This window comes from Calonectris borealis, chromosome 1 (genome assembly GCF_964195595.1).
Source record: "Calonectris borealis chromosome 1, bCalBor7.hap1.2, whole genome shotgun sequence".
NCBI classification, from domain to species: Eukaryota; Metazoa; Chordata; class Aves; order Procellariiformes; family Procellariidae; genus Calonectris; species Calonectris borealis.
The window spans coordinates 188048889-188179990 of NC_134312.1; the positions used below are offsets into that span (position 1 = coordinate 188048889).

The 131102-nt window shown below is 42.0% G+C and overlaps 3 protein-coding genes, 1 long non-coding RNA gene and 2 other non-coding genes across 8 annotated transcripts; 2 read left to right on the top strand and 4 right to left on the bottom strand.

Moving 5' to 3' along the window:
• Window positions 1-3061: 3061 nt before the first annotated feature.
• On the top strand, window positions 3062-100615 carry GTF2F2 (general transcription factor IIF subunit 2). Of its 3 annotated transcripts, none has more exons than XM_075139578.1 (9): window positions 3062-3333; window positions 10175-10248; window positions 10723-10741; window positions 12167-12311; window positions 21480-21518; window positions 47570-47651; window positions 82461-82560; window positions 91338-91481; window positions 99727-100615. In XM_075139578.1, the coding sequence occupies exons 1-9, from the start codon at window positions 3268-3270 to the stop codon at window positions 99844-99846; spliced, it is 789 nt and encodes a 262-aa protein (XP_074995679.1). In that variant the 5' UTR covers window positions 3062-3267; the 3' UTR covers window positions 99847-100615. The 3 variants fall into 3 exon arrangements, with proteins under 3 accessions (XP_074995679.1, XP_074995678.1, XP_074995677.1); XM_075139577.1 differs by lacking the exon at window positions 99727-100615 and adding an exon at window positions 84654-84777 and having other exon boundaries at window positions 3082-3333; window positions 91338-91427; XM_075139576.1 differs by lacking the exon at window positions 21480-21518 and having other exon boundaries at window positions 3082-3333.
• KCTD4 (potassium channel tetramerization domain containing 4) lies at window positions 32073-35651 on the bottom strand. The gene has a single exon (XM_075139570.1). The coding sequence runs from the start codon at window positions 35649-35651 to the stop codon at window positions 34878-34880; it is 774 nt and encodes a 257-aa protein (XP_074995671.1). The 3' UTR covers window positions 32073-34877.
• Window positions 100616-101127: 512 nt separating the features above from the next.
• On the top strand, window positions 101128-110547 carry LOC142077660 (uncharacterized). The gene is made up of 2 exons (XR_012671957.1): window positions 101128-101614; window positions 104918-110547. It is a non-coding gene; the product is annotated as an uncharacterized LOC142077660 (long non-coding RNA).
• Window positions 109563-109698, bottom strand: LOC142078114 (small nucleolar RNA SNORA31). Its single transcript, XR_012672124.1, has one exon. It is a non-coding gene; the product is annotated as a small nucleolar RNA SNORA31 (small nucleolar RNA).
• TPT1 (tumor protein, translationally-controlled 1) lies at window positions 110426-114791 on the bottom strand. The gene is made up of 6 exons (XM_075139579.1): window positions 114622-114791; window positions 114181-114254; window positions 113534-113724; window positions 112693-112798; window positions 112111-112227; window positions 110426-110657 (listed from the first exon to the last, which is right to left on the bottom strand). The coding sequence occupies exons 1-6, from the start codon at window positions 114647-114649 to the stop codon at window positions 110655-110657; spliced, it is 519 nt and encodes a 172-aa protein (XP_074995680.1). The 5' UTR covers window positions 114650-114791; the 3' UTR covers window positions 110426-110654.
• Window positions 110723-110852, bottom strand: LOC142078113 (small nucleolar RNA SNORA31). Its single transcript, XR_012672123.1, has one exon. It is a non-coding gene; the product is annotated as a small nucleolar RNA SNORA31 (small nucleolar RNA).
• Window positions 114792-131102: the final 16311 nt, after the last annotated feature.

Consider the following 131102-nt stretch of genomic DNA (forward strand, 5'->3'; position numbering starts at 1 on the left):
TGTGCTGGTTTTCAACCAGCGCCATCAGGCTGCAGCGATTAGCCCATTCCTAAAACTGATGAAGAGAAACTATGTGCGGCTTCCAATGACACTGCAGCCTCTTCATCTCACCTAGTTGGATGTGGGGCGGCGGGGGAAGAGAGAAAGGTTGTGCAAGTTCTGAATCTGGCCACCTATCTCCTCAGACACAACATCTGTTTCCATGCAAGCAAGAAAAAAATGGGTGACTAACACACAGCTCTGCTGCTCGGCAGCTGGCCCCCAGATCCTCCTCCGTGGTGCTAAATGTGTCCCTGGCAAACAGAAGGTTGAGATTTTAAATGAGGAATTAATGAAAATGCGCCTTTTTCCTGCTTGTTGTCCCTTTAAATATAGTTTCCATGGAAACGGGTCTGGAGAGGCTGCCTGGAGGGAGCCAGGAGAGATCTCTGCCTGGCTGCCTTCCCCTCCGGGTTGCCAGCTGAGCCACCCCAATTGCCAGGCTTTTACAGAGGTTTTTGCTATTGTCATTTATGCCTAGAATAGGAGCAATGGCTCCTCGTGGGTTCCTTCTCTTAAGGAGTCCTCAGGTGGTCAGCCATGCTGCTGTTACCTGCAGCCGGGCCACTTGCAAGCGGACCTCCTCTCCTTCCACCGCCCGTCTGGCAGAGTGCAGGATCGTCCGAACCCGCCATGATGCCGCCTCACTGAAAATGTCACTCCTGTTAGAAATATCCATTCCAACGCTTTTTTCTTTTTTAAAAGTGGTGGTGGGTGTGATCTGAGCACACAGACTGAGCTGGGAGTGGCAGCAGAGGGACAACTTTGTTTACCTCAATGTTTACCCTAGGGGAAAATTTGAGACCCCACCTGGAGTACCACGTCCAGCTCTGGAGGCCTCAGCACAGGACAGACATGGACCTGTTGGAGCGGGTCCAGAGGAGGGCCACGAAAATCATCAGGGGGCTGGAACGCCTCTCCTATGAAGAATGGCTGAGAGAGTTGGAGTTGTTCAGCCTGGAGAAGAGAAGGCTTCGGGGAGACCTTATTGCGGCCTTTCAATATATAAAGGGGGCTTATAAGAAAGACAGAAAGAGACTTTTTACCCAGGGCCTGTAGTGACAGGACAAGGGGCAATGGTTTTAAACTGAAAGAGGGTAGGTTTAGATTGGACATAAGGAAGAATTTTTTTACGATAGGGGTGGTGAGACATAGGTTGCCCAGAGAAGTTGTGGATGCCCCATCATTGGAAGTGTTCAAGGCCAGGTTGGAGGGGCTTTGAGCAACCTGATCTAGTGACAGATGCCCCTGCCCATGGCAGGGGGGTTGGACTAGATGATCTTTAAAGGTCCCTTCCAACCCAAACCATTCTGTGATTCTATGATTCTATGGTTCTAGGAAAATCATATCACTGAGCCTCTCATTTCTGCCAGACCCATCACCAAGTTGTTTTATAGCAGGGTGGGGAACAGCATGTACCCTGAAAAACGCCCTGAGAGCTTTTGGCTGTGGTTGAGGGTGCAGTGTTTTTTGGAGTTATGCTGGAGGACCGTGCTGGGTACAGAGCGCGAGGTGGGATACGGTTGCATCCATACCTTCTTGGACATCCAGCCATGCCTCTGGGTTTCTCTTAGAGGAAATTCACTGTCTTGTTCTCAAAGAGACCTCAGGAACAAACTGTCCTATGTGCAGCACAGAGAATCAGTGGAGTAGGACCCAAAAGCAAACTGTAAAGTGATGGTGTTTGTCTGTGTAGATCCACCTTTTTTCCAGGTGAACAAAACCTAAGGGTCTTAGACCCATAATATTTGAGGGTCGCACAGTCCCAGGAATGGTGGCTGGTTTGACCGCTGTTCAGATGCATCTGCGTCTATTTTTGTTAACATTTGAGGAGAAGCCTCTGGTGTGTTTGTGAAAGGTTGTCTTAATGAAATCTGAATTTTTAGTGGAAGCTGACTAATGGTATAAGCTTCATCCACCCTCCCAGCTGAGTTCTGCAGACAAGTACAGTTCCAATGTAAAAACAAAAGTGATTTTAAATATAATTAATCCTAATCAGAATAGTTCAATGTTACCTGTTGTTGCTTCAGATATGCATAAAAGCATTGCCCTCCTTGGTTACCTAGATGCTTGCCTAAAATTAGAAAGACAGACTATCATATCTGAGAAGTAATACTAAGATCGTTTTCTGCAAGCCAGATGAGCAATGTCTTGCATATTGTACCAGAAATACTCTCTGCTGGCTGCTGGTGCAGTCTTGGACGGCGTATGACCTTCACTGTTGTGCAACCAGATTTCAAGGAGGACGTAAACCCGTGCTGGGGAGAATTCAGAGAGCAACCGGCACAACCAGAGGTCCAGAAAATATGACCAATGAGACAAAATTGAATGAACTGAGGTTCTTTAGTGTAAGCGGAGACAAACCAAAGGGATATTCTCAGTGAAGGGATAAAGTAAAACTGCAGAGAGGAAGGTAATAAAATGCTTTCCATGTCCACAATGGATAGAAGAGAAATAATGAGCTTAAACTGCAACAAGGGAAACAGTCTAGACGTTAGGAAAACTTCCCTAGCGATAGGGACGGAGTTGTAAAACAGGGGCTTAGAGGGGTTATCTAAGCCCAATACCCCCATCTCAAAGCAGAACTGGCAGACGCCTGCCCTCTCTTTCCGTGTCCGAGACGCCATCCCACCTTTGGACCGCCTGTTCCAGTGCTTCACCATGAGTTCCCTTTGCGGAAAGCTAAGCCTAATTGTCCACTTTTTATCCATGGTAAGCGATTCACCTGCTCTTTTTTCCTCACTTTTGTGATGCTTTGATCCCTTTCCCCGGAGCTGCTCCCCAGCCCGCCATTTCCTGCCAACATGGGAGAGCACTGTCATGGCGGTGTCTCCTCTCTCCAGTCTGCTCTTCCAGTTTCTCTAGATCATTTTGCATGCTGCTGCCGTTCTCCACCACGCCGGGATAACCCTTCCCGTACAGGGCGAGAATAACTTTTTGCGGCCGCCATGTCGAGGGCCCCCGCTGCCCGCGGCCGCGCCGGGGCGGGGACTCGAACTCTCGCAACCGCAGCAGCGAGGGCCCGCCGTCCCGCCCCTCCCCTCCCCTCCCCCGCCGTGCTCCGCGAGAGGAGGAGGTTTGTCCGCCGCGGGCCACCGTCTGCCGGTGGTGCGCTGCCGTGCGGGTCCGGGCGGATACAGCGGCCGCGGGAGCAGGAAGAGCTGCCCCCGTGCACCGCCCGCTCGCCCCGTCCTCCGCCTCCGCCTCGGCCCGGCCACCTGCCCCGCCATGAGCGAGAAGGGCGAGCTGGACCTCACCGGGGCCAAGCAGAACACGGGCATGTGGCTGGTGAAGGTGAGAAGCCGCGGGCGTGCCCCCGGGCCCGGCGCGGCCTGTGGCGGCCGGGCCTCCCCTCCCGTCCCCGCCCCGCCGTGCCCGGGCTGGCGGCGGTGGCCGGCGGGTCCCGCGGAAGAGGCCGGGCGGCAGCGCAGAGCCGGGCCGTGCCTGGGGCGCGGGGGGAGCCGGCCTGCGGCGTGGGGCCGGGGTTGGCAGCGTCAGGCTTCCCTGGTGCCCCCTTTTCCCTTCCCGTGGGCGCGGGGGCTGGGCGGGCAGCGACGCGTGGCGTCTGCCCGGGTAGCTGCTGGGGTAAATGAAACCAGACAGGGAGAACGGGGTCACCTGGGAGCTGTCCCTGGCTCGTGCTTTATTAGCGGTAACAAACATGGCAGCGTAACTTGTCTTTTCCCAAAACTCTTGAGAGCCTGAGAAAGTTTGAGCGCTTCCAGATTCACGGCATTGTTAAAAAAAAACAATAAGGAAAATGAGCTCCCGTGTCTTGTCACTACAGCTCACCTTAGTGCTAGAACGGTGCAGCTATAACGCAGGCACTATGAAAAGGTGTAAAGATCATCAGATCAAACCCAAGCGCCTGTCCGGTGCGGGGCCACGCTCACGCCTGCTGCTGCTAACTAGGCCGCCGCTGCCTCGGCCTCAGCTCTCTTCTGTGGAGGGTCTTTCTACCAAGATGTCTGCTGGCAGCAACAAGCCGTGGCTCAGGAAAGAGGAGACTCGCAGCCAGTGGGGGACTATGTGTCCTGGTCCCCTTCTAGTCCTCTGTAGATGTGCCCCCATTTTTTCTAGACCTGTATTTGTTCTGTCTGGGGAGAGAGAGTAGCTCCTCCAAAGGAGCGGCCTCCTTTTCTTCCTTTGGGGACAGAGATTGGGCTCAGACCATCAACTGCAAACCTGTGGGGACAGGGGAGTACCCAAATACTGTCCTGGGTGGTGAGAGGGTGTGACACCATCAGATTACAAAGGATCTTATTGTGGCACTTGAAGATGGTGGATAATTTCAAAAATTCTGCACCGCAAAGCAAGTCTGGTGGTGGGTAGGTCGCTCCATTCGGCTTCCTGTTTCGTACTGACACCTGAATGTCTGGTTTCATGAAACCTTACTGAAAGCTGCGTAGTGCTCTGATTGTAATAGCTTATCCAGGGCAGTAAAAATGAAAGCTGACAGAAGAAAGCTGCAGAAGTGTATCATGATACTGAGTGACAGGATGATAAAACGGCAGATGAAATTCAGAGTTGAAAAATCTAATCTGATGTGCATAGAGAAAAACTATCCTAATACTTACACAGCAATTTGGTCTTTTCTGGTTGTTGTCATTAGAAAGGAGGTTTAGTTTCACAGTAGATGTGGATAACTGAGAATGTCAAAAGAGCAGATTCAGCATTGGGCATGATTACAAAAGATACAGAGAACAAAAGAGAAAATATTACTATGCCATCATATTTCCTGTATCCTGAATACTGTGTGTAGTTCTGGTCTCATCCTCCATCGTGCAAAGTATACAGTAGACCTTAACAGGTACAGGGAAGAGCACCATCAGTGATCTGGGGAACAAGGAACGGTGGCTGTGGAGGAAACTCCTAAATACATTGTTACCTTTCAGGCTGGCGAGGTGATTGATTTGGAAATCTTACAGAGATCTGTAAAGTAATAAGTAGCTTCTCGGGTGGATAGGGAAGAAATGAGTAGGGAAGAGTCAGTTCTAACACAAGAATTAAGGGTGTGTCAAATTAATTCATCTGGTGGGGCTCAGAGCAAACAAAGCAGGTACCATTTTGCACAATATGTAGTTAAGTTTTGGAACTTGTTGCAATAGGAAGTTGTGAATGTCAAAACTTCACAGAAGCTCAAAAGCCATTAGACAAACTCAGGCAAGAAAATCAGATTGAGATATTAAAAATGAATATGCTCCCATACCTCAAGGCTGCTGCGTCAAAGATCGCAGTAATTAGAATAGCATGCTGGGGAGATACCTTTTCTTTGTATGTTCTCCTGCTCTTCTGTAAGTACTGCTGTTGGCGACATTTGGAGACAGGACACTCAACTTACTTGTCCTTTAGTCTGATACAGTTTGATGGTTCTTGAAACAAGCCAGGAATTTTCAGGCACATCTATGCTTCTAGTTGATGCCACTCTGTGAGCACAGGATGCTGCCTGGTTTAATGAGAAAACTAGCATGAGAGGAACGCTTAAATATTGCTCTTCCACATAAGTGTTAATGTAATCCTTCATGCACGTGGTCTGAATTTATAATTTGGCTGTCTTCTTGTATAATAAAAATTTAAAAAATTACAAAGTTGCTAACGTTGGTAGACCATAGCAAGGGATGTGCAGGATTTTATCCTTTGAATTCCTTCGGACCTGAACTTGGAAACAACCATCCTTGTTACTAGCCCCTTCAACACACTCAGAGGCATGACAGTGTGTAGCACCTGCACTTTATCTTCACTAGCTAGGATAACGAGGCTGAATTTATCCTTCCTTTGAGGGAGAGAGCAATCAGTTCTGCTGGAATAAAAAAAACTGGTTTACTTAATTTCCTTTTAGCATGTATTATGCTAGCATAGGAAGTATTCCAGAGAGACTACTTAACAGGCAATAAAGAAATGTAGTGATGAGTATTTTAGAAGCATGAGCAGTAAGAGGAGGTACCAGAAATCGAGTGAGTCGCTTTAGTACAAACCCAGAAAGCAACTGGAATAATTTTTTCTGTGTTTTCAGTGAAAGCTAAGATAGGGAAATATTATAAGAACTGTTGGTTATGTACTTGTGGTGAAGTGAAGCCCATTTAGTGTTAGCCATTAGAATTGTTAATTTCTTGTTCCTTGTGTGATGGCTTGGTTTTTTTATTTAATCGGCTGCGTTGATCTATATTTAGAAAGATTATATCTTTATATAATTTCTTTTTTGTATGTTCAAAGGAAAACAAAAACATAGAACCTGACATCAGCCTTACTCAGTTTCTGATGTACGTACTGCATATGGATTGCTATATAGAGAAAGAGCTAATTTAATTTCATACAGAAAATCGGAAGTAGTTTATTACAGATAGGGGCTGTTTGTCTGTTTTGTTCTAAAGGCAGATAGGAAGCTGTGAATAAGCGGAAAGATGCATGGAGCAGGGGCCCTTGTGTCGTACACTACCTGCAGGGTGCCTCGTGTACTGGAGCCGGGTGTTTATGTGATCTGAGTAGCAAGAAGAAAACAGCAGTCTGAAGAGGTCTCGAAGTGATGCTTCTTAGTACGTCAGATTTCTTCTCGTGATTAAATTGTATGTTTTTTGGAGAGAAGAGTGTTCTTACCTCCAAATCCCATCGTAAAGGCCACATGTCTTGAAAACATTCAGTAGCCTTTCAGTATGGCAAGTACGCTGTCCACAAGTCATTCTTTCTGTGGGTGTATATTTTTCAAAATCCTGCTGTGGGATCTTTGAAACTTCTTCCTGCTCTGTAAAAGCAGGTCGCTCTTGTTTTCTGTACAGTCTTTCAAGGAGTGTTAAGAGTTTGAAAACTGACTGTTCTCCTTAAGTTGAACTTTCATCATGCTAAAGTTAAAAGAAAGTGGCAAATTAAGATGTCTACAGTGTGTAGAGTTTATTTAATCTTTCCTGTGATCATTTATGCCATTAGCGTGGAGCTACAGAGTTTTGAGAGTACCACCTGGTTTTAACTGAAGTAACTGTGTATAGCTAGAAGTAATCCTTTGATCACAGTCCTTCATAACCATTTTTCTTTCTCTGCATAGCCCTTGACTGCAGATGGGCCAGCAGAAAAATGATTAATTGCACTCTTTGAGACTGTTTCCCATGCAGCTGAAAGAAGCTGATTGATCTGCAACCTCTTAATCTGAATAAATTCCCTGTCTGATTATTTTATATAGCAAGTCAGTGATTTTAACAGCATGAAAGTCCTTCACTTCTTGTCCATTCATACTGAATGTGTGTCTACCTTATTACCTGGCAATATAAATTAGATAGAGATTAGGTGCGAGCACATAATAATATTTCTATTGAGTCAGCTGGGGCACACGTCATAGAATTTATCTTGGCTTTAGAAAGAAAATGGTATCTGATCTGGCATGAAATCTGCTGTAGAAAATTACCACTTTGAAAACCATGGAAAAAATATATATCAGTAGATTGTACCAGTTCATGGCTTTCTGTTGGGCATTTGTGGCATTTTTGACCCAGTGTTAGGACTTTATGGAAACATGGACTGACATTTAGTTTGGCTGAGCAGTTGGAAGACGTCTGGATTTTCTAGCGGTTCCACAGCTTCATGGGGTGCTGTGAGACTAAAGGAAAGTGCTAAGCACCAGTACCAAGGTGTTTTCTGGTGTTGTTTGTTTTTTTTTTTTGAAGAACAGGTAAATGCAAGGCTGGTGTTAAATTAATTTGAGCTTTAGGAAGTTAGCAGGTTGCTGTTTGTCAGCAAGTTCCTGAAATAGGCTCTTCGCCTCCTCAGCTGTGTAGTGAAACTTGGCTTAGTTTTATTCTATGCAAAACAAAAATCAGGCTACGAAGTGCCTCTTTGCGGCTTGAAACAGAAAATGCCACAGGCAGAGCTTAGTGTGTTTCTCTTTCTCACTGGCTTTGTCTCACACCATTTTTCTATGTGGGCACAGATGTTTTCAGTAGCTGTGGACTGTGTGAGCTAGATAAACTTTGCTGTACCAACAAAGAACATTGCTGTAAAATTAAAGAATGTAGATTTGTCCTGATGTGTCATGAGCGTATGAAGAAAAAAGATACAAAATTTCTGTATCAGAATACTTCTTTGGAAGTTGGAACAGTACATGATTTTTCCTTTAACAAGCCACTGTTTTGCTAGACACTGAGACTACAGTAGATCTTTAAGATGATGTTCTCCCAGCGACTGCTGCATCCTTATTAGAAGAAAAGGGGTTTATAGGAAGTAGTAGCTTCTATTAGACTGCTTTCAGCTATTTCCTTTTGAAAAAAATCTGTAATTTCCGTATCATTCGAACACCTTACAGTTAGTTTTAAATAGTCAGGTGTGAGATTGTCCTTATTGCCTCAGGTCTGTATTCCATCTCTTGATGTGCCACGGTACTTCTACATCTAATAGCTTGTGTGTAGGGGGCAAATTGCTCCAATCTCACATTTGTTGTACTAATGTGTCATGTTCAGTCTGTATAAAAAGCCATCGTAGAAAAGACAGTCATAATTGCTGAATGGTGGTGACAAAAACCGTGATCTGCAAATCTATGTGATCTGCAAAACATTGCACTCTGTGCTTATAACTGATTGAGCTGGCTTCTTGCAAGGAAAGGTGGACATGGCTAGAACTGATGCCACGCGGTGGAGCAGAGAAGGTAGAGAAGTTCCTCATTCCTCTGGGGCTAAACTAAGAAGCTTGAAGTGCCTCACTGGGGCTGAATGCAGGGGCTGAGCTGGGAGCTCCTCTCTGAGGCAGGGTGGTGGCAGCCACCAGCGCAGTCCACCTTTTGAAATCTTGGGAAACTGTGCCCTCACATGAGTGCTCAGATTTATAGGTGTTCATCAAGCAATAGCACCAGATATCAAAATAAACACTTAACCTTTTCATTTCACAGAATAAATGTTGTTCGTCGTCTTTAAGCTTGCCCGGTCTTTAGAGAGAACTGGGGTAACTCTGCCAAGAACTGGACACCTTCTCCTGAAAAAGGAGTGCTGTTGCTGCTGCACACAAGCGTGCATGCATCGTCACATCTGGGACACGACTGGGAGCCTGCAGAGCGTGGGTGTGCAGCACAGTGGCAGCAGCAAGGCGTTGAGGCTGGCCATGGAAGTGCCAGCTGTTGGGGTCTAGTTTACCTGGCAGTAGTCTTTTTGGCCAGAGAGTAGAGAGGCAGTGATTTCAGCTACATTGAAGGGAAAAGAGGAAAAACGGGTCTGCTTGGAAAGCCAGCTTCCAGCTTGTTGGTTGGTTACGTAGGTGCCTTTACTGTCCATCGTAAGCCCAGGTCACCTGAGATTGCAGATACCAAAACCTTTGTAACTGAAGGAATGTGTGTGGGTGAGTCAGCATCACTGGAGCAGCTTTTATTCCTTGGATGTATCAGCTTCAGCAGGGCTGCTTGTTCCTGTCCCTGCACAGACCTTTGCTTTGTGCAGTTATTCGGGGAAGCAGGTTGGGAGCCTGGTTTGGTTGGTCCATGTGCTAAATATAAAATCAGCACAGCTAAAATGTAGACGTTCCCCACACCTCCCAGCCAGATCAGTTTGCTCTTTCCATATACTGACCAGCTGCACAAAGACCTTCCTCAGTAGAGGGGAGGGGTGGGAATGAGTGATGGGAGGCAGACCTGCATAGGGTAGTTCTGCTGTTGAAGAAGTGGACATCCGGTGAGAGTAGGGGTATGGTTTGCTGCTGAATGTGTCTGAGGTTCCCAAACTCTAAGCCTTCCCTTCACAGCACCTTTTGGTCTCTGAGTTGTTATTGCCTAACTTCTCATTGTTGGATTTTTTTTTTAAGTCGTAGAGAGATGAGAATTTCTAATGAATATTTAAAAGCATAGTATTACTTGATAAAATTATTTGGACTCCTTAGTTAAGAATATGATGCTGATCTTTTTTTGCCTTTCATGATCGGATAATGGTATTTGAGATTAAAGGTATTATAAGATTTTTCCCTCATTTGGGAAATTTGGGACTCTCCACGGGCCTTATTTTTGTGCTACATTGTTCTCTCTGCTCTCCATAATAAAATATATTGTCTATTACATTTAGATCGTACTTTATTCTGAAGTAGTCAGAGTAAATGCATTTAAAGTATATACACGTATACAATTTATGTAGAATTTTAAAATCTGCTTTTCTTGAAATCTGTATTCTTTTTTTAGGTCCCCAAATACTTGTCACAACAGTGGAATAAAGCTTCAGGAAGGGGTGAAGTGGGAAAACTGAGGATTGCCAAGTAAGCCTTTACTGTACCTTATTGATTGCAATTCTTAGAAGTTACCTGCAGTAAAACAGATTATGTTGCACCTCTTATAATACATAATCCTGTTTCTTGCAAACACTGTGCATATTTCTCTGAAACTGAAAGGTACTTGCTTGTATAGTGATTATCAATACATAAATTATATGAAATTATACAGGGGAGTGGCTGTATCCCATTACATGATGTTTGATTTCTTAAACCCAAGAAATATGCACATTTAACTGGAGAATGTTCTTTAACTTACTTATGTGCTATTTTGCTGCTTCTGTTCTCACCTGCTGACTTTTCCCATTTATTCTTGGGCATCAGCATCAAAAAAAAAAATTGAGCAGCTCAGGAGTGAAGATGAGTAACAAAACTAGAATTTTAATTTGCTTTTTTATCAGGGAAGCTGAACTTGTGCAATTAGATTATGGAAACTAAAACATTAAATATTTTCTTTTGCAGAAATCAAGGAAGAACAGAAGTAAGTAATTACTAAATACAAAGGCTGTGAATGTGTTTATTTTAAATTCTAAAAATTGTGTAGAACATGCTGGTTTCTAATGTAATATATTTTTTGTTACACCTGTAATGAAGCATTTTACCACAGAATCAGGAGGAGAGTATTCTGTTCGTAGCTCTGCCCATAGGTTTACTGTGGGACTTTCATCAAGTCTCTTTGTTGCCTGAGTTTGTTTACACATCTGTAAGCAGCAACTGTAGTAGGGAGCTTTTCGCTAAACATTTTGAGATGTGTTAGTGCGAAAGTGAGAACTAAGGAGGAGGATGATAAAGCAAAAGAAGTTGGAGATGGGAGGGTTGCAATTTCAGAAAGTATTCTGTCTTAAGTTCGGAATTTGGTCCTATTAAATATAAAGCAACTTTAAGGTTTTTCTGTATGCAAAAGTTACCACATTTATTAGCAGCCTCAGTGAATGTTAGTAACTTCCTGTATCTTTTACAAGAGATAAGGAAAGTTGCATTATTTAGAATTACTTCAAATACCACATAGGTCTGTCACTGAATTAGAAGAAACTCTGGATGAAAAAATGGCAGGGAAGCAAGCCGCATTTGCCATTTGATAACCTGGCCAAACTCCTTTTAGAATAAGTGGAGAGAGTTCTACTGGAGGTTTCGATGTTTGATTGGACTCTTCTAGGCTGGAATACGAGCCAACCTCCCTAATTTTGTGAGCCCCACACCAAAATCTTGATATTGATGAGAGCCACAAAGCACATTTTGCAGTCTGTGTAGAGCCAAGTGGTGAGGAACCCCCTGAGAACAGGTGGCTTCCCGGGGACCCTGTTGCTGCATGGCAGAATGAGGCTAAGCAGGACGGACAGGAGAAGTATGCAGTGCGGGTTTGAACAGTCCCTTTTCAGGTTTCGTGCTGAGTCCTGTGGCTAGGGATTCTGGTTACCGAGTCCCCCCAGTACCTCCTCAGCTCCTGTATTGGGCATACAATGTAAACATAGCAAAGGAACTGTATTGGAACCTCTCCTGGGCTGCATGCAATTCAGGAGTCCCCAGGCTAATAACACTTGTCTGGTACATCAGCACTTTTTCTGGAACTCAGCTGGCTGTGTGAAACATTTTAAAGCACTCATACTGAACAACGTCTGAAAACCTATTATGCCTTACAATAAGTAAAATCAAATTGTTCTCTGACTTCAGGAGGAAGTAATTTACAATTTTTTAAAAGATGAGTAAATTTTATTAAGTACATGAAAGCTTTGAATTCTGTATTTCAACAGGAGATCAATATATTAAGGCTCTTATCCCACTCTTTATGTTTTTGAAATGGAAATGTGCTATACTACTTGTTTTTTCTCTGTTTTTATTTCCCCATAACTCTTAAAGCTGTGTAATTGAGTCTGTTTAGTAACACTGTGGTCATTGTGACTGTTAGGTGTCATTTACTTTGAATGAAGAGCTTGCAAGCATCAATGATATTGGAGGAAAACCTGCTTCAGTCAGTGCACCAAGGGAACATCCATTTCTTTTGCAAAGTGTGGGAGGACAGACCTTAACAGTGTTCACGGAAAGTTCATTAGGTAAGTTAGAATTCAAGTTCTTTGTTACAATTCCAGTATACGTGATTTCAATAAACTGGCTGCTGTAAAGGCCGGTAGACTCAGAAGTCAGATTTTGGCTCTGTTTTGTTGTTACCTGCATACATATCACTGTTGTTCTTTTTTTGTGTCTGTCTCTTTTTCTTCATATGATTGAGCAACTAATTTAAGTTGCCCCCATAGGGTTATCATGTACATTTCAGCTGTGGATCTGCTGAAGAGAACAGAGAGAGCATGGAATGCAGTACATTGTGCATTCCTTTTTAGGGTTTTCACTGGAAAAAATGTTTTTATGTTCCCACGGACTTTTGGGATCAACTAATACTTTTTTTCTTTCTCCTTGAATTGGTTTCTGCTGTGAATATAGTTTTATAAGAGTGCTGATTTTTCCTCTGCCCAGTTGAACAGATCTATTTTAGCAATAAACACATCTGTTCACCACGTATTCTTGAAGTATATATATGGTTTAAGTGTATTAAAGCTTAATAAGGTTATAATACCAAACAGTGCAGCAGTAAGGTTATCATTTTTCTCACTGGATTTCAGCTGTTTGGCCTGCCCTAAGTTCAGCTCAGTAGCTGTATAAGTGATTAGGATATTCAAGATCATATGTCCTAAACGGCATGTTAGACTTAAGGCACATGGTAGTGTTACACTGCACACAGTAAGTTCAGCAGACTGCCTTGCATGTAACTGCCATGTGCTGTAAGGTTCTCTACTGAGATTACATAGTCATTTTCTGGATGTTAGAGAGAAAAGGAAGGTGTCTGCAGAGCATATCTCATGGTCTGCAGAAGGTATCTCAGTTTCAGGCACTTAGGTTTTGGTGTCCCCAGAAGACAAATAATAGTAAAATTTTTTTGATACCTCTGCCTTCTGTGGGGCAGAAACCTACAGTGTGACCAGCTTCTGATGTTTTTATGTTCATAGGCTGGCAAGTAATTGATGTGATGGCAGTGTGATGCTTAATCGAATAAATGAGGGAGGGAGAATCGTAGCTCACAGGACAGAGTTAGAATACCTAGTAAGTTTGATCACCTCCTTTTTAAAATCTTTTTAAAGATTTAATGGCTGAGCATTGAGATATTAAGGCACAAGTAGCCTGACTGTCACGGTTGTGTTTAGGAATACAAGCTCTTATAGTACAACTCGGGCACTTTTCAGTTATTATCCCTTTCTCTGAAACTAATGTAGTCATGATATTGGTTTTTCACTTAAAAAAACCTGTTGTATTTTCATGTGTGTGACTTGCAACACTTTAAAAATACTGTTTTTTATAATTCATAGATTACAAATGTGGAAAGAGATAGGGAGCAAGTTTTCAATAACGTTGTAAGTATTTTAGTAGTACTGCATCCTTTTTCATTTCTCTGTGCCTCAACCTCAGAATGCTTGGCAGAAGAGAGAGATGTCAGATGTGAAGATATGTTTAGAATACACATTCAGTGATATTTGTATGTTTGCTGCAAATCCCATGGGATTTTGCTTCCCAGGACACCTTTTTATACAAAATATTGCTTCAAAAACCTCTAATGGTAGCATAAGCTGCAGTGAGTGCAGATGCTTAACTTGAATGTGGAGTATTTGTCATCAGTTAGAATGGAAGTCATTAGAATCTGATAGCTAGAAGATGCGCATTTATTTCTGTTTTACCATCTGTAATACCAGTGTCTTGAAACCTTTAGGTACTTAGAAGCTGTCCTATTTTTATTTAATCAATTAAAAATTTGGCATTTCTTAACAACTACAAAATGTTATTCGAGGACCATGGATCTATTGAGTAGAAGTTGTTATATTAATCGGGAGCAAAGGGTAGTTAGTGAAATGAGAAATGTTTGGAGTGAAACACTGAGTAAGCATAGACCCTGTCAAAACTGTTTTTGCTTGAGATTAGCAAGCATAATGTGCAGTCAGTGAGTTTTCATGAAACTCGCTTAAATACAAAATGGTTAAAACGTCTTGATGTGATGTTAAAGCTGGCGTTGGCAGTACAATCAAAAATAAACTTTAATGTGCTTTTCTTGCATGACTTTTTTTGGTTGTAAAGATGAATGTGACACAAATATTCCAAATTCCAGGCAGATTTCTTACAGACACCATGTTCCTGCAGCCATACTCTTGTGTTTGAATGTGTATCACCAATATGTTTTGAGCTCCAGGGCCAATTTCAACAAATTTTGTAGTGAATTATGGATAATGTGAAAATGGGTGTCTGAAGAGTGGAATGAAACTATATGGATACCCCAGCCGAAAGAAAGGCTGCTAGCCTATTTGATGCCAGAAAGTCCACATGGAAAAACCACTATAATTATATCAACCATGGAGAAAGACACGGCTTTGCACATCTGTTAGTCTGCAATAAGAGACAGTCATAGGAAATTGAAATTCATTCATTCTTATGGTCATGGACCAATATTTGACTTGAAATTATAATTAGCATATTTGTGTGAAAAGCATTGGTGATCTTGTTCCTTTTTCTTTTGCAAAGTGCGCTATATAACAGAATCAATATGCTGGTTTGCACAGTGGGCCAAAGATTAAGCTGCTATGGAACTGCAGGTGGCATTCCTAATGTTGCATCTGGAAGGATGTATTTGAGGAATTACATGAATGAAATATGAATAAAAAAGTGCTTCATGCACTATTGCTTTCAGTCAGTACCTTTCTTGAGGACTGAACTTATCTAAAGTGGAGCAAATTGCATAAAACAGTTGGATTTCTTTTATAAAGGGTGGGTTTTGTTGTGGGGTTTTGTGTGTTGGGTTTTTTTTTTAAATTTTATTTTTATATTTTTCTGGAGCACATTAAAAGCCCTAAGATCTATTCTGTGTGCTGTTCTCTAATCTTGGGATCCTTACGTTGTAGTGACCATCTTTTTGATGGCCTTTCAGAAGGTGAATGAGGAATGACAAAGCTGCCTCTGAAATATTTTGTAATCTTGGAAAATGCTGCAGGGAGTTTACATATTCTGGATAATTCAGCACTTCACATTGACTCGTCAGGTCAATTAGAGCAAGCAAAAGACATCAAACTTGAGAAGTAATTTAATATTTTCTGCATGTTGTAATTTCTAGTCTTCTGAATGGATTTTCTGTATTTTTTGTTTTGTCTTAACTAAACTTGCTTCTAATACCTGTTGTAGTTGGAAGAAATCCTTTAGTTCTGACATTGCAAACCTCTGCATCTCTGGTGGTCCCATATTAGTTAATGGACAGCAGTAGGCTTTTCTGAGGTGCCATTTGTTATGTCCGAAGTCTAATGAATTGCAGTTTCTTGATCTTCTGCAGTGTGTGTACTAGATCTGAGCTACTACAAAATTTGGGCTTGTCTGGTTTGGAGAAAGGAGGCTGAGGGGCGACCTCATTGCTCTCTACAGCTTCCTGAGGAGGGGAAGTGGAGAGGGAGGTGCTGGTCTCTTCTCCCTGGGGCACAGTGACAGGACGCGTGGGAATGGTTCAAAGCTGCGCCACGGGAGGGTTAGACTGGACATTGGGAAGCATTTCTTTACCGAGAGGGTGGTCAAACACTGGAACAGGCTTCCTGGAACGGCGGTCGATGCCCCAAGCCTGTCAGTGTTTAAGAGGCATTTGGGCAATGCCCTTAACAACATGCCTTAAGTTTTGGTCAGCCCTGAACTGGTCAGGCAGTTTGACTAGGTGATCGTTGTAGGTCCCTTCCAACTGAAACAGTCTATTCTATTCTGTTCTATTCTGTGTTGGATACAGCTAATAAATAAATTCAAACAGAAATTAAACTCTATTCTAAGATAAAGCTGGATAAAGTGGATCCCATCCCAGATACTATTAAAAATCTGGTCTATGCTGGCTTTCACACATGGTGTACTTTCTGTTTAGACTGACTCTGGGGTTTCTCCTGTTTCTTTTATTTTCCTATTTCTGTATTTTGAAATAGCTCTAATGAATAATACAGAGTAGTACAATGCACTCCGAAAGTACTAGTTGCAAAATACGTCCCTACTTCCTTTGCAAGGCTATTTGCACATGTGAGACATTGCATCGTCTTCATTGCTGGGCAAATCATGAAGACCTGCAGTGGTGTTCCTGAACATCAGTTTAGCAAAGCTGGTGGGAAGTGTGGCTTCTGTGATGATTGCAGAGGGATCCAAAGCACAGTTGTCTCTTGCTGTCTAGGTCTTGCTGTCTAGGCTGCTTTTAGTATTACTTCTGCATTAAATATGAACTACATTCTGTTCCATAAACATCACCATATGTACATCAACAGTTGCTATGCAACAATGCTATTTGTGCTTCTAGTCATTTTATCTTATCTTTGTCATCAGCTATCATAGCTGTAATTTTTTGGGCGGGAGGAAAGGAGAGCATTTTGCATATATTTCAATGTGTTTTATTGAACAGAATAAATTTTTCTTATGTGTGTATAGCTAAGAACTATCTAGGGGCAAGTCATGGCCTTGATATAGGATGTGTTTGGTTAAAATTGGTTTTTTCTGAGCTTCCTACTGGCAGACACCCCGGCATGAGGAAGTGCTATAATTTGACAGTTTCTTTCTTGGTTGAAAGAATGGGAACATGCTTTTGTTAAACATCTAACAGTAAACTTTTCTGATTGTGATTATAAATTAATTCCCTTACTGCTTTAATTGCCTGTTGCTTAATTTTTCTGCCAGCAGGTAGTTTAGGATTGCTGGCTCTAAATATAAGTAAAAAATGCATCTGTGTTATAGATAATGATAGAAGTTTCTTACTGAGCTAGTTCTTGGAAAAATGTGCTACTAATGTGACTTGGGAAGACACAGACCTTGGCAGGCAATTGCATCCCTGACTGTAAAGGACTGATGGGTGGAGAGGAAGATTTTACACTGTAGGCACAAATAAAGTATAAGATATTTCTGTGAAGTTGGGTGAGATGACTCATTTTATTGACTTTTTTAATATATCTTCACAACTCCCCCTTCATAAGTGGGATTGCCTTTAGTGCCTATTTTAGTGACTTTAAATTCCTTCATGCTCGTTCCATCTTACTGAAAGTAAAAAATGTTTAGAGAATTCCATTGACAGAATGACTGCCAGACCTTTGTTTCTGAGCAGCGTTCATGCATGGATTGTTGCACTGTTTCATGCCTCATGGAAGATTGCTGGCACTTAACATTGTGTTCTTCTCCAGTTTTCTGAGTCTTGTCTTCTTTCAGAATCTCAATTCCTGAAATTCAATCTTTTTTGTATTTCTGTTCAATAATACCCATAACTCTGCCTATATACCTTATAACAGCTCTTTATTCCTACACCCCTTGAATATTCTCTCCTTCTTTTGGGTTAGGTTTTTTTTCCTTTATACAGCTTCTCATATATGAAAGGACCTTTTCTGAGTTTGTACATGAATCACACCTACTATATAACTTACAATGCATGATTGTATTCCAGTGAAAATGAATATTCATAGGTTTTGTCATGGTTTAACCCTAGCCAGCAATTCAACACCACATAGCCGCTTGCTCTCTCTCCCCACCTCCGGTGGGATGGGGGAGAGAATCGGAAGAGTAAAAGTGAGAAAACTCGTGGGTTGAGATAAAGGCAGTTTAATAATTAAAGTAAAATAAGGTAAAATAGTACTACTACTAATAATAATAGAATATACAAAGCAAGTGATGCATGATGCAATTGCTCACCACCTGCTGACCGATGCCCAGCCCATCCCCAAGCAGCGATCACTGCCCCTGGCCAGCTCCTCCCAGTTTATATATTGAGCATGATGTCATATGGTATGGAATACCCCTTTGGCCAGTTTGGATCAGCTGGCCTGGCTGTGCTCCTTCCCAGCTTCTTGTGCACCTGGCAGAGCATGGGAAGCTGAAAAGTCCTTGACTATGTAAGCACTACTTAGCAACAACTAAAGCATCAGTGTGTTATCAACATTATTCTCATACTAAATCTAAAATACAGCACCATACCAGCAACTAGGAAGAAAATTAACTCTGTCCCAGCTGAAACCAGGACAGATTTGTATGCTGTATTTTGTATATTTGTATTTTGAAATATCAGATATATCCAGCCATTTAAAGAAATGAGAAGGGAAGAAACACTAGCAAAAATCCTGGAAAGATGTTTCTTTCATTAAAGCAGTTACTCCTATAATTACATTTAATTATTTTCAGTAAAATACATAGTGCTCAGAATCTTGATGCCTTGTGATAACTGCTTCTAATCTTATTAGATGAATGTTTGACTTCTCAAATTTTTCATCAAACTCTTATTTAAGAAATAAACGCCCTTCTTCATCATTCTGCTGTCTTAGCTCTGCCTGCTGAGGAGTTTTGACGTATACCTGTCTACTTTAACAGTACTTTCCAATTGTCTCTATTTGCTCAGGCTGTCACTTAACCACACATTCCAGTCTCCAAAATGCTTTGGGGTCTTACTTAATGCTTCTTTGTTCCTTTATGTACTTCAATCTTTTATGGACTGCTGTTAGCAGAAGAGGAAAAGCTATCAGCAGCCTCACGATCAAAAGAAGTAGAAGCAACAGCAGCCTTTCAGATCTCTGACATTTATGCAAATTTCCAAATATTTGTGAGGATCATAAAGAAGACGCAACCCATGATCAGAAAAGCAGAATATGTGACTCAAGCTAGTCTAATTACAGGCAGCATTTTGATGGGTCAAGATTTCGTATGTATTATTGTGACATTTAGAAAACAACTGCGACTGCTTACATCATCTCTCTTCTCCATCTCTAAAAAATGGAAATTGTATTTATTTACTTACTTCATATGAGTGTTGTGAGGATTAACAAATTACTGTAAAGTGGATTCAGCTGGCTGGCAGGGGTAAGCTCCTAATTTTCTTTTCATTTTTGTTATTAAAACTATAGACTGTTAATTCCTGTACAAATTTAAACAATTGAGGATATAATGCACAAAATTTATGGGATGTTAGAATGGGCTCAGTGTGATGGGAATAGAATTGGCTTTCTGCCTACTTCAGTGACTTTAAATTTCTTTCTTTGTTTTTTTCAGGCTCACTGATGTATGTGTTAAAAAAAAAAAAAACAACCCCAAAAAACCCAAAACCAAACAAAAAACCCCCAACCTCTCCCCCAAAAAACCCCAACCAACCAACCAATCAACCAATCCCAGCCTGTTGACATTTATCTGTGAATCTTGCATGTTGTGGAGGAGGCTCAGCAGCTGTAGTCTGCATTGATAAAATATATTGAGTAGACATAGTACAACTTCCTTTACCTTCTTCATGATATTAATACTGAGAAGATTTTTGAAGCAGAGACTTGTGACCTAATAATAACAAAACCAAATTGTCTAACGATGAGGAAGACAACCCCACTTTTTTGCGTGGCTTGAATTTTGTCTGGTTTTTTGTCTCTGCTGTTGAGATTCTGTTGCTACATTCAAGCAAACACACACACTCCCCCTGTAGACATGATACACATTTATTGTTAGTTGAATCAGAGATGCCATTACCAATTTTTAAGTGTGGTGTCTTATGCAGTAGTTTTGGCTAGGTAGCTAGTCTTTTCATTGAAACAGAATTAAAAAGAAACATCTTTGAATCCAGCAGCTTGTTACATCTCAGTCCAGGCAGGAGTTGCTATCTTAGTATGTTTGCACGTTCTGCATTATGTCCTCTTTACTTCTTGTGTGTGTACTGAATGTTTCCTTAATTAAGTTACAATTGAGTTAGGGTGGTGGTTGGGTAATAACATTATGCTGTAAATGTGCTAAATACACACAAGAAAAGTCAGTGAGAAAATATATGTTTTTCTGCAAGCAGGCTATCTTGCATGTATATCTGAAAGTTGGCAGGGATCTTAACTTGCTTTGTGAATGCTCATGGGTGGGAAGAGGCCATACAACGATGTTTTCTCAGTGAGAAAGCACATGCCTTCAGCTGCTAAGACTGAGGACAGCCACCAGTAAAGAAAGAAGGATCTGTGAGATACTGCTTTTTCCATTTGCATTAGTCCTCAGGCTGTCAGCCATCTCAGTGAGTAAACAGGGCCATCAGCCATGAAAGCCAGCAAGAATCAGTGGCAATAAAAAGGTTTTGTAAAATATTTCATGTTTTCAGTTCTGTTAATACCCAGCCTGTAAATGGCAGAAATGATCAAACTAACTGAACTCAAAAATTACTCTCTGAGTTAGAGCAGTAATTCACTCTCGCCTGTAAGTAAATAGTCTGTAGTGATAGCTGTGACATGTCTGAGTTGAAAGCTAAGGGCAAGTATATTTTACCATTTTTAACTGCACTTCAGGGAACTGAAAATGTTCTTTTTATTCTCTACCTTAGAAGATGTGTAAAAAGGAGAAATACAGGAGGAGCAGTCAAATCTCAGGTTGACAAATTTATGTAGGGGTTTAACTTCATAGGACTTGGTAAGCGTTAGAACTCAGTTTACCAAAAAACATCCACTGGCAGCCATTTCTTGAAAGATGGGATTGGAATTTCATGGAGAAAGCTGTTTCTGAATCTGACTCTGCCATTCACCCGAGTGATAATTTCTTGGCAAGTCACTTTGCAACACTTGTGTCTAGATTTTTCCTTCATACCTACTTTGATTCTCTGCATTGTGGACGGGAGATGTCTCTGATTATGTGTATTTTTTATACCTAACAAGTTGGGCTACAGTACCATTTGAGGGCCAATGATCAGAAAGGAAAAAGACTGAAGAAATAAATCCTTGCATGATCTGCAGAAAGTGTAGAGAAGAGGTTGATCAAGTTCAAAAATTTACCTAATGCCAATTAAGAGCATTCTTTTGCAGAACCTTGATTTTTTTTTAAATATACAAAAATAATACTTATTTGTCTAGAGTGACCAGTGAGATAAATGGATACTATTCATTGCTTAAGTATAAGCCTGTTACTGATTTTGTATAAATGTGTAACTTTCATTCCTGCAGAACTCAATCAGAGGTGTAATGGAATTCTCTCATTTAAGTTGTGAGTTTGGGCACTAAAGGAGATATTTTTTGTTGCTCCCTGAGGCAAATTATTCTTCAGAAAGTAAATTTATAAACATTAATCAAACCCAGTAGTTGTGATTTTTATCATAATTTATCATTCTTTGCTTTAAAACCCACTTTTTAGATGTAATTTCAAATAATCAACACAGAAACATTATGTTTCCTTTTTTGTTAATTTGGTTTTTTTTCCAGAAATCCAACCAGAAGAAAAATCTGAAAGCAGCAGCACTGGTAAGTGTGGACACTTTCTTTGAAACACTTAAGAAATTACTTAAAACTGCACTTTTCAGTTTTACTTTTCAAGAAATTGGTAGATTAAAAATAAAAAGGTGTCTTTTTTGTTATATTTCTAGGGTAAAATATCATAAAATTGAATAATTACTTAATAAACTGATTGTCTGCTGCAACCAAAAGCTTAAATTATTAATATTTTTTTATTTAAATAAAGGGGAAAAAAATGATGAGGGAGAGCTTTAGAAATGTAATGTTCTTTAGAGTGTTATTTTAGTGGTTTTTTTTTAATTTTATTTCTCAACTCTTTTTTGTAGGTTCATTGTTTGTATCTTTCAGTTTGAACTCTTTCCTCTTGATTGGAAAGTTTGTAGCAAATTTCCAAATCTTTTGTTATTTGATTTTAATTGCAGTCCGAAAAATAGTGTCATAGTATTGTACTTTATTCATTTTTTCTAATGAAAAAATCTTTCTTGTGAAAGATCTATAAATTCTTTGGAAAGAGTCAAAAATGGTTAGTTCACGGATATTACCTACCAGTTACATGTTGGTCAGTCCAACGATGTTTTAAGTACAGTTAAAATTTCTAAGGGTGCTTCTCAAACTGCAATTGCTATAGTAAAAGTGGTTTTTTTACACAGTTCAGAGTAGTAAATGAAAGTATTGCCCTTCGATTAGTTTTTTTTTTGTGAAATGGGCAAACGCTTATATCAGATAGGATATCAGGAGGTAGCCTTAGGGATCTAAAGATTTTATTTCAGGTCTGAGCTAGTCTGTGCAGGCTTCCTTTACAGCTACTGAAGGAGGCTGTTCCAGAAAGTCTTATTCTAACATAGGTGTGTGCAAGCGCAATTCCCCAGCAGCTCGAGCAGAGCTCTCCTGAGGCTCTGTGTTCCTAGCCTGCTCCCTTCTCGTCTGCTAAATCCTTTGGGCTTACATTACTGAAATGCCCAGAAAGGTACACGACAGCATAAGACACTTACAGTGTCAAGTAGTGTTTAATAAAAATCCCCTTTTCTGCTTTTATTAAAGAAAGAGATGTTTCAAAAATATCATTAATGTACTAGCACAAATAAGCGCCAATGTTAGCAAGAGCCTGTGAATCTGGGAAACTAGACACAGCTGATACAAAATATATAGACAAATCTCAGTTGCGTTAGTAGAAGGATTACCTCTGATGCACATAGATTAAATAGTGCTGAGACTGGGCTGGCACTTTTAAGTGGTAATGGCAGAGGTAGTACATGGACTGGAAAGAGTCTCATGCCCCTGCCTTTCTTAAAAAGCAATTCCTAAAACTAATGCTAGTGGATTTTCAAAACGTCGTCTTGAAAGTAATTTTTTGGACACTTTAACATGGAGATGTCTGGTTTTTCTACTATTTGACTTTTATTTGAATTGCATTTCAGCATCAAATGTTGTCAAAAATGTGTACTTTGTGTCTGGCTAGGAGTAGGGTTTGGGTTTTGTTTTTGTAGGAGGGCATTTTCTGTAATATTGAGATATTTTTATTACTGGCTTAAGCATGTCAAAGACTAGTGTTAGAAATGCTATAGTCTGTAGACTTGTACTGAATTCAAGGTGTGTTTTATAACTTGCAATTTTTCTCAGTTACTTGTTAAAACCTGTTCACTCTGATTATATGTTAATTGTGGTGCGGCTTTAAGGTTATGAAGGGCTACTTTCTAGAGATTAGTATTTTATACCACTTGAAAACTGAGACTCACTGCTGTGGGATGTCACATGTAAAGTAGATCTTGAGGGTTTTATATTTACATTCCATTTCTCTGATGTTCTTTAGTTGTAGGCATGCACACTTGGTTTTGCTTGGCTTTTAGGGGTTTTTTTCCTGTTTCAGTTTGGGTTTGCATTTGAATGATTGAATTGTCTGCTCTTAGCTCTTGGTGTCTCCTTGTTCCGCAAATATTGTGTAAGATGGTCACATGTTTAGTTGTTCGTATTTTTGCTTCGGTCAGAAGAATGAGTTACTGTATGCTGGGGGCTGTTTAAACACACTGACAAAATGAAGCGCTGAACCCATTTGATGGAATCAAGCTGTTTGGGGATTCAGTTTCTGAGCAATGGTAGTTGGTTACACTGGGGCATTTAATGGAGGACACTCAGCCATCAGTTGCGCTTATTTGCTTATTCATTTTTTTTCTCAAAATCATTGTGGAACTCAGCTTACCTTTTCCAAACTACCTTTCAAGTAATTCAGGTTATGGAGTGCTCCATTTTGCTGTTAATCTACTTTACCTTGGCCTACAATAAGTACTTTTGAGGCAAAGATGATGTCTTTTATGTATTTATGTAGCATTTTAGCATAACAAGACCCTAATGACTGCTTTTAGGTGTTATTTTAATACAAATATGTAAGGTTTATTTGTAGTTACAAAGTAAATAAAGGAGGTGAATAACACTCAGATATCCTTTCATTTACATCCTTAAACCGTTTCCCCACATTTTTACATTGGGAGGATACTGTCAACCTTCAGAATTTCTTATGTCATAAATCATTCAGATAACGTATGACATTTTTAATCACACTTATTGTTGGACTTGTTGTAAACCACTTACCAAAAGGCAAGATATTACGAGCATTGCCACTCTGCTTGATACCATTTGGAGAGAGACAATGTGATACTGGATCAGAGCAAAGATAATGTAGCTGGTATCCTGTCACCAGTGGTGGTCAATAGCAGATGCCATGAGAAGAGTAGAAAAACAACAGAGAAGCATAGTGATACCTCCCCAAAATAGTTCTTCCAGCATTTAATGATTCATAGCTCAGAGAGATCCAAAGCTAGGGGTGATAGTGTTTTATTTAACAGGCCCTTGAGGATTTTCCTTCTATGAAGTATCCCTGTTGGTTTTTGAGCCCATGTAAACTTTTAGTGTTCATAATATCTTCAATGATGCTATGGTTACAGTCAAAATAATCAGGAATTAAGACATACCTGAAACAAGTTTACCTAAACTAAATTTGAGCTCCTTTTGCATATGCAGTTTGATAATTTTAGATCACTTTTTCACAGAAATGCTATTTGATCAGTGTGTGTGATAAATAGTGCTCAGGGATTCAACCAATGTTGTTTAGTGCCTGAAGGCTGTTTTTTGTTAAATGCGAAAGGAGGGTAGCAAATTATACACTCAGCTAAAGGCAAACAGAAACGAGCATTGACTCTGCTTCTTTCTATATGATGCTGAGCAAGTGATTTAAACCCAAATATGTGTATGTAGCTCCTGTTTGCTTATGGCTTCTCTTGCACCTACGTGTAAGTGCCATCAGTGGTGACGGAAACTGTGGAAACCCAAGCATTTCTGCCAGTTAAAGTGTGACCTGCCCCTACCCCAAAATAAAAATACCCAGAAGCTGCTTCCCTGAACCTGTGTAGTCTGTTGAGAATGATATGGTGAAGAAATGCATTCTCATGTAAAAGCAAATGTACTTATGTACTGTCCTTGTTGAAGTGCGTTAAAGGAAAGTTGCGTGGGCAACAATTGATTATGATGTTGCCTAAGCTTTGAGAATGTAGTTTTGAAAACATAGTATTTCCTTCAGGGGTGGGGGGGTGGATGTATCAGCTCTGCATGAACTACAGATGCACCTTTTTCTTCAAGAATGTGTATATCAAGGACTGTTATGTGCAACCTAGTAGTTGAAATTCCTGAACCTGCTTCAAACCAATTGAACTCCTGAACTGTATCCAAATTTCATCTCTTAAAGTCTTTGATGTAAGTTTATAGCAAATAGCAGCCTTCAGGACTTAACATACTTTTGGACAAGGTGTTAGTCATCTCTTTACCTAAACCTGCCAGTGAGTAATACAAAATGCCTTCTAGTGAAGGGGGAGGCATCATTGGGACCATTTCTGATTTGGCTTTGGGTAAAAGGACTAAATTTTCTGAGTTGCTGCAGACAATAGAGTGTGAACCTGGTATTAAAATTTTGCCAATTGTGAATGTACGTGTTTGACAGCAGACACAAATATACAACACTTGAATTGTCTGTAGATCACACTTGCTTCATTTTTGATGTTGCAATAAAAAAAAAAATTCAGGTGTTGATTATATATGTGTTGGAATATTTGAAATTCAGTGTAAGCACTTTGATACACTGAACTGCATGCAGTAAAATCAGCAATTTTTTGTTAAAGGCACAGAGTTTTTGTGACACAGAACTGCATAAAGCTACTAAATGCACATTTGATTTAATCCACTTTAAAGCAGTTAACATATATTAATTATACTTACTTATTTAAAAGTGAAGCTCTAACTGAAAAATTATCATCACGAGGAATAAAACAGTAATTCTTAAATACTAGCTCGAAACTCAGTGTTGAAGATGACTTAGTTATAGAATCTGCCATTTTCAAGCCACAGAAACAGTTTTTGTCTTGGACGCATAACTGGTTTTGTTGGCAGTAAATGCAACCAAACTTATAATACGAGCTTCCTAGTAGTTTTCCAGGAGCCGTAATCAGTAATGAGACTCCATTTGCAGCTGTTAAAACACACAAAGAAGCAACAGTTCCTGCTTTAAGGTATATGTAGTCAAAGTCTATCATACTGGTTATAATAAATATTGTGGAGAATCAGGGAAGGGGCGCTGGTAGAACAGCAAAAAGGACATGAATTTAATGTAGGTCAACACTAACCGGAGTTAAATTTTTTAAGAACTTGCATAAATGGTCTTCGTGTCCTTGGGGTCTGGCTATTTATTTTTGTATGCTGTATGAATATTCTAAATTTATGTTTGCCTGAGCAGCACTGATATATTTATTGTCATGCAGTCTCTATCCTGAGAACAGAACCCGATATAAAACAGTGGAAGTTAATCCCACGAGCCTATTCTGTCCTTCAGCAATGTCCGCGTCCAGCTTGTCGAAGTACTGTGCTAAGCAGAAGCACGCTTTTGGCTCGTATCAAAGTTCTTGGTCTTCCCTTCTGACCCTCGAGAAATCCCAGGAATTTCAGCCATGCCTAGCATTGCAGATCATGACTCCACAAATTGTGTTTGTCTTCTGTGAGGGATTTTGCTGATTATTGCGGATCACCCACCTACCAGCACGATCACATTTGATGGGTTCAGACCTTTGCAGTATTGCAAATTAGAGCCTTGAATGATGGATCAAAGGGGCAGAGGGAGATCAAATGCTTGCTGCCTTGGCCAGTACAAGACTGGCATGTAGCAGATGTAAAGCCAGCAGGAGGCAGTTTCAAAGTAAATAAAAAGAGGTCATTCTGCACTCGGAATGTAACTGAGCTATTGAATTCCTCGCCAGAAGATGTGGATGTGAAGGTGGTATTTGCTAAAGGCTTACATGACCTTAGAGGAGACCGAAGAGGTATGTGAAAGAAAATCCACCAAAGGATACTAAGATTGAGAGGACATCTGATTTAAGAGACCACAAGCCACAAAAGTCTGGTGGACACTGGGATGCATACCCAGTAGGAGAATCATACATGGCTGCTCTGTCCTTAGGCTTCTTCATGGATATCTGCTTTTGGCCACTTTGCTGGAGTCATGATGCTGAGCAAAGCAGACCTTTAGTCTGATCCAGTTCTGTTACTCTCAGACTCTGCTTTTTTTTTCCCTCTGTTTTTTTTTTTGTCAGTTCTGTACTGTTACACAGCTTGCATCGGGGTAGTTGAAGTTTTGTCTTTTTAACCATGGAAGTAACTTTTGAGGGGGAAGGCGATGAAGGCAAAGGCAACAACAGCTCTTCTGAGGTTGGTGTAGTCATTTACCTCTGGCTTTGCTAACTGCAGCTGCGAGAGCACTGGAGGCTGCAGCACAGTAGGACCTGAGCTTTCTGGATGCTTCAGACTGGAAACAGTCTAGCAGAGCTCATTTGGTGCTCTGCCTGAGCTATAAGCCTTTTCCAGCAGCAGCATCTTGCCAACAGCTGTGGTGATACAGGAGCAAGAACAGCGTGTAGCTGTCTTACTCATGCAGGTTGTCTTAGGGATTTCTGCACTGTACTCTGTGGGCAAACCCTAAAATCATCATCTGTGCGTGGCAGAAAACTCTTATAGAGGTGGACTTTTATCATCATATGAGAAGGCATAAAATAGCCTACATGTTAGATTTCTGTCCTGTTGGGAAAGAACATTATTTGCTATGCGTTTTAGAAAATGTGTTGGAAATATCACAAGACCTGGCAATGCTGCAGGCCTTAGATAAAGTTAGTATTGATAAGACTCCTAACCTGAGAGTACCTTTTTCTCTGTTTAGCCGATTCTTATCGGCCTGGCTTGCAGGACCTTTAATTTGTCTCCTTTGAGATTACCAGTTTCAGCATTGAGAAAATGCGCTGCTTTATCCCTAATACTTGCCAAAGGCTTTATTTAAGTAGTAGAGAGGCAATAAATGACTGGGTTTGGTGTTACAGTTGCTTGTTCTGTTTACGGTTTTTGATGCTTAGCCTGTTCATTGATAGTTTGTTTGCTTAATTTTTTCTTCCTAATTGAGAGAGTCTGTACCCACCTCTGACCTGTTCTTTTTTTTTCTTCATCTGTTCACTCTGGTACAAAATCAAGAACCTCCTTTGAGATAACAAGCAGCTTTCTGTGGAGCTGCAACAGTAGATTTGTAGCTCAAGGTTTACTATTAACAAATTTTAAAAAAAGTGAATCTCTCCATTTCTCTGACTTTTGCTGCAAAAAAAGAAAATTGCCTTTCTGAAACCTGACATATGAAAAGCCAAAAGAGAAATTTAATTTATTTTGTTTTTTTTTTAATTTTTTTTTTTTAATTTAGTAATTTCAGGATAATTAGACATTGCTTGTGTTGTAAAACCTCTGCGTTGCACTGTGTTGGCATCTGTGCTTTCTCCATAAACCCAAGGCCCCCAGCTGACGGTCACTGACACGGAATCCCTCAGCCCTCCTCTTCATCTCCTAGTGCTCAGGTATTGGAGGCTCTCTCACCACACTGCTCCCTCCGCATCCTCGCTGCTCAGGGAGTCCGGCACTGCAAAATTCCCTGAGCATCAGGCCCACGGCTCTAGCAAGCCCCTTGGATCCTCATCTTCCTGGGGCATTCCCCTAGCAAGCAGCCTTGGGCTTTTAAATCTGTATTCTCATCTCCTTGGTGTGCTCCTGCAGCGGTGAAGTGCCACCCCCTTACACAGGATGCCGAATCTCCCTTCAAGAGGTGTGAGCAAGAAAACCTGCCGCCTCCTTCTGGCCAGGCTTTTGAGACCTGGAGCAAAGCTGCTCTTGAAAGCTGGGGTGAGGTGGTGTCAAAGGCAGAGTGTAGCGATCTAATTTTTCAGGTAACTGAAATAACACTTGGGGTAGAACTAGTGGAATCCCCCTTTAATGTCCAGAAAGGTTGTGGGTTTCATGAACTCTATAAACTGAGGTTATGTCCCCAAAAGTCACAGCACCAGTAAACAACGCAATACTATAATAACTTTTAGCATTATCAGGAGTTTACAGACCTTCAGAATGGCTCGATTTTTAACAGTCATCTTCTAACTGCTTGGTTTTGAAACCTTAACATGTTGAACTTGCATGTCATCATGCCCTAACAGGGTTTTAAATGAGTAGCTGCTGTTTACAGCTGTTCTTATTGTACCAGTTTTGTGAACGTGTTTGTTTCTGAATTAGCAGAGCAGTATTCTTTTCTGAAGCTTAAAATGAACAAATACGGTGTTAAATGATAAAGGCAATGACGTTAAACTGGAACCAGCACAGATAGAAACAGCTTTTTGGGAGACTGTTGCTTTAGCTGTGTGTGGTACTCCTACTACGCACATTTTTAGGAAAAGAAATCAATTGTCTGGTTCTACAGGATATTATGCAATTTCTTTCAGAAGGAAAGGCAACTGCGCTTTCTTTTTCCGAGTGCTTGCTCATCCGTGTTCCTCAGGTGTCATCATATATCTCCCTCCTACCTTCTCCAGTCCTTGCCGCGCTTCTCGTTTTCTGGCATTCTGTTGTGAATGATGATGATTTATAGAGGCAGTGTTTTGAGACAATGTTCTGTGTGGTATATCTATACGTAGGACTTACAGAATGTCAATTTCAAAAATAATTAAAAAACATAATGTTAATTTTCTGATCTTAAATTTCTTGTGCCTTATTGTTGCTTTTGTTTCAACCTAGTAAATTATGCAAGCCTATCTCTCCAAATGAAAACGCTTTTAGTTTTTTAACTGGTAGTCATTTTCCTGTCAATCTAAGAATTTCTGCTTTGTGTTGCAGGACAGGAGACAAAATCAGGGTTAGGCAATAGTTATCTAGCAAAGATGAAGTAATTCTAGCCTAAGAAAATAATAATTATTTTGTTATAGACCCAAGTTAACTCGTCCCCTCATCCCCAATCCTGATTCATTAGTCAACAGAATTAGGGCAACATGACCCTTCCACGCAAATAAATTAATGGATGAGGCACTGCAGTTATTAAGTTGTAATATTTGTTGCCTGCCCTTATTGTGCCTCTATACTAATGGGGAGAGAAGGAGGAAGATAATTTTCTTAAGCTGTTCCTATCTTATTGAATGGAAACCTTGTAATGCTTTTAAATAAGAGGTGAAAATGACAATGCCACTGATTGCTGCAAATGATGGTGTAATTTTTTTCCCCTTTAGGATCTAAAGAAATATTAACTTCTGTAGAAAAGAAGTGACCAATTGTCACTTACATAGTTGTAATAGGTACGAATGCAAAAACAGAATTAAAAGTAAGACACGAGTGTTTGAAAATGTCAATAGTGCAATTATGATACTGTGAAACACTAGTTACTGGGTGAGCAGGTATTGAAGATGTGGAGTTGGAGCTGTAATTTGACCTTGTTGCACAGCCTGTGTATTTCACAGCATCAAGGCTGCCTCCAGGAAACCACATCTGGCTCTAGAAGTCATTGGGCAGTAAGTGGCTGGAGACTGAGGGAATACTTCAAGGGAGCATCATCGTGTATGTTTTTTTCTGTTTCTTTCCTAGGCATCTGCTTTTGGCCACTATCTTTAGTGATTCCTCCTCTTGAGTCAGGCTGCTGCCCAACACTAACAAAGCCTCACAGCCCTCCTGGTGAAAGGGAGGGGTATGGTGAAAAAAAAATGAAAAGTAGTTGTATGATGTGGGAGGAAGACAAGATAAGGGGAAAGATGTGAGAGTCAAAGGATCAAAAATAGGGTTTCTGCCCAGAGATGTGAAGGATCAGGGGGTGGAAACAGTTCACAGTCACTAGGGGACACTGGGCTAGATAGACCTCAGTCTGACGTAGTGCAGCCATTCTTATGTTTTATCCCTTATGTAGGAAAAAAACCAAATAGGTGATAACTATGCCAGTGTACTGCCAAGCATGATAGAAGAGCCCTTGGCTTCTCCAGCAATGGAAAAGATGGGCGTAGAAGTGTGGGAGGAAGGAATACAATGGGTATCTTAGTCAATTTGGCACTGTTCTTTCATGAGCAGTCATTCAGGGAACTCACAGGGACAGGGATATTCTTTTTTTGATATACGGGGGTCAGTCCTGCCTTCAGCTCCCTCTGTCCCTTCTGAATTGTCTGCTTGGTGGCCCTTTTCTCACCCAAAAAGATGAGCAGGGAGGCAAGAGGAGCTGATCTGCATGGGAGCAGGTTAAGTGCCTCCTTGGGGAAGGGGTAGGAAGTTCCTTTTTACTCCTACCTGAGCAATTGAAGATCATCAGAGAAATTATGGAAATTGCCATTCTTTCCTGATACTTGTGGGACTGTTCCGATAAGTTCATTGTGATCCGACTCTTAACAAGAGAAAGATGAATAGAAATACTTTGCATGCACATCATATTCAAAGTAATGTTGTTAGAACAACTGTTAGTATTTCTGACTTAAGCACTTGATTTTGCAGCTTTCTCATTGTCATAGTAGTATTAAATATGCAATTTCCAACCTTAAAGAAAAGACAGAAAAGGTAACTGGTGTATTACTCGGTACCTTTTCTGGCACAGTCTACAGTGGTGGAACACAAGCATCTACCTGAGGGATTGAATGTATGCAAAATGTATTTATGTTATATTGAATGCATTTATGGAGTAAAAAGGAAACATTATGCACAGTATGGAAGTTTTATGTGGTCATTTTGTTCATATACCAAAGCAAGACACTCCCCCAACCTGGTTTGAAAAATTATTCAGGTTTATAACTAGTTTGACGCATCTTGATTGTAGCTGATATGGTGTGATTCAATGTAGTCGTGGATTTGTTCAATGTGAACAGGAAGAGAATGATTTTGTCACCCCCATCTTCCTTCTGTTTCTGCTATGTGAATCAAACATCTGAGTGACATGCCTTCGATCAGAGATGGCACGTAAAAATTTCAAACCCTGACTCTTGTAGAAATGCATGAGTGCTCGTGAAAATGGGAAAAGACAAGATTGAACTTAGTGTTACAGCAGATGACTTTATGTGTATGCCATAGATGTCGGTGTCTTTTACACAGAAATAAAAAGAAATTAAAAAAAAAATGCAGTGAAAAGTGCTTAACATAATGAATCATTGAGTTTCAAATTAAAAAAAAAAACCACAACACAAATTCATTTTTATATTTACTTTTATTAGAGGTATACATTTTTCACTTAAAAAAAAAAAGGAGTTTCAAGTGCTCTTTCTTTTATATAGGTTAGGAGGGATGTAGGTACTCTGAACTAAAGACCTGGCAAATAAAAGGTTTCCAGTAAATCTTTTAAGAATAGCTATAGACTATTCTTAGAAGATATTTCAGATGGTTTGAATTTTACCTGTGATTACCAGCTTCTGAATAGCTTATATTCAAAAAGTATTTCTATAATAAATGCAGAACCATCAAATTCTCTACTGCTTTTTCATTAGTTAAGTCATGCTATGATGAAAAACTGGTACTGCTTTCTGATGCTAAAGCGCTAACGTTTTCTTGATATTGGGCATCCTAAGAGCCCAACTGAAAGGCAAGCAACTGCAGTATATTTTAATTAACATATAACTATATTAATTGTTTGAAACCAAAACTGATTTTTGCTATTTTTCTTTTCTCTTTTCAACTGCAATGACATTTTAAATCTCAATCAAAGATCAATTACAAGTGAAGGTTATAACCAAAAGCGTTTCAGTGAAAATGGATGATTTGACATCCTAGGAGCAACAGCCTCCTCCAGACTTTGTGCTTATGCAGGCTGTGTATTTGACAGCACTGAGAGCACGCTGCTTTAAAACTTGTAGATTAGTTATGGAGCTTTTTCATATTGTCTTGTCACTTCTTGCTCATGTAGAGAATTGTGTCCACAAAGGGCTTTTCGTGTGATTGTTCTGTGTGATGGTGTTTCTAGTTCTTGTCTTAGAAGATCAGCAGGATTTTGGATTTCTTTTAGGGGAGCTTTCATATTTACAAAGTCCTAGACATTCTTGTGTGTACAAGATTAGTGGTTAATGAGGATTTTTTTTTTTTTAAGATACCAATTTGAAAATAACTTGGGGTGGGGGGGATGACACACAGTGATGGAGTTCTAGCTGGGATGGCCTAGGAGTGTAAAAGGAGTATGTAAAGAATTGTATTTTACTATATATCTTTTGTTTGTAGGTAGTTAATGCATTTGGACAGACTTAGAGAAGTTTTGGGATACATGAACAGTTCTTCAGCTTGTATGCTTGAAATGTAGAGTGATCTGATTTTTAAACAGTTCAGTTTGGAAAAATTCCACTTAGAACCACATATTTTATGATCTGTAAGTCTGTAACATGGGGACTGGATAGAAAGTTCCATCGTTTCTGGACAGTGGGTTCATTCTGATGGACTGTTCTGGAGAGGCTGGATTTCCCCATTTGATAAAATCATATTGGAGTATGTTTCAGTCACTGCTGCGTGGTCTGGAGATGTAGAGTCCCTCTCTTAATTCAACTCTGGCAAGGAACCTAGTTAACACCACCTATTGTATGTTACAAGTGAAATAGAGTTTCATGTTGAAGGATAAGTGGACCTTGCATTCCCGGTACTACTAAGGATAGATTTGTTCCCTCTAAAATCTGAAAAAAACCTGTTCTCAGCCTGTCTTTTGTTAGCTGTTATCCTCGGTTGTCACTTCTAGTATGGATTGTACTGCATTTTGTTGACATTCTTAGTATTTTTTTTTCCTACACAAAATTGATGGTTTGGGAAAGTTGAGAAACTACTTGGCTGTTTTTTCTTTCTTTAATAGCATTTTAGTCGAATTTTGGGTTCATTTGAGCTGTGAATGATGGTTGGGTTCAATGATGGACAAAGCTTAAACTTAGAGTTAGTGCAGCTTCTTTTTGCATTTTGTGATGATTTTTCAGTTCACTTTTGCAGAGTGACTGGTTTGTAATGCTTGTGGTTCAATTAGTTACAGTTGTTCCATAGAAGCTGTTAAAACTTTGTTTAAAATATAAATGAAAAGATTTGATAAATAGTGGAGATGAGGGGAAAGAAGGTATTTATTCTATTACTTAGAGTGATGCATCTTAAATGCCAGCAGGTGGTCTATTCAAAACTAATAGTACTAGCTGCTTTTAGTAAGCCGTTGTGCAAAGCAAGGTCTCTGTTAATTGCCTTTCCTACCAGCACAAACGATTAATAGAAGATAGTGTCTTTAGCATTGTAGGATGTCATTACTGGAAACCTGTTACATGAAACTTTATGACAAATATTTTTATTAGCCATTTGATATGTATATATAGTTAGAAAATTTAACATTCTGTGCATTTCCCACAATAGAACTAATCCCCCCAGCATTGTTTTGTTGGTTTACATGTTTTGGCAATTATTATTAATGTAGTAACACAGCTATAAACCAAAAAATTTGGTTTTAAGTGAGTTGAGAAATCTTTTAACTTTAAAATCAAGTTGATTAATTTTAAACCCTCTTGCAATCTCGTTTTTTGCAAATTCAGTACAATAGATTAGCATAAACACTAATGAACTTCCAAAATAATTTATTCCAGTTAAAATCCATTCTGAATTTTTTATAAGCAAAACATATTTTAAGCTTGCTTATTATATGAAAATACTCTCACTGCTATTCAGCAGAGCAGTTAGGTGTATGCATGTTAGTCATACAAGTACACAAAAATTCAGCTAGACTCTCTGGTTGAAAGGCAGCATCGAGAAAACATATATTACAAATACCATAAAGCATTCAATCTGTGTTTACAATGTTTAGCAGATAACTTTTATTAAATTCAGGCATGAAATTTTCATTCAGCTTAAGTAAGCCAGAGATGGATGTCATTATGAGATTTACATACCATTAGCTTACATCAATTGATTAGCAGCTGAGCTCTGTGGTACAAGGCTAGTTAGATACATTATCTGTGATGCCAGGAGTCTGCAGGTCAAGGAGGTTTACTGGCTGCATGCTTATTTCCTTTGCCTTTGTGATTACTTGATAAAATGAAGTGCATCACTGTGAACAATTGACCCTTTCGAACAATCCAGACTGGTCAGCAGTCTAAATCCACATTTTAAAGCCATCATTATAGCCTCAAACTTAAGAGTTTCCAGGGTGCAGACAAAGGTGTTGTCCTCCTTCAGTACCAGTCGTGTACCGTTTTCAGACTTTATGAAGTACTTGAATTGAATAATATTTGAAGATACCGAAAACTCCTCCGGAAATCCATCCAGCCTGCTTTTGGACACCAGTACAATTCTGGATTTTATTTTTGCAATGAAATCAGGAGCATTACAAAAGATTCTAAGTCCTTGCGAACGGTCGTGGCTGTCAGTTATTTCCAGGAAAGTAGTCTCTCGAGATGCTAGCTGTTCCTTCTCCCACCTTGATTTCACTGCATCCGAGAGTACCTTAAGCTGGAAAAAATCTGCTTCTTGTGCCAAAAGTTGATTTTCTCGAAATCCTTCTGGTAGAAGAAGTTCTCCATTTCGTAGGAAGTTGAGAATGTGTCTGAAAAGGAGTCCATCTCTGTCTATGAAATAATGACCGTCTGCATCGAATGGGCACATTATTTTTCCATTTATGATCCCTTCCAGAAAAGAATCTGCATACTTAGTTAGTGTCTGCTTTTGTGTGATATATAGATAGCCACCAACATTCAGAGTAATCAGGGACGTTTTATAGTCCTTGTCTTGCTCAGAGCCTTCGGAGTTGCTGTGTTTTTCTTCGCATTCCTTCTCTCTTCTGTTTATTTTTCTCTCCATCATTGAAGCTAGGACAAAAAGCCAGCTATCTTGCTCTTTTCTTGTCAGCTTGCAAAGAGGATTTTTTTTTTTTTTTTTTTTTTAAAAAGCACCTTTATTCGGCTCCGGCACGATGTTGGAATGGAAATGCTGCTAGCATTGCTCCGACTGTCAGCTTGGGTTTGCAGTAGGTGGCGTATCAGCTGTGTATGCAGGGAGATATCAGGAATATGACTGTAAAGGAGAATTTGCATTTAACTGTATAAGGGAAGAAGGGTATAACAACTGTTTGTCTCTTTCTTTCCTTTAAGTCTAGGACGTTTACATAGTTTGGGGGGTTATTCACAGAAAGGCATACTACTATTCTAAATGACACCCTGTTTCTAATACTTCAAGATACATATGTAGTATCAGCTGGCCAAATCATGTTTAGTGCTTATGGTGTTAAACAGATAGCTTAATTTATGTTTCAAGGAATTTAATTTTCACAAAGCGTCTTTTCACATTTTTTTTTGGTACCAATTAGAGTACCTGATGCATACAGCAGGACAACACTGAAAGGAAAGGTGTCCCTGTCTGTACAAGGGGGGTGTCGTCTATGGAGTGCGTGCACTACATATTCCTCATTTATCAGACACGTGCACAGTGGTAGGATGTTTTCACAGAAAATACTCTGGAAGTGATGCTGAGGACTTGTTGGTCTGACTGTTTTAAGTTTGTGGTGAAAGCTTCCATTTGCAGTTGATGGGAGTGTCCACACCAGCACAAGAACTGCAGCCTGATTAGGTTTTGCTTTTTGCCTTTCTCTGTGCCACAGATAAAAACTGTTTGAGAGAGATTTACTGTTTGTATCAGTGATGGTTTTTTAAGTCACTAAGGCTATCTAGCATCAGTTCATTCTTTCTCGATAGAAACAGCTCAGCTGCCCTGTGGAACAAAGGGTTAGTGTGCTTACAGATAGCTTTGAACATCACACAACATTATAGCTTAGCAACACTTGGGTGCGGGGAGGGGGGAAACATCGGCAGAGCACACTGGAATCAAATGGCTGTCTTCTCTCCATGAATCTGTGCTTTGAGGCTCGCTCTTGGTTGCCTCTTAGAAAAAGGTTTCCCCTTTAAACATTTGCAGCTTGGAGCAGGAAAGGGAAAGCTCTCCACACATCTCTGTGTGCATTTCGTGGGGAGCGGGCGGGAGCCGCAGCATGCATTCCCCAGCACGGGCAGGAGACAGCGCTTACCTTGGGCTGGACCTGGAGAGGAGGTCCCATCTTTTTCAAGACGTATTTTTCACTTTAAGGTAGATGTCTCCTGCTTTGCCTGATTAGCAGTGAAAAGTCAGATTATTCTTCTGTAAATTCTTCTGCTCTTATTTCTAAATATTTTATTCCTACTGCTCCCACTGTCTCTAAGGCTGTTTATCGATACTGTAGAGTCATCACTATAATATTTTATTAATTGATAACTGAATCTAGTAGAAAAAAACGCACTTTTTTTTACTCGCTATTCTCCTTGCCAGGGTATCCCTAGCACTGATACGCTAAATTTTTCTGCTGCTGTGTGTTCATTAGATTTGATTTATCAGGAATTAGTCATGGGTTTAATTTTAACTCTTTGATGCCATTGATATGTTTAGCATAACTTCAGTCAAAGAGATTTCAAGCAGTTTCTAATTTTTAAACATTTTTTCAAAATTAACTCCTTTCACAATTATTGAGTGAATAATTGAGAAAATGAAAGAGCCAATTAGTTTCAAGTATGATTTTTTTTTTTTTTTGGCCATTACAGGAGACATCCGTTCAAATTTAGTTTATTGTCAAGTGATGGGAAATTCAGTTAATGTGCTTAGATTGTGCATAGCTACAGTGTTGAACCATTTTACTGGCTGTTAAACCCTAAGAGAATGAGTTTTGTGATGCTTTCATCTTACACAGTGATCTTGAAATACTTTCAAGCTGAACTAGGAATGTCCTGCCACAAGTAACTAGGGATTTCCAAGGAGAGCTGGGATTTGTGAAAGGTATGAGATTTTTCATGGCCAGCTAAGCTGTCTACATTTTAAGAGACAGCAGTTGCAGAACAGTATCTGCTCACTTAGGTTTTCATGCTCATCGTCTTCTGAATGTTCTAACACTTGCAGTTGAAATTTTCCGCTTTTGTGAACGAGTAAGTATTCTTTGAAAGATCATGCACAATCTTTTTAGTGGTTTGAATGATAAAATATTCAAAATCGATTTGATATGGAAAATACACTCTGTGGAGATCATGAATATTTACATTTAAACCTTTGAGACTTGAAAAATATAGAGCTGCTGTAAAATTTTCATCACCACAAACCCATGTAACTTTACTTTACTGCAGCTGACAGTCATCTGTAACACAAAATTAAAGCCTGGCACATCGTTGTGAAAATTTTCCACTTTCTGTGCCGTACTACAAGACAACTTTTCCTAAGAGCCCTCCTTCTTCTTATGCACTTGTTGATACATACGGTATTGCAGCACGTGTAGTTTTAGTGAGGTGGTTTCATATAGCTCACTGTTTTCTGAAGGTGTAGCTATGCCTAGAGGAACTGGATTTCCTTTTTTCTGTCTTTTTGTCCATGCACTGGAAGATCATCCAAAAGTTCATTTTGGTAAAGGTATGCAAGTATTTCTTGCAGTCAAGTTAGACCATTCTTGTGCTCTGAGAGTCTTTGTGTTGCACACCAGGCGTGTGACGGCTGAGATGTGCCCAGGGCATCCCGGATCTTCTTGCTTCCCACTTGGATTGAGACAGAGTAACTTGCTGCTCTGTGCTCTCCCATGCTGTGAGTTTCTGCCCTGTACAGCTGAAGTATCCTGCTTGCTGATGTTGGTAGCTAGCAATCCTGAAGTGACTGCTGCTTCACAAATTGTTAGTGTCACCTGCAGGTGAATAGGAGGAAGGAATAGCGCTGGAATCCAGCAATTGCAAGGATATTGTTTTAGTTCCAGATTGTCGTGCTTTTCCATCATCCTTTTCTAAACGACCTGACTTCCGCTTCAAAGATTTCTTCTTCTGTACAGGGGCGACGGATACCAGCGACGGTTGGTCCTCTGGTTCAGCTGTAGTACCCGTCGCGAGGGTTTGGGTAGCTGCAGTGCCTGTCGCGGGGATTGGAGTACTTGTAGTGACTGTTGCCGGGGTTTGAGTGGCTGCAGTGCTTGTCGCACTGGTTGGAGTAACTGCAGTGACTGTTGGCGGAGTTTGAGTAGCTGCAGTGCCTGTTGTGGGGGTTGAAATAACTGTAGTGACTGTTGCCGGGGTCTGAGTAGCCACAGTGGTTGTCGTGGGGGTTGAAGTAGCCACGGTGCCTGTCGCAGGGGTTTGAGTAGCCACAGTGGTTGTCGTGCGGGTTGAAGTAGCTACAGTGCCTGTCGTGGGGGTTTGAGTAGTCACCGTGTCTGTTGCCGGGGTTGATCTCTGGACAGTATTCCTGAATAGTTGTTTAACTCTAAACAAGGCCTGAACCACATTCAGGAGACATAGCAATATGATCGTGCTTGTTTGAACATCCCAAGGATATTCAAAATTCTCAGGGAATATTGTGGACGTCTTCATGAAGAGGATAGAAGAAAAAGGAGTTTCTGAAGATATGGAAGGGAAGGTGAACAAGTGGGAGAAAGTGTCCCATCCTGTCTCCCCCCTAAATTCCTCCTCTGAGGTGAAGACGTAAGAAGTGTAATTATTAATAGTTTCCAAAAGGTAGCTCCCGAAGAACAGGAATGATGGCAGTGCTGAGTACAGGCTCGTGACCAATAATTTTATCATAACATAAAGCCAGGTCACACAGTATAGCAAAGCAATGACCTTAATCCATTTCCCCGAGATGATCAACCCCACATACAAACTGATAATCAGCAGTATAGACAGCCAGTAAGGTGCTATATACCACAACTCCAAAACCAGATCCAACAACTCTGAGAGCAAATAAACCAACATTGTGAACATCGAGTACTAAACTGATATAATGAATGCTTATAACAAATTTGTTTTAACCCGTTCGGGTCAGATGTGTCGTTATCTCAACCCTTCGAGCCCCACGTTGGGCGCCAAAAAGGACTGTCGTGGTTTAACCTGGCAGGCAGCCAAATACCACGCAGCCGCTCACTCACTCCCCCCGCCCCTGCAGTGGGACGGGGAGAGAATCGGAAGGGTAAGAGTGAGAAAAACTCGTGGGTTGAGATAAAGACAGTTTAATAGAACAGAAAAAGGGAAAATAATAATGATAATGATAAAATATACAAAATGAGTGATGCACAATGCAATTGCTCACCACCCGCGCTGACCGATAACCAAGTAGCGATCGGTACTTCCTGGATCACGCCTACCCTTCATATACTGAGCATGACGTCACATGGTATGGAATACCCCATGAGCCAGCTGGGCTGGCTGTCCTGATTATGTTCCCTCCCATCTTGTGTACCTAGCTCAGTCAGTAGGCACGGGAGCTGTCCTTGGACTAGGAGGGCACTTAGCAACAACTGAAAACATCGGTGTGTTATCAATATTCTCCTCATACTAAATCCAAAACACAGCACTAGGAAGAAATTTAAGCCTATTCCAGCCGAAACCAGGACACAGATTAAGTCAGAAAATATACTAAACGGTCTTGCACACACTTAGGAGAGTGGCTGTGGTAGTAGTAGTACTCCGTTTCCAAGTTACTCACCCTTTGGGCTGCACCACGAGAGCAATCCACAGAGCTTTTCAGTTTCTTCTCAGTCAGACAAGCCGTCCTGGACACAGTGAAAATGCAGTGCTGGTGTCTATCAGCTACACAGGAAAACAAATCCTAGGAGGAGGGAGCTAGGCATCTGCCCCTCATTCTGTCCTACACGTTTCCTTTTGAAAAATAACCTCACTCCTCCTCAGCTTCCATCCTCCTCCTGAACCTCCTGGTCTGGAAGCTTGAGCACGCCATGGAGCTGAGGATTCAGGGCTGGAGCACACCACTGAAAAGTCGGTGCTTTACCCAGGGTTCAGCTTTACTCACGTGCCCGAACAGCATCAGCTTCACTGAGAGTCTGCGTGTCAGTGAAAATGACCTAGGTTACAGAAGACAGCTACTTTATTTATTACAGTACAAAAGGATATGAGGAGGAATCTGCAGCTATAAGAGGTAGAGAATTTTTGAAGTGTATTAGGAAGCAGTGCTAATGAAATCTGTTTGGGCTGTCGAGGCAATTTGCTCGTCATTTAATGTCATAACACAGAAAATTGGCCAGGTTGTTGGACAATTAAACCATTCAATAGTTACTATCGCACAGTGTTAGTAGTATGGACATTCTCATTCCAATAATAACTCCAGGACATTGATTAACAGCAATTGAAGACAAGCTCTACACGCTAATTAAAATTAAAGATTTTCAAATCAACAAGTCTGAACAGTTCGCATTCAAGAGTTTTAAAAGAGCTGTCTAAGAAACTGTATCAACAGTTGCTGTTGATATATTTAATAATTTTTGAGCACTGCAGTTCTACAAGATTGAAAAAGCAAATGCTGTGCCGGTATTTGAAAGGTGAATTGGATGGCCCAGGCATTTAAAAACGAAAAGGAACTATACGAAAAACAATAAAAAATCTGACTTGGAAGTCAATCAGTTAAAAATTAAGGGAGAGTAATATAATACTAATGAATGTGGGTGGAGGGAAAATGGATTGTGCCAATTTTTTCCCCCTTTTTTTGATTACAATTTGTTCAGCAAAGGAGGCAATGCTTTTTTTCTGTTAAATTTTTTAGTATGTCCTATCTGTCACCTTGAATTAGAATATATACTGTATTAGTTTCCCTCTCATTTAACTATACAAAAATTATCTGCCAGGTTTCAAACTGGCAAATGTTAAGCAGAGAATTGTTCATTGCTCTCTACAGCTTCCTGAGGAGGGGAAGTGGAGAGGGAGGTGCTGGTCTCTTCTCCCTGGGGCACAGTGACAGGACGCGTGGGAATGGTTCAAAGCTGCGCCACGGGAGGGTTAGACTGGACATTAGGAAGCATTTCTTTTACCGAGAAGGTGGTCGAACACTGGAACAGGCTTCCTGGAGCGGCGGTCGATGCCCCAAGCCTGTCAGTGTTTAAGAGGCATTTGGCCAATACCCTTAACAACATGCCTTAAGTTTTGGTCAGCCCTGAATTGGTCAGGCAGTTGGACTAGGTGATCGTTGTAGGTCCCTTCCAACTGAAGTAGACTATTCTATTCTGTTCCGTTCTGTTCGATTCGATTCTCCTAAAATGTTGCTGTGATTTGCTTCATGGTCCTATTTATATTTAGTCATGGATCAAGGAGGAGATAGTTACTGATGAAGTTTGGAGATGATAACAGACTGAGAATGTAATCAATGAGGACATACGTTGCTGATGCAGAATCATTTGGATGGTTGGTTAGGATAAGATTTTAATATGTCCAAATATGAAGTTTATACGCCCAGGAATACACTGTAGGTGGGGCCTGCAGTATGTACGTTTGCAGGAGGGGTAGGGCAGAGGCTCTGTCCTGTGTACAATGCATCATCGACAACTGAACATGAGGTCATCATTTTATGCAGCGGTCAGTAAAATAAATGTACTGTGTATTTTTGGATGCCTAAATAAGGAAGTGCTAAGTCAAGACTGGGCAATCCTGTTGTGTAGCTACGTAGTTAGCAAGGAAGGGTGGTCCGAGAAGGGCACCAGCTTTGAGGCAGCCCGTTGAATGGAAGAGAGGTGCCACAAAATGCCTCTGGTGCAGAAGATCAGAGCTGAGGTCTCGTATAGGAGGGGGCTGCCCCTTGTCCAGCCATCACATGCAATAACCTGGGAAGCTGCACAGCGGTATAAGTGGGCAGCGGGAACTACTGGGGCGTCTGACTTGGAGGCTGGGAAGCAACAGCCCAAATTCTACCTGTTGAGGAGCTGGAGGCACATATGCCTATAGCCTGTCCTTGCTGCACTTTCTTCCGCTTTTTCCTGCTGCCTGGGAATCGTGCGTCATGAGGCAGGTCTTCATCTCCTCTTTCCTTGGCACCTCTCACAGAAAGAGCAGGAGCTGGTAAACTCCAGATCCTGTCCCACGCGCCATCAAGTCTGGCTTTGAGTCCTACAGCTCAGGAGACATTCATGAACTGAACTTTCTCAGGCCAATAAGAATTGCCCCTGTACTCGGCACTGGTGAGGCCGCACCTCGAATACTGTGTCCAGTTTTGGGCCCCTCACCACAAGAAGGACACTGAGGTGCTGGAGCATGTCCAGAGAAGGGCAACGAAGCTGGTGAAGGGTCTGGAGCACAAGTCTTATGAGGAGCGGATGAGGGAACTGGGGTTGTTTAGCCTGGAGAAGAGGAGGCTGAGGGGAGACCTCATCGCGCTCTACAACTACCTGAAAGGAGGTTGTAGTGAGGTGGGGGTTGGTCTCTTCTCTCAAGTAACTAGCGATAGGACGAGAGGAAATGGCCTCAAGTTGCACCAAGGGAGGTTTAGATTGGACATTAGGAGAAATTTCTTTACTGAAAGAGTGGTCAGGCCTTGGAACAGGCTGCCCAGGGCAGTGATTGAGTCACCATCCCTGGAAGTATTTAAAAGATGTGTAGATGAGGTGCTTAGGGATATGGTTTAGTGGGCATGGTGGTGTTGGGTTGATGGTTGGACACGATGGTCTTTTCCAACCTTAATGATTCTATGATTCTGTGATTCTATAATGACTAAGAAGCTGAAAAATAAACCTAATGGAAGATTCGAGAAAACATGGTTTCCTTTTATTAGGCTTGATAAAGGTGGAGAGTACGTAAGTGCTTGGATGGGCACAAATGCTTTTAAAGCAGGCTCTTCAACTTAGCAGTCAAAGGTTTAACAAGACCCAGTGGCTGGAAGTTGGAGCTGGGTGCAGTCAGACTAGAAAACTAACACATTAAAATCTCCAAGCCAGTCCATTTCTCCCTCCCTCCCTCCCTTCCTCCCTCCTTCTCTGTCTCACCCCCTGTCAGACCATCTTCTGCACAATTCCAGTAAATTTCCCCAGTGCCTGTTTATTAAGATTGCCTTAAGCGTTTTAACCACATTCTGTTCATTTGATGGTGATTGTCAGCAGGATTTGAAGCTGGAATCGGCGTCTCCACAGCACATCTCCCTATCATCTCACTGAAAGAGTCAACATTTGAAATTCCTTTATAAATTGGCACTGGGGCGTTCAGGCAGGGAGGTCAGGGTGAGCGTGCATTTGGCAGCTAATGATGAAGTGACGGGTTATGTAGACAAGCCTGTCTAGAGCTGCACTCATAGTGTGCTTGTACCCGCCACTCCACATAGGGCGACTGAGAGCGTAAGATGCTTGGGAAAATGTCTATTTTCCCTTCTAATCTGGTCTTATCTAGTCTTCCAGACCCATTCATTTATCTTGTACTATCTGTTTTATTTTGAGTAGGTATTTTTAACAGGGAATTGCCACTTTCATGCCTTATTCATCCTTTGGCTTTTAGGCTGATGTGACTGTGGAAATATCAAGGCACTTTTGACGTCTTTTCATTGCAGCTCTGGTCCTGCAACAAGTGAAGACAGATTCAAGTCTCTCTGAACTTGAATTTGGTGAACGAGGGCTAATTAGGCTACGAAGGGAGTAAAAACTGTGTTCCCCCACTACAGTCTTGCATCCAGAGTTTTGCATGCATCTTTGCAGATTTATTCTGCTGGACTCTCTGGGTGTGTTAAAATCCCCAAGAGGGTCCAGGGAAAATGGGACATAAACCTTGGCTTTTGGACAGTGGATGAGCTCTGACAGCAGACTAGCTTAGCTGCAAGACAGTGGTCTTGGAGACTGCGGACAGCCTTGTACTGTGAAGCGACTGGAACATTAAAAGCCAAATCCGGATCAGTGGTAATTAAAAGAGGGTATTAGCCAAGACATCAAAAATGAGCTATTACTAAGGATAAGCATGTTTAATTGGCAGGTTCATTTCCTAAATAGTTGGTGTGGAGGAGCTATCTGGTTCACTGATCCTGATTCTTCAAAATTAAGAGTAATTTGAAAATTGTGCAAGTTGCAGAGAGATTTGATAGTGGCATGTCAGTGTTCAGACAGCTGGGCTGGATGGCTGAGATGAGTATAGGCTAGTTAGCCTTGAGCCTGTAGTGTAGAAACTGGTGGAAAAATTGTCATGGAGTTCAAGAGGTAGAAAAGATCAGAAATATAATGAATGCTAGCAAACATGGCGTTATGTAAAGGTTTTCTGGTCAAACAAACCTCATTTTGTTTATTTTGGAGATTGTGAGTTTGATAAAGTAACAGCATGTTTGCAGCCTGCTTAGCATTTCATATTGCACATAATTTAGAATCTTGTGACATTCTGATTTATGTCTAAAAAAAAAAATAGCAAGCACAGAACAAGATTTAAAACTGGCTGACAGTTATCAGAAAGTAATTATCAGTAGGAAACCACTCAGGTTGTAGTTTGAAGGGCCTCCTCCAATACTAGCAAGAGGGACAGTAGTGAGTGAGAATCACTGCTTATAAAATGTGTCGTGATTGACACAAATGCTGGTCAGACAGTGAATAACTACGACAGGACTGTCATGGTGTGACTGGGATCACTTAATTTACAGAATGTGTTTAAAGACAGTGCATTTTAACCAAGCCAGAGGCAGTTATATACGTAGGAACAGGGAATGTGGAGCACATAGGTAAAATGCGAGGCTTGGAAGAGACTCAGAGTAGACATATTAGTGATATAATAGTCAGTCAGCTCCATCAACTCCCAGAGCTTGATTTTTAGAGACAAATTGATCTTAACCCAGTTTTAGCCACCTAAACATGAAGCACGGTCATGGGACACAGACACCCACCCCCCTTCCTCTCCCCCTTCCCCCCCCCCCCCCAAAAAAAACCAACCCCAAAACCAAAACCACAAAAAGCCCACCAGACAGGGGAGATCATTGAATCCTAAAGGAGATGGGACCAATTTTCTTCTGAAAGTCTCCCTTTCTCCCTCTCTCAGCTGAATTCAGAGAGTCTGCTGAATAACCTTGAGATGGCTCAAGTAAGGAGAGAGAAATTCCAGCCTCTTCTCCTGTATCTGTTATTTTACCTCTCTGTGGTTTTGGTAAGACCAGTACAGAAGTATTATGTCTATTTTCTGGTCTCCGTATTCTTAAAACGTCATTGCAAGATTGAACAGGGTGCAGATAAGAGCCCCAAAACTGATTTAAGTGTGGCATAAAATGCCTTGTGGTGAGATAATGCATGAGCTTGAATTACTTCATTTATTGAAAAGATGATTGAGAAGTGACTTGATTACAATGTATAAGTACTTTTGCAGGGAGGAAACAGGCTCTTTAGCATAGTATAGAAAGACATCAGAAGAACCAACTGCTAGAAGCTGGAGGCAAATTTGTATTAGAAATTAAGCAGCAATATTAGTACCACTTTAGCCACACATAAGTTATTAGGTTCTGTACAGAAGAAAGAGGATAAAATTTATCTGTCTGTGATACACAGGAGGTCAGGCAAATTGGCCAAGTTGTCTCACCTGATCTTAAACCTTAGGAATCTGTAAAACCAGAAGTGTTTTCATAAAACTTTGCTTTTTGCTTTGTTTCATTCAAAAGTAGCTGGAAAAGTATGACATTCTTATCCTTTGAAGGATTTAGTTTAAATCAAACCAAGAAATTTTAAATTAAATAATCTTTAAATACTTGGTGTCAAAGTAATCGCTCTCTTCATTATTCAGGGAGAGCAGACTTAGATTTCCAGATGTAATAATATTTCAGTCTATGAAGCAATAGAGAAGTTATAGGGGTCTCAGAAAGAGTGCCTTGTGTTACTTGGCATCAATACTACTAAGCGTTTGCGTTATCTTCTGTGACATTGCCAGCTGAAGTGAGGGTGACAGTGTAGAACCCTACACCAGTAGCAAGACAAGGCTCTCTGTTGGAAGGGCATTTTAAATAGCAAGAGATAATCAAGCCATTAACGGGAAAGGATGAGTCTCTTAGCTTTATGCAAAGCTGTTCCCAGAGGTGTATGTTTTATATGTATTGCACTGGCTATGCCCAAAAGAGATAGTTAAGTTGCCCCCTCTCCCCACCCGCCCCCCCCCGACACACTATGCACTAGAACATCGTAATAGAAAAGCAGGTGTTTGGCCACCATCATATCTCGCTTCCTTTCTACATCAAGTTGCTTTTAATTTTTAAGCTTTTCCACCTCTACAGAGTAGGCTGGTACTATTGCATTGCTCTGTTAGTCGTTGTTGCTTTAGGGAGAAGGGTGTTCACATCACGTTACAAAGCGACTGTGTTACAGAGGTGAATGTACAGAGAGCAGTATAAACTAAAACTTAGTATGTGATCTCCTAGATTACTAACTGCAAGTTTTTATTTCTTTTCCCCAAGTGTTAGCATATGTAGTATTATTACTTTATTGCATTATGTTCCTTTAGTGAACAATTTTTTTTTTTATTGTAATGACATGAAAATAGGTTACTTTTTTTCTGAAGATAGGAATAAAATTAGCTCTCATTTTATCTTCCACTAGTTTTGGATACTTTGATGATTGGGTTGTCTTTGTAGATTTTTTTTTTTTCCCATGGTCACTGCCTGTATTCAACACACATTTCCAGAAAACAGTTCCTAGATAAGCTGAGTGCAACAATCTAGAGAAAGGACCACACAGTTACCATCTCTTAGTTAAAATTTGATCTTTGTGATTCATTCTTAATATGTAAAACGTCTGATGTCAAAATAAGGAGGTCTAGGGGATACCAGCTGTGCAAGCATGTTTCTTCTGCTTATTTCTTTGGTGTCTAAATAGCAGAGATTTTAGAACTTGATTTAAGAATTTCTAATTACATTATATTTACTAAATGCTGAATTAGTGAAAAATATTTCAGATGTTGACTATGTTGGTGAATCTTATTTTAATGTCCAGTTTTGCTTTGGTTTTTTCATTCTAGATAAACTTTCCTTGGAAGGAATAGTGGTGCAACGTGCTGAATGCAGACCTGCAGCTAGTGAAAACTATATGAAACTGAAAAGGTAGGAGTGTTTTATTACAAATGGATATGTAATATCTGACTTTGATGCTTTTATTATTGCTTTACTAGGGATAGATGACTTCAGTCTTGATTTTGGGGTGGATTTACTGTAGGGAAGGAATGAAGGCTGGTGTGGGACTTGTACCTCCCTCTGGTATTGTCTGGTGGGACGATGTAGACTTCTGTGTTCCATCATCTGCAAAACTCTTAACTCGAGCACACATTGTGCCTCTTCATACCTGAACGTGTGAATGTATGGCTATATTCAAATGTGATTAAAGCAAAATTTCCTGAGGACTTAAAAGTTTACATTGGTCTGGTCAGGACAAACTTTCTGCATATGGGTTTCTGTGTGGATCATCCAAACTCAATTCCACTTAATACTGTGCCATGCTAGACAAAGAGCACCTCTGAAAAGATATTTACAATGCCCAAAACAGGAAGGAGTACAGGAAGAAGTGCTAGACCTAAACTGGCATGCTTGCTAGAAAAGATAATGGCTGAAAATGTCAGAAGTGGCATGGAAACCACAAGACTTAAATTTAACAGAATCATTTAGTGACTTTTGAAAATTTAATCCGATACATCTAGAATTTACCATGTGATTCATATATCATGTGGATGATTAACTTGATGATGTTCTCTAGTAATAAATAAGATTTTGAATTGAATTGTGCGTTATATGAAATACATACTTATACATTTTAACCCCACAAGTACGCATGTGGGGTTTAATTAAATCACCATTTTATATTGTAAGTTTTTTGTAAATAGAGAAATGCAAAGCAGGAAATTTCAGGAAGAGAATCGTCTGTGACTAGTTTTAGAATCGTCAAAAGAAATGCAGAAAAGGCAAAGTGATGTTTTTCCCCAATTCCTGATCTGTTTTCTGTGTATCATATACTACATTTACAGTATCTTATGTTTTATTAACCTCCTCTGTCATCTCAACTGCTCCAGTATTTCCTTATTGTGTTCATTCAATTCTGAGACTTTATATTCTAGCTGTTGGCAAATCAGTACCATAAGTTTGCTTATGTACAGTGAACTACTTCATTTCAGACTCTGTTCTGTGATTGCTATCATGATTTTTGTCATCAGTGTGAAATGGAGTATGAAGCAAATGTGATGTTACTAGAAAAGGACTCATTTCAATCTGGCAATTTTAAATATATACAAATATAATCTGTGGGATGTATTTGCTTCATAACTGTTTTAATCACAGGTTGCCTGATCCAAGTGCTTTTTTGCCTTTTGTACACAGTCTTCTATTACTTGATCAGATAAGCTTCTTCTGGTAAGGCCACAGCAGGAGACCAAAACAAAACTGATAGCTTTAATGACATGCTACCCAAACGCTGAATTTTTCAGCATCCTACTTTCTGTCATGCACGCATGCATGCAGCCCCTCCTGATCTTTGTTTTTGTCATGTTCAACTCCAATAGGAGCAACAAAGATAGAAACATGAAGGCAGGTTTTGTGTTTGGAAGCATTGGCAGCTGAAAACTGATGGTACCCTTGTTTTTTCTTTCCTGTAGAAAAATTGTCAGGCTGTGTATGCCTAGTTTCTAGCTTTGCATGTTGTTAAAGATTTTTTTTGCCTTTTACCAAAAAGTTTTTTTAAAAAAAAAATCTTATCTGGTGGGAATCAGCATGAGATTTAGCAGATCTAGCAGTCACAGCCTCAGAAGAAATTGGTTTATGTCCAAATACCATCTCTGGTATTTGAGTAGTAGAATCTAACTTTTCTCTTCCCTCCCTTTACTCTCTCCCACCCTCAACATGCTGCAGTCTGTATTTGTGCTTTAAAAAAGTGACAGCCTTGAAGATAAACCACATAAGTTATAGAACTATGTTATATTAAACCATTTTTATTCACTTTTCTATTTACTGTTGTGCTTTACATGAGAGAGACTATCCAAAGGTGGAATTGATAATATTGATAAAACAGCAAGTCTGTTGTGTAGGCTTTAAGTGCAACAATAGTAAATTGAGTCGGGAAGGAAGTAAAATTAAAAGATAAATGCAGTTGCTTCAAACTTTGAAGATCTAGAAAATGAAGTTAAGCTGCACACTCCAATAACTGTAATCATTTGTTTTCTGCGAGCTGGCAGTGACCAAAAGGGATTATATGTCTCCTTGGTATTAAATGCAGATACGGATCCCCTCTATTTTACCCTCTGTATCTGGGTCAAGGAAATTGGCTGATGGGTATGTGGCGTGGCATTTGATTTCCATGCTGCTCTGTAGAGTTTCAATGAGAGGACAAATTGATGGTCTTGTGACGGGGCTGCCAGCCATTAGGTGGGAGATATGTGTGATGGGTAATGAAAGCATAGAATTTGGTGACACATACTGGTGAAAGCGTTGTCAAACATAGCAGACGGGAGGGTTTTTTCCCAAGGAGCAGCTTTGATTTGATTACAGGAAGGGTGTAGATGGCTGATGTTCAGAACACTTTGAATACAAGGTACAAATGTGTGTCTAGGAATAACTAGTCAGAAAGGTAAAACAAAGATTGTGTGACCTTCACTTGGCATTTTCCATTTTGGAAGTTTTGTTGTTGGCAGGTTGGTTTATTTTTTCCATTTTTCTGAACTTTAAGTTCTAGAAGGGGAACAAATACCATGAAACACCTGCTATCCTGCACTAGTAAAACTGCTATTGAATTTCCTAGAAATTTTTTATTAACAATGTATTTGTTCTTTGTAACGCCTTAATGATTAGTTATACATTTGTAATTACTGCTGGTGATGCTATTGTGGCTAGCTGGAAAATAATATGTGGTTCCCAAGCACCTGTCCTAATTTCTGTCTTGTGGAAGTGGATCTCATAGTCCCACTTAAAAATATTTGGACTGTGTGGTGAAAAAAAATAGGCAGACTGTTCCCAACTGCGGATGGTTTTACTGTGTGGTGGTCACAGAAAATACTGTCCTTATGCTACTCTTTCTGGTTGATACTTTCCTTCTTACCCCATCAAGCCTGTCGGATGAAGGAAGATGGTGGCATGTGAACTGTTGTAGCAGAGGGTGTGTGTCACAGACGGAGTTACATGCACAGCTCATTGTACAGCATACGCTGTATTTGCACCGGTCTTGTGCCCCTGCCATCCATGCCGCCTTAGGTAGGCTGCCTTTCCCTTCTGCCAGGCTGCCCTAGGCAGGCTCCGCATCCACCCCAGCCAGTCCCACCTGAACGAGACTATTTTCTTCATCGTACCGTAGTCAGCTTTCCACCATGAGGAGGCATTATCTGTCCCTTAATTTTGCCTTTCTGAGGCTTAAGAGATTTTTATTTCCATTACCTTCATTCCATGATCCCGGTGTTTAAACACCTTGGGGTTAATGACTCCCCAAAGAGAGAGGTCCTCCAGGAGGCTTGTCTGCACTGGGAAGGTGCACGACAGAAGGACAGGGCACAGGGAGAGAGGAGTCCCCAAACGTTCAGGATCCCCTCAGGCTCCAGATGACTTGAGAGGAGATGAGAATAAGATTTTGATGCTCCCGAGGGGCTTTTGCTATGCACAAAAGAGGGAAAATGGGGTTCTGGCATGCACCCCATCTCAGATTCTCTCTGCCAAATTACCTGTTTCCATCCCTGCACTGGTCCTCACGTCTGTTCTGTTCGTCCCTCTGACCACAGCAAACCCTCTTCTTCCCAAATTCTTTCTCAGTCCCCCTTTCCCATTTCTGTTTATTTCTGTGTCTCCATTTCCTCACAGAAATAATTTTATTTTCAAAAATAATTTGAGCATATCATTATCACATACACTCAAACTCCTTTTCATTTTGAGGAAAAGTTAAGAGGAAGAAAAAAATAATCTCTGGGAGCGACTTCTGCAAAGCGCCAATTCAAACTGATGTTGTCAAGTTGAGCAGCTACAAGGTCTCCAGGACTGCGCAGGTCCTTTACAATGGGGTGGCAAGGCACCAGGCTCGTAGTTCTTGGGGGAGGTTTTGAAGGCACATGCAAAGTGCAGCTCAAGTAGTTGTTGAATGCAGCATTTGATAGCACTTCCCCAACAGCAGTGGATGGCAGGCAAAAACTGGGATAAAATCAGAGCCCTTGTTTCATTCTCAAATGTGCTGGTGAAATGCTGGTCACCTTTCGAAATGGATTGTGGGAGACTCTGATTCAACTGTACATAATCTGAATTACTGAACTCTCCCAAACTGTACACCAAATGAAAAAAAAAAAAAAAAAAAAGAGTCCCAGGATTACAGAAAGCCTAGAAGAGCTGACATTTAACACTGCAGTGGGGCTGGTAATCCCTATAATTCTCTTAAGTAACTTAAAAATACATCTTGAAGTATCGTTAGTGAAAATGGTAGTTGCCAGCATGACAGCTTGTAACAAGGCTGCAAGAATTTTGTATATCTTCTTGCTTTTTCTTTCAAGAGTTTTCTACAGAGAGTGTGATGAAAGTCCTTAGAAAAAGCTACTGGAAGAAACATGCATGATAGGCTTTTAGGAGAAATGGGTTGCAAAACGTTCTAGAATAATGAATCAACTTCCATGTTTGAAAAGTCATATTTCTTCACAACCATATTACAGAGGCCACTAGAAGTCCTGACACTTGGTGGTCTAGGCCAAGCAAGTGAAATTTAATTAGTGCAGACGAGTTGCTCATCTTCTCTAAAATACTGTGATTGTATTGGCCGACTGACAGTTCAGTATATTGCTGAAAATGAGCATTATGCCAGTTTTTTTTTCCCAAATACCCCCTACTAGCAAAAGAAAATGAATAGTTTGACCAGCATGCCACTTCATGTATATTCTTGTAGATATGCTTAGTTGGCTACGAATTCCCTTTCAAAATAAGTATGTATGAATACATTCATGCATTTTCCACAAAAGCTGACAGAAATGCTGTTCAGTTTGTTTGAAGTGGGAGGCCATTTTTACGCAAAGCTGAGATTGCATCTGCCTGTCAGTCAATGCAACCTTGATTTTTCAAGTATCAAAGAGCAATTTCTTTGTCTTGAAGTAAGATTCAGCATAATACAAAAAGATGTTCCCTAGGATGTTTGGAGTAACTCATCATTAAGTACAAAAATATATTTTTTTTCCTATGTGCTAAAATATTTCCAATCCCAATTTTTTCTGGAGAATAATGTGCAATTTGTAGAAAATTATCTAATAATCATGTTCATAAGGGTTAAGCTGTACTGTTGAGAGATGTATTTTATATTTCCCTTATGTTCCTGGACGCCCACCACTTTTTACAAATCAAGCAAATACCATTCTACTTGTGAACAATTGGACTGCAAAGTAGCAGGCACACTAATACTTAAGTTTCTTTGTCCATTTTTGGTCCATTTTTCACATTTTTTGAATAGAGTAATGTAGGGGAGCAAGTAAGAAAAATAAGGTTAAAGTAAGATGAGTTCAGCAGCCCAGAGGAGTGGTTCTTCCCCATTTCAGAGGTCGGGAGAGTTGCTTTTGTTGGTTTGCTGTGTATTTTTTTGTGATCTTAGGCTCTTTTCTCTGTCTCTTGTCCTTTCCATTTTGTCTATCGTCTCTTACTGTTCTTACAAGTGCTGTTCTGAGACTGGATTTTAATAGGTCTTTTATATTACCGTGCTTTTTTGTTGTATGAAAAGGTCCTAATTTTGGTCACTGCTTCCAGCCATTATAATAATGCTAATAAAAAAGGAATAACCTACTGTTTGTAATGCAGCAGATATTTTATCATGTTTCTCTTAACCTGCATCCAGCTGCAGGTTTACCACATCCTTTTTGCCCCCTCGTTGTCTTCAGCTTCTAGTAGCCAGGTGTATTGGGCTAATTTAAGGGGGGGTAGGGAAAAAAAAGAGGCACGAAACATTCTTATTTTTTTGCAATGTACTTTCTAGTATATGAACCATATTAGTTATGGAAAAGTGATGCTTTCTTAAATTTTGGGAGTTGCAAATGCCTGCAGACAGAAGATGAAAAAGTAGGCTTCCTTGCTGGCTGACTTACCATTCTCCTTTTGTTTTACCTTAAAATGGCTTTGGTACAGTGTGGCATGAAATTTTCCTTCTTTCTGTCTTTTAAATATCACCATTTCCAGGTGCCAGGCACAGAATCACAGAATGGTTGAGATGGGAAGGGACCTCTGGAGGTCATCTGGTCCAAGCCCCCTGCTCAAGCAGGGCACCTAGAGCCAGTTGCCCAAGACTGTGTCCAGACACCCCTGCATATCTCTGGAATTGAAATCATGTGATAAGATGCTGCTGGGATGCTCTCGTGTTTCTTAATAGTGGGCATACTGAATGTGTTCTGTGCCTTTCAGAAAGGTGCATTGTTGAGAGGAGCCTAGCGTGAAGGTCATTTTCAGAAAGAAGAGAGATGCTTAGGGGTGCACGTTTAAGAAGAGTTTATGGTAAATACTGCATGGATTTTTCCTTATACCCTGGGGAAGGAAATCAATAGTTGTAATTGGAGAGTTCTCATTGTCCTGTTTCTTTAACACACAGTTCATGAAACAGTATTCCTCTTCTGCTGGTTACACTGCTCCTTCTCCCCTGCTATCAGAGGCATTGCATTTAAGAACATATCTAGTTTGCCTTTGTGGTAATTAGCCAAAAAGCATCCATATCCTTTTTATCTGCTGAAAGGGGCGAGGCTAAAAATAGTCACCCTGGAATATGTTCAGGCTTCAGTCATAGCCAGCTTCTTCAGGCTGAAAAAAGCCTTATTCAGTACCAGTGCTCAGCACCAGAAGTTCTGGGTACTTGTATTTCCAGTAAACCTAAATGTCAGTGGCACAGATTCCTTCTCTTAAAACCAAAGTCTTTGGCATCGTACAGTGCTGGAGGTCTTTCTACCTTACTGCTACCAGGGCTACAATAATTACAAAGATGTCTCTTCTGCTGAGGTGCTTTCCAGATTTCAGCGAGGGACTTGTTTAGTACTTAGGGACATCCTTCCTGTTCCCAGGGCAGCACCAATTCCTTTTTTTCATCTTCTTTTCCATCTGTAGTATGAAAAACACACTATAATGGGTGAAAATCTCTGAAAAAGAATGCAGTTTTAACTGTCATGAGTATTCCCGTGTTACTAGACATACTAACCAGTTCTTTTCGTATACCGTCAGGGAAGGTGGGATGGCTAGCTGGTATACAAAAGGCCATTTCTACATCGGTGTCAGAGTTCGAATGTAAATCTTTGTTTCCTCTGTTGCAGAGGAGAGCTTACTGAAGCTCATGGATCTCTTCCTAGCCGCCATGCCAGATGCTATAGTCATGCCGAGTACTGGGTTCTGCAAAACTGCTTTGGCAACTACCAGGCTGACGAGCTCAAATTTACACAATATGTAGAATGTCAGCACCACAGCACATCTTCTATTTTTAAGCAACTTTGTTCACATACTACTGATTATATTTGCAATTTGTGAGAGATCAGTAGACTACTATCGTCCAACAGTTACCCTGCTGCTAAGGAGCTCCAAAAATTCTATGATATCACTGAGTACTAAAAGTTATCCTTGTGCAAAACGAAAGATTAGAATTGCCAGGTGGCAAGCTCTCTTGGTGATGTATTGATTTCCTGGCTTATTAAAATACTTCTGAAATTCATGGAACTGCAGGAGGGCACTAAAACAGTGGCCTGAAGGGTGGCAGGGTACATATGTGTCCATCCAAATAGCACTTGTTACTTGGGATGTCGCCAAGTTCAAACAAGTTCGTAGATGACAAACCATCCATCCTCTATTTCTGGCTTTTTTTTTGAGGGAGTGTCTGTCTGTCGGGTTCCCATGCTTCTCAAACTGGGCTTCCCTGTGATCAGTGGGTGATTTAATTCCTGAAGACATGGCAAAATTTCAGCGGGAGCTTAACTCCTAGAGTGCCACAGGGCCAGCTACACCACAGGGGAAGAAAACAGACGTATCTCCTGTGCTCCTCAAAGGCTCTGCGAGTAGAAAAGATCCCAGCTTTAGACATTAATCACAGCAATACATTTTATGGGAGAATCTTTCATTCTCTAAATACCTCAGATATTCATACAAGATACTGAAGCACTGCAACCATCTAACTGAGTACAGTTAGTACTCAGACACAATCCTGAAATGTTTTCCAAAAGGGAGGATATTTTGCAGCCACCTGCCAATGCTCGAGTCTCGGACGTTTTTAAAATGGCCTGGGAGTTGAATTCAAATGAACACCATAAAATGAAAAAGAACAGTAAGTTACTTTTTCTTTTTTAAGAGAGAGATATAATGTAAAATCCTTTGAATTTCGGTCATCTAGAATACTTAAACTCACTTCCCCCCTGCCCTCCCCTCGAATTAATTTTCTGGATAGAGAAGATAAGACTGCCAGCATTAGAGGCCAACAAATTATACTTAAGTTGCTAATACAGTGAAGGAACTTTAAAATCCTAGAGGTTTTATTTACATTTCAAATCAAGTGCAAGTCATTTTCAGTAATATTTTTCTCAAAAACTCTTCTACAGAATGTTACTTTCCACAGCTTGAAAGAAGCAAAAATGAATACAAAGGACCACTGCCTAAAATATTTCTTATGTACACTCATGTGCATGCACAAACTTAACAATACTATAAAAACGATGGTTTTCAAATTCTTTGTATTTTCCATGCCTGCATTTAAATACAGACACATCTGCTTATGGCCTTAAGAGAAATAATACGCTGCTATTTTAATTCTGTTACCATCGCAAGACCAACACGGCTGTGAGAGAACGAGATGGTTTCTCTTTGAAATGGTATTTTATCAACAGAATGTGACTTAAATGTCAGTGCTAGTGATGTGCAAATCATGAAAGTATTCCTTCCTTTTGAATCTACATTGAGATTGAAATTTGCAAGTTGCTTTGTGCTTTTTAATAAAATACATTTCTTAAGTGAGCCTCGTAGACAATAATCATACAATTCCTGGGGTTTCTGGTTATGATCTGTTATGATGTTTCTGCTAAGCTGTTGCCTCCTTTGTTTGCAGTTAGTGGTTTTGGCTGAGATTTAATCATTGTCGTTTCAGTATCTGTGATGCTTTGCTGAAAATTTTGCATTTTACACTAAGCCAGTACCATCGGGGCCTAACACAAATGTGTCTGCACTGGTAGAAAGAGTATTACAAATCTGGCTGTAAGTATGTTTGTTGAACAGTACAGTGTCCATGTGAAACCATTGTAGGGCTGATGTGCTTTATACCCGAGATTGGAATGAGAAGTTTTTTTCTGAGCTAACCTACATTGGATGCTGTGACGTACCCCGACAGGAAAGCTTAAGAGTGCTGCAGGCTCGCTGCTGCTCAGTTCCTTTCTTTCCTGCTGCCCATGGCAGAAAGCTGGAACTGAGCAGTTTTCTGACAACTACCTGTAAGCGTTAAGGTTTAACATCAGTGTTACTTTAGATTACAATTTTTTTTTAGTTTGTTCTTGTATCCTATAGTTGTCTTCTGTAGCAAGCACAAATATATAATAATATGCAAGATCCTGCACCTGGGTCAGGGCAATCCCCAGTATCAGTACAGACTGGGTGATGAATTGGTCGAGACCAGCCCTGCAGAGAAGGACTTGGGGATGTTGGTAGATGAAAAGTTGGATGTGAGCCGTAACATGCGCTCACAGCCCAGAAAGCCCGTCGTATCCTGGACTGCGTAAAAAGCAGCGTGGCCAACTCCCAGAGGGAGGTGATTCTCCCCCTCTACTCTGCTCTGGTGAGACCCCACCTGGAGTACTGCGCTCAGCTCTGGGGTCCTCAGCTCAAGAAAGACATGGACCTGTTGGAGCAGGTCCAGAAGAGGAACACGAAAATGGTCAGAGGGATGGAACACATCTCCTATGAAGAAAGGCTGAGAGAGCTGGGGTTGTTCGGCCTGGAAAAGAGACGGCTTCGGGGAGACCTTATTGCGGCCTTTCAATATAAAAAGGGGGGTTATAAGAAAGACAGAGAGAAACTTTTTACCCAGGGCCTGTAGTGACAGGACAAGGGGCAATGGTTTTAAGCTGAAAGAGGGTAGGTTTCGATTGGACATGGGAAGAAATGTTTTACAATGAGGATGGTGAGACATTGGCACTGGTTGTCTGGAGAAGTTGTGGATGCCCCATCATTGGAAGTGTTCAAGGTCAGGTTGGAGGGGGCTTTGAGCAACCTGATCTAGTGACAGATGCCCTGCTCGTGGCAGGGCGGTTGGACTAGATCATCTTTGAAGGTCCCTTCCGACCCAAACCGTTCTGTGATTCTATGAAAGGAATACATGGATATAAGGCTGGACAATCAGTGTCATGCCTAAGGCAAGGAACTGACTCCTGCCCATGCAGTGAAGGCAGAAATGCCATGTTGCACAGGAGTTGTGAAGATCTGTTTTGCCTTGGAGGCGACTCTTCCAGGTGACTGCTCTGTGCTTTCCCAATGCCTCACAAAAAGCCTGAAATGTTCCAAATATAAAGTTAAAATGGATGGTGCGGCAGCTGAGAGTCATCAGTTCCTCACCTTTCAGGTGCTTGCAAGCCACAAGTTGAAAGCAAGGTGTAGCATAAAGTGAAACTGAGAGAGATTATATGTTGGTATTTGAAATTAACGTTTCCAATAGAGTGTAATTAATATAGCAAAGCCACTAAATAGAAATAACAAATAAAAAAAGAGAAGTGTGCTCATTTCACCGAAGTTTCTGACACACCTAAATACTGATAATGTTCTGCACTAAAAGTGATTCTGCACAACTGAATTAATATCCTATTCATATCCGTGTATATCATATCAGTCTATATTGATATATGTCACCTGCCCTATCAAAATTGTTTCATTTGTTTGTCTTTGGGTTCCATTGTCTTTACTGAGGTGTTGTAATGTAGCTATCTAAAGCTGTTTCTAGTTGGGCCATGGCTGAACAATTCAGAAACCACTGTGTGCACAGACCAGAACTTACACTTACAAGGTGGAGGAGGGCAATAGTGAAACCTGCGGTGGGAGACTTACTGTTGGGATGTTTTGGAGGACAGATTGATTCCCCCCTCCCCCCCCCCAATTGCTCACTCTCTGTGTGTCTCTTTTCCATCCCCTACTTTTCCTCCTTTCTCTCATCCAGCACAGCTACCTCACTCAGACTTTAAGTGTGCTGGATGCTCCTAATGTTGCCAAGCACTATCGAAGATTTGTTGACAGGAGTTTAGGGTGGCACATTCTGACTCAGATGAAATTGCAGGTGAGTTTATCCAGGGGTTGTCTTCATCAGCAGTTTTAAAATATAAAGCAATTTAATTCTGTGCTCAACTTGTACAATGTGTTCTATTGACATTTTACATTTGATTTTACAAATAGCTAATGCCAGAGATAGCAAACTTCCAACTTTATTAATGTATTAGTCCAGCCTGGCAGGCGTTTCACAGAATACATTCTGCTGTAAGTCCAAAAAAACCTGCCAGAAGTTAACAGGTACAGCACTATCTCGCAGGTCTTGGACGTGCTGAAACAGTAACTGAGAGAAGTGTGAACAGACTGGGTCCTCACCGAAGTTAATGTCAATGAAGTATCTGCGTTAGGTCTTTGAATACTTCAGTATTTTTGCAGGAATATCTGGCTAACCCCGTTCTAATGCTAGTGGCAGAATCAGGAGGAACTGTACCCTGTGACTTGTAATACAAATTTGAATTACTGTCCTGCTGTTCTCTCAGATTGTGTGTATGCGCTTGAGTGCTGACTGAGACCTTGCCAAGGAGAAAGATAAAGAAGAAATAGTAATGAATTAGGAAAAGAAACAGCTCACCAAAGAGCTTTCCTCTGCTCCTTCTGCTCTTGGACTGTATTCAATTCTGAGGCTTTGCGCAGCACTCCCATTAACAGGCATAGGGAAGTTTGGGATTTTACAGGGTTCTTTTCTGTGAATAACATAAGGCTCTGGCTTCGTGATTCCAGTCTGCAGATGGTGGAGACACATGGGCTTATGTCCTTCTACAGAATCGGTTGAACCATGTTAACTCAGGTTAGAATAAGGTAGGAATGTGACAAAGCTTTAAAATGAAGAATCTAAATGTAAAAAAAATAACACGAGTGCTTAACTTCTCACAAACCCAGGCTCTTGTTAATCCTTAGACCATCGCGACCATAACAATGCAACCACTTCAGATTTAAAAGCAGAGGGAGGTGAAAAAATCACTTGTGAAATAGTTTTTATAAAAAAAGACGTTTAGTTGGGGCTAGAAGCAATAAGACACACATTCTGGCTGCTAAGCTCATTTTTAAAAGTTCCTGTGTCATATCTGAAAGAAGGAAAAAAAAAAAGAATCCTAGCTCTCCCAGGGTTAACTATAGCTGTTTCTGAGGTTAAAAAAGCCCTATGTTCAAAACCTGTTACAAGGCTGAACATTATCTGTATCGTAGTTCACTCCATTTTTTTCTAACTGGAAAACAGACAGGAGAAACAGGAACACACAGATATCCATGGCCAGATTTCTTTATGTAAAAAACAAAAAAAAAAAAAAAAAAAAAGGAAATCCTAGCTTTCTGGAATATATTTTGAATTGAGAAGTCATCTTGAAAGAGAAATTTCAGTGCTTGTTAGTGTAGGCGGGAGTATAAAAACGTGTGATAAAAATAGCAGGCTACATGGAAATCAACACTGATACGTGTATACATACCTGGAGATGTTTCATGAGAGAGAAATGTGCACTAGGTCTGTATTTATATAATACTTTTCAAAATGAAAAAAACTTACATAATTTTCAAATTACATTTCAAATTATCGCTTTATTTTGAATTCTAATTTCAACTCAAACATTGGCTCCTGTTCTCACCTTTGGGAACTACTTAGAAAAATCAAGATCATTTAACTACTTTGCAATTGGTGGCACATGTTGAAAAGGGACTTTTTCAACAAAGTCCTTGAAAAGTAGCTACTCTTTCTCAAAAGTAAAAAGCAGGGAATAAGTACTACATTCTAAAAGTCTGAAACTATGATCAAAATGCTTAGAGCACTAAGAAATAGCTATATGGCAGAAATGACCTTTCAGTTGACAAGAGGTTAATTGATCAAAATCATGATTTTCAAAACAGGTGGGTGTTTTTGTAGGCTTTTGTGAAGCACAGCTATGGGTACAGCAAGCTGAGAATTTTCATACACAGTTTTTTTGTAGATTGACAAAATGTATAATTTCATGAGGTTAATTTGTTTATACTGTATAAAATAAACTGCCCTTCAAGTCGGTATGGTAAACCAACTGGGAAAACCATCGGTACTTTTACTCCGCACTGTTTAGTGATTCTCTTACTGTACCTAACGTCTTCAGAAAAACACATTTCAGATGTGCTCTTAAGTGTCAGTTGGTCTTTGTTATTATCAGCATGATGCAGTAGCAGCATCTGTCTATGGGAATGCAATTTATGATAAAATACAGCTAATTAAATTCCTGGAGGATTTATATTCACACATGCTGTGAAACTGAATCATACAAATAATTCCTATTAAATTGTAGCAGAATTAAAGCGTCTGTTTTAATTTCTAACTGTGTGCACTTAAACCCTTTTTCCCTGTCTTTCTACCACAAATGTAAAGTAATATGAAATACACTTTATTACTGCAATATCAACCAGAAGAGATACTAAGGGTAACTTGGAGAGAAACACCTACAGCATAGTTATGCTGCTGCATAATGGAGTAGGAGTAATGGTGTAGGTTTTATAAACTGGCACCTAAATCACCTGATCTGAGTAGATTATTAAAACTGGTTTTATTGCTATTTCTTTTTTTAACTCTTTTTTAGCTCTTTTTTATATTAGTAGACAAATATCCAATGTAGTATGCACTCTAGGGGGGGAATTGCTTTGCCAGTTTGTGGTACCGTAGCAAGGGCAAAGGTAGCAAATAGTTCTTCCAGATTTGAGCCATTTTATTACAATCGTAAACACATATTTTTTCCCCCTTCTCTATCCTGAACCCTTAGAGTTGCTTGGTGTGGCACAGAAAGAATTATCACTTAATACATCCTGTTGCTGTTTTTTTAAAAAAGTAACTTTGAATGTCACTTGGATGTTAGTTTGTACTCTGCAGACGATGTTTATTATATAGCATTTACATATTTTTTTTTATTACTATTTCATTAAGCTGTATGTAAGTGAAATGCTAGGCTAGTAGATGATGTATGTTAGCTATAGCATGCATATGCTGATTTTTGTTCCTGAGCGTGCCTGAGAACCAATGCATGTGGAAAATCAGCTGTGGTTTTGTGTATTCAATGAACTATATTAGTTGCTGCATAGCCTGTGCCTATGTAATCAAATTTATCAGAACATAGATTGGACTATGGAATTATTTGGTTTAATTACTTTATAGGCTCTTATAACGTAAGAAGTTGTTTCCTATTACACTCTACTTCCTGTGTGTAAATGTGCAAAGTACAACTGTAAAAGAAATTTCACATGCTTTAATTACCTAAGCATATCATTTGTGGAAGTATAGTAACTGGCAAAATGGAGGTTAGGATAAAGTTTTGGTAAAATAAATAGGATTGTATTTGTATCTTCCGTGTACACACTAGGACTTGAGCTGTATGAAGGAAAGTAAGATTTGTGAAGGCTACTTGAAAAGCAGCTGCTTGGCCTAAACAGAGTGCAGTCATTCTTCTAAATTGATGAGAGAAAAGCAAATAAATCATAAACTGATCTATTGATGCTATTTTTCAACAAAGATTTCAAGCGTCAAACAGATAAAAGATACATTTTTTTAAATATAATTTAAAAAATAATTGTAAAACAATATGTAAGGAATCACAGGTAGAGTGTTACCAGCTTTAGTGAATCCAAGCTGGTATGTTTTAGCTATAGATAGACATGCTGGGAAGTAAATGGCATACATATTTTACTTGTAGTGTAACTTCTCTGAAAGGGTCAGTAAATTCAAATGAGTTTATACACCTCAGGGACTTCTTGGTCCCTGAACATCTGGGTGATGAGGCTGGAAGAAGGCCCTTGGAAACAATATCCTCTCTTGTAGAGGAATACAACCAAATTAAACGTATGTGATTAGTGATGTGTTCCAATCTGCACATGGGCAGCTGTATGATTGGTGCTGTATAAATATTACAGAGATCAACATGAGTAATGAAAACCAGGACGTGCCTAATTATGCATGGAGTAATTTGGAGTAACATAGATTATGGGCAGATCAATTTCAGAAACTAATGGATGAAGCACAAGTGTCCTATGTATCATCCAGAGAAGATGAAGAGGATTTTTAAGCATATTTGCCCAAATGTCACATATGCCATTATTTTAATAAAAGAATAAACATGGAGTTCAAGTCTGGGATTTAGGAAACCTGGTGAGTGCAAAGTAGAAGTAATACTTGGTAGAGATGTCCAAAACTTGCTAGAAAGCAAGCGCACGAACTCTTACTAAGTTCTGAAAGATCCATGTCCCTTTTGGAAGCAAGGGGAACATTGTGTTACACAGTCAGCTTTGATGTTTATATGGGCCTTTCGATGTATTTGTGTGTCTATATAAAAAGTGACTGATGTACAAGATGTTCATTTGGCAAAATGTAGAAAGCAAAAATTAAACAATGTTTTGAATTTACTGCTGTGTCAGGACAGTAAAAAAGTGGTTACTAGGAGCTTTTAGGGCCTGATTCCTAAATCCTATCAAATCAAGGAGAAAGAATTCCATCAGCTGCAGCAGGTTTTAAATCCAACCCTTTAATGGTGGTGCAGAATCCTGCATCTTAGCTGCATTTTGTGGTCATGTAATACTTTGTTTGCCCCTCTTTTTTCTTTTCTCATTGGTCTGCCTCTACTATGTCAGCAAAGAAAATACTGCTGTAATGGTGGGGTTTTTTCCTGAAGCAAAATGCAAGCTGGAGGCCACCCATTCTGTAACACTGCCTTCAGAATGATTAAGCGTTGCTTTGTCACCCAAGTGCTCTTCAGATAACCTGGCTTCTCACAGTGACAGTTGCATGTCTTCTCTTCATTAATCACCTTGAACACAAGCAAGTGCCCTGGACTCAGTTGCTGTCTGAATAAAATAAATTGAACCTGGCTTTGTCTTCGGTTTTGAGTGTGAACTGAAAGTCCCCTATGAAAGGAATTGAGGCTAAAAAAGGTCATCTGCTTTGAGCTCTCAGGGACCAGGCAATTAGCACACGGTTCCTTTTTGCCTTCTATTAAGATAAATCAGTAGTTTTCATTCAAAGTATAGGCATCTTCCTGCCTTTAAAAAAATAATGTTTTGCTTTGGTTTTGTTCAGAATGTTTGTTAAGTTAAAGGAAAAAAAATGTTGAAGGTTTGGCAAGATGTGGAAGTACTTCCAGTTCATTGCAATATTAATCAAGAAGGGGAAAGAAAAGTCAGGTTTAGAGGATTTAGCTATATAAAAGCTGACTGACAGGAGAATCATCTGGTTCAGACATAAGCTTCTGGCTGCAGTAGATAGGAGCCTTTTGGAAACAACTCTGTCAAAGTAAATGACTCAAAGCAAGCAGCTAGTAGCCCATCTCCAAGGAAAATGAAGCTATAGCTGGTGGTTTTTTTTTTAAATAAACAAGATTACAAGAAATACTTGACTTCATCAACAGTTTCTGTTCCTCATTGAAATAGCCTTGAGGATGCCCTATTTAGACTTCTGGATGGAGATTAAAGGGCAATAGCATCTTCACTATCTTCACTTACAAATGGATGTGTTTCTCCTAAGAACCCCTAGTATATGAACAAAATAATGTCTGATGTCCCTAATCTCCTATGTGAAGTACAGATGTATCTTATGATGGCCGTCTTTTTTGTTTGTTGATTTTTTTTTTCCTCCATATTGTGCCTTTACTCCTTTTTGAAGAAGTCCTCTTTTGTTTATGTAATTGTGGCTTCTTGGTTATTTAAAAAACTCTTCAAAAAACCCTCCCAATTTTCTGTAACGTGTTTCTGTCTACATTTTCATTCTTCATTTTCTCTGGCTTTAGGAGATAGGCCTGTCTGAATGTCTGTATGGACGCATAGGGTTCCCTTCTTGAGACTGTCCTCATTAGGTTGTGACAATGTTACTTTATCCTACCTAAATGTAGTAAATCCCAAACTTTTTTTTACTTCATTTTAGTTCTTTTAGTTCTTTTCTGTCATGGGTGTAAATACCCAGCTTTGTCGGGGATGTCCATCTTGAACAAGTAATTCAATTTCTCTGCAGTTTCATTGGCCAGCAGGAATAAATGTTTCACTTTTTTCCTGTTCTGCCTGTTTTGGCTTAACTGTTTAGCCTGCATGTTATTCCAGAGTGGTACCTCTATGATTATTCGCATGTGCAGGGCATGGCCCAGTAGGGTTTGTTAATGCTCTGTTTAAAATGCCTGTATCCAGGGGTCATGAAAGGCATTGCATTTTAGACAGTCGATTTTATGCCGTGTTTTCAAGCAGGGAAATAGATGTATGAAGAAGCTGACGAGTCCAGATTTGGCTAAGTGAACTGATGGTGTTTCTCTGCATGTCCTGCCAGAAATTCTGTGCCGTGGTCACTTCCCAGCTTCAGGCAAAAACCAGGTTCATCTTATTTTCCTTTGTCTATGTGGGTCATATGAGATGCTTCTTCCCTCCAAGACACTGAAATCAAAAGCCTTGCTTTTGAAATAATACTTACTCAACTCAGAAAGTCTTCCTTTCAATTTTTCTTCTATCTCTCAGACTTATTTCCAACAATAGGATTGCAACAATATATGCCTTTCTGTCCTTGTAGTGGATCCCATCCTTCTGTTAAAAGGTACCTTTGAGCAGAAGCTAATTAAATCTACCACACTTTTGGAATGACATTAAAATTCTTTTTTTTTTTTTCCTCATCTTCTGTAGCTGTTTATGACATTTGATTATTGGCCCAGTAATTAACATTTCTTATGATTGTCATTTCAAGTGAGTGAGAAGAAATCACAACAATGTCTGATAAGTTTTCTCTTTCTGGATTGTCAATTTTATTGAGCTGCAGTGAGCACTTAGCACATGCAGATCATCATCGGTTTCTTACAGACTTCCATGTAGCTATGCTGTAGTTACAAAAGAGAGACTCTATAGCTGCTCCCTTTTGATATGCCCTGGAGGACATACCTCATGCCTCGAACTGCTCAAGGGAACGGGGGAGGGCAGAGTCTCTTCAGTTTTCCTGCAAAATCCAACACATTATGCTTGTCCTGTGATACACATAATGTTATATTTGATGCATATAACATGTTTAATGCCTGCATTTAAGACTATCTCTGCTGGGTCACAGCAAAAGCTGTCTCACCAAATGTCACAAAGAGTTACCAGTAATGGGTGGCTTAGAGAAGACTATTAGAACAGGGCAAGCACCTGCTGATACTTCCTCAGCACAATCCTTGAGTCTCCAGAAGCTCATACCTCAAGGACTGTTAGGTTGTCCTGGTGTTTACAGCCATCAATACAGTTATCTTTTGGGAATTTATCCTTTTGAACCCATATGCACTTTTAGCATCCATAATATCCTGCAGCAAGAAGTTCCATCATTTATTTTCAAGTTGCATGAAGAACTGATTTCCTGTGTTTGGTTTGAATTTTCCTATCTGTCCTGGTTTTGGCTGGGATAGAGTTAATTTTCTTCCTAGTAGCTGGTATGGTGCTGCCCCTCGCTCACTTCCCTGCTCCCCCCCCGCCCCCAGTGGGATGGGGGAGAGAATCGGGAAAAAAGTAAAATTTGTGGATTGAGATAAAAACAGTTTAATAGAACAGAAAAGGAAGGGAAAATAATAATAATAATGGTAGAATATACAAAACGAGTGGTGCACAATGCAATTGCTCACCATCCAACGACCCATGCCCAGCCCGTCCCCAAGCAGCAATCGCTGCTTCTGGGACCATGCCTCCTAGTTTATATACGGAGTGTGACGTCATATGGTATGGAATACCCCATCGGCCAGTTGGGTCAGGTGTCCTGGCTGTGCCTCCTCCCAGCTTCTTGTGCACCTGGCAGAGCATGGGAAGCTGAAAAGTCCTTGACCAGTGTAAACACTACTTAGCAACAACTAAAACATCAGTGAATTATCAAAATTATTCTTGTACTAAATCCAGAACACAGCACTACACCAGCTACTAGGAAGAAAACTAACTCTATCCCAGCCGAAACCAGGACACTATCTTATAGATTTAATGCCTGCTAGTTCTGGTATTCAAACCATACAATTGTGCCCTATTTGTTGTCTTCCTGGACCAAATGATTTTGTAGACTTCAGTCACACCTTCATCTCTCATTTTTCTCTTTTCCAGCCACTTCAGGGCTCTTTTCCAGCCCTGAAGAGTCCTACTCTCTGTTTTCTCTTACAACGTAACTTGTTCCATACCTCTGTAAATTTATACTGGGGCACAATCGTGCCCCAATAGTTCTTGTTTCTTTTACTGTTCTTTCAAAGAAGAGAAGACTGCCATTTTTAATGAAATACTGTTTCATTAATCGCAATATCTTACTGGCCTGGCAATAATCATCCTCGCTACTGAGGATGCGTAGAATAATAATGCTGAAACCTCACCCTGGCTTCTCAAGCGTTTAGCTCAGGTTCGTTTCTGTGATGCCGGCATATCAGATGAGCATCTAACCAATGCGTCAGCCTGACTTTTCAGCTGCTTGTAAGAACGGGTCTTGTGTATGAGATGTCAGCTTTTCTGCAGTCATCTGGCTGGCTGTCCTGACCGTGGATGGCGCGGGAAGACGGCTGGCCTGGGAGTGCCAAGCTCTGGCATTCCCTGGCAACTCACACGGCTGGACTGCCAGAGACAAGGCACCGCGGATGCTCTGGCAGCCCCTGAGCTGGAGTCTAAGATAGTTTTTGTCAGTTTTGTCACCACAGCAAGCCATGCAAATGGCAGTTGTGAAATGACAGGAATTGCATTAATTTCAGTCAGCAGCTGCTGAGGATACTGGGAAAGCATATTTTGTTTTGGGAACATCATGTGTGGGTTTCCAAAACAAATTTTTGAAGGATTCCTATTCCATGAAAACTTTAAATGTTGGCTTACCTCCTGATTCAAGGTGGTTTTTTTTCTTGAAAACACAAAAAGCATGTAACAAAAATTACTTATGCTTCAGTTGGAAGATTATTTCTCTTTTTTTCTACATGTTATTAGTAAGAAACTTTATTACATCTACGCTTTTTGCATTTGTCTTTCTCTCATCACTGCAATGACTGTTAGCGTCCCAGCGTGCTGCTTAAATTTTCTTTTGCCTAATTTCGTTACTTCATTGCACAGCTTTCAAATAACCTAACTGCTTTTTTGTTTACACCCTTGACATTCACAAATGATGATGCTTTTCAATCATTCTGTAGCTAAGCTATGCCTATTTGTCTCGTAGTCTTCTGATTACAGAGTAAATGTGTAGCTATGGAAAATACACATTCTTTAATGTATATTAGTAGAAGCAGATGGTGCAATCTGTTCATCGATGGAATTCAGTTTCTAAAACTGATTTAATCTGGTTTGCAGCAAATACCACTCTGGTACCGTCTGTCATGGAACATGAGCAAAGGGAAAAGTCTCATTTCAGATTATTTGTATTTCATTGAGTAAGGTGTTTATTTCATGTGTTAGCCTGGGTACCCCATACCAGAACATCTATTGTAAAGGCGTGTTGTTTAAATCCACAAGACTACACTCTTTGTAATTTGGTATTTTTCTATATTACTATTTTCCATTACTCTCTTTTTTTATTTAAAGCTGGGTACTGTTGATCCCTTCTGCAAACCTAGTTTTCATGCAGCCATTAATAGAATTTGCACTCGAGAAGAAATGATGGCAAATTATTTTCTTAATTTGTGAAGAAGAATTTCAAATTAATTATAATAGTGTTTTGCATAAATTGGCGTTTTTCCCATTGTGAAAAAGAAGTTTCCTCTTTTCTTCAGAATGGAGGATTTTCCAAAATTATCAAGACCAGAAAAGCAGTTTGTGTTCTGTTTCTGCTAAGCCAAATGCAGAAAATAATAGTGTGTGTAGTATTTGTTTCCTTGAGCTCAGACAGATCCTGTAACCTCTAAAGCAGGAACTACTTGGGCTGAAATGATGAATTGCCATAGAAGTCTTCGCTCTGTGTATAGCTGAAAAAACATGCTAGCAGGGACAGCTTTCTTCTCCCCACTTACCACAAACACAAAATGTTTGCAACTCTAGATACAGATGTTGCAAGCAATAAAGATGGGAAAGTGATAGGTAACTTATATTCCATTTCCTTCTGCACTGAAGGATGTGGGAATCCTCCAAAATCTTGTGGAGTTAATAAAATTAAAAGGGTGTGGTAGAGTAGAGCAAGTACTCCGAAAAATATTGCAGAAATAACATGATACAAAAGCATTCATTTGGAAGAAACCTGTTAGGCTTCTTACCTTTCTGAGTAATATCTTGACTATTCTCTGCATTTTGAGAATTAAATATTTGCTACAGCTGTTTCTTTCTTTTAAGTGATTCAGTTTCCCAGTTCTTTTCTCTAGAGTGTCCTCAGCTCCTCTGGACTTAGGGCTAGAACGTAAAAATCAATCTCCCATGCAATTCAAACACTGTCCAAAGCTGTCAAATGTCACAACTTTTACAAAAGATGGTTTGTTTCCCAGTTCCCCTAGGGATGCTTTATTTTTGTACAAAGCCAGTAATTAATACATGAGAAAAATTAATACGCATGCTTCAAGGTGATAGTATTGTGTAAAAAGAAAGGAACTTAATAGGAGACATAGGAGTGGGGAAAATAAAAACTGCCTTTTTGTAAAGTAGTAAGTATATGTGATATACCATGATTGTTCCTAAAAATATACCGTGTATGCTACTGAAGAGAGGACAGATACCCAGCAGTTCACATCGTTCTGAGTTGACCTATATTTAGGTCAGCTGCTGCATATCCTCTGCAGACAGCGGTGTGTATTGTTTGGTACAGAGTACTTCTTACATTGGTGTTAAACGTTTTGTAAAAATTTACAGCTCTCAAAATCTATAATCCCAAGGTAACTTTATAAAGTTACAAATTTATTAGCGTTTCTAAGTGTGGTGGGTTGACCTTGGCTGGCCACCAGATGCCCACCCAGCTGCTCTCTCACTCCCCCTCCTCACCATGACAGGAGGAGAAAATAAGGTGAAAAACTCATGGGTTGAGATAAAGGCAGTTTAATGAACGAAAGCAAAGGTTGTGTGTGGAAGCAAAGCAAAAATGAAGGAGATTTATTCTCTACTTCCCATCAGCACGCGATGTCCAGCTACTTTGTGGGAAGCAGGACATGCTTAGCGGCTGCTTCGGAAGACAAATGCTTTAGTAACGAATGCCCCCCTTCTCCTCCTTTCTCTTAGCTTTTATTGCTGAGCACGACATCGTATGGCATGGGATATCCCCTTGGTCAGCTGGGGTTGGCTGTCCCAGCCTGTGTCCCCTCGAGCCTCTTGCCCACCCCCAGCCTACCGGCCTTTGGGTAGGGGGTGTTGGGGAGACAGGCAGCCTTGATGCTGTGCGGGCACAGCTCAGCAGCAGCCAACACATGGGTGCGTTACCAACACCCTCCTAGCCACTGTACGGGCTGCTATGGTGAAAGTTAACCCCATCCCAGCCAGACCCAGTACACTAAGATACGCTGTTTTACACTGATATTTGATACGTATGTGCACACTGAATTAAAAATTGTAGAAGTTTTTGGAAAACCGTACTCTTTTCTCAATAATAATAGTTTCACAGCATATTATATTTCATGTTTGGGTTACTGACTAACAAATTCAGTTCCATGCAGGTTTATGACAAACCAATGAAACTTGTGTGGAGCATCTCTTCTTGTATATATTAAGGTTTTTTAATTGCAGCTTAGGTGTAACTAAGAAAAACTATGCAGAACAGGCTTTAAAATATAATGATCCTGAAGCTTTTTTCAAGACTTTTTTTTTCTATGGAGGACTCAACCAAATTACACATGCATGGAGTCTGCTTTCACACAGATCTTACGGACAAACCCAATTATCCAGCTTCCTATTAGGGAAGCTAGACAACGTTTGTGCTTCAGCCATTAACTGGTTTTGGAATTTGTCATGCCAGACGAATCTATAATCAAATCTTCGGGGTTTTTTATTTAATAACAGAATAGGTATGGCTTCACAAAGTCTGGGTGAGTTTCTTCGTATTCACAAATAACAGGCAGTCTTCTGAAAATCTCTAATTAAGAGGAGAATACTAATGTAGCAGAGCTCAGAAGTGCATGGAGCTAAGTTTATTTCTTAACAAATAAGCTGTCTAGGGAGTGTTCAAAAGATAATGTTCTGAGCTACCAAGCTTATGTTGTTGGTTTTTTCTCCAAAACAAAAGCAAATTTAGTTTTTAAATTATATTTTTAAAATGCAAAATAAAATCTTATGCTTTCTGGGTTCAGTTGCCTCAGAACCTGGCCATGTCCTTGTTGTGTCTTGTGGTCATTGGTGTATTTTTAAAAGGAAGTATTGGAAAGGTTTTTTTGAAATACCTTTGAGAATTGTTGGTTTAAAGTTGTAGCAGAGCTCAAAGCTGAGCCACAGCCTCCAGATCTCCTGAGGGTATTTTCAAAATACTGAGTGAGAGCTCTTATCAGGGGCTAACACTGATACACCTGTGGCTGTGAGTAGCACCTTGAGCTCCGGAGATGATGCACAGAAGCCAACTAAGGCTTTTTAAGACAATGACGTTCACGTTTGGCCTCTGCAGCAGGATTTCAAAGACCAGACCTCGGGGAAGGTGAGTCGAGCCAGGCTGAACGATGCAGGGCTGGTGTAAAACCATCCTTCACACAGCCTGGCCTGTGGGAGCAGAGGTCTGTGGCAGGCGGCCCCGCAGTGGCTCTTCTGTCCCCTTGCCATCACCTCTCAGCCGCAGAGCAGCCCGGCAGCTCCCACCCCTATTCCTGCTCGCCGGGCTCTCTCCGCACAGCTGGTTTTGCCTCTGGCTTTGCTGCAGTAACATACCCCCTTGCTCTGCTTGTGGGAGCACGGTCCCCACTTGGAACAACAGCTGAGGGATGTTGTAGCAGCGATTTTCAAGCGGAGGTGGGCAGGTATGTAATGTGTTGGGAGAGGGAGCTGGGGAAGCACTTGTTTAGCAAAACAGGAGGAGGTGAAATGTAATTAAACTATTTGAACAAATACAGCAGAGCAGCAGTGCTGTACAATTGGCAAAGGAAATACAGTTGGCTGAAAGAATGATGATCAAACTTTAAAAAACCCCACCTGTTTTCTGCTTTAACTGATACATCTTTCAGTCTGCTCTTCGGTTTGCTGTGTTACATTTCTTCTTTTTTCTGTGGCTTGCAGTAGAAACTGGTGAGTTTTCCAGTTGGAGGATAAGCAAGACTGCTTTTTCGCATGGACTAAGGATAAGGACAGGTTTCTTTCCCTTCCTGTGTTTGCTCTGTTGTTCATAGCATAGGGTTCCTAGGGTTGCTGAGCCTACAAAGCTTTTCTTTTTCACTTAATGCTGATTTTGATGGATTAAGTGTGTTTTCAGACTTCAGTTAAGAACAATTTGGTTCTCTTTGCTTGTGAGAAAGAGTATTGGGTGGGTTAATTCAGCAGTTTAGTGCAAACATATGGTTAAGCTATTTAAAGTAGCTGAACTGTGCGAGGTTACCTTTTAAGCTATCGACGGTGGTACGTAGTCGTTGACACATTAACACATAGGCACGCGCAGTGCTTTCTCCCAGCAGTTTCGTTTCAGTGCTCTTTGCAGCAGTCCCTAGCTGGTTGTTTCCAAGTTTATTTTAACAGCAGGGAGGTGGATGGCCTCAAAAAGGCATTCTGCTATCTGGCATTTTAGGTCTGCAGGCTAAGGAAGGAAGAGGCAGAGAAAAACCTCAAGAATTTGAGCCAGCAAGGTTTTCTAGGGAAGCAATCCAAATGTTTCCCAGATTGCCACAAGCTGTTAAATTGTTTACAGTAAATTTTAACTGGAAGATCCCCAATGGAGCCAGATGCCATGGCTGTTTGCAGAGCTATCGGGGGAGTGGTGAGGTATCTGGGAAGTGGAGTTTTAGAGACGGGAGCGCGTAATCAGAAGCAGAGTGCTGGCAGCTGTAACTCCCTAAAGATGTTTTGCAGGAGAAGGGGAGGAGGGGTTCAGATTGAGGAGAGTTAGCTGAGATGCTGTAGGGATTTTTTTTCATTTGAACAGTCTGCCTCTTTCATTCCAGCTTCTCTTTAGCTGTGAGCGGTTTCATTGCAGAGTGAATTGACCGAGCTTGTAAATCGTCCACCTTTTTACCAGTAATTCAAGACCTAGGCCTTTCAGGGTATGGTAAAGATGTAGCTTTTCTGTCTAACAGACTTCTTCCTAAAATTCTCCTTTCTTGTTCCCATTAGCAAAATGTTACACTATTTCTGGATCTGCAGACCACCAACAAGAAGCGTTTGGCTTTGTGCTGCCCCGACTTACAAGTCCTCGTTATTTATTTCATTGTTTTCAAAGCAGCAACAAGCACTGCTGATTAGTTGTGGCAGGAAGATGAAGATTATGTGATTTTGAGACAAGTCTATTTATTTTACTTTTAGAAATAATTAATAGTTGAGAATTTAAAATTCCTCTTCTAAGTCTAAATTGAAATAGCGTCTAATAAATAAATCCGTTTGTTACGGAGAAATTTGGGGACTGAGGAAAATGAGAGCAGAAAAGGAAACTGCATCTTTGAAAATGGAAGTGGGAAAGGAGACTTTACCTTTAAAAACAAGATTAAAAGGCATAGACATACGGTGATCCTTCATAATTTTTGGTTTTTTGAATCATGACAGGATGTAGCACAGCGAAATTGAAATTGTGAGCCTGAGGTATCATGGGTACTCTTCAGTCAGTAGTGCACAGGAGGAAAATTTAGATTATCATTTCATGACTATCATGGTCATTTCTGTCTTTAAAATATATAAATACCTAAAGGTAACTTTTTAAAGATCTGTTTTGTGTTGGTTTTTACATTAGGATGTTAGATCTTTTCTTCCTTCTTAACTACTCAGGCATCCAAGTATAATATTGGCTTGAATTGGTTTATGATATCAAAGAAAATATTCAAGTTGAAGTTTTTCTTAAACAGGAAACAATTTATAGCTGCAAGTTCCCAAGTACAGGCACACACACTTTCAAACATGTTGTTTATTCATATTGGTGGGAGAGTGGGCAACCAGGGTAGTCAGGATGGACACAAAATATAGAACCTGATGATCCCCAAAGTTTGGATAAGAAACGGACTACAAATTGCATAATTTTCAGAAAGGTGTATGTAACTCTGAACAGGGTGCAGAGCTGGGAATAGTGCTTGACTTTAAACACGTCTTATCCCAGGTTCCCATTCAAAAATCTCAGGGGCATGGGCATCATTTGTCACCTAGATCAAAACTCAAAGTCCTCGGCACTTGCAGGGTTTAACCCTTTCACCCATGCTGTCGTTTTTGGCAGTCTGCATTTTGTCAATGGTGTTTCAAATACTTTATTTCTTGGTTGGTCGGTTGGTTTTGTTTGTTGGCAATTTAGAATAAACTTCCCTTTTAGCAAGATGCAAGAGATTTCCAAACCTCTGGCTGTGAAGCAAGGAAAAAGTCTTGAGCCAGCAACAGGAGTGATAAAACTATTCCTTATACTTTTGCCTTAAAAATAGTAAGTACACTTCTTAATATGTTTTTGCATGTATTTAAGCTCACTTACACATTTTCAAAAAGTCTGACCCCTCCCCAAAACCATGCAGTCTTTATTTTCATTTCCAATTTACTTTCTAAACTGTCTAGTAGCATAAAAGAGGAAGAAGTGATGTTGTATAGTTGTTTCCTAAAAGATCTTTTTTGATAGGAACAACTAAAGTATGTGGGCATGCATAGTTAAAATTGTATGTGATCCTTTTGAAAGGAATACATCCGGCTTTAATTCAGGAGGATAATCTTCATGTTAAAATTAAAGGGCTGGGCTTTTTCTGTCCTGCTTAGATTGCTAATGAGTCACTTTTCCTAGATCTCCAGTCTTTGCCTTCTGTAGCATTAGTAATGGGCTTGTGAGATTCCCGGTGCTTCCCTCAAAGCAAGGAACCGCTTTCACTGGTTATTCATTCCTGCCGGTATTTAAGACACGGACATCTGTGTGTGTTGTATGGACTGCTGCACAGACAATGTCGGATGGTTAGCTCAGAGGTAGAGGTCTGAAGATCCTCCTGTGCATGTCTTAGCTGAACAAACCCAAAGGGAGGCTAAGACTTTTTAACCTACTTATTCCCCTTCCTCGCTGTTTTTCTGGAGTATGTGCACCAGACTCCTCTTCCTATCCGGCCGTTCCCGTTGTGTCGTGCTTCTCTTCCAGCCTCTGTGTCGCCTCCCTCTCTTTTTCCACACAGGACCGATGTGTGTCATGTACATCTGCATGGCTCTTCAGAGCTCCCTCCGAAATTTCACCTGTGTTCCCGTTTCTTCCGGCATGCTGCCTAATTTCTTCTGCTCAGCATACCTTGTCACTCTGCCAGTCTTATGCCTCATCTCATGCCTGTGCTCAAGGTATCCCACATGCTCTGGACAACACAAAAGGACATCCAGATTTTACTTCACCCTAGTTTTAGACCTTTCTGTCACTGGAATAAGCCACAAGTATAAGCACCCTGGTATAAAAATGTGTCCTGCAGTTTTACCCACTTAGAAACTAAGATGAGGTGCCCCATATAGAGATACAGCATGTAACAGAGCATGCATGGATGCTCTTGCACCCTGGCTTAGTCCTTGGAGAAGACTGTCCCCTCTAGCTCTGCTTTTGTTTGTTCTTGAACTTGATCTTCTTGCTTGTGTTGGGGTTTGTGTTGGGCTGAAAACTGGGCAGAACAGAGACATTCATGGTGTGTGTATTAATAAGAAAATGTTGAAAGTATGGTAGGAACCAATAATGGTTGTTTCCCTTCTGGGCACTAATTGACTGAATATGATAACCGAAGGATGGAAAGGACTGCAAAATCCTGACATTTGCAACAAGTGCAGAGCTGCAGACTTCTCTGCTTTTCCAGAGTACATGAATTGTAATGAGATGTTCATTTCTTTGCAGTAAGTGATAGGATGAGAGGAAACAGCCTCAAGCTGCGCCAGGGGAAGTTTAGATTGGATATTAGGAAAAATTTCTTCACTGAAAGGGTTATCGAGTATTGGAACAGGCGGCCCAGGGAAGTGGTTGAGTCACCATCCCTGGAGATATTTAAAAGACGTGTAGATGTGGTGCTTAGGGACATGGTTTAGTGGTGGGCTTGGCAGTGTTAGGTTTACAGTTGGACTTGATGATCTTAAAGGTCTTTGCCAACCTATGATTCTACGATGGACCGTGCAAGGCCTTTCTATCAATCCACAGCATGACAGTGCTGGAAGGGCCTTTTCACCTGGCAAAAGGGGGATGCTCGGTTGACCCAAGTCCTCCTGGAAGGGCAAGGAGGGTGCAGAGGCTGCCGTGCTTCACAAGGGTGAATGGACATTTGCACCCTTAAGGGTATCTGGTCAAGGACCCCTTTCGGTGCAAAAAGGGGTGTTGACTAAAGGGGGGAAGCGACAAACAAAACATGTGGAGACACAAACCTGGACAGACAAGCCTAACAGAGGCAAAGGCAAGAAACAACTTCGTCAGCCACACTAATGGATGGGCTACTTATAACCTCACTTAACAGTCACATTGCATGGAAGATATCTCTTGAGTTATAATTCCTTTTTAAGCTTAGCCTTGGATAACACACTTCCATCATGTCCGCAGTATGGACTAGGCACTGCCAGAGCCTGACTTCATCAACATCAGGACACTTCTAGAGGAAGTATCCATAGACACGTGAGCTTGATTAAAAATATCCGTAATGTCAAGCAGATCTTATAATTTTCTTCATGCTAATTGCATTAGGGCATGACTTAAAATGTTTAAAGTTGGACATCAAATAATAGAGAAAGTTATTCAATTATATTACTCCTAGAATGCTAAAGTCTGTCTTATTTTATCTTTACATTATTTATCCTCACAACCTCGGCCCAGAAGGTTTTTAATCATTTGCAATACTAAACTCAGAGAGGAAAAATGGGAGCTTAGTGGTTTTAATAAATTATTTCCATTCTATCAAACCAGAAAGCAAAATGCATAAGAAATTGTTACTTATTGTTGAATTGCCATTCATATCGTGTTCTGTAGTGGAGAAAGATATGTAGAATTGGAGTCTTCGGTTATGACTGTGGTGCCTGTCTCAATATTAGACATGAAATTATCTTATATTCATATGATTCATTGCTCAGCCTTCAACATGTAGTTGAAGATGTCAACTTCAGAAAAACCTAATAGGTTTCCTGAACATATAATAATTGCAGTACTTTTCTTGAAATGCCAGGATTTCAGGACTTAAAATTAGTGATAAATCATATTCTATATTAATAATCTGAAACATTTCATTCTTTAATGCTGACAAATACACTTCTTAATGCCATTTCCATTTAGCTTATCCTCTTCTCTGTCTGCCTGTGCAGTCTTTATAAATGAGGACGGACTCACTTTGCTTTGACTGAGTGTGTGTACTGGAGTAACACTCAACGTCTGAAGGAGAAGATTAGATCTATCCATGCAACGGGCTGCAGTCATCCGCCTCCATTTAATGTGGGACAGCAGGACTTTTCTTCTTACAACGAAACACAACATGCTGAATTTGCATACTGCTAGTTCTTATCTTTCAGAATATACGACAGATTGTTTGTGTAGCAACAGTTTGTCATCATTATTATTAGATAATGTGTATTTTTACCAATGAAGTCATTCTGGTAATTTCCTATGTTGTTCGTGGTTGGGCACTGCCATGGGGTTGTTTTAGCAGGATGTGCCCCGCAGGGTGCCGAGTTCCTTTAGTTCTCACAGAATTACAAAATCTTTGAGAAGTTTCACCATCTCTTAGGAGTTTTCATCTCTTGCCCATCATCTGCTCACTTGTTATAGTACTAATACTCTTCCTGGGAAGAAAAGTCGGAAAAGATGCTACCTGAACCTCAGCAAGGTGCGATAGTCCAAATGAACACAAGAGAAGAGTTTGTGTTTCTTCCCCTCGAAAGCTTTGGGCAGCGGGCCGGCTCTTTTCCAGTGCATCTCTGTCAGATGATACTGCAGATAGAGAAGCAAACCAACCTTTCCTTTCTTGCAGCAGTAAGGTTGGCTGCTTACTTACTGGTGCCCTGTGTAAATACAGCCCAGCACAAAAAGGTATTGAAACTTTTCAGTCCCAGCCTTGCAATAATTTCTTTAGAAAGCCCTAGCAGCGTTTCTGATTAATACCTGCTTCTAATCTTTGAAACATTTGTTTTGTGGCAGAAGATTAATCAGAGGAAATAATCTATTCTAAAGGTCTTTGGTTTATTTTTTATTGCTGGAAGATACATATATTTAAAAGCCATTGAGCATCTCATCCTAGGAAGGTACATATTGCCTTCATCTGTCTCCCGTTATGAACCTGCTGCATGTTGACAAGTCCTATAGAATTATTTCCAGACTGTTTGAATGTTTTTTCCCCTTGTTCAGCTGTAGGCACAATGACAAATCAGACTTGCAGTATAAAATGTATTTTGCTGGGAAATGACTGTGGTGAATTCAATGCCATGCTGGTTACTTGCTGTATTTCAAGGCAGAAGAGCTATATTTGATCTTGGAGGTGGAAGAGAAAACCACAGTGTGCAGGCTGGTGGCTGCCCCATCGCTAATTTATTGGCAGATTTGGGGAAAAAAAACTGCATTCTTTTTTTATTTTTTAGGCCAGATATTAGCATGAATTATGGCGCTAGCTATTTCAACAAGAGTCAAGTGGAAAATTTAACTCCTTGGAGAGTTGTGTGTAGTTCTGAGCCATAACTAAAGCTTTTAACTGTCACACTCCTGCAAATCATAATAAAGAGTAACAGGTAAAAAGCCACTGCTCCTTTAAATCAGTGTCACCAATGACTCAGAATATCTATTGATTTTTTTTTTTATTCCTACCAACGGTTTCAATTAAGATTCAGCAGATCCACTCTGAGAAAACCCTGTATAAAACGCCTCATAATATTTTGGTTTAATACTGCTTTTTAAATTCTGTTTAAGAAATGAGCATTGAGAAGTAATAATATCTGTAACACATTAAAGCATTGGTCTAAAAGGCTAATATAATGCCCAATTCATAGCTTTTGTTATAATTTTTTGAGTGTGTAATTACTAAAATGTATAAATACATATTTCATCAACTTTTTTTCAAACAATAGCTATACAAATTTAAAAAGTCAAATATATTCACCCAGACATACTAATTTCTGAATACAGGAGAATTATGGCATGGTTTTGAAAAAAAAACCCACAACCTATTTTCCCTGCAAATAGTGTCTATACCAACAAATCATCTGGACAAAATGATTACAGGCTATTTGTCTTTACTCTTTGTAATGCACTAAGCAAATTTCAGTGCTTCATCCACACATGAACCATTTGCTGATTTGGGGTATATACCACATTTGTCAGGCCCTTTACCTGTGCTTCAGCATTTTGGGGAGGCTAACTCCAGAAGTGCAGCAGCTGTTGTTCCACATAGGATTGTGTGACCATATTCCGCATGGAAGCCCAGCGGAGGGAAGGCAACATGAGGCTCTGTCATTCTCCAGGAGATCTTGAAAGCTGCAGAAAAAAGAAATGAGAAGGGCAGCCATTAGGGAGAAGAGCAAGATGCATGTGTAGAATAAATGCATATTAATAAAAAGGTCTGCCTCCTGAGTCACTGTGCTTCCCATTTAGATTTCTGTATTGGCATGTGGCAACTGCTGTAATTGCTTGCATTAAAAAGTAATACCAGGGGTGTAATATATTTTTAGTTCTCACTACAGCAATTTATCAACCAGGAACGGGAAAAAAGTTAGCGCCATACTGTTAGCCAGTTTTCTAAAGACCATCTGAGATCTGTGGTCGTAATTTTGGAAACCTTTGGCAAGAAACCTTGAATTACATCAGGGATATCTCTGAAATTTCCTTCAGAGACATGTACATTTGTAGCTGATATATTTGTTAGTTCGTACATGTAGATCTTTCTGAAATCTTCTGTCATTTCACAAACCAACTTAGATTTTCCATTTCCATTTTCACTTGGTAGGCTTCCATTCCGTTTCCTAAGCAGGCAAGAAGTTTTTCTTTGCTTTCAAGATCATGCGCTGGGGAACTTCACATGTTAAACGTAAATTCACTGCCATCAACCTTTGGAGACATCTGAGAAGTGCATTAGCTCTTCTACACATTTGGTTTTCTACTGGTTTGGGAAATAGCGGGTTAAAATAAAAAAACTGAAATGCATCTCCTGCATGGCAAGTGAAAAATGTTAAGAAATAAATTGCTGGTGTTCTTTTATGCAAAGAAGGATAGAATTTATGGAAGCTGCACTGAAGTGGGTGATGAAATTTCCTGTATTGTAATTTTAAAATGCCAGAACAGGAAGAGACCTTCACTCTTCAGAGTGGTGTCCAAAGTTCATGACAGGTTCTAGGCTAAAGAGCTATCAATTGCTTGCATGCTTAAATATCTGATTTATTAAGGAGCTGGAGGAGGATTGACATCACCATTCTAAAGCTTTTCCTTCTGAGGACAGTCTGAGGTGTTCAATCCGTATTTTCAGTGTTCTGGCATTTCATCATTGAAGGGCTAATGTTCTTTGGCTGTTTTCCTGAAGAAATGGAGGCTATTGTAAATTTACATTGTTAAGAGTAATGAATATAAAGCCCGGTGCAAGGAGGATTTAATCATGGAGAAATGCCACCATTCTAAGCCTAGCACTCCCTGAGAATGGGAGACCATCCAATGTATTTCAATATTGCTATGAACCTTGTTTATTGCTTACCTGTGCTGCAGCTGTAATGAGACCGACTCTGGAAAAATATCGCAAAACAAGTATCTAAATCTGGTCCATGTGAAGAAGAGGGTGGTGCAGTGGCCTGAAGGGGAAAGGAGAGACAAGAATTCCCAGTTCATCTCCAGGAGGCCCTGTCTCATGAGAAGGAGCAATACCAGTAAACAGGTTTAGAGCAGGAAATGTATCTCTGCATCCTTTACGGAAAGGAAAAGTGTGAGTGGGGAGAAGTGAGGTGAAAAATAGCTACAGTCAGGGAGAGGGAGTACTGGAAAACTCCCCAGCTCAGAACAATAGGAAAAATGGCAAAGAACTGCAAGGAAAGACTAAAAAAAAAAAAAAAAGCCAAACTATATAACCAGGATTTTATTTTTAAAAATAAAAAAAAAGTCATTGAGATCAAAAAGAAAAAAATTAAGCAATGAAGAAGTGGAGAAAAAGACAGATTTGGAGAAAAGATATTGATTTAGCTTTAGTCTGTGCCTCTTTGTGAAACTTGAGTTTAGAAGATCTTTGGTAACCAGATCAATAAAATCTTTAAAATTGTTTAATTAGATTGAAGGCCAAAAGATAAACTCTTGTGATAAAAACTTCTACCTTTATTTGACAGAACAGGAGTAAAAAGTGTTCGCTGCTCATTTACCTTCCGATTGATTTTCCTTCAAGCTAAGAAAAAACATGCTACATTTGGACGGAAGAAGGCATTGATGTACCTTCTCCTGATTTAGAAATGTAGAATACAAGGCAATGGTCGTGTAAGGGTAATTAAAACTATAGAACAAATGACAAGCCTACAAAGATTCAAGAGGAAGCAAGTTTATATGTATGTATGAGACAAAACTGTCGGCAATTACTGTCCAGCAATACTAGCTATGAAGGATGATTGGCTTTATCTCCAGTTGCTACAACTAGAGAATTTATTTCTTAATTTGATGCTTACCTCAAATGTAATTTATTTGGGTTGTTCAGGTGTTAAATCAGAAGCATGCTGAATTTAAATTTACCTTTTTGGGTGTACATTATATTTTTATGAAAATAAATCAGTGATCTCAAACACTTACAGTGTTTTTCAAAGTACTGTCTGTTTTATTGCTTTTGTGTTTTACATTAGTAAACAAATAATTATTATTTGCATTAATGTCACCATATTTTTCTTTGGAAAGAAGCAAACATCACTGTATATTTATTGGGCTATAAGTCTTATATATTGTTTAGTGAAAATTGACTCTTCTGCCTATAAGATACACCTTTGGAAACAAAATAATGTCACTGATGATAACTTGGTTTTATCTGAATATTAATTGTATGTGCCATTAAGCTATTTTCTTTGAAGGGACTTGCACCTTTCTAAAGCTTGGTTTCGTGCATCATCATTTCAAGTAGTAATTCTTGAGTGCTAAACACTAAGTAAATAGAGCGCTGCTTCTACACCATCATACATAAGCTTTAAATTATATAGGGGTGAGCTTCGTATTTTTAAAAGTGCTCGTAAAACAGTTATTCGTGCTCTGTTACTCTACTATAATGTCAAAAGAAAGGTCACGGAAATTTATATTTTTACATTAAAATATCTAAGAGAAGGTCATGGAGTCTGATCTTTGCTGTGCTCTGGGAGTCATCAGAGGTGGATCGAAAGCTTTTTCAGCCCTCAGCTGAGTAAACTGGGAGATTCTGGGTTCATTTGGGTTGAGTTTCTTTTTTTTTAGGAACACGGGCTTTTCTTCCACCTGAGTGTCAGGCTTTTGGAATAAAATTTCTGTTCAGACATGGTTTTTCCTATCTTCCCTTACAGTTGCTTGGTCTTTAGTATTTCAGTATCTTCTGTAGTATATAGTGTCGTAATAATCCACAGTGTCTTGAGCAAAAATAGTGTAGGAAAAACTTAATTCAGAGGAGTGCGTCTGTTTTGCCTTATGATTTGTTTTGCAGCTGACTTTTGATAAGGACTGGTTCATACTTGCAGATTTTTAGAATTCGTTTTGAGTGTGTGCTTGTCTGAACTTTTTATTAATTCTCCTCTTCTTTTCTTTTGCAGATTACAGATAGAAGAATCTTCTAAACCTGTAAGGCTATCACAGCAGCTGGACAAAGCCGTAACCACGAACTATAAACCGGTGGCTAATCATCAATATAATGTAAGTAGCTTTCAGTATTTTCCCTTATTCTCCTAGCCAGGAATCTGGCTCAGGACTCCAGGATCACTCTGCTGCTGTCCTGCAGCACTTTTCGCTCGCAGTTGGCCACTGTCTTTGGAAATGTTCCATGTTATCTGGTTTCTCCCTGATTTTTGTCTTCTGGGGATCTTCTTTCTGTCTCAAGACCAACATCACCCTTGGGGCTAAGGTCTGCCAATTCTAACTCTCTTGTGTTACCTGATGGAGGGCAGACTGCCTTTACCCAAGTCTTTTCTAGTGTCTTTATTACATTCTTCCTCTAGTCTTCTTTTTAAAATGTAATTTTGAAATCTAGGGATAAAAGGCAGTTCTGGCTTTGTGCTATGAGATGTGGAAGCACTCCTTTGAGCCAAATAAAATATCATATGGAGGTGGGTAAAAGACTTGAAAAGAATCATTAGTTTCTAGTCCTTTGCAGGAACTGACAACAAGTAGAAAAGAATAACAGCTGATAATTTTTCACAGTTTCATACCTTCATAGTACGTGTTATTTGCATCATTAGCTTTGTCAATATTACACCCACACTGCTGTTCCAGATCAGTTGATGTACATACAAACTATAATGTCCTTTTTCTTAAAGATCCTCTTTGAGTAATTTGTATGTATGCCTATATAATCGCTGTTACTGTTGAATGTGAGAAATGTTAAGTCATACTGAAAATGAGTCACTGTGTTAGTCATTTAAACTTTTACACTTTTTATTAAGATTTTATTTACATAAAACAAATGACAATATACTGCATGATATTTAAGCATTATTCTGGAAGGCAGTCTATTTCCACAGAACCAAAAATAATTGTTTCTCTCTCATGGGACTGTTTTGTAGTAGTTACTGTTCAAAGTCTGATCTATACATAGATGATCACACCAATATAACTATTTCAGCTAAGGGAATGACATTTAACCAAAATAGTCACACTGGTATATCCTGCTATTCAAATGCAATTTTATATGAGTATATTGTTTTATGATGCTACTGTTATTCTCCTTTAATTCTGGAATAAGCTACAGTGATGTAGTGTCTCTTTGTAGTGGGATTCTGTGCCATTTCCCTGACATTAGCATAATTACAACAGTATGACTTTAACCTGGAGACAATCATTGAGTCTTTATTCCAGTTGCAAACTGCTGTTGTCGTATCATTACAGAAATTTAAGTCTTGTGTGAGATTCAGGGGGTATAACCAGGATGTAACCAGGCTTCTTGGAAGTTATGATGCTCTTCTGTCCTAATTGTAATATTTTTAGTGGTTACATAGCTGTCCATGCTAATGGAAATCCATTGGCAGTGTGTTTACTTCTCATGTCTGCCTTAAAGGTGTTCTGATGGGAAAAAACTAGTAGGACATACTTACACTTGAGTCACTCTTGGCCATCGCTTGACTCTAAAGGCCCAGGCACGACTACGTTCTACAACACCTTTCTTTTCATTAAGTCTTTTATTAAGGTTCAGGTTAGATGGCTGAAAGGATGTACAACTGGGAGAACATGTCCGTGAACTTTTTAAACCTCTTGGTTACATTTTTCTGGTGTTTTCAAGCAGCAGTTGCTTTCTTAAAACTTGCTGTATTGCTTGTAATCATACGAAGCCCTGGTGGGGCTTTTCACAAGAAAGAAGAAAAAAAATGCACGAACTACCGTACATGCTGATGCATTCAGTCATCTCCAGGGGAGTTTCTGAGGAAAGAATGAGGATCTACTAAGAAAGGAGTAAAATTTCCTGAAGGAAGATATCATAGACTATTAAATGGGGCTTAAGTGTGGCTGGTCCATGTACCCCTAAATGAACATATAACAGGAAGGAGGATGGAAAGAAATTACACGTGGATGGGAAATAGCAATAGCTTGTTTGAATACAAGGACAGAGGAAGTGATTTTTTTTTTCCAAGAAATTATATTAAACCCACGTTTTTATTAGAAGAAATTGCAATTCCATTGCAATATATGCCAGGATTATAACTTAGCTTTTCTTCTCTGGGAAAGGGACCTTCGTTTTCTGTGTATCTGTAGATGATACACATCTTTAAAAGGTTGCAATGTTTATGTTCTTGCAGCTGGAATCTTTCTGTGACTTCGTTATTTTTCGTAACACAGCAGAAAAGTTCTCTAGTGATCCTGGTTACCCCTTCAGAGGCTTCTTTGTGGTCTCCCCTCTTCCCACTCTCCCGTACTATAGAGGTTGGTACCCGTGCTCCGGGGGATGGGAAAACCTTTAAGACTTCTTTCAGACACCTTCAGATGAAACTTTAGATTTAGTCTCACTTCTCTATCACCTTTGTCTTAGCCGTCTGCCAAAGCAGTGTAATGCATCAGCTTCAATGTTAATGATACCTTCAAGAAGGCAATTTTGGCAGCTTTTCAGCAAGCTTAGCAACATACTGGGAAGGTAAACAAAGAGAAACTCATTTTTGTATGAAGTCTTGCAGTGATAAACTTGCAACTTCTACACTCGACAGCTTGTTCTAAAATGGTCCTTCCTTGAAAGCAAATCCTATTTTAACGCTTTTTAAATTTAAAAACTACACAATTATAAATAAATCTAATTAGTTTACAATGTAGATGCATTTTGTAATATGACTCTCAAAAAGTGCTTTAAGCCTACTGCATAAAACATCCTGTTTGCAGAGAAAACGGGAAGGAAAAAAAATGAAAGGCTGCATTGTAACTTGCTATGAGCCGTGTATTCACAAGACAAAAAGAAGAAAACAGCAACAGATACCATGCTTTTTTTTTTTTTTAAATAGCATTTCACAATGCGCTCTGTGTTTTAGACAACAGTGGGAGCTGTGGCTGAAGTTGGAGGGAAATGCTGGAGTGTTGCTAATTAAAATGTGGGCAACTGGGACCCCAGCTGCAAATAACTTTTCAACAAAGGGAGGGTTTGATATTCAGTTTTCTGTGTGAGTTGTTTTTATACATTAATGAATTAAGAATATTAGAATACTCACATTGCATTTGTATAGGGAATACAAACACTCCTCCTTGATTCACTTTAGCTCATCCAGAGAATGTAAAATAGAAGCTCCTACTGGGGAGAGTGTACCAAGGCACTAAAATAATAGAAAAAGAAGAATGATAGGCATTACAATTTACTAGCAAAAAAAAAGATTGTGCTTTGGTTAAAAAGACTACTTCATGTTATTTTCCAGGAGACTGTTATTCATATAATTAGGATTTTATACCCAGTCATGAAATAGTCCTGTCGGAGACCTAACATCAGTGAAGATAATGTTGAGAATTTCCTTATTGTTACTTCGTTCCTTTGTGCAGAAAGCATCAATTTTAAAGAGAGTAGATTTTTTCTCCACATGCAGAGAGTTGTAGCTGCTAGCTAGTTGCTAGCTAAGCACATTTTTGCTATAAGTTATTTGAAGAGGTACAAACAGTACCATAGATTTTTTTGTTGTTGTTCTCAGAGATTGTCTTGAGAGTCCCAGTAGCTTTTCCCATTACGCCTATGTTACTTACCCATTATTCCTGTAGTTCTGCCACGTACAGAAGGAATAACCTCAGTGCTTCGCTCTTGTTCTTGCTCCTTAAAACCAAAACAAAAACAGAAAAGGAGGAGATGGGTTTCTTCCATCACTTCAGCTTGACCTTCCACCCGAGGATGTTGCAGTTTGTTTCTGTTTCTGTTTTTCTTCTTCTTGTTCATTCTGGTTTTGTTGTTTGGGGAGCGTGCTGGTTTTGGCTGGGGTAGAGTTAATTTTCTTCATAGTAGCTGGTATGGGGCTGTGCTTTGGATTTGTGCTGGAAACGGTGTTGATAACACAGGGATGTTTTAGTTACTGCTGAGCAGTGCTTACACAGAGTCAAGGCCTTTTCTGCTCCTCACCCCACCCCACCAGCGAGCAGGCTGGGGGTGCACAAGAAGCTGGGAGGGGACACGGCTGGGACAGCTGACCCCAACTGACCAAAGGGATATCCCATACCATATGACATCATGGTCAGCATATAAAGCTGGGGGAAGCAGGAGAAAGGGGGGGTCGTTCGGAGTGATGGCGTTTGTCTTCCCAAGTCACCATTACGTGTGATGGAGCCCTGCTTCCCTGGAGATGGCTGAACACCTGCCTGACGATGGGAAGGAGTGAATGGATTCCTTGTTTTGCTTTGCCTGCACGTGCGGCTTTTGCTTTCCCTATTAAAATGTCTTTATCTCAACCCAGGAGTTTTTTCACTTTTACCCTTCCGATTCTTTCCCCTATCCCACCAGGGGGGGAGTGAGCTGCCAGGGAGGGAGTGCCAGCTGGGGTTAAACCATGACAGGGAGGTAGAAAATTGCAGAAGGGTTGGTAAGAACAAGCATAATAGCTGCTTTTGTGGCAGAGTGATGCAGCCTGTAACTGGCTGTCTTTATCTTCCACACCGCATCTTTCAACTGATGCTTTTGAGTCAGAGAAAAGTTGCTAACCTTAAAAACAAATACGTAAGTATTTGTAAGTGACCTCAGATGTACGCAGGAACCCAGAACTAGTCAAGCTTTGCAAATAGAGATGCCTTCATTCCTCCTACCATCTTCTGGACTTGGCCTCTAAAGTATTGGAGGCTTTTCTGGCAACAAATTAAGGCTGGATAATCCATCTCGTCCTCTTGTAAAATGTTAACGTGCATATATTCAAAACATTATTAAGTGCCCAATCTGAGTCTCTCATAAGCCAGCGTCTCAAATGCAGTAGGGTTCTATTGAAAATCCAGTAGAGTGTTGTTTACCTATCAGCCATGACCTGATAAGCAGCTGCACAGAGAAACTGGAAAATTCTGTAGATCCCTGAGTCAAAATAGGCTGAAAACTCAGGCTCAAGAAAGCCCATTGCAGGTGATTATAGCGGCTAATTAGAAAACTCTGCTTCCAGGAGAACATAGTGTCAGTGTCTTGATTTTTGAAGAGGATCCCGTAAAATTGTAGTTCCTGCTTTTCTTCTTATGTGGAAGGAAACGTACAATATATCCTACAGGACAGTAATTCCCGTGTTTGACTATGAAATACTGTGGTGGTTTAACCCCAGCCAGCAAAAATAAACGCCACGCAGCCGCTCGATCACCCCCTCCCGGTGGGATGGGGGGGAGAAGCGGGAGGGCACAAGTAGGAAAGCTCCCGGGTTGAGATAAAAACAGTTTAATAATTGAAATAAAACTAAGTAGAACAGTAATAATAACAATGAGAACAACAACAATAACACAAATATACAAGAATACACAAAGCAGGCAATGCACAACACAACCGACCGCCGACCGCGTGTCACGAACGGGGGGCGAGCCCCCCCCTCCCACCTGGTTTTTATACTGAGCATGATGTCACATGGTATAGAATACCCCATTGGCCAGCTGGGTCCACCACCCTGGCTGTGCTCCCCCCCCCCCCCGGTGCAAGCACCACCCAGCAACAGCCAAAGCATCAATGGGCCATCAACGCTCCTTTCACACCGAACCCAAAACACAGCACACCCCCCAAGCTACTGGGAAGAAAGTTAACCCTGTCCCAGCTGGAACCAGGACAAATACCAAAGAGGAAAAATCTGGAGCAGATTTCGGACAGGACCAAAAAATATTTGTTGTACTCAGCTAGATTAGATTATTTTTAATAATGTTTGGGTTGCCCTTGTTGACTCGTTTTCTTCTGAAAACACAATGTAACATGGTGCTGTCTGCAATTTTGTGCATGCCAGGTAATTTCTCTACCTTGGTTTCATTCCCTGTAAAATAATGATACTGCCATACTTTGTGATGATCTTACTCATTCATTTATTTGAAGCATTGTCAGTCTCATTACTTATGGGACAGTAGATTTGCCCTTTGACTCTCTCCAGCTTAAAAAGCAAAGAAGCAGTTTTCAAATACAAATAATATTAGAAAATAGAAACTAAAATTGTTCTTGTAGACGGAAGTACGGCTTCCAAAATATACAATATAATGGGATTCTGATCGTAACAGGTGCTTTTTGATGCTAGCATGAAGTATCAACTTTAGACTGTAGCCTAAGATGTGACATACTGGTGTATTTTTTAAGACCAAAGGGACAGCTACCATACTAAAATAAATTTAAAATGCATGTCTTAAACCCTGCATATTTCACTGTCCTCAGGATGCACCCACGTCCTTGCAGCAAGTCCCTACACCATTGCACTGAGTTAGAACATGACAGTGGTAGTAGATGATTGCTCTGGAGAGATGGTTTCTCTGTCAGGAAAAATATAAATGCTCATCATATACCTTAGTAAGTTCTGACTAAAGCCAGGTGTAAATTAAAAGCATTTTTAATGCCGCAAACTGACTAGTGTCAGATCAGATGAAGATAAGATGTGAAGAACTTTTTGGCAATCAAACAGTCAATTTAGTGTATTGCCTATCTTGCAGGTAGCAGAAGAGACAAGCACTCTCACACATCTATGTCATCCTACATTTCATGCAGCAAGGGGCCAGTCTCCTCCTACTTCCCGCTCTTGTATCGTTTCTTTCAGTGCTTCATACAGAAACCCTTGCTCACCTATCAGGACATGGGCAGTGCTATAGGTCATGGGAGACTTTTAGATGAATGAGATATTCCCTGCTTCTCCAATACCTGTATGACTATGTGAATATACCCAGTAGAAAACTGGCCAATTGCTTTGTTGGTGGAGTTGCAAAGCAGAGCACACTCTGACCGTGCTGCTTGGTATTTTGGGTTTGTAGTTTTGAAGAGCGTCAACTGAGTAGACTTGTTCATATGTATTTCAATGCCATTGCAATTCTACTTCATGTGTTTACGACTAGATGCAGTCTGCTTGCATTATACTGCGTGAGACTATACCGGTAGAGAAATAGAAATTGAATCCACAGCAGGGCATCCAAAGCTTACAATTAAAATCTTTTCAAGGTCAACAGAGCTTCCTAATGAATCGTCTGTTGTACTTTAAGAAGAAGCAAATGTTTTGACACACTATTGTTAATAGCAAGGCCAATGTCCTAGATGTATGTTCCTACTCTAGTTTCTGTGGCATAGCAGTTCTGCTGTAGATCATGGCAACCAAGACGTTGTACTGTGAAGCTGTTTTACTTGATGCTACAGTTTGCTGTTGTTGCAAAGCTATTACTGTTTTGAAGATATTTTTTTTTTTTTAAATGCAGAGGCTAAAGAGTTAAGTAATTGAACCAAAGTGTATTAGTGGATAAAAATCAATTGTGTGGGTTTGTGTGGAGAGGTTGTATCTTTCATAACACTAACATACAGTTGGAAAAGCAGACAAGTATTTGGTTGCCCAAGCCCCCCTTAGGTTTTAAGCAGAAGCAACAGACTTCAAGCTACAGGTTGGGAACAATTGCTCTGTGCTCAATTTAATGATGTACATCTGTTTCAGGATTTGAAAGAGAGAGGTGGCTGGCCAGAGACCTGTGAGCATTGGCAAAGGTGGTAATAGTCTTTAGCCACTTTGGGACAGATTCCTAGAGACAGGCTATTTTCACTCCGAGAGTAGGAGGGAGTTAGCTAGCAAGGAAACACAGGAAAAAATAAATTGTGCCATAAAACTAATCTCTCTTCTTAAAAATAAGGTTTTCAGTATCCACTAGAACTGTGAATTTTCATTTCTAGACTTCTTCTCTGAAGGTCGTCCTTTTGAGGATCAGGTTTGAGACATCAGAGGCAGAACGACTCCCATACAGAATTATCCCACTGGCAGCCAGGCACGTGTCCCTTATTGGTCACGTGCATCTCTTCTGCTGTACATTGTGCTACTTGGGATTCACTGACGCAGTTTGCCTGAAAGCACTTGATGATTACATGAATTATATTACCTTCTGGGTCACCTTTGTTGGTTCCAAGGAGCTTGATGGTTTTCTGTTATCGAGGGTGGTATTGGGGGTGGATGGGGTGATGTGCTGGCAGATGTTGCGGTTGGTGCTCTGCGGTGATTGGGGTTTGTTTGGGGTGTGCTGGTCTGTACAAATCTTGCTTCGTATGATGGATCTGAGGAAATGCAGGAAGTATTTTTGGAGGCAATAACAGTTTCTGCAAAAATATATGGTTGTTTTGTGCAGATTATAATAGTTAAGTACTTTTTAATATGCATTCTGAAATAGGATGATGTGTGGCAACAAGGGGCCTCTACTTGCTTGAAAGGTTTTTTTCGGACTACCGCAACTTTATGTGTGCTACTTAGGTTTCTCCTGAAAAGGTACCATCCGCTTCCTCAAAGTGTGTCTTCACTTGGTGAAGACTGGTTTTATATTGATGGAGTGGTTGCCTTGAGTGCTGTTTCTGGAGCCAATGAGGCACTGTCCAAGGGCCATTTGAGCATCCTTTGGGCAGGTGGTTGTTATGATTGTGGATGGATGTAGCCATGTTGGTCTGTGGATTTTCTCGAGTATGGCTATTTGTAGGTTGTTTGATATTTGTCATTATAGTTAAGAAGCTGATATCAACAGAGGTGGAGTGAAAATACCATCTCAGTTTGGATTCCTGTACTAATATTAATTCTCTCTCCAGGTTTGGGCACATCATGCAGGCTCTGCTTCTGGGGTTTTATACTGGTTAAGGCGAAGTAACATATCTGAAAAGCTTATTGTGCTGAGGACAAAATACCTAGTTTATGTTCATAAAAGAACATTTGAGTACTCAAAAGAAAATTTTCCAGATGAAAAGCACTGAGTCACTGAACAGTGTTTTATTAAATAGAAGAGCTTTTTTATGTCTTAATGTTCAGCACTGAGAATTATACAGCGTTACACATGAATGTCTTTAAAATGTGTTTTGTATCTGATAGATTGAATATGAGAAGAAGAAGAAAGAGGATGGAAAACGAGCTCGAGCTGATAAACAACAAGTGTTGGACATGCTTTTTTCAGCCTTTGAGAAACATCAGTATTACAACATTAAAGACCTAGTGGACATAACCAAACAGCCAGTGGTACGTACTAGTAGTCTTGTAATATAACCATTTTCAGTAGTTACGATTGTGTACATATTCCATATCCAGACAATAGTTTAATATATACTATATGCCTTTGAAACAGCTCTCTAAATATGTTTTACAACAAGCAGAAATCATCAAGTTTTAAGTTGACCATTGTAGGACTGTGTGGGATATGAAGCATTGCAGTGAGTATGCTTTTTCTTGACAGAGGTGGTTTAAGTAACCTAAATGGTCTCTTTCTTATTTAGGTTTGCTTTAATACTAGAAACCAAATTCTGTTATGCTCTGATGTCTCCCATGCTACTCCTGTCGTCACCAAAGTAACAGCCTAGTTCTGTTGCTGTTGGCAGTAGAGAGCTTGTGTAAGTGAGTGGTCAGCCCTTCCTTTAGCTTCTGAACTTTATCTTGGCAGAGCAACAGGGGTTACTTTTTTTCTGTGGGTCTAGAAAATTGTTTCATTATCCATGTTAGGAGCTGAGGCATCATGCGTAACACCTCCAAAGTCACTCAATTTCCTTTACAAATAGAATAATTTTTAGACTAAGTGTTTAGAGGGTTGATATTTGGGATTTATTTTGATTTTTTTAAACACTGTTTTGATACACAAACATGCAGATGTGTGCTTACGTGATGGTTTTGTAATCCTGCAGTGTTTGCCAGCCCCTTCATCTATGAACCCTAAGTTTCAGTTCTTTTCCTTCTTCCCCTGATCAAGCTTTCCTTGAGCAGACCAGGCGGGAGCAGGGGGAGACAATGACACGTGAAGTATCTTTGGTGCTTTTGATGTTTTTGCTGCTGACTTCGATATCTATCGTCAACCCAGCTGCAGTTTACAGAAGACTTAAAGGGACTTAGTTATGTTTGAGTCTAAATGGAGCAACAATTTCAAAAGTTGTTAGAGCTAAGGCAGAAGAAAGAACAGTGACAGCTGGATTATGGAAAAAATTATTCCTCTGTAAAAGAGGGGAAAAAATGGAGATGCTTGCTAGTTTTGCTCACTTCACGTTTAGAATTAAGTGGATCCATATCAGAGGATTTGTATAAGGTGCACAAACTGTGTGATTAAGAAGCTGCACAAAGATGTTACCCAATTCAAATACATGTAGGTTCACAGTGTTCTAGTATCTTGGAAGAAAGTAGTTGGATAATGTATTCGTGTCTTTTCCATTCATTTACCTAGTAAGTCAGCTCCTTATCTGTAAGATTTTTTTTGTAAGAGATAGGTGTGACAGTCACTGTCTCAATCCTTTTGAATGTAAGTAGGTGCAGATTCATCCTGCCTAACATGATTTCAGCCAGAAATAGTCACCCACAACTCCCACTTAAGCCATGGGAGAACAAAAGTTTTCTTCCTCCTGTGATGTGATCTATCTCTTGAATGTACCCGTCTCTCTGCATCAGCTCAAAGGAACCTGGAAAAGCTGTGCTTCTGACACAAGTTTCTTCATTAGGCACCAAAAGTTGGGCAAGATTAATCCAACTTTTGTCTTAGTTGCTGCCCTAAGGATTAGATGTATAGGGTAGTTATTAGATTAGATGTATAGAGCAAAATACCTCACATGAATACTTCTGTTACATTTATGATGAATTTCTATGCCTGTCTATATATCTCTGCTATCATCATATGCTCCTGAATATATTCTGCCCGTAGCATAGTAGATCTGTGCTGTGTACTTTCGTCTCAGCAAATCTAGCCTCTTTTTTTTTTTTTCAACTATTGTAGTAATACAGATGTTAAAAGGAAATTGTAGACTAATTTGACCCAACATCACGTTATTTGGGCTATATCTTTGCATATGTGTTTCTTATTTGAGTCTCTCTACTGATGGCTAAAAGTCCTGTAGGGCTCCTGAGATTAATCAAACCATTAAACCCTCTTCCCCTGAGTGGGCTGTGCAGTCTCAGTTTAGAGCTGTGTGCAAGAGTTAGGGGTTTCGTCTTCATTCCCAGCTGGGGTTTTGCCATAGGTGTTGGTGCCTATCCAGCTTCCTCAGACTCAGATATCCTGAGAAAATAAATTACCAAAATCCTCTTCCTGATGCCTTTCTTCATTCACTGGGTAGCCAGTATGGGGATAAATTCAAAACTATCTTTCAGTATGTCATAGAATCATAGAATCATTAAGGTTGGAAAAGACCTCTAAGATCATCGAGTCCAACCGTCAACCCAACACCACCATGCCCACTAAACCATGTCCCTAAGCGCCTCATCTACACTTCTTTTGAATACTTCCAGGGATGGTGACTCAACCACTTCCCTGGGCAGCCTGTTCCAAGGCCTGACCACTCTTTCAGTAAAGAAATATCTCCTAATGTCCAGTCTAAACCTCCCTTGGCGCAACTTGAGGCCATTTCCTCTCGTCCTATCGCGTGTTACTTGGGAGAAGAGACCAACACCCACCTCGCTACAACCTCCTTTCAGGTAGTTGTAGAGCGCGATGAGGTCTCCCCTCAGCCTCCTCTTCTCCAGACTAAACAACCCCAGTTCCTTCAGCCGCTCCTCATAAGACTTGTGCTCCAGGCCCTTCACCAGCTTTGTTGCCCTTCTCTGGACACGCTCCAGCACCTCCATGTCCTTCTTGTAGTGAGGGGCCCAAAACTGAACACAGGATTCGAGGTGTGGCCTCACCAGTGCCGAGTACAGGGGCACGATCACCTCCCTGCTCCTGCTGGCCACACTATTTCTGATACAGGCCAGGATGCCGTTGGCCTTCTTGGCCACCTGGGCACACTGCCGGCTCATGTTCAGCTGGCTGTCAATCAGCACCCCCAGGTCCTTTTCCTCTGGGCAGCTTTCCAGCCACTCTTCCCCAAGCCTGTAGCGTTGCCTGGGGTTGTTGTGGCCGAAGTGCAGGACCCGGCACTTGGCCTTGTTGAACCTCATACAGTTGGCCTCGGCCCATCGATCCAGCCTGTCCAGGTCCCTCTGCAGAGCCTTCCTACCCTCCAGCAGATCAACACTCCCGCCCAACTTGGTGTCGTATGCAAACTTACTGAGGGAGCACTCGATCCCCTCATCCAGATCATTGATAAAGATATTGAACAGGACCGGCCCCAGTACTGAGCCCTGGGGAACACCGCTCGTGACCGGCCACCAACTGGATTTAACTCCGTTGACCACAACTCTCTGGGCTCGGCCGTCCAGCCAGTTTTTTACCCAGCGAAGAGTGCACCTGTCTAAGCTGTGAGCCGCCAGCTTCTCTAGGAGAATGCTGTGGGAGACAGTGTCAAAGGCTTTACTGAAGTCCAGGTAGACCACATCCACAGCCTTTCCCTCATCCACTGGCGGGTCACGTGGTCATAGAAGGAGATCAGGTTGGTCAAGCAGGACCTGCCTTTCATGAACCCGTGCTGGCTGGGCCTGATCCCCTGGTTGTCCCGGACATGGCTTGTGAGCGTCCTCAAGACAAACCGCCCCATCATCTCCCCTGGCACCGAGGTCAGGCTGACCGGCCTGTAGTTCCCCCTCGGATCCTCCTTCTGGCCCTTCTTGTAGATGGGAGTCACATTGGCAGCCTCCAGTTGTCCGGGACCTCCACAGTTAACCAGGACTGCTGGTAAATGATGGAGAGCGGCTTCGCAAGCTCCTCCGCCAGCTCCCACAGTACCCTCGGGTGGATCCCACCCGGCCCCATAGACTTGTGAGCGTCCAGGTGGCGCAGCAGGTCGTTAACTGCTTCCTCTTGGATTATGGGGGGTTTATCCTGCTCGCCGTCCCTGTCTTCCAGCTCAGGGGGCTGAGTACCCTGAGGATAACTGCTCTGACTATTAAAGACTGAGGCAAAGAGGGCGTTAAGTACCTCAGCCTTATCCTCATCCTTGGTGGCAACGTTCCCCCCCCCCGCATCCAATAAAGGATGGAGATTCTCCTTGGCTCTCTTTTTGTCATTAAATATATTTGTAAAAACATTTTTTGTTGTCTCTTATGACATCTACCCCTCATTTAAAGCTATCCTATATTCCCATCTGGGTTCCCATTAAAAACTTCTGTAGGGAGTTGCTAACGGCATCCATTTCCATTTAAAAATACTATCGCTTGGTTCCTGCTGCTCAGACGGTGTTCGCTCCGTGTGTGAGCATCCCTGGTGCTGCGGACTTCAACCTCTGCTGTGCAACTTTTGTTTTTTTTCTGAAAATAAAGTATCTGTTCCTAATGCCCACTGTGACTTTATTGTTTGCAGAGCAGCTATACCTGACAAAAAAAAGGAAAATGCCAACAGGTGAATAGGCATGCTTTTCCCGTGCTGTACAGAGGTTGACTGCTAATTAATCTCTGCTGAGCGTTCACTGCTTTATTTTCTGTCGTAGTGTCTAAGATTGTCTGGGTATGTAATTTCTCTTCTGAGTTTCTAAATGTTGAGGTTATTTTCAGGCACGAGGAAAAAAATGCTGCTGTCTCCTCAGCTCCTGTTAAAATGAAGTTCTAGGTGCTTACATCACTGGTTAATAATATTTAAAACACATTTGTCTAAGGGAATTAATGTCTTTGTTAGTGAAGTAACAAAAAAATAAGGGTATTTTTCTTACATAATGGTAAATGTAAATAGTAAATTACAGAATATGTTGCCACAGAATATGTTGCATGTTACACGGGAAACTGCTGCCTTCTTTATTTTGTGATCGTGAAATCACAAAGCAAGTCTATTCTGAATGCAAACTACTGTTATATTAGGGAAACCTGGGTTTATTTGTTTTCCTTTTTAATGAAAAATAACAATTTGCAGTAGTAGGCAAATCTGTTGCCATCTACTCAGATGTAAATACCAAGTGCTCCCTGGAAATACTGCAGTAATTCTAGATTTGGACTTCATGGCTGAGAACATAATATGCTTTTATGTGAGCAATCAAATATTGGTGAAGAATGGAACTAGTATGGAACCAGTGGTCTAGTATGAACTGTATTTTTTCAAAATGGGGTAGATTATTTGCATTTTTTTCTTTTATTTCAGCTTTAAGTAATGGTTATCCTAAATACAGTAGGGGTGTTTTTCTGCTCAAAGTTTCAGAAGGGTTTTCAGAGTTAACTTGAAAGTTAACTCCTCTCTCAGAAATTTTTATCCCGTAATTCTATAATAACATCTCACTTTTTATGGAAAAAATCATGAGGGAAAGTGTAACAGAGCAGAGGATGCCTTAAATGTACAAATAGATTACCTACAGATTAGCTTCTGTGTTAGAATTGTATGCATATAAACATATTGAATCCCTTTCTGAGGAGAAGTTGCGGGCCCCTGATCAGCACTCACTGGGTTCTAAAATTCAATATTTGGCATCACTGGAGGAAGTGGGGGGTTTCTCTTGATGATATAGTTTCAGACTGAGTAGTATGCTTCAAGATGTATAGGCCAACATGGCACAGCGCAGACCCAGGTGGAGGGTCCTGGTCTCTGGAAGGAGAAGTGATCCTGCAGGAAAAAATCATAACGTCCCCTGAACTCATCTCATCAAGCCACTCGCTCTCAAGTACGGTACAGTACAGCAGGATTATCCCTGAGTTGTAATGGTCTAAAAGCTCCAACAGTTCAGCGTTGTCTGTGCACGCAGAGTGATTTGTTCGGGTTGACACTCTCAGCTGCCCTCCTAAAACCACTGCTGCTTGTTTTCCCCTGCAGCGGCGATGGCAAATAGGAATATGTTGCACGTCCTCCGTTGCTGCAGTTCACGGTCCCAGCTTGAAGTGCCCTTGCTTGTGGCACAGATGACAGTTCGGGCTGGTTTTGTTCCGTTTTGTTATGCTGTTGAATCAAAACTCTTGGAAGTTTTGCCCAGAGAGAAGCAGAACTGCCTGGGGAATTGGATCTGAAAACTAGTTGAAATTAAAAGTAACCTTTGTTTAACTGGGTGGGTGGCTTGGAGGCGTGAGCAAGTAGTGAGAGGTGAGAACTGCCTCGTGCAAAATGTCAGCCAAAGATTCTGCCACCAAAGAGCAGCGAGCCGCTGGGAGCCGTGGAGCGTGCAGCCGTAGCGGTTTCATTCTGCCTAAGCCCTGCGGCATCGTCACGCCTCGTGACCTGGCTTCCCAGGTGCAGACGAGGTCTCTCAGCCCAGGAACTGCATATGGATGTACTTCATGGGACTAAGTGCAATTATATTTTTTTTCCAATTCTCATTAATCTGTCCATGTAGTCTAGAACAGAATTTAACCTTGAGTCTGAGTGTTTCTTCCATTCACTCTGCCATCTTGTAAGTGTCTGTCAGTGACACTACTGAAAGCTAACCTCGCGTGCATGCGCAAGGATTGCAAACAAAGCAGTGGATATGCAGGTATACACATCTACACATGTAGAAATGTAGAAATCACTTTTTCACCTGCTTTCATCACCTTTTAAAAAATGCGTTGTGCAACAGCAGTGTCACTGTACAAAAACGTTTGCGCACTAATTGCCGTTGTAGTGAGTACATTTGTCTTAGGTACCTGACTCAAATAACGACAGGTCTCTGCAGTAGCTGAGGATTGGAAAGGTGTGCTAAGAGATGTGTCTTGATCTCCTGCTGCCACCTGCTGGGGTTTGCATCGTGCACCCTCGAAGACCGAAGAGCCATCCCCGCGGTGCAAAATGAACTCCCCGCTCATGGCTCCTGTGCGCGGCCACTCTGCTCGAAGAAAAGACCCTAAGAAACTAGTTTGTATACACAGTCTGTTAAGGTCATCTTTCTTACTTGTTGGACAAACACCCCTCATTGCTTTGAGATAGGTTTTTAAGAATAATTTTGCTACATGAGTCCAAATGAAGTATCGTCATTAGTGTGGGATCTGGATTTTTTTTTGCTTTGTAAATTTTTGATGTGTACCTGGAGAGAGAGTAATGATCGCTTTCTCTAAAAGAGGCTTTTTTTACTGATTGAGAAAATACTTTTAATTATTTCCCAACTTTTCCATTTAGCAAAAAATGGGTAGAGCATAAGGAAGAGACTGGGCAGTCGGCCTTTCTTTTTTTCCTTTGTCATCAACAAATATTTGGGGTTTTTCAATGAGTTGGAGTATGTTGATATTTGCGCTTAGTGGAACTGTAGATACAGAAAATACACGGGTTCCAGTAACTCCAGTTCAATATATGAGAAGAGGATTAAATTGCACAAACTAAAGCAATTATGAATTTAATGTGAGGATTCTTAAACTGTGGTCTGTGGTTGCCATGGCAATCTACTGAAGTAGTCCTGATTAATATTTAAACAAACAAGCAGGCAAACGGCTCTTTAAAAAATGAAACAAATTACTGGTGTTTATTATAAAGAGTAAAGGAGGGTGATATTAGTGAGCTGTCTTGTGTCAAAGCTTATACTACTGGTATCATAGCTTTGCTTGTCTTTTTTTAATTTCTCTTCCTAGCCTTAATATTTGAATGTATTAGAAAATTCTCTGGCACGTACTGAGCTCTCTTCTAAAAACGAGGCCATAATAAAATGCTTAAAGCTTTGCAAAATGGCATGAAAACCAGCAGCTTGGGGCTTTGATGGGGTCTGAATAAGGCTTGGGAGTTTCCCAGCCCAAGCAATATGAAAAGCCAAGAGCTTTTAGCTCAGGTGGAAGATGTGTGAGATAACGGTGATGTACGGACCCGCGCAGTGGCTGTGTCCCACCGCCCCGGGGAGCCCCTGGTGCACAGCGGCCACCCGCACGGCTCGCTGTCTGTGGCGGCAGCGAGCTCCCAGGGCAGAAAGGCTGCCCGCGTCCCCACTCCTCCGCAGTCATGTGAGAAACATAACAGCGCACAGATTTTTAGACCAGCTGCATCTGATACTCGGGGTACGTCGGGCATATCTCAAGTGCCCCGTTTTGAGACAGGAGCGGTGGATCATCTCCGCTAGCTGATCCGTGGGTGGGTGCTACTGCTGTAGGTCTGCCGTAGGCTCAGCATCGCCTTCCAAGAGGCGCTGGGAGCTTCGTTTTGGCAGCCCGTGGAGCATCCATCTAGCTAGTACCTGCCTCTCCGCACCCCCGGCAGGGCTGCGCAGGGCCTGCCTGGGAGCCGTCACCCCTGGGGCTCGGCTGCTCCCTGCCGCATCCCTGGGGCGTGCGCCGGGCCTTACACCCGGGCTGCTCTAACCCCTGTTGGTGCCTGGGGGCTGAAGTCTATCACAGAGCCATTATCGCACAGGTTAGTGCCGACCAGCCAACCTTGCCGTCTGCCGGGTTGTTTTTATGAACTGAGGTGATGTGATTGAGCAGATCGTGAGACGTCATGTAGGAACCGTGGTAATTGCCTGCCTGTATAATTTGAATTTTTGTTTCCTTTCAGATATACTTGAAAGAAATTTTAAGAGAAATAGGCATCTACAACGTGAAGGGGACCCACAAAAACACGTGGGAGCTGAAGCCGGAATACAGACACTACCAAGGAGAAGACAAGAGTGATTAACAAAAGCGTTTACGAAGCAAGAGAGAATTAGAGTGATTGCACTGAGGGAACTGTGGTGGGTTTACAGACAGGACTGAACACAGCGCAATTCTGCAAGGTTCAAGTTAAATTAAGGCAGCCAATACTTTGTAATTTTCCATAGCTTCATTTTTTTTCCAAGAAATATTTCTTGTATGTTTCTATAAGTGTTTTGTCTTTTGACAGGAAAAAAATATTTATAGAATAAACTTGTATTAGATTTATCTTTATTAGAAATCTTTTGAGTTCTGATCTTACCTTTTCCTGGTAGCTTTGTGGCTTTTCCAAGCCTCGATGACATGGAAGGAAAACATGTCCTAGAGGAACCCATAACTTTGTAGTTTTGCATTCCAGTAGAACCAGGTTAATACCCTCACTTCTGCTGGGATCTGTCAGGGCTTCGTCTGGAAGGCTGCAAAGGTACGCAACCCTTTGTGCAGTGTTTGGGTGGAACGGACATGATGCTCCTTTTGGGATCAGGCTTTAGGAAAAACAGCCACAACCGCGGTGCTCATCATAGTCCTTAGACTCCGTGGGAACAAATCAACACAGTTAAAAACCCGTAAGGCGATGGCTGTTTGATAGACAGGTCAGTGGGAAGACGACAATCCCCTCCAGGTGATTATTGAGAAAAAAAATGAAATGTCTGTTTAGGTAGATCAAGGAATAGATTTATCTTTTGTTTGTTTTTTATTATGTTACCTATATTTTACGTTTAAGCATATCAATAAAGGCGTTATTTTAATTTGTATCATGCAATGTTCTTCATTATTGACTGAACACGTGTTGTGATTTAGGTAACGTATGTATGAAGGTTTTTTCCAAACCATGTTTTTATTGCTGGCTTTGGCACGGGGTTTCTGTGTGTTTTGGGGAAGATTGCTTAATGTATCTGTGTCTCTGTTCCCCCATTTTTTAAATGCACATTGCAAGGGTTGTCCATTCAGCATCCTTCTTGGGAGGGGGCAGGGAGGGAGATGGGATGGGACTATTTAATTATATTCTCAAAGCTTCTATGTTAAAAAAAGAGCAAAGAAAACAGAGTGGAAAACAACTCATTAATATACCTGTAAATGAAGCAGAAGGTGAGGTTTTACAGCACAGCTTTCACATTCCCTCAGGTCCTTCAGATGTGTGCATCACTTCTGCACACACTAATAAAATAATAGGTCTGTGTGAAAAGCAAACATTCCATTATCAGTCCACTTGGAAGCAATGAAAGGTTCAGAGGGGGGTCAAATGCCTTCGGAGGTTTGTAAAACAACTCTGACCTCGTATGCATAAGTCACATATTTTAATTTCGCTCAATTCATTTTTTCTAGAATTGTTTGTGTAAGTATCTCTCTACGGATGTGCTTCCTGCTGGTGCCTAGCTTCCTGTGGCATGAAGTGTCCAGTTCCTAGGAGGTGGACTATAGGAGGTGGACTACCGAGAGTGAAGAGCAGATCATGTTCCAGGGATGTGTGTGTTGACTCCTGTCTCCTCAGGCTCTATGAGCAGGACCCAGCTTGCTAACGGCTGCGGGGAATATCTGAGGATGCCGAGAGTAACACTGGAAGTCAGCCTCCTTGTCTTGCTACAGTACATGATGTGCTCCCCAGCAATAGCCAGAGCCTGCACCCATCGCTGTCCTCCTCGTGCTGTTCGAGTCCTCCGGAGACTTGCGTTCACAACCATGCAGGATGAGAACCCTTGCTTGTCATGAGCTGGGCTCCTCTGTTGGATTCGTGTCCTGTTTGAGCAGCTAAGGTACCTAGAAAGTCTAGGTCAGCTTCTCCTTTGTGTTGCTCCTCACGTGATCTTCTAAAACCATGCAGAGGAATGCTATGCAATCCTGATTTAGTAGTGTTGTAATTCAGTGCCACAGGTAAAAATGACCATGCTGTTTCAGAGGGAAAAGGTTATCTTTAGTGGGATCCCCAGCAGGATACCCAGCTTAGCAGGAAAGTATTTTGGATCTGCTTCTATTTTCGGTTTTATGCGAGTTCACTGCTTCACAATTTGTCTTCAGTTGAGAGGGACATAATAGTCAGCATGAAATGCCAGAAGATCTAAGTAAAGTAGGTATTTTATTGATCTGCAGAGTGCCTTTGAACAGGGTAAATAATAGGCTCTACTTTCAGTAATGGAAAGTGTAAAGAGCATGCCATTTTTTATGCGTTTTATGTTTTTTACAAAAAAATTATTCCTATGGGCATCGTTAGAAACATGGAGTTTTCAACCAACGAGGAACAGAAAGGTTGAGGAAAGCCAAGGTCCCCTGTTTCGCTTGCAGCCTTCTCTGGAGCAGTGCCAGTTTTCAAGGTTAAAGGGGAACACGACAATGAGAAACCATTTCAGAAAACAACTGGGAAACATTACACCAGGATAAACTACGAAAAGACTTCCAGCGGACAGTCTAGAAGCCAGGCAGCTCGTGAAGCATTTTTTTCCTGTTTCCTGCATGATTTTGAAGGCTTTCTAGCTTGTTAGTGTGCAACTGGAATTTTAGCCCCAAGAGCAGCCACAAAATCCACGTGGCATGAGAGAAGGGCACAAGGAGCCCGCAGGGGCGCTGACCAAGAGGATGAAAGATGCTCTCCTGTGCTGACACCAAGACCTGTGCTGTGCATTCAAGGACTCTGCTGCCTCCTGCCTGGTGGGAGCGCACAGTAAAGACGGAGATGGAGTTAGGTGCCATTGGCAGGTCATCATCCAGCCTGCAGCCAAGCCACAGGATCTTGCAGCACAAACCACCCTGGAGACAGAAGCAGCAGGGTAGACACACTGCTGCGGACCCCACATTCTCCCTTCTGCAATAACTCAAGGTACTGCAGGACCAGTCTAACTTCATGCGAGGCTGCGATAGTGATTTAGCGTTTGGAGCAACCTCACTGGGATCCAGCATGTAATAACCAGCAAAAACTCTCCAGCTCCGCTCTGCTTGTTCTGCAAGGGGACCTTACACAAGTGCAGTTAGCAGGATTGCCATCTGCCGAAAGAGAAGAGGAGGCGGCTCGTAGGCGTTCAAGTCTGATTCCCTGGCCCCACATTTGGATTAATTTAAATTCTGAACTCACATCAGTGATGAACACCGATTCCCTGCTGGGCTTCCCATGTGCTGCTGTCTCTGCTCGTTGCTGAACTCAGCTTGTGCAGATGTTCATGACTATCGGTGGTCGAAACATTCGTCCACAAGCGGGTCCCATAGGCACGAGCAGAGTATCAATGTGCTAAATGCCATTAAATGAGATCAAAAGCATGTCTACTCTCTAGCATTACTTCTCCCGAATGACCAATTCTTTGAGTCATCAGAAATTTTATACTCTGTAAGCCCAGCTGGTACCAGCATGGGCCTGAGCTGATGCAAGGCGGCAGCGATGCAGCTGCCCCAGCAGAGACATCCCTGGGGCCATGGGCTGGGAATGGGTGAGAAGGTGCGAGTTGGAGGCTGCCACTGCTACGTGGAGAAGGGGGGTGGATTTGAACCCAGCATGGGACAGGCTGGTCCCAGTGCTGCCCTGCTTCCCTCCCCGCCAGCTCACAGCTCTAAACATCTGCCTGCCTCCTCCGCAGCCCTGCCTACAGCCAGCCCGGAGGCTGCTGGCGGGACAGGCAGGACTGCACGAGGAATGGGAGCAGAAACTACCAAGCGTGACTATTAGCTGTGGACCAGCAAAAAGTAACGTGGCTACAAGACCCCTGCTGCCGACACCACATCTTTGACACGAAGCTCGTAGTGGGATCGGTGCTCACTAGCTGCTTTGATCCCAGTGGATGCTCCCTAGAAGTCAGCCACGCTTTGAGTCAGCTACATATTGTCTTCACCAGCTGCTTGGAGTTGCCTCCAGCTGAACGTACCTTTTGCATGTGTCAGCTATGCCCACCCACGTTCACGTCAGTGTTGCCAGGATGGCATTTTTCATTAGTCACGGTATTTATTGACACCTAACAAATCGTTTTTCTCGCTAATGCAGTATATCAGGGCTGAGCTGCTGCTCCAGGCTCAGCTGGAAGATAGGTCTGCTTCCCGAGCTTTTCAAAGAGCTGTGGCTGGGTACAACCTGCCCCATTTCTCATACCGGTGGCAGGACTGGAGGACTTTCGCTTGGCTCTCCTAACCAAGACTGTGGGGTCAGCCTTTCTCTGGGAGTGTTTAATCATTTGCACAAGGATGACAAACTCCAACAGAAAAGATCAAAAAAGGCCCTTTCCAGAAGAGCTCAGCACCCGGTGCTACAGCAGCTGTCTTAGGGTTCTCATCTCTTGTCTGGCTCAAGCAGGTCAAACTCTTCCACCTTCAGCTCTCATCAAACACAAAAATTTTTGAGTTCATCGCATTTTGGAATAGGGAATTGGTAAATATCTTTGGATGGGGAGCACAGGGCACCCACAAGCCAGAGGGGTCAATGAACGAGGATCGCTTCAGCTAACCACACCTAGAGCTTGCCTGATGAGCGGGATTTGAGCATGAGCAGCTGAACTTACAGCAACCCTGTTCTTCCCAGCTCAGAAAATCTCAGCACGAGGAGCTGCTTGGTACTGGTCGTACTGGTCTTAGGAGTGGCTCAGCCAAGATGTGTTCTTTGGAGGAGTGGAGCCAGCTGAGAGGGGCATTCTGCTTCTGACGGTGTCACACAGGAGTTTGGGCTTTTGCAGCTGACGTGTTTGCAATTATAGGCAAATAAATGGGAGAAGGGGGAAGCTGCAGTATTTGGCTTTCGATCTTGAAAGGAAGGGAACGACTGTTTCTTTTCACCTCTACTCCATTAACTAGTTTTACCTCTGGAGCTCGTTCTTGAGAGTGGGATTTCCACGGGGACCTGAGCACGCCCAGGAGGCAGGGAAGGCTTTCAGCAGCTGCGAGACAGGTAACCAAGTACCAAGGACCCGAGGAAGAGGCAAGGGCAAAGCCTTGATTAAAAGCAACAAGGAAACAATAGAGCCCTTCCTCAGCTGCCTGGGTCTATGGCTGCACCCATCCAGCTGCCCCCACCAGTCTGTGGTGGGAGGGTTGGCGCCCTGGGCTTCACACGTCTAATTTAAGGTCGTCTTTTTTTTTTTTCCCCCCAGAGAGGCTCACATAAAACCCAGCGTGGATTCCTGAAAAGCCTCCCTCCAGCGCCCGGCCAAGCCCAGCTCTGGGAAGAGGCCATTTATACTCCAGCACTGGGAGAGGCTGCAAACAGCAAGGGCTGCGTCCATGCAGGGTCCGCCAGCCCAGGCACCCCCAGCCACGGGATTTTCCTCCTGCTGCCTGGCCCGCAATAAGCAAGGTGGCCATGAACACAAAACCCTTCTTCTTGTGGGCGGCTGCTATCTTGCCTGTTTGGCTTAAAAATCAGGTGGGTTTATGAGGGTCAAAGCACTCTTAGCCCCACCACAACAGGTGAACTGGATGGCACGTGCTGCCAGGAGGCAGCCACTGGGCTGAGGCAGCCAAAGCGGATGGGTGAAGGGCTACGCTAGCCCCCTTAAACACCTTTTTATGGGCAGCTTGACCAAGCACCCGCAGCTGCAGGCAGTTTTATGGCTGCAGCCCGCAGCAACCTCACAGCTGCAGGAGGCAGAGAAATCATCCCTCCCTGCCTCGACTGGAGAGACCGAGGGTGCCCAGCCCAGGTGCAGACACAGCTGTAGGTAGAGATGAACCTCAGCCCTTGAACCAGACTATTCCAGTAGCAACAGTGGGGTTTTGCTAGCTGAGCATCCATGGTGAGCAGGGAGGACGCAGCCAGCTTCACATGGCCTTTTCTCGACTGCTCTATTACAAAGAATTTGGGAAGCTAATTCTTAAATCCTCTCTGGACATTCAATTTTTTGGACATTCCCTATAAAAATCAAACAGCTGCATTGCTTTGGCAGGGCTGCCAGCATGCCCTCACCTTGCTGAGAATGGGAGGAAAGGGGCTGCTCTCCAAAATGCTAGCAGTGCTCCCTCCCGCCGCTGCTGGTGGCAGACAGGGAGGTGAACCCAAGCTGTTGGCTCCCAGGGTAACAAGAGGGCTGTGGAGAAACAACTGCTCATCATTTTTCTCACCGTGCTCAGCCACTGCCTCGTTTGCGAGGTTGGTATCACACACTAAAATAGTCTAAAAAGGCCTCTTAGCATCAGTTTAAACGTGTTTTGGCTCCTTTCTGCCAGAAGTGGAAGGTGATGAATGCAGCTCTAATGGCTCAAAACACCCAGCAGCTACACGCATCCTCCACAACACCCTGCCATGCTCCTGCATAACACACTTCCAAGGTTACCAGCATTTGCTGGCACCAAGAAAAGCTCCCCCAGGCCCCCAACCCTGGCCACAGCCACTTGGCTGTGATCTTTGCACAACAGCTTCCAGCTGCGGTTTCAACCAAAAGCCAGCCAAGGCACAGGGACCACAAACCAGCACGGTTGCACTCCTGGCAATGGATTTTGGGCTGTTTATGGCAAAGACTTTCAGACTCGGCTAGGATTTTTTTTCCTCCTACCGAGACATTTATCTCCAAGCTAAATGAACACAGTGTTTAACTGCTGCTCTCCCGCTGTGGGCTAGCAGGTGATGTGGAGATTTACTTGCCGGCTGGTGCAGGGCAAAACACCCCAGTTTACAACGGCAGCCACATTCCAGGGAAGCGGCTGCAGAGCTAAAGCGCAGCTGGAGGTCCATGGGAGAGGAGGGAGGCATCTTGCAGCAGCATGTGAGAAAGCAGAGGTATCTTGATGCAGACAATATTGCTGTTTAATAAAAGCATCCTCCCTAGACGGCTGTTGCTGAAAATGCTGCCAGGACTGCAGCGGGCTGGCCTGAGCCAGCTCAACAGTCGGAGTCTTGCTAAGGGAAGGAAGCAAGTTGCAGGTTTTTTTTCTATATCTTTAAAAATAATCTAATTTTACTTCTCTGACAACAACCATGTCCTAAACTTACGGTAAGTCCCTCCTGGCCTTGAACTAAACCATGTGGAAAAAAGAAAACCAAACTAAACCCAACTCTGTTCCATACATTCACCCAATTTAAAATCTTCCCTTTGCAGGTTCTTCGCCAAACCTGAGGGCTGCATAAGGCTCCAGGACCATCATCCACCTCGGTTCCAGCATCCACCCCCTGCCCATGCTGAGTGGACAAAGCCAAGGCATGGAGCCAGGCTGGCTCAGCTGGGTACCCACGAGGGGGCAATGGGGGTATGCAGCTCTCCCTGGCCCCACCAGCGCCCCTCCCAGCACACCAGGTGTTCCCTCCACTGCATGAACATCCCTAAGCCTGCATCCTTTCTCCTCAAAGCAGGCAGCCAAGGAGCAACAAGCTGCTGCAGCAGCGTTTGGATGTGGACAGCACAGTCACTGGCCCGCCAGAGGGTTAGGGTTTTGCCAGCGCTTGGCTGAACCCCTGCACACAGGCTATGGGCTGGAGACCCTGCGGGGATGCTTTGAGAGGGCAAAAGAGTGGATTTGTAGACAGGTCAAGACCCAGCTGGGGCAGCAAAACTGTGAAACAAAGAGCAGGCATTGAAGGGGACAAGTGGGGTGGGAGGGCAAAAGGCCAAGGGGACCGTGGCACATGTGCCCAGCTGCTTCCTCCAGCCCCAAGATCTCACTCCCTTAACCACAAAAGTACGAAACTAAGAAGGCAGGAGAGTTTTTTCCCCGTCTTTATAATCAGCCTTCCCTCCACTGCCAGCAGCTGGCTTGTGGTGGGTGCAGGAGCAGCCTCCTGGCCCCGCACAGGGCTGAGACCCAAGCCAGCAGAGGAAAGGTTTCTACCCAGCTGCTTAACCCGCTCCGTGAGGCTCACGGGAAAAGCTATTTGGATCCTTCCCAGCTCCACAGCCCTTCCAGCCACAGAAAATATCTTCCCAGGAATGTGAGATACAAGCCTGATAAGCACATGTTTTAAAACAAGATGGGGATAGGTTTTAAAGCTGTCCTTCTGTTCAGGCTGTGTTTAAGCAGCACCAGGGTAATCTGTTATGATGGGGGATTTTCATCAATTTAGTAAGTCCAAAGCTGTAGCATTACACAGTATGAAGCCTTGTCTTCTCAAATCACTTTAGCTTTGCAGCCCCAGAAAACAGCTGCTTGAAGTGAAGAGGGGCCAAAAGAGGAGGAACTGGGTTACGAGGAAATACACTGACTTCATTTCCAACTCAGTTGTGTCACCGACTGTTAACAAGTGCATTTACCAGCCACGGGCCTCCCACTTAACGGCATGTAGCAACTCCCAACGCAAGGAGCTGCATCCCGACTTTCCCTCGCCCAGCTGCCTCAGCAGCATGGCTGAGACCGCTCCTTGTCACTGCCACCGTCCTTCCCTGCCATCAAGTGTGGTTTAACCTCTCCTCCCCGGTGCCTAGGAGGCTTGACACTGCAGAGCAGCAAGACTTGCCCTTTTCCCTGAGAAACTGAAGGCAGCAAGGCATTTTTGGGAAGCGCGGTGCAGCCAGCAGCAAAACCACTTCTCTTGCAGCTCGCTGGAGTGACGAACAGAACAAAATCCTGCATCTCAAGAGCCTTTGAACTGACACTTTCCTACAACAGGCTGAAGGGAGACTTCCCATCAGAGGCTCCGCCATGCAGAAAAGCATATGAGACTGACAGGAGCATGTCACACACTAGTCAGGCACGTTTGCACACACCAATTAAACATCCCAATTAGCCTGGAGTATAGACAGGATGGCATGCAATTTGCCCTAAGCCATTCAACCCACAGCAAGGCTGTACTGCTCATCATGCTTTTAAGCACCTGCTCTTCAAAGCAGCACCTCATCATTTGTACACAGCTGCCACACAGCAATTTGCTCCAGGTGTGCCCAGGGTTCCAAGCCTCAGCATAACTAGCCAAGCAGCCAGGCAGGGGGAAGAACCGTTTTCACTCTCACATCTCAGCTCCACTCAGTTTAAATGCTTTGACTCACTGGAAGTGGGAGCCAGGGCTATTAGGAGCTGCACAGCCAGAGCAGGGGCTGCATGGCCACACAAGCACTGCCCTGCCCACACTGAACTTACTCCACTGAGAAGCAAAAGTCTCAAACTAAGCAAGTGCTTACTCCCCCCTTCCTTTAAGGCTCCCAGTTTTTAACAAAGATGCAACAGGAAGGGTAAGATAGCATCCTCACCTGGCCCCATTAAACAAATCCTCTGCAAGAAAAGCAAGAGCTGGCAGTTATTTTATTTAGGCTTTGAACCTGCCTCCCTGCCTTTCAGCCCCATTGGGTGAAGGTAGAGGAGCAATAATTTACATTGCTCAGATTACACCAAAACTGTACCACAGCCAGAAGCGCAGCTGGCCCCAAGACCCTTTCTTGGGAGAGCTAAAAAAAAAGATATGTAAATGAAGTTCCCACAGAACTAAAATAGGGTGTGTTTAAACCAGACAGGAACCTCCGAGATAACTAGGGCACACTCCACTCCCACCTCCACAGACAGTATCTCACTCCTCCCATCCCGCTGCCGCATCTATCTCACCCCTGCAGAAACCTGCCTCTACCTCAGTCCTTCAGCACCAGGGGCCAAAACCTGACAGAAGACAGCCAAGATGCCAAAACTCTGCTGAAGCAGAGGCCTCACAGACCAACAGCTAGCAAGTGGGTCAGTCATGCCCTCCCCTTTCAGGCCTTAACCTCCTATACCCGGAACAGTTAATGACTTAGAGTCCAAGGCAACATCCCTGGTCAGGCACACACAATCGTGTTGTCAGCAGCAACATAAACCCCCTTGCCCCCGCTGAGGCTCTGTGAAGGAATCTGTATTCCTTTATTCAATCCAGACTGCCACGAGGTCAGGCAGGTAGAAAGCGCAAGGAACCCATTACTGTTGCATCTCAGCAAGAACCAGAGAAGCAATGGCCGTTTGCTCCAGGTCTGTCAAATAGATGCATTTCCTAACAAGGAACACAGCAGGAACCAAAGTTATAATACTCGGGTAAGTCTCATGCCCAGACACGCACCTGCTTTGTGATAAGCCTAGGATAGGGCTAGGCCATTCTGACATTTCTCTCCTCAAGGAGAAAGCAAGTACAGAAAAACCCGAAATCCTGTAACTTGACTGAGTTCTAGTTAATCTGCTCCTGAATACCTGTCAAATACAGAGGAGCTAGTACCACAGTCAGGCTGTGTTGGAAAACCTAGTAATTTCACCCCCTCCCCACAATGTTCCCACTACCTGGGCTCAGAGACTGCTGGTGTTACGACTACTGCTCCATCCATCCTCCTCCCTTTATCTTGAAGTCATACTGCAACTGAGGGCAGACTCGATATCCTTGTCTGACAAAGCAGCTCAGCCAGCACTCAGCTTGAGTAGCACATACTCCATTCTGTTGGGGTTTTTTAATTAATTTTGGTATCTTCCAGAGATAGAAGTCTCTGTGCAATCGTGAAAGATGAAGAAGGTCCGCTCGACTACGATGACATTTCTTGAGCTTTGCCTTATTCCCCTCAGCCTGCTCTTGTACTCCAATGCCACAGGTAGAAACTACATGAGGTCTGTCTGGAGACAGTCAAGTTGTAGCACGCTAGGGCCAGGCTGTACTACTGACAGCACCAAGTCCTCGGACAAACATCTTGCTGCAAACCCCTCAGAAACACTAGACCAAAAGGCATCACCTATGGGTTTAAATGAGTTTTATTTTAGACAACCTACATGACAGATGTTTTGTTTTTTCTTTTTTTTTAAAACAATGCCTCCACTCCAAATCAGGGTCAAAATAACTGAATAAAGCTCAAGATGACATCAGTCCAGTTGTTAGACATTGCCAATTCCTGGTGTTGTGCCGATGAAGAAGAAACAGCAGCCAGCTATGAAGACAGGTGATCCAAAACCATACTGTTTGATTTGTTACTGAAACAAGAGTAGCAAGTGTTAGTTCAAGGTCATGACAATCAGGGTAAGTTTGTGTAACTTATTTGTGTATTCCCTAATTCAATCCGAGCTGCCACAGTCAGGCAGGCAGAAAGTGCAAGGAAGTTATTTTTGCATCTTAGTGCAAACCAGAGAGCAACAGGACAAGTGCTCATGGTCTATCAGAGGATGCTGAGCTTTTCTACGATCATACAGAGCAACTGGCATCAGCTGCTGAGCAAGTCAGGCAAGATACTCATTCACACCCTTTTTGCTCGACACACCAAGTTTCAGATTTCCTCTCAAATAAGAGCATGTCCTAAACAAGTACTAAAGCTTACAATGTACATGCTGTCTCTTACAAGAGCTGTACCAAGAAGCTGGAACAGTTTTCTGCCCCCTGGAACACCCTGCTAGTATTCTTTTACCCCATCTTGAAGGGGATGGGGTTATCCGAATGACACATCCAAAAGGTCTGCCCAAGTAGGGGAGATGCACACAAGCTTCTGCTCAGAGGAGGTACCTTTCAGGTGACTGCCTATTCTGGGGTCCAGGACAGACATCACCCTTCAGTCAAGCTGCAGGAGACTGTGTGTCTGGGCCAATAAAAGTGTTCCTCTAGTTAGACTACTGCTCCACACTAGAAGTTGGTTCATCTTTACATGACTTGCATACCAGAAAGCCTGTAAGAGGCTTTACAGATAAATTTAGCTGGCTATAAACAGGCTTCATAAGTCTGCAATCAGTGGGCAAAGCAATTGGTGATCCCACACTGCTAGTCTACAGTGAATTCCACAGCTCTCAGAATAAGCCAAAAAATGCAAGTGTTGGGATCCAAATACTGTTTCATTGCAACTACATTCCAACCCGGAGTAACTAAAGAGAAAGCAGACTGCAGGAGCTGCCTGAGCTCAGGCAATTGGAGATTCCAGATAGAATAAGGTTAAGTATTCGGTCAACTACTACCATGTTCCCAAATTTAGGGCAATATTTAAACAGATAGTTCTTGCATAACAAAATAAGGGCATGAGACTAAGTGAAAGAAGATGAAACGTGATCATATAAGGTACTTCAGAATTAACCCCCACAAGAGGGATCCAAAGTAGAAGTGCTCCATTTCAGAGGACATTGTCTTTAATCTAATAGTTTAAAACCATTACCAACTACACACATCTCACCAAGGCAACTCCTTCTGCATTTCTTAGCCATTAAGTCACAATGAATCATTGCAGTGAAACTACATCTCCTTTGAGTATGACTCATTAGTATACAAGGGAAGTTTCAGACACTTTGTAGAATATGAAGCAGCAATTAGGCCGTGCTCACATGAACTTTAGGTTTTTAAACTGGCAGTTACTGCTCAACTTTAACAGGGATACGACAGAACAAGTGATGCACTGAAAGAGCTAATCATGTAGTTAGGCGCATTCATCCAATTCAAGTCAGTACTTACACATTTCTCAATTTCTAAGCCGTCCTTAAAGAAAATCATATATGGGGTCACACCATCCTCACGGAAATCCAGGAGAGCCACCATACCATCTGGATTCATGTTCTCTCCTACAAAGAACTTCAGAGAAATGTGTTACTGAGACATTTAATGAGCTACTACCAGGGAAAGTGCCTTTTATACAAGAAAGCTGTAACATCTACTAGTTCAGTTTAGACATGTCCCTGCCCAGCTGCAGGGATTTTGCTTTCTGCAGCTTGTCCATTTTAGTACCACATAACTTTACCACGCTGCTGTGAACAGCAGAGTAAGACACAGCAGGGGCCAAAGTGATCCATCTTTCTGATGACTACAAATATAGTTATCTACAAGTGTTGCAAGCTGAAATGAGATCCCCAAACACCTAAGAGTCTTCCACTGTTTCTCCTCCCTGACCCTCAGAGTCCCTAATACTCTCAGAGAAGAGTAAGTTAGATGCCCTCACAACAAGAGCCCTCAAAACTCTCCACAAGCTAGTTCAGCAGATGAATCAATTGCAGCTTGTATCACTGCAATACTGCTGTAAGGAGACATAAGTTTCATTACCTGGTAGTTTTTGAAGTTAGCGAGGATGTGTTTGATTTGTTCAGCAGCCCCTGTCATGAAAGGCTTTACTCTCTCTGGCTTGTGTTCCTCAAGTCTGGCTTTGATTCTGGAAGGGAAAAAAGCTCTGAAAACATGTTCTAGCCTAATAACTTCACTGTGCAGCATCACATCATAGCAGAAAGAGTTACTTGCAGTCAAACTGTTTGATTTTGCTGCTTTTCCCCCTCTCCCTCTCAAAGCCCCCAAATTTTAATTTAATTTTGCTAGTGAGTTAGCAGAACAGTGCCTGCCACTCATATCAAACTCATTTTACTTCTAGTGTAGTGGTAGACAAAAATTAGCACGCCATTTCCACAGCATCAAGAATACTATCCATGAGTATCACAGAGAAAGTGTTTTCACCTTTAGTGCTAACCCACTAAACACTGAGCCACAAAAATTATACCTTGAATTAGCAAAAAGTTCCATTCACACACATTATATTTGGACATTTAAATTGTCAAGTTAGAAAAGCTTCCTGAAGCTTTCTTCACAAGCCCACCCCCTTCCCCATGAAGGTCTGGCATAGAGGAATCAGAAAGAAAACAGCAAAGTTACAAATAATATCCAAAGCACATGATTAGGTCCTCTACCTCAGCCAAGATAAACTTGGATATTCCAGTATCAATTTGTTAGAGCTCCAGTTTTGCCAAGTATTAAGACATTATTCAAGTTCACACCCAGTTTGGCACCTGTATCAGAACGAACACCTACTACCAATAAAGTTCAATACTGTTTTTAAAATCTCAGCAACCTAACAATTTTGCCGTCCCATTTAAAGAAAAAGCCAACCAACACTTACGCTTTCATGTAGTCCTTGATGTACTTCTTGTAGGATTCTTTTGTAAAGCTGGTTTCCTGAAGGTGGTGGTTTATTACTATATCAACACCAGTTATGACCGTGGCTTCTGTTCCATCTCCCTCAGGACCTTCAGCAGAGGCATTGCCACCAATTAGAGAGTCATCAATTTGACCCTCTGTCCTGGTGACCATCTAGATTTAGAGACATCAAAAAACTTAACGGCTCTGCAAAAATCTTAATGCTACCGCTCTTACACATCTATGACCTGACAGCAGGGCATGATTTCAGAGCCACACTTAAGTGCAAGGAATCTGACTGCAGCCCGAGCACAGATTTCTTAAGCCAGGCTCCTCTCCCGGTGCCTGACTAAAGCTTCGTTACACCGCCGGTGCTGTGCTCCAGCTCGGCTGACCCGGGCTCTCTCACACACCACTTGCAACAGTAGCCGGCCCTGCCCCGGCCACAGGCACCTGGCCGTGGTGGATCTCCCCCTCTCGGGCCCCTCGCAGGGAAGTCAGCCCCCTCTCCCCAAACCCTGCCTCTGTCACCGGCCCGGCAGGCCCGGCTCCACGCAGTGGCCGGGCCCTGAGTCACCGCAGCGAGGCCTGCCTCCCCCCACCCTCCCTGGGGGCGGGTGGGCCACTCACCTTCCCCTCCACTTCCAGGCACAGGCCGTTCGCCACCTCCCGGATCTTGTAGATGTCCGAGAACATCTCGTCCTCTGCGGGGGCACAGACACACACAGGCGGGCGCCGCCGCGTCAGCCTCCACCCTCCGCCTCCCCGCGCCGGCCCGCAGCCACCTTCCCCTCAGCGCCCTTCCGGGCCATGCTCCGCTCCGGCTTCCCGTCACCCCCACCCCAGGGCCCGGCGCTCCAGCCCGGACACCGCGGCCCCCCCCGCGTCCCGTCATCGTCCCCGTCCCCCCTCCCCCCCCCCCCCCGTGGCCGTCCGCACTGCACATGCGCGGCACCGCCAGGCCCAGCGGCCGGGCCCAGGCCGCGGCCAGCCGCTTCCCCCGACCGAGCAACCGCCCGCCCGCCCCTCCCGACCCCGGTCCCCTCCCCCGCGCCGCACCACCGCCCTTACGGCTGATGCAGTCCCGGTAGATGATCATGGCGGCGGCGGCGCGGGTCTCTGCGCAGCGACCCGAGAGCGGGCGGGAGCGAGGCGGAAAGGGCCGAGTCAGCGCCTGCCGGAGCTCATATAGCGGGCACGTCCCGGCGCGTCATCGCGCACGCGCGCCCTCCTCCCTCCCTCCCTCCCTCCTCCCACCGCCCCCGCCCCTCGCGGCGCCCCCGCGCGGCCGTTGGGCGGGAGGCGGTTGGTGGCGGGGGCGGCCGTTACCGAGGCCGTTAGAGCGGCCTTTGGGGAGGGCGGGGGGAGGCTTCTGCAGCGCACACCGCCTCCCCGCACGCGCCAGTAGAGCGGTGCCGGCGGGAGGGCGGCGGTATGCCTGTGCTGACGAGGCAGGGGAAGCTGCGGTGGAAGTCCAGCCCTCTTTGCCCTCAGCCGAGGGCAGGGCGTGAGGACGGTCTGTCGCTGTGGTGGGCTTTGCTGTGCTTTGACTGGCAGATTTGCCAGCGGCCGTAGCCTTCTTCCTCTTGATTATTTTTTCACTGACCGGGGCATGAATCTTACTCTCCAGCTCTGTCACAAGCTCAGTTTTCAAGGAGAAGCGCTCCGAACCTTTCCCAGGCATTTCGAGGAAGCGCTGCTGCATGTCTCCCACCGCAGTCGGGGATGCCACGATGTCATTTGCTGTGCTCACTCCATTAACAGCCTGATAACGTGTGTATCGGCTGTCCTGACCGCCTCCGGCTGCTGCCTTCTCACCTACAGGGTGTCTCGCTACGGTCTCCATCATCTGTAATGACTACTGCAATGTGGGCTGTGCTCACTCGCTGCTGAGGAGCTCCTGACACCTTGTAAAGGCCGTGACATATATTCACTGTACTGAGTGCTGTGCCTTCTCCAAATGAATGATATTTTTTAATGGACAAATAATTAAGACGTTGTTAGACTCTTCCTGTTATTACTTCCTCAGATAAATCGAGTTGGGTATGTTCAGAGACACTGCTTTTGCGCTTGTAAAAGGACTGCTTGGGGCAGGTATATTTTTCTTATCTTTCCACAGATAAGTGAGATTAAGCCCAGCAGTCAGGGTTGAGATGAAAGGCAGGGGGACAGTAATACCTAGGCCTCTTTTTCTCCCCCTTGAACATACTTTCCTGCAGCAGCCTGTCACAGTTGAAATAAATGTAGACCTCCCTTGAACCCTGATTCTTAGGGGATATCGAGAAAATACCTTCAAAAGGCATGATGGGACCTAAAATGCTTAATGCTGCTAACGATCTCGGACTTGACAGAGACACCAGGGCATAGGTGTCTCCTATCCCTGTCCCTTACCCTCCTCAGGCAGTAAATTACTCATTGCTTGCTTTGTGCGTGCCAGAGAAGCTCGCGTTTTATCTCCTCCTCCCCTGCTATCCCTTCCTTTGCTCCAGATATCAGTGCCCTTTCTTCCTCATATGGTCTAGCTGCTTACATAATCTAGTTAAATTTATAAGTTCTCTGCTGTTTTTCACCTATTAGGCAACTGCTGCTATTTCAGACCTGAAGAAGGGGCTTCTGCCCAAAAGCTTATCTGTTTTTTCTCAGTGGCCTGATGAAAGATAGCCCCTCTTTTTACAAACCACAGTAGAAAAAGAGCAACTTGCATCTTTAGCAGTGGGTTGAGTGACGGGAACATTTGGCTCCTTCTCTGTAGTGTAATATGCAGCTAAAAACATCCAGTTAGTAGGTGTGCTTCAGTTTGGTTTTATTTTGAAGAGATTGTTCTAGAAAAATGAATATTTCTGTAGTAGTATTGAAACCTCTTACAAATTCAGCGGTTGACTCAATTTACTGGAGTCAGGGCAGAAACCTTTTGGCACAACCGCTAAGGCAGATGGGCCTTTGGGTTGCTTTGCCTGTAGGTCTATATTCAGAGTTGCAGCTGTGAAATGGAAGATATTATTTAAAAATGCGTCAGTTAAATAGGTCAAGGCTCCTGTGTGAACACCAGTTTGGTGTAGAGTTAAACTAAATCAAAATCAAGTTGAAAAAGCTTTAAATGAGACTAGGAGTGTTGACATGACAAGGTTTTGCATCCTTTTGAGTTGCTTTTAAAACTGATTTAAACTCAGACAACCCTGAATAAATTCCAGGACTAAGTTAGTGATATTTTAATTGTTGTAGGCTTTGCAAGAAGCACGTCACCGAGGTACCAGTGCTGAAAATTTCCTGTGATGCTATATAAACAGATAATTATGTCATGTGCTGATGAACTAGATTAGAAAATGCATTCTTTAATTTTTTTTCCCCCAGAAATCAGTGTCGTTTGAAGAAAACCTTAGTGTTCCTCACCTGCTTTCTGTGCAAGCAGCAGGCACCTCTTGTATCCAGCCAGGGTTGATACATTCCAGAATGGTAGGTTAAAAGATGGTCCCTCCGCAGCAGGGTCTTTTTAGGTGCCGACTGACATCTAAAATGATGTGACAGGTTTTCCTGACGGTGCACCTCATCTTTAGAGACATGTAAATCCACAAGGACTGATGGAAGTCCTGTGTTTTTATGGATGAGGCTTTTAATATCGTTTGAGGAGGATTTTCGAGGCAGGTGTCTGCAGAGTCTCACAAGAAGCCTTTCTCATGGAAGACACATCTCAGTTAGTCGTGAATTATTGCAGTTGTACTCACTTCCATCAAATATTAGCATCTGGATATGACTGTGCTCAACTAATTGTGTCTTGGATGAAAATGGCAGATGAGAGCTGATACTTTGCCATTCTTTCTCTAAGTAAACGGTACGTTTTCAGCCCATTGTGGCAACTTCCATTGAGCTGTATGAAAAGGGAGGAGATCCTGCCTGCAGCTAAGTCTCCTGTCAGGTGCAGGCAGTGGAAATAAATGAGAGGTGAGGCTGGAGGGAGAGAGGTGAGGCTGGGCTATGACATAAGGGATGGCACCAATGCATTCTTCTAACCTTTGTAAAAGGCTGTGAAAGTCACATAGTAGTGGTGATATTTTACATCATTTGCTGGATGCGGCAGAGAGGGTCCTAAAAAAAAAAATATATCCTGGTAGGGAGAAACTGGAAAATTGAACACTAAACAACTGAGCAAGACCTGGCACTGCGGAGAGGCTGGCAGGGCTGTCTGTGCCAGTGTCCCCTTCCCCAGCGCATCTCCTGGCACGAAGGCTCTTGCATTCGGAGAGAGGATGCATGACAAGCCCGTGATCAGCTTGTGTCTTCACAAATCTGACTGGAATTTAGGACTGAGACAGGAGCTGCGACTTTGTAGCCCCTCATTCCACCCACCCAGATGGAAACTGTAGCTCTAACCGGTTTTATTCAAGTTCTTTCGCCAGGGAGTTTCAGGGCAATAAAGATTTGATCTCTAGGTGCTAAACCTTCCTTTTAATTGGGAATTGACCTAAGAAAACCAGGCCATCAGTTTGACTCTTTCAGGTGTATTTAGGTTACGCAATATAGCCAGCCTTTCAGTCCCTGGCAATCCTTGGAGCCTTTTGGATCTTGAGCCAAATTTCATAATTTAGATCTACGTTGGCAGTGTACTAAGCCAGAATCCCAGATCCCAAGATTGGTACTTGAAAGAGTTGAGCTTTGATCGTCAGTGTAGCTTATTGGGTCTGATCTATTCACAAATAAATAGAATATGTTAGACTGGATTAGATAGATGAAGATATCCCAGACAAAGGCATCACTTTTTAGAATACAAGAAAGGTCTTCAGTTCAGCAACAACCCCTCCTGCACTCAGGAGAAAAGTAGGTGGTGTTACCCTGCCGTTTACAGCATTTACAATTCTTCCTGTTGCAGCTGGGTCCCTGAAAGTCCTCTGCATCATCCTTGGCTGTACACCCACAGCTCTGTTTTGCTTGATGGCTGGCTGCACTTCTTCAAACAGCAACGAAAAGCCTTTTCATCTGTGACATTACATGCACCAGTTCAGCTTACCTAAAACCCTGCCAGTGGGGATGTGCAAGGGTGTCAGGCTGCACTGCAAGTAGTGCGTTTTCAGGAAAAACAGGACTGGAATTGCTAAGATAAGAACTTTGAAGCAAGGTGCTGCCCAGAGCTGCAGCCACGTTTTAGACTTAGTGACCTTATAAACATCCATGTGACTAAAAGAACTATGGTAGAAAGGCCTGCTCCTGTCTTGGGTCTGCTGCCATTCAGTGTTTCACTAATATGATGAATGCTGGAACAGAGGATGCATTCATTAAGGTTGCAGCCAACATTAGGTTGGGAAGGACCACAAGTTTATTGGAGATTGAGACGAGAATGAAAAAATGATCTTGACACATTGGACAAATGGCCTGAATTGTTAGAAGGCACTTGGACAAGGCCAGTAGGTCAATGAGCAGTCAAACAAATTTACTAAAGGAAAATCTATCGAAGACTTTTAAACACAAAGATGCAACACGAGGTTCAGGCAAGCTCTGAGCCACACGCTGCTAGAAGCTGACAGGGTGTATGGGGAAGTCCTGCCTTATGCTGGCCCTGGTCCTCTGTTCTTCCCTAGGCTTCTGCTGCTGGCAAATGCCAGGGGACGCTGAGCTGATGCTGCACTCCATATGGCTGCTCTGATGTCATGCTCTTGAGTGCAGAGCAGAAATGATCAGCTACAGACACAGGACAGAGAACTGGGCAGCCATTCTGCAAAAAAGATCTGGGTTACTGGCGGATCATAGAATCGTTAAGGTTGGAAAAGACCTTTAAGATCATCGAGTCCAACCATTAACCGAGCACTGCGAAGTCCACCATGAAACCGTGTCCCTAAGCGCCATGTCTGCATGTCTTTTAAATACCTCCAGGCATGGTGACTCAACCACTTCCCTGGGCAGCCTGTTCCAATGCTTGACCACTCTTTCAGTAAAGAAATTTTTCCTAATATCATCTGCCTTACCTGTTTTAAGGAAAGCCCATGCCATATAGGAATATATAAGTGGTGATGTTACATGTAAGAAACTTCTGCTATCTTAAAGATGTGAGGGGCTGAGCTCTGTTCAGTGCTGCTAATACCTTCTGGAGCACTGACTCCAGCTTTAGCAACGCACTTTGAGAAAGTTACGGACTAATTGGCAAGGGTTCAGAAGAGCAGCAGCAGGAATGAGTAGAAGGAATATGAGTTGGTTTATTTTGCTGCAAGGGAGTTTTAGATTAGGAATTGGAAATGCTTTCTAGTACTGTCAATAGAGAAGCAAGGAACAGGCAGTCTACTAGTTTTCTGTCCCTGCAGGTTTTTGAGAATAGGCTAGAAACCTGCTCAGCTGAGATCAGAAAGCATGTTAGATCGACCATGAATGACACAGATAATAGCTGATCCTGCCCCATAACAGAGGGACAGACTGCTTCTAGGTCCTTTCTAGCATTATTCTGCATCACCCAGTGATTCTTAGATGAACTATGTGCTGTCATTTACACCTGTTTAGACTGGTTACACGATTGGGATGATAAAAATAATATCCTGGTATCCCTATTCAGAATGGAAAGAGGGTTTGGAAAAAAGACATTGTCAGAGAGGAATGTGTTTGTTGTCCTGCATGGCAAGATGGGTCTGGGTGGAAATCACATGTGCACAAGAGGGAGAAGCATTCAGGTTCTGCAGTACCCAGAGCTTTAATCCTGGTTTGAGTCCCTACTTTAGTCCTATTTAAATACAATATGCGGTACAGTCCTTTGACTCAGATTAGAGATATGCTGCAGAAAGGGCTCCTTCCATGGCAAACCTAAGGGAAAGGTGAGCAGGGATTTAACTTGTGCTTGCTGGGACCCTGCTTAATCTGCAGGCAGTAAGCCTGAATCTCTCTGCAGAGAGATCTGCTTTTACAGCAGAGTGGAAGATTTATAAATTCATCCACAAAAAAAAAAAAAAAAAAAAAATCAGTGCATGCCTGGCTGCTTCAATTGCTTTGCAAAGAATGAGGCAGCAGGCCTGCTATGTAAGGGGAGGGGAGCTGGGAGCACGGGTGGTGGCGAGGCAGGCAGGGGCAGTGTCCTCCCCAGCAAGTCCCACAGTGCCCCAGCGAGGCCAGCAGAGTGGGACCAAGGTCCGAAGTCAAGCCAGGGCTGGGACCAGCAAGATAGAGGGCCAGGCCCGGCACGGCTGCAGCGTAATGCAGGCGGGGACCAAGGGAAGGGCCTGAGCGCAAACATGGCTGCTGAGACGTGGAGGAAGAGGGTCCCAGAGAGGCTGCTCATGGCTCCATCTCACACTGCAGCTGGTTTTACTGCAACTTGAGCCAAGGTTACAACTTCTATCTACAGACACCCCTCTAAAGTTGAACAGCTTTTTTCTAAGGCCAGCTAACCTCTCTGCCTAATTTTTCCCCCCGAAGACATTGAGCTGAACTGTATCCTCAGTTAACTTGGCGATCCCCATAGAGAAGCCTCAAAGAAGACTTTCCCCCGCTAGATCTCTGTGTTTGCCCTCCAGACTTTCTACTTATTTGGGTGCCTGTGACATACAGAGACACCCCACTAGATGGCGGGACAGGAGCCGGTGGATGGCAAGCAGGGCTCCACTCGCCTTGGTAGGAGGCCAGAGCTTTTTCCACCGGTGTTGGTGTCGTTCCCATATCACATGGAATGCCCCAGGACCAGTGCAAGAGAAATTTGATCTTGGGCCTGTAACTGATACAGCCTCTCTGGGCTCCTGGCCAGTTGGATGCTGCACACAAATACCATTCTCTACAGATAATTAGCATCGCCATGTGATGAGCTTGGATCTATTGAGTTTTTAACCATTAGAGGGGCTAATCCTGCCGTGTTAAACTCACTCAGTTGCCATTTTTCAAAATGGCATTTGCTTCACAAATGCTTTGAAGCCTGAAATTGAGTTCTGCCATTTAGTCCATGGCTGTGTGCTTTTTAGTTCATTGTTATGTGGTGTGAGCTCTCGGTCTTGTGAATAGAGAAATAATCATCAGAGCACGCAACATGTTAATGGTGTTATTCCTAAAATTCTGGCACTGGATTTGCCAGCAGGTAATAAATAAAGAACACACTCAGTTACGTTTATAAAGCAGACCTGCTGCAGATGCTCCAGGAGAATGGCAGGAATAGAGGTAGGTGGGTAGATCAACCTTTTGGTTTCCCAGTTGTGCAAAGCATCACTTTAAAATACTGTAGGGGAAAGCAGGCAACAGGACTAAAAGACTGCATTTTGGAAAACGGCTTCCTAAACAGCTCTCCAGAAACTTGAGTTCATAACACTTGTCAGCTGCAAATACAAACTTGCTATTATTTTCGAAGATCCCAAGACAGATTTGTTATTTGTTATTTTCTGATAAGGATTTTGTGTCTACTATATTCCCCCTTTCTGCGAAAATCAAAAAGGGACCTGATTGACAAAGGATATGTCGGAGGGTTATGAGGTATCACCCAGCTTCTGAGTGATTTTGAATTGCTCTGTTTTATATTGTTTTAGAAAGATATGGCAATACTGTAGGAGACGCTATGAAATGGGGGATTTTTTAATGGAAGGATGGTAGAAGCAGCTCTTTGCAAATTGTCCCCCACAAATGTGCTCTGAGAAAGTAAGGGCTGATCTGTTTATCTGTGAGATGGCTAATAATCTTAGGCACTTTAAGATTAGGGTAGGTAAGGACCTTGAGAGGTCAATCAGGCAGTCGTCTTGCATCAGGGGGATTAGTTAGACATGCACCACTCTGGGGAGATGTTTGTCTACCTTGTTTTTCAGATCTCCTGATGATGGAGATTTCCATCCTCCTCTGCAGAACAAACATTTACTGAAAAAGGGGCTGGGGGCTGGGTCCTCCCATTCCCCTGTGAGTATTGTAAATATAGGATGGATCATATCCTGTATTAAATTTAAGGGCCTGTCTGATGCTTATGGAGTTCAGTCTGCCTCATTCTACATGGACACTTGGCTGCACAGTTTCCATATTTATCCAAAAAGTTTCCGTATTATTTGTCAGTACTTTCACAAAGGATGAACCAGGATGTTCCTCACTGTTTGGTCCCATCACTGGGCCAGTGGGCACATCGAAGTCTATCTGCAGCGCTGTGATACTGTAGGTAGAGAGGAGAAATGGAGGAACCAGCTCATCTCATGTATTTCTACCAAGGAGCTTTACATATAAAAAGCAGTTTAGCTAATGAATACAATTCAGGGCAGAGTTGCTTGAAGTGATAATAGATATTTCTGTGAAAACATAGAGCAGTTCTCAGTGCTGATCAGAAGACTAAACTGTTAATGAAATTTTAAGAAAGAAATAGAGAATAAAACCAAAAACATCCCTGCCATGCATGTGTCTGTATACACACACACAGAGTAAATATATATACATACACACATACACATTTTGTATATAACTGCTGTATGCCCAATTGTCAAATGCCATGTGCAGTTCTGGCCTCCCAGCGTCAAAAGGGTATGATAAAAGTAGTAATGGTACCAAGAAGAGAGGCAAAGAGCAAAATAATAAACTGGAATAGGACACAGCAGCTTTAAAAAGAGATATGTGGGGGGGTGGATGTGATGATGGTCTTTGAAATTAACAGCGGCACCGAGAAAGTTAAAAAAGGTCAATTATTCACTGCCTCTCAGCATACAGGAACTATGGGAACATCAAGAAAATGTTGAGGTGACAGGTTCAGAAGAGACAAAAGAAGGCTCCTTTTAACACCCTGTGTATAGTTATATTGTGGAACTTACTGCTCGAGGATGCTGTGGATGCCAAAAGTTTAGATTATTGCAAAAGCAACTAGAAAGAGTCATGGAAAAAATGCAGAAAGGGCTATTAAGCACTTCTAGCTCAGGAAGAAGCCCTTCAGCCAAGGACTGCTGGAGGCCGTCCTTGGAAATTCTCCAACACTGAAATATTACCTTCCTCTATGTAGATTTGTCGGTTTTGCAGGATACAGGGTTTGGGAGAGATCTCCTGTATCCCTGAATCCCCTTTATTTACTTATCAATCATGTGCAGCCTCAGGGAGGGACATTTCTAGGAAGGAAGAGGGAGCAAGAAGGTCGTGAGGAGGCTAGGAAATCACCTCTGGCTGTTCCTCTGGCCTGAAATAATCCTTGGCGAGCTGTGGGGCCATGCTGAGGTGAGGGAGGACCGCTGTCCGCTCTGCCTCACCAGCTCCCAGCTATGCTAATTGCATTAGCTGCCACCCTCAGGATTTTTCCTGGTCTAATTTTGCTGTCTCATAGTTCTGACCTGGTTTTGACATTTGAAAGAGCAAGTAAAACCCTCACACGTGTCAGGTGGTTTAGCTGCCATCAGCTTCCTTACTGTGTAATGACTGTGCCCAAATGCCCAGCCAAGGCAGTGTTGGATATCCCTGGGTAAGCAAAGGATTGCGGAGGTGCTGCGAGATCAGGCCGCTTTGTTTCAGCCATGCCAAGAAATCATGTCCACCCTCCGCAGTCTTTTGGGCAGCCACAGGCCACCTCCGTCTTATTTTTGAGTTGTTCTGCAATTTGGTCTAGTCCTGTATTCCTCTACCTGTGGCTCACTGGACATTAAACAACAGCAAATTTCCCATCTGGGACATCCTGACATCCGCGCACACCTCAACCCACAAACATTTACATGTGTGCAAGCAAGAGAAGTGTATCGAGAGATAGAAAAGACATATATGCACATCGAAAGTTGAGCAAGCATATTTTTCTGTTGTAAATTAAAAACACTGTGGCCATGATGCGCACAGTGCCTGTTGGGTTTGGTTTTGTTATTTTTCTCCTAAAAGGTTATGCCATCCTTCAATTTTGAAAAGCTCAACGGCGTGGGCGGGAGCACAGTACACAGCTGGGAGGCGACAAAGAAATTCCTGTGTGCCAACACAGCCACTCTTCTCTGCAATGGCAGTCAGTGTGTAACCCTCCTGCCTCAGATTCTCCATGCATGAAATGAGGCTAGTAATGTTTATCCATCTACTGTGAGGGTTGATAGAACAAATCATTATTACTCTACGAGGACAGGAAACCAGGAAGAAATCCCATTGAAATTATTAATTTATACAGAAGCAGGTGAACGCGGAGAAAAGAAGGCGGCTCGGGTGCGTATGCTCTTATAGCACAAAGCAAATGATTCTCCACTGAGAACAGCATGAATATGAAAACCATGCAACAGATGCACTATGCTGAACATCAAATGTATGCAAATTATTCTGCTTGTGTTTTTGGTGCATTTCCTTGCCATTCACAAGTGGTTTTGTGCTGAACATCTGAGAGAGAAGCTGAGGAGTTGGTTTTGGTTACAGTGGGTGTTGCAGACACACAGTGAGAGCGTGCAGGGCATGGTGTGCTGGTTCTGCCCAGAGCCGTGGTCGGCCCCTAAACAGCGGGATAGAAATTGGCCTCTGCTTTCAAACGCCTCTGCAGCAAGGCAAAGGGGGTGAGCCCCAGCCAGGCGCTTAAGAACAATGCCATGGAAATGGGGACAGTTTTTCTTTTTTCTATTAATTTGAGTTTATTATCCACTCCTTTGGATTTCTGCTGGCGGCCAGTGCTATTTAAAGACTTGGCTTTTATCCAAAGCCCGCACTCACATGCTTCATACAAGAAATGCAGACAGAAAAAAGGCAAATTCTCCCTTAGTTCATTGAACAGTTTTGCCTGTTCTGCTGAACACAAAAGGCGCAGTTTCAGTTTCTGCATGCAATCCTGACTTATAAGCAAACTGCTTCCCTGAGGATCAGCTTTGCCAGAGGAACAACCTGACCACTTGTAGGTGCAACGTGTCTACTACTTGGAGTTTCACCTAGGCAGACAGAGGCTCGGGGCAGTAATTTTTACTTGGAATTCTTTTTTTTTTTTGAGGATTTCACATGAAAAGTGCAAACACAAAGGCTGGATCTTCTGATTGTTGTGGCCCACTGAAAATCAAGGGCCATGAAAATTCTTCTTCATAATTTCCTTGATTTCTGATGATATTATCCATTCCTGAAAACAACCATGATGGTTAGTAGATATATTGACCAAATGTGTTTGTTCATTCATAGCTTTTCTTTTGATTTAATGCAGTTGTGACAAGTTATTACATATTTCCATAGGTAGGGAAACAAAACTATGGAGATCATGGATATTCAAGAAGGATAGTAAGAACCCGAGATCTTGCCATGATAAAATATTTCAGTGGTGCTGATGCAGGAGTTTGGTCTTCAGAGAGCTACAGGGTTTGTTTTCACAGTGTGGCATTTGGCCTTGCATCCCCAAGTTACCAAATGTTAACCCTGAAAGAGAAGTATGAAAAAGGACTGGGTTTTGGACTGACAGCTGGAAAATCCCATGTCCTAGCTCTGCTGGAGCAGTGCTGCTTTCTAGGGTGTGCAGGGCTAAGCTTGTAAATCTGTATTTAGGAATCAAAGTAATTTTCTTCTGATTCTCAGAGGAAGTAGGAGCTTCCTGTGATGCTCAGGTCTTGCTCTTGGCACTCAATTTGGGCTTCCATCTTTTGGTTTCAGTCCCTTTATTCATAACACGTACCTATGAGCAGTAACTCTGACCACACAGAAGTACCCCAAAGACTCATTACTAACAGCTCAGAAGTGCAGTATATGGGATGAGAACCTTTCAAAGCCTCGAGGAAGGAGGCTGAGTGTTACAAAGCATGTAAGAATTGCACCCCCTTGCTCAAGGCCAGTTGCAGAGACATGAACAGCAGCAGGCACTGCTCCAGCCTGTTCTCATTATCATTGCAATTTCCATAAACAGGGTTTATATTAACAAATATTTGTGATTAATTTACAGTTAATATAAAATACAGCACTATATTACCAAAAGTCATTTGCTACAGGATCTTATGCATTCTCTACAAATATATAAACAGCTTTAATTTGCATTACTCTTCGTAGTTTTCTTGTGATCACACTTTTATTTTGTAGGTGCTGTATTTTCTCTTTGTAGTGCTTGCAGTAACTCAGACATGAATCCATTAATGCAATTACAGAAGTGTCAAGCAGAGAGCAAAAAGCTTACTTTTTAATACACCAGTGCCGTAAGGTCACACTGCTTGCTCTGGCTCCTGTCTGTGGTCAGGGGAGGTCTCTGGGAGCCGGTTTTGGAACCTGGCACAAACTCGCTCTGTCATGTGCTACTCGGGGAAAAGTTCAGACATTCAAATCTGGGCTCAAAACTCAGAGAGTTGAGATGCAGTTCTGAGAAAGGAGATATGTTGTATATTTTTATGTGTCCCACAGAGCTCCTGACTGCCCTTTGAAGAGTATACCTTTTAAAGTTCATGTTTGGAAGCACCTCTTCAAGTATAAAGTACGATTGGGAGTGGGGTGGAGAGTATCTATATCTGGGTATGTGGCGTTCAGTGACGGCAAACATTTCCGTGTGTACTTGAGAAGATTTTAAAATGGAGACATAATGGAGCCAAGATGGACTAATGCAGTAGTAGAAAGGAAACCAGCCAGTCTCCGTCATCAAAAATTCGAAGTGACTACTATTACGCCTTCCCACCTTTGACTCCTCACCCCAACGGCCACAGTCAACTAGAATCGACAGAGCAAAGCCTATGTGAGCTCAGAGCAATGTCTGAACATACATCTCTATTTACAGTGCAGTACTTAACGTCGGTGTCACGACATGTCTTTAGGCTTAATGTACACTAAAGAGGATCATCTGCTCTATAAATTCAGCTGCACCTTTTGCAGCAGCACCTTAAGTGCTAGTGCACGTGAAGTATTTTAATATTACCATGTCTAGCCTAATATTTGAAGATGTGAGGTTAGACCCTTGGTTTAGGATGAGCAGTTGTTAGCACCCTGACAAAAAACTGGGGGACATATTTCATTCAAGACTTTTTTTCCCATTTTTGCCTCCAAAACTTATGCTCTGAGAACTTTACAAAAAAATAATAGGCCTCCCACCACCGCCCTTGGTAAAATCAAAGCTCTGGCTTTCCAAGCATTTTCACAGTACACTCCTCACAAGGCTAAGAGAGATCAGCTAAAACTTGGAGGTCAAACCTAGATCCATTTAATGAGCCTATCATTCATTAACATTTACATTGCCAGTTGTTTCAGTGCATTTGAAGTAAATAAAACAGGTAAAGTAAAGGAGAAAGAAGTGAATGTCAATGAGAAGCTCTAGAGCCTGATCCCATCACCACTGGTCAGTAAACGGCAAATACCTCCAAACCTGGCAAATGCACTCCAGGCTTGCTGTAACTTGTTGGGAGAGAGTGCGCTGGATGAGAGGAAAAATGTTGTGGCCTGTCTGAACAATTGTTTTCCAGAGAACTGATGTATTTTGCAGTGGATTTAGAAGAATTAAGAAGAAAAAAAGCTGTTCAGCTGAGCTTTCTGGGTAAACTGATTTTGACCAAGAATGTTATTTATGAAAATGCAAAAATGCTCTCATTGTTTCTAATGCAAAAAAAAAAAAAAAATCTGTGGCACAGAGAGAACAGCTTTGATCATAAGAGTCCCAATTCTGATTCCTCCTGCTACAAGAAGTGCTGCATTTGTGACAGCATGCCAAGTATTCCGTTTCTAATGCAGTTTTCCTGCAACATGTAAAAGAAGTTCTGAAGGTCTCGCTGCTGCTGCAGGTCTGTCTCGTATTGCCATTGGTAGGGGACCACAGCACAGCGCAGAGCTGCTGCAGAGGCTATATAGGCTTAAGTAAACTCTTAGAACCATTTCTGGGCAGGTATCCAGAAGCCAGTGTCTGGCTAAGCTTAGAGGGCTTTTCAGACCCAACTAATCTGATACTTGACACCCTTGAATTTAGGGGTGTTAACATTTAGATCGAAAAGACTGACACATAGCTATGTGCTAACATGGTCAGATGAGGGGGCAGCTCAGTTTGGGAGCTGTATCCTTGTGCAGTGGTGATGCAGGCAGTGGTTAAACTAAGATCTTTTTTGCTGATTAGAGACTTGCTGAGCTAATTGAATGAGCTCCGTTCAGATAAACTAGATGGAGCTGCAGGAGTCTGCACACCACTGTGATTTTTCCCCACCTAGTCTTTAACCACACCATTTAAATGCCTGTACGATGTGCCAGACAGTACAGAGAGAATAAGATCATCTATATTGTACACTTCATTGCTCACTCTTTGCACATCTCCCACCCCTTTCAGATGCTGTACACTTATTGATCAAAAGCCATCTTCTAGGGTTCCCCTAGGTCTGGAACTGCTTCTGCTCTCAAAAATTTTAGAAATACAGAGCATCCTATTTATAACCTCCAAAATTCAATGTTACAATGGAGTCTGCAGTGACAATCAACATCAGAAAAAGTGCTGTCATCTGCATGTTGCTGAGAAGCATTTGAAAAAAAGTTGTGTAGCCTCTATAGTTACCACATTTTCATACATGTACAATTACATCCATTATAGAAGCCTTTTAGGTAGGTACTGTAGTTTACGATATAAAAATAATAAAAGCAGTGGATGTATGTCTTTTGGAACCACATAAAATTCAGGATGTGTCAGAACTACAAGACTTGGGCTAGTTTCCCATAAAATTTACAGATATTACCCAAATTTTCACTCCATCCAGGGGGTAGTATATAATCTATTGCTAAGTCCTGCTCCCCAAGCAGCCTGAAGGATGGCCATGCTGGGTCTCCTGAGGTGTGGCTGCATGGTGCTCTGGCCTTCCAAGGTCCCTCAAGACCTCCTCAGGAAATTCAGCTCAACCTCCAGCCACTTTCCTTGCAACATTTTGGCTCTCAGACTGCTGCAGGTGTCAAGAGAAGTAACTTTCACAAGTAGCACTTTCCTCTGGAACAAGCTACCTAAATGCCTTAATCCTCATGTCAACTATTACAGAACTGGCAGCCCATCTGTTTTCAAAAAGATACCTTATTCTTTTCAATTACAAAACCCCTCTTGTTGTTTCAGACAGTCTAATACCAGTAAAAGCTTCTGCACAATTTATACATGCCTGTTCTCCTCATGCCTCGTCTCAGCCTTCATTTGCACTATCTTCTCTTGTTCATCTATGTCACTCTTAATTGCTTTTTTGTCTCTCTTCTCCCTGTCTCCTTGCTGGCTTTGCATTTGAAATGAAAAGCAATGAAATTTGTAGGCTGGTTCTTTGTTTCTACAGGACTGGGTTCCCCACGGCCTTAGAGCTGAAACAAGGCCAATGCATCTCCTGCATGAATTAGGTAGACTCTGACTGCATTTTTAGCTGTACTGTAGGAGCCCATACAAAGCCCTGGTCCAGCATGGTCCAGCTGGCAGCCTGCAGGCTGCAAGATGGCTGTGCCTTGTTTGCAGTCTCTGCTCTCTGACCTTGAAGAAGGTTGGAAAAAGTTGTTAGCACACTGTGTGAAGCCCGGTGGTTAATGCCACCTCCTGCTCGCACTGCAAGCCAGACAGGAGGCCAAAGGTATTAAGATGTGGCTTTAAAGGGAGGATGCATACTGCAACCCCTCAAACATTTTTGCTGTGCCAGGTACTTGTGGCTAAGTCCTGTGAGATGTTCAGTCATTCTAATAGCTCAATGCTTTGAAAAAGGCTGAACCCATTGCAAGTCATGCACTCCTGCTGCTTCTGTCACGCTGGTGCTGGTGCCAATGTAAAGCCAATTCAGTTCCATCAGCTGGCAAAAGACTAGGTTTTGATAAGTATTTTTTGTAAACTTAGTGAGTTGAACCCGCTTGCGAGTCAGACGAGAGCCATCACCAGCGTGAGCAAAGGGCCAGAACTGTGTCTGGGAATGGGAGGAGGATGTAGGAAAGTAAGGGAGCATCCTCCTTTGTTGGCAATGAGCTGCTACATCAGTGCTGCCATGTTGCAGAATACCCTTGTTGCAGGTGCAAGGCACATCGCTGTGCTCACTGGTGCTGCCATCTAAGGCGTGAGTGAGTCCAAAAGCCATCTTCCAGTGAACCCCGTGCAGGGGAGGATGCCGATGAAAAATGGAGAGAAGTGTTTGAACACGTCAGCTGTCACGTTTCCCCAGAAGCCCAGGGTCTGGGTCTGTCACCGCAGTCTGTGCCTGTTCAGCCCCTGGAAGACCACTGCTTTCCCACTCTGTTAGGCTTTGTTACTGGAAGCAAGTCGAGATGTGAATTCCTACCTGTGGCTGCTCCTTTGCAGGAGTTTGACATTGGCAGGGAATCCCAGTGCACACTGAAAGATCCTGAGTGACTTGTCCAAGATGTGTTCTTCGTGACTACCATAAGGACAAAATCCTACAGCTATTTTTCCCTGCTGTGCAGAATACCCCGTCTTGCTCAAGGTTCACAGCAATCAGCTCATCTTGGCCAAACACAGAGTTAGTTTTGGGACCCTGGTGTTGCCATCCTGTGAATCAGCAGGCCTGTGAAGCAAGAAGGTACTTCTTCAGAAAGCATCCTGTCTTTTCAAAACCTTTTAATTTAAAAAAAAAAAGTGATGTTACTTAAATGGTTCATTTTACAAAATTTTGTAAAGTACATTTTTAAATTTAAAAAGAAGGAAATGGTAGGAAAACGCTGATAGGAAAAGCTGGGTTACCCAAAGCCAGACTGTGGTAAACAGAAAAAAAGCTGGATTATTTCCATAATGATTTAATGCAAAGTATTCT

Excerpts from the sequence above, each read along its gene's own strand:
- GTF2F2 (XM_075139578.1), top strand. The coding sequence starts at position 3,268 with ATGAGCGAGAAGGGCGAGCTGGACCTCACCGGGGCCAAGCAGAACACG. Across the intron at positions 3,334-10,174 it reads CGGGCATGTGGCTGGTGAAG|GTCCCCAAATACTTGTCACA; the intron begins GTGAGAAGCCGC and ends TTCTTTTTTTAG. Across the intron at positions 12,312-21,479 it reads GTTCACGGAAAGTTCATTAG|AAATCCAACCAGAAGAAAAA; the intron begins GTAAGTTAGAAT and ends TTTTTTTTCCAG.
- KCTD4 (XM_075139570.1), bottom strand. The coding sequence starts at position 35,651 with ATGGAGAGAAAAATAAACAGAAGAGAGAAGGAATGCGAAGAAAAACAC.
- TPT1 (XM_075139579.1), bottom strand. The coding sequence starts at position 114,649 with ATGATCATCTACCGGGACTGCATCAGCC. Across the intron at positions 114,255-114,621 it reads CTACCGGGACTGCATCAGCC|AGGACGAGATGTTCTCGGAC; the intron begins GTAAGGGCGGTG and ends GTGCCCCCGCAG. Across the intron at positions 113,725-114,180 it reads GCCTGGAAGTGGAGGGGAAG|ATGGTCACCAGGACAGAGGG; the intron begins GTGAGTGGCCCA and ends CTCTAAATCTAG.